At 40.4% G+C, this 124,809-nt stretch overlaps 2 protein-coding genes and 1 non-coding gene across 6 annotated transcripts; 1 reads left to right on the top strand and 2 right to left on the bottom strand.

The window, feature by feature from the left end:
- Positions 1-3,195: 3,195 nt before the first annotated feature.
- LOC121699641 (complement factor B-like) lies at positions 3,196-58,303 on the bottom strand. 4 transcript variants are annotated; one of them, XR_006027000.1, is made up of 19 exons: positions 58,151-58,303; positions 53,388-53,603; positions 52,472-52,657; positions 51,787-51,960; positions 48,936-49,013; positions 48,314-48,453; positions 43,309-43,459; positions 37,587-37,730; positions 37,390-37,479; positions 36,433-36,576; positions 35,871-35,983; positions 32,777-32,912; positions 32,529-32,661; positions 31,731-31,810; positions 20,037-20,615; positions 19,284-19,398; positions 19,036-19,174; positions 18,748-18,802; positions 18,207-18,639 (listed from the first exon to the last, which is right to left on the bottom strand). XR_006027000.1 is itself a non-coding variant. In XM_042081944.1 (18 exons), exons 1-18 carry the CDS (start codon positions 58,260-58,262, stop codon positions 3,483-3,485), a joined length of 2,331 nt encoding a protein of 776 aa, XP_041937878.1. In that variant the 5' UTR covers positions 58,263-58,303; the 3' UTR covers positions 3,196-3,482. The 4 variants fall into 4 exon arrangements, 1 of the variants encoding a protein (XP_041937878.1); XM_042081944.1 differs by lacking the exons at positions 18,207-18,639; positions 18,748-18,802; positions 19,036-19,174; positions 19,284-19,398; positions 20,037-20,615 and adding exons at positions 3,196-3,638; positions 3,822-3,871; positions 5,217-5,349; positions 5,488-5,582; XR_006027001.1 differs by having other exon boundaries at positions 18,198-18,639; positions 19,036-19,142; positions 19,284-20,615.
- A 4,432-nt stretch (positions 58,304-62,735) lies between these two features.
- Positions 62,736-62,808, top strand: trnav-cac. The gene has a single exon. It is a non-coding gene; the product is annotated as a tRNA-Val (tRNA).
- A 5,502-nt stretch (positions 62,809-68,310) lies between these two features.
- On the bottom strand, positions 68,311-95,437 carry LOC121699643 (complement factor B-like). Its single transcript, XM_042081945.1, has 18 exons — positions 95,314-95,437; positions 94,808-95,005; positions 92,757-92,942; positions 82,862-83,035; positions 82,426-82,509; positions 79,871-80,013; positions 79,467-79,614; positions 78,921-79,052; positions 78,672-78,767; positions 77,351-77,485; positions 76,155-76,267; positions 75,204-75,339; positions 74,285-74,423; positions 71,667-71,746; positions 70,469-70,560; positions 69,674-69,803; positions 68,945-68,994; positions 68,311-68,706 (listed from the first exon to the last, which is right to left on the bottom strand). Exons 1-18 carry the CDS (start codon positions 95,372-95,374, stop codon positions 68,530-68,532), a joined length of 2,274 nt encoding a protein of 757 aa, XP_041937879.1. The 5' UTR covers positions 95,375-95,437; the 3' UTR covers positions 68,311-68,529.
- Positions 95,438-124,809: the final 29,372 nt, after the last annotated feature.

The raw sequence follows: 124,809 nt of genomic DNA, 5'->3' as shown, positions 1-124,809 counted from the left end.
GTACAAAAATGTAGTTTCGTATCAAAATGGAATGGTTTTTGTCATAAGTCAGCGGCGTTAGTTTGAGCACATAATTGACGTTTTGTTTACATGTGTTCAATGTAAGTCAATGGGCGCCGGTATTCGGCCAATGGCGGCGTCCAAAGAATCTTTTGCCGGATAGCATGACGGCGGTTGCTAGACTGACCTATAATAAGGTGAGTAAGTTTTCCAGCAGATATCCCAGAGCTATCTATACTGCCACTGTCCCACAGCCATGGAAACACTTCCATGAAAAGCAGCCTTAAAGTCCAGAATGACCTAATCATAGGGGGGCCTATGTGTTTTTTGTAGGTTTCAAATGTTCATTTTTGGAGAGTGGTTGAAATTATAGGCTTCATTATGTTCTGGTTCAAAGCAGAACATCCCTGTGGACAAGTTGAGCACACTGTCTCTGGTCTAATGCTTGATGTTGGTCCTTCCACTACCCAATGCATAAAGACATACAGCGCTTTGTGCGGACATGGCATTCAGCATCATCAATGTTCAGTTCAAATTCCATGTTTTTTTTTTTTTCCATCTGAGCAGCAATGGCATCTCACATATTGTGTAACAATCTATTTAACACAGAGATGTATTAAAAGTTAGTTAGTTTATTAGTATTAGGGTGTATTATTATTAAAAACAACACAAGTTGTGTTATTTTCAACACATTCGTTTTAAGAGTGTAAAAGTACTGTCAAATAACTTCTGGATGTCATCATCAGTTTTCTTTGACATCACTTTGTCTATGGCAGCATCACACACACTGGACAAACGTACTAGATCTGGGTCATAACGTCGCTTTGATTATGATTATGAAGGTGATTATACTCTTGATGGTTTTTGTAGTTGGCTGTTCATTGTGCACTGTTATGTTCAAAGATACTGAAGTACAGTCATGTTGTGGACTTCTCCCGCTTTCAGGCTGAAGCAAACTAGGCTGACAAACTCGATATCTGATGCAACTATGCCAACATTATGTTCTTGCTTTTCAAATTCCTTACCCTCGTCATATCTCTTTTTACCATGTTGAACGGTCACGTTTCACGTTGAAAGACGCCTCATGAAGATGCTCTTTTGTCTGCTTCTGACAGAAGAACCACTTATCTGTGCTGGCAGTATTTGCTGCTGAACGAGTCTCACTAGTAGGACTTGACACAGTTGCAGGTGCTGGTCCAGGTCCATAAGATGGTCTACCATTCTGAAGAATCACATGCTTAGCAGATGCTCACTGTTACAGCTGGGTTTGTTGCAGTTCCTATGCCAAACTGCTTTGTTTTGTTGCAAATCATCTGCACTATAATGCTATTGTTGGCTGATCTGTGGTGATCACCATCTCCGTACTCTCCTCTCTCATGGACAAAAAACAGAAATTTGGCATACGTCTCTAGTGGATCATTAACCCGTCCACACATATCTACCTTTTGACACTGGATACATAGCCCAACATCTGTTTCTTGTGTCGCTGTAGAGCAGTGTCATCACCTATGACTAACACAAAGAAACACCTCAGCATATAACCTGTGCCCCCATTAACTATGAAAGTGTGCTTGCTCAAATGTAGTAGGCTAGAGGATCAGTTATTCTATATTCTACATTTTATTCTATATCTTGCTGCCAGTTTTCAATGACCAACTGGCACTACTAGTCTCTCACTCCCCAGCTTATTATATATTATGCATTCTATAACTGCCAGCTATCAACAGGCAACTAGTCTCTCTCTCTCTCTCTCTCTGTCACACACACACACGACACGCCTGTCTGTTTGTCTTTCTGATCCTTTTACCCTCTCTTTTCTTTACCCTCACATATGGAAGGCCTACAGACTTCAGCTGATGCTATGCAAAAGTCTGTTAAACCTGATTTAACAGAGATCTCTGCACTTTGTGCTCTGAAATTCCTTTCAAATGGGTGTAATCTGGAGTAGCTGGCTGAGCAGGCTACACTCAAGCGCACTAATAAGCATGAATTGATATGTTGAGCATTTTAGGCATAATTTCTTGCTAAAGTGATCACTCATCACCCTAATAATTGTTTTATAATGTTATATTGTGTATGTGGACCACTTTGGCACACTTTTTACCTATGCTACAATACCACAAAGGTTTATGGACAAAACACCAAATTTGACCTTTGATTAGGGTCACTCAAACTCAAGAATGGAAAAAATGGAGACATATTTTGTTTTACTCTTAAAGCTGCAGTTGGCAAGTCTGACAGATTGAATGAGCTTAGCCAAAATTTTGAATGTTTACAACTCTCATGCCCCTCCCCCACTACCACCAAGCATCCTCTCATCGAGTTTGTGCTCATCAGTGTGCACCAGACTGTGATTGACCGTCAGATCTCACACAGCCCTGCTCTGATTGGACCAGAAGAACCGGGAGCTGTGGATTTTTGCAAAACAAATAACAGTCGTGGAGGTAGAGGTGCGTTTTTTTTTTTTTTCTAAAACCGGCTGATGTTCTGTCGGAGTGTCTGTTTCAGTGAGTATGATCAAAGAAATCTTGGCAACTGCAGCTTTAAGTGGGTATTTGACCAACCCCCCACTACCCGACCCAGCCCCCCTCCTGTAACTCCTATTCCCATTAGTAATTAATTTCAAAGTTTGATCAGCTGAGCAATCCCGAGACTCATCTGAACTCTGATCTGCCACCACGTGCTCTGCATACACACACCACGTGCTCTGCATACACAAAGCCACAATTCAGGCCATGGTATACAGCCTTGTTTCTTAGGGATTTGTAAGAATGATCTAAGTATGTATGTGTATATAAAACAACAACTTTGGCCAAACAATGTTGTAAATTAAAAACACGGACTTACTAAATTATGGATACGGTAGGCTTACTTCATTTACCACTTCTATTACTATATACTACTTCAAACAATTATTCAATCAATAGCCAAATGGATATACAGTATACAAAACCATTGTTGGCTTTGAAATAAGACATGTTGACGAGACTAGGGGACATACCAGGCTTTTCAAAGTGGACTCTTCCCTACCGTAGAAAGGAAAGGGTTGTAGAGCACGGGCCAATTAGAAAAGCGTTTATTTACTGCTCTCATGTATTATGCTTTCTGATTGGTTAACATTGGTGCATTTATCTACAGTAGCAATACACCTGGAAGATGCCTAAAGACCAATCACAGTGAAGCCAACTATGTATGTACATTATATAAAATATATTTTAATTCATTCATTCATTCATTTATTTTTATAGAAGAATTGAAAAGTGTATGGCTTACTCCTGTAAATTACATGGTTCATGATGGATGCAAACAGTCAAATTCAAAATGTAATCTTTATAGTTTTTTTGCACAATGTTTTCAGGTTAGCACAATATTGAATGTGTTTTAAATACACTAAAAGCATACATTTCCTTTATATCAAATCAATTAAAAGTTAAATTGACACTGTAGACAGAAATTGTTTTGGAAAATATGAGGTCATAGTTTCAGTTTAGAAATGTTACTCCATCCTTCACGTTGTCCTTCAAGAACTGCCGTACTTGTACTTTAAAGAGGCTGATGTGATAGTCTCTGTGTGTTGCACTGGATTTTTCTGAGCCCCCTGTGCAAATGTCCTGCACACCCCAACTGATAACTCCAACCTTCAGGAAGAAATGAATGAGTTAATAGCAGGGTAAAGGAGGCCAAATCCTCTAAATGATTTCCCCTCCACACACACACACACACAGACAGAGAGAGAGAGAGAGATACTCACATTCACATGTCTATGAGTTGCTGACCCAGTTTTTCTGGAACTGGAAATCATGAACAATTTTTTTTCTTACCTGAATTGAGCGGCTGTTCCTTTCAAGAAACAAAGCACCACCAGACTCTCCTGTACATAAATAAAACATTCAAAGAATGTTTTTCAAGAACTTTCGACATACTGTATTTTACTGATTTCTCAGTAAGTAGGAGTGAACGTTCGTTCGTTGATGTTCCAAAACAAATAGCATAGTCGTGTTTTATTTGCCCTTTTGTAAAATCCCATTGATTTCTTTTGGAAGACTCATTACTCCTTGATGTTACTGTGCTACCGGAAACGGAAAGGAGGTCTGTTTATATTTGGTTGTAGTCTTTCCGCGAGACCTTCTTTTACTGTCTATGCTTCAAACTCAAATATTGAGCGGAAGTTTATATGTGGTTGTGAGGTATCTGAAAAAATAGTTCCACAATAGCAAATAACACAGATTGAAATCATACATTGCGCCGATATATTTGTTTTTAATAACCAACAAACACCGCTAACCACTCGGTGAGTTGCACAGTTTTGAAAATGAACATTAAGGGTTGTTTTAAGGGCATGTTTGTGCACGCCCATAGCCAGCCACTCTGAAACAGTCTAAGGCTATTCAAAACGAGCCAGAAAGTGGAGACAGGACCCATCGTCAAAATTTCAGTGTCCACCACTCTAGTTCATCAAAAACAAACCAGAAAAGGGACTCCGTGCTAAATACCGGAATTATCCTTTAAAGAAATGTAGACATTACAAAGATGGTCATTACAAAGAGTTATTTTGAGTTTCTCTTGTAAATTGACCTATGAGGTCAACCGCCTTAGGGAGTCTGAGTAATAACAGCCTTCTTATAATTAACTTTCTTTATCATGATAGTTCTTTTTTACGTTCATGTTATGTAATCCATTAAGAATACCCAATTTAGTCCTATAAATAATGGTAAGACTTTGTTTACGACAGATTTGTTGCTCTCGTGCTCACCTAGGATGCTTGTGTGTTAGTAACCTGGTCTGGCGTTGTGAATAAAGCTTTGTACTCTTTGTGCAACAATAATACTATCCTCCAAAACCCAACTTTAGGATCAGTAGTTGCCAAATGCCAGATGGAAAAACCTTTAAGCCTAGATTTTTAGGGTTGATATATTTCTAAGCATTTAGGGTTGATATATTTCTAAGGTTCATTGGGAGAGTTTTCCAAAGTCTTAGTGCAACCATGGAAAATGTGCAGTCTCCTTTTTGTTTGAGTTGCACTAATGGTTAGATTAATTTGTTTAGATCCAGTGAAATTGCTATTTCAACACCACGCCATGACTTTGTTCCTCTATTGAAATGGGAGAAGATTGCAAGGACGCATCACAATAATCAATATTGTCTGAACCTGCTTCACAAATGTTTTGTGCTTCATTTAGGAAAAAAAACATAATGCGATTAAATATTTTGCAAACCTTTACAAGCAGCATCATCAGTCTGGGGATCAATCCCCCCAGTACACAGGAATATGTCAGTCACAACGTCTGTGTATTTAGCTTTAGGGGATACACCATTAGCATTTATGGCCATTTCAAAGCAGGACTTCTTCTACAAAGCAAACCCAGAGATCTCTCAGTCACAGTGTGTAATTGTTAGAGCTAACACATTTTAGCAAGCACACAATAATTCAAGCCTCAAGTGATGACCCTGGACATTTGTGAAACATAAATGTGAACATGGACTTACCTGATGCATTCCTTGCTTGATCAAGGCATGTTTCATTTTCCTTTCTTTTGACAGAAATATTGCTTGCACATGGTCTTTATTCAACAATATCTTCTCTGTTGGAGAAAAAACATAACATGTGTAGCGTGACTTCACAATATAGATAGATAGATACATACAGTGGGCATTGCTTTGATTTGGCCAGCTTCCCTTGCGGTCCGCGCACGGGATCACGCGACTTTAATTTGTATTTTTCCAGTGACGCTGCAACAACGCTGCAACAACCCAAACAACCGGCAGATGTCTCTTGTGGGCAGGGTGTCTCGTAAAAAGAAATGGAGCCTGGAAAACCCTACACAGACTTCACTTCAGACTTTAGCAGACTGGTTTAGAAATAATTTAATAGTCAGAAATATGCCTGCCCTAATAAAGAAATATTTGGTTAACTGCGAGTGAATCCCGTTTGCAGCCGTAGAAGAAACGCAGGACAAATGAAACATTCCGGTTTTCTCCGAGTGCAACGATGACAGACAGACATCATTTGGACAAAATATAGAGCATATTAACTTCCGTTGCTCAGCCAAATGCCTTCCTGTTACGTCCTCGTATGTGTCTCTCGTATGTGTCTCTCGTATGAAAATTCCTGACACTTCCCACCTGAAGAATTAACGCAAGGCTTTGTCGGGTCTTCAGCCCCGAATGTTTAAAATGTATATAGCCCTGAATATCATTTTAAAAGTAGTCTGACAAAGCTTATTGTTTTGTGACACAGCTAAACACTGGTACCTCATAGAACGTCTCTATAACATAGCCTAGGTGGTCGCAACTCACAAAAGTAAAGCAGATAGAAAGAACTCACAAAATCTAGCCTACATCACGCAGACAGCTTCATGCGCAGGGGAGAGAGATAGATAGATAGATAGATAGATAGATAGATAGATAGATAGATAGATACTTTATTGATCCCCAGGGAAAATTCAAGGGAACAGGTGCGCGCACAGGTGTTTTATGATTGTTGGCTTCTGATGGTATCTTGCTAATTCACTGAAGAAAGACTTATGATTATGGATAGAAAGAACATTCTGAAAAGGAAAGGAGTAAGGCAATGAGGAGCAATGCTATGTTGCTGTATCAGCAGATGAGAAGGACCAGTGGGGTATACTACGAAGCACGTTAGACATATCTAGGCTATGTAGACATATCGAGGCTTGACAAAGCCTTGACTCAGGGGTATACGTTAAGTGATACTACGATTGCAGTTATGTGATATATTTGTCAAACTAGGCTTTCAGCTCAGATCTGTTCGCGTTCTCGGTGTTGGGATGACTTTGGCCAATCGTGTAACGTGGAGACGCACAAGACCGCCTCTATTTAAAAACAATTACTTCCGCATTCATGAGCGATTGCTTAATCTACACTGCGGTCATTTTTTGTGTCTAACCTATAACATCAAATAAATCAATTGTCATCAGTTGTTGTATGGTATGCACGTCCATAGTGGGATATTTGCACGCACAGCACTATTAAAGCGCATTCGAGATCCAAAATGTTAGTAGAGGCGGAGCTCCACCTGTAAGATATATGACAGAATCCTACACGAGTGATAACTTCGTTTTTAAGACAATTGATTGGTCAGTGTGCGGTAGATTACACAATTTGAGCTATAACTTAGCACATAACCTCCTCCCGACCAGGTTTGGTTGACCGCATAAGATGCCATGGTGATATAGCGAAACTAAAACAGATTCACTTTGGTGTCACAGCATAGCCTGGCTTTGAGCGCAACATACCTCGCTAACCCACTAATCGAGATTCGTAGTACACCCCACTGAGAGTGCCACCGACGACGTGACCGCCTCATAGGCTCACAGGTTGGTGAAGGAGAAAGCTACATCTAGCTGAGCCCAGTGACTATGCTTTTGTGAGAAGGCACACCATTCATAGGCCTAAGAATATCCCTGGCAGACCTTTACAAAAAATATGATACCATACACGCCTTTTACACCAGTGTAGGATATGGCAAAGTTTGAGAACCACTGCCTCCACTTTCTGTCGGCTAATGCGCGCTTCTGGATGGATAGGCTATATCTCGTTTTTTTCACGGCGTGATGTCAACACGAAATATCATTTCTGTTTATAAAAACAAAGGAAAGTGTTTTTCCTTTTAGTTTGGGTTAACGCAATTAACCTTCTGAGTTACGTAAACTGTTCAGGAGTCAAACGACGGATCATGCGTAATTTAGGCGTAGTGTAGGTGACTGAAAGTGCACAAAAAGTATGCAACATAACTATACTTTGCTATCGTTTTAACCAGCCTGTTGTCCATAGCCTGTCGAGAGTGGTGCCGGAACGATTTTAAGGCTATTTTGCATAGGCTACTCAATGGTGCTATTTCATACGCATTATAGCGACCCCCACTCACTGGGGTTAGGTGGAAGGTGTTAATAGATGATTGGCGTAGCCTACAGTGGACTAGGGCTGTCAAAATTGCTGTCAAAATTGCAAAAATGACGTTTGAATATCCCCTCTAAAATAAACACATGTATTCGAATATATTGGAATATCTAGGCTGTATTATTTGCATATTATGTCAGTGACGCGCATCATGTCATCCGTTTTTAACTTTTTGGAAACTTTTGCATTAACTGAAAGAAGATAAATATTTTTCGTTAGTTTTGGAAGTTTATTTTTACGTAGCCTACAATGGCCAGTTCCGACAAAGCCGAAATTACTTTTTTTTTAAACAATGAGTGAGCAGGTTTGTATGGTTATATTGCTTGACAGGGGGGATCCCAAGCAGCTTTCAGCCATAAGGCTACTTTGAGAACATTTCCTAATTCACCCGACACTGATATTCAAAATGTTGAAACTATTTCGGCATAGCCTATAAGCAGTTTAATTAAATGTAATGTTAGTTGTAAACAAACGGGCTACTTGGTGAGGCTTGGCCTCACAGATGCGCTCGTGCCTTAAATGGCAAGAAAAATCTTCACGATATAGGCCTATTAACTGACCGCCCGATTCACGTTGGCTGGGGGGCAGGGGGGCCATCAGACATTTGTTCCCAAGTGTCTATGAATTGTTAATCCGGCCCTGCCCCCAACGAACGCAACTTTCCATCTCTGAGACGGCTAAAAAGAAGTCGAGAGGACTCCTAACTCACTAAGACCTACTTACTGTAGACTGCGCAAACCACAGGGCTTTTTTTTGGGCAAGCCTGCATTCTTTTGTCCAAATTTTATATAAATCCTGCGCTAACAGTAATCCTCCTACCCCCCGCTACCACAGCTGTGGATAGTGTGGCATGCTCACGCGTTATGTCTCCTTCTTGCAAACTAGGCCTATAGCCCAACCATTTACGTCTTCAAAAAATAACTTGCCAGATATGCCTTCATATCTTTGGGTTTCATTCAGCATTTTCTTCTTCCACTGGAAATTACTCTTCTACATTTGCTGCCTGCTGCATCCTTTCTGTTTGTATTGTTTAGAAAACGTTTGACGTCTTGAGTTAATGCATTAAACATTGTTTGCTGGTAACCCGCCACAAATAGCCTACAGATTCTTGCGTGCGTACATTCTCTATTCACTCCAAAATGTGCCCGTTCTATAGGCTGGCCAAGTGCGTAATTCTGCGGCATAAAGCAGATGTATTTGTTTATTGTACAGAAAAATAAAAATAACCTGTCAAGCAGTCAATTGACTACATTGCAGTGTTGTAGTCAAGTCACTATGCCTCGAGTCCGAGTCCTGGTTCGAGTCCCCAGTGTTCAAGTCCAAGTCAAGTCCAAGTCGAGTCACTAATGATCCACGTCGAGTCCGAGTCGAGTCCCTATTGATCAAGTCAAGTCCAAGTCCAGCACTAAAGTAAGCATAGCCTACATGTCGTTCCATTTTTTCCCATTGCAGATGAAATCCTTAAAAGCAAAACGGACAATATTCTGTCTCTATGCAGGGGTGCCATCACTTGTGTGAAAGTAGTATTGCCACATTTCTTGCCAAACATAATGTGTTGTATTTATTATATCGGAGAGAATACCATACCATAGCCATACCATAGCCTATAGGCCTACTCATAATAAATGAGCAATCCACATCCTAATCACACAGGTCATTAAGTCACATTATGCTGTTACTGACTGCTGACAATTGTACTCTGTAGGCAGTGTTGTAGAAGTTTATACTTCACAAGAGCTAGATGGACGTTGGAGTAGGCCTATTTTGTAAGAGGTAGTGTGGATCATAAAAGGGCCTCCCCCGGGCATTTTTTAAAAATTCTGGCTTTTAAATGGACAAAACGATTTTAGCGCAGTTTGGGAGGGACAGAAACAGAGCAGGGCCCGTCTTGGTAGCTTCTTTCTGACTTCCCTGACGTGAACACTGGCTACCTGCAACTGCATAATGTTATCACTTCACTGACACTATGGAGACATATTTCACGCCAACAATGGAGATGAAAACTAGCTTTCGGTTAAAAAGAGATTCGGGGCTTGAGCCCCCGAAGCCACCCCCTCGCTCCGCCAATGCACCACCCAGCAGTAACTTCTGTACGACGGAGTATAAGGGCCACACATGAAGAAAAAAATATTTTTTTTGCCATGACTAGATTAAACTCGCCATGTCGACATTAAACTCGACATTTAGACAATAAAGTTGAAATATCATGTCGATTTTAATCTCGACGTGTCGACATTAAACTCAACATGTTGAGTTTAAAGTTAGTTTGGAGAGAGAACGAGCGCTCGGGACGATTGAAAGGGAGGACGAATGAAACATTGCAGTTTTCTTCGAGTGCAACAATGATTAGACATGGGCGAGGCCTACATCATGTGGACAAAACATAGAACATAGGCCTATTAACCTCCGTTGCTCAGCCAAATAGGCTACTTTCCTGTTATCACGGAGTTACAGGCGATAAATGCGATGGTCAAAAGTAAACGTCATTAGCGGTTTATTTATTTATTGTAGGCCTATTATTACAGAGTGTTTTTCCATCTAAAGGTTCAACTTCATGCTTATGCACTAGACTAGGTATACTAAGTGCTCTCCCCAATCCCAGACTTTCACATTGCATGTTTGTTTGTAATGGATGCAAAACAGCCTATTGCTGAATGTCTATGGAGGGACGAATGAAGCCGTCCTCCCGACCAGGTAACCCCAAATGCACACATATTCTCTCGGGATCAAAAGAGTATAGGCCTATATACTTATACATATCTGTGTTTATAGCCTCCTATATGTATTGCAGGTGAGACATGAAAAAGCAGTTTTAGAAAAATGAGTTTTGCCATGTTAACCTATGGAGAGTGACGGCCTGTGGGTCATGAAGGGCAGTTATTTGGATGTACGGTGGCCTTACCCACGTAAAACAAAGTGAAATAACATTTTGTAGCCTACTATAGAAACATTATATCATTGGAAACATGTATTATTCTAGCTATATAATAGTGCATGGTATAACCGCGAGATACAGCGCTTTACGATGACGGCAATGAGTTTACAGAAGACGCAATCTACAGTAGCCTATCTGAATATCTGCAATCTATCTGAAATAACACCTATTTGAAGTAGGCCTATTATTCATGTCACATATTGTGTGTTAGTGTAGGCTACATAGCTTAAACTGTAGGCTATGTTTAAACTGTATTTCGAGTTTAATGTCGGCATGATACGTCGAGATTAAAGTAGATATGATATTTCAACTTTATTCTCGAAATGTCGACTTTAAAGTCAACATGTCGAGTGTAATCTCGCCATGGCAAAAATATTTTTTTTCTTCATGTGTGGCCCTAATACTCCGTCGTACTTCTGCATTCAGTGAGATTTGCACCGCCCTAATTTTATTTTTGACTCTTCCCGTTACCGTTGCAACCTCTGAGCGCTCATTCTCCAAGTTAAAGATCAATAAAAACCACTTGAGGAGCACAGTGGGACAGGAGAGACTGAGTGGACTTGCCATGTTGTCCATAGAGAATGAGAGAGCAAAGAAAATGGACATACACAGAGCATCGTGGACGAGTTCGCGGAGCGCAAGGCTCGTCGTATGCCCTTCAAATAGTGCTGCGTATTATTGTTGTTTTATTATTAGGGGTCATGTAGCCTAATGTTTTTGTTGTTGTTCTCTTGGTTACACTTCATGTACGTTCGATGGACTTCAAAATTACATAGTTGCTCTCCGTGGCGCTGACGCTTGTAAAACCCGCTGTTGCGGGCATGTGTAGCCTATGTTGTAAAATTATGTTATGATGAGTTTAATAAAGGGCCCGGTCATGTGCCCCGCCCCCGGCCCAGCTCTGACTTGTTCCGCCACTGGCCACCACCATAGTTCAAACTATCGTTTGGGAAACAGTTTTGTCGTACTTACATAGTTTCAACCATGTTAGTTGCTAACATAGTTGGCTTTTGGGAAACGCACCCCTGATGTCTGATGTGTGATCAGTGGAATACGGGGAGGGAAGTAGCAGTGTTTTTTTTTGCGCGTCTGCAGAAGTCAGCCAAATATGAATGTAATTCTGCGGCATAAAGCAGATGTATTTGTTAAAGAAAAATAAAAATGACATGTCAAGCAGTCAATTGACTACATTGCAGTCAAGAAATAGGGCAAATTAATTTACGAAACCAAAACGTGGGTCATAGTTGTCTAAGCCTCTATAGCGTAGCCTGTTAAAAACGTCGCTATAGTATTAAATCGCCAACAACATTGTTTTCTGCAGAAGCCTACCCAAGGCTACAGATTAATTCTGAACAGTTATTTCGTTACCACCGTGTAGTCAAGCCTTAAGCCATACCCAAGTAGCCTAAATCGAGGTGATGTTTAATTATGCATGATTTATTTTTTTATTGAATTCGTAGGCTGGGATTCCTCTCGGCAACAATTATGTTTAACGGTAGCCTCCTGCTTTTTCAGAAGGGAGGCAGATGTACAGTGGCAGAGCGACGCACAGTGGCTGAAAGTGGTACTAAAGTTTCATGCAGCTTCACAATGCGTAATGCGCGACTGAAGTGGCCATTTGAAAGCAACGCCCACTGTACTTTTTTGTGATCCCCAAGGAGAAATTCAAGAATATGAAGATGTGATAATAATTTATAATCAGAATCATAATTTAATATTAAAATATTTTTAGTCATATAACTGCTTAAATCCAGCTTGCTCCAAAACAAATAAAAATGTGCAAATGCTGCAAGGTAATGATAGACAACCAGTTAAACTTAAAATGTTTAAAAACTTAGAAGCTTAGAATTGAAGTGTGTTTTCTTAACTCATTGAGTGCCAAAAACGTAATATTACGTTTTTCCTTCCCATGCGTTGAGTGCCTTTTTTCTAATTACGAAACTAGGACACTAACACACCTTATATGTGATTTTGGGAACTCTGTGATGAATGGAAATGAAATATATGATGATCGAAAACTCATGAACACGCATCTGGACATTTTATCTGGACATTTTATCTTAAAACTGCTTTTGATGGTTGCCGCTTTGGGTTGAATCAGTGCCACATGCACGTCAGGTCAAAACCAGGCCATTTTTGTGGGTTTATCACTAGGTGGCAGTCTCGCCAGGTCTCGCTAGGTCACTTCCCAGAAACTTTACAGGCAACACTTCATATTTCATCAAAGACGTTACATCTCCATTTCTAGAAATAAAACAGGGATTTTGATGAAAACTAGCCACTGTTTAGCTTGGGATTTCTTAGGAACAGAGGCATGTAGAAATAAACGGTTTGTACCCACCGAGAGCTTAAAGTCTCACCTTTCAAACAAGCCATAGTATGTGTCCATAGCTATAACATAGAATACGCTGTGGCTCAACAATGATCAAGATTGCTGGCACTCTGGGCCAAAGCTTCCGAAAACAGCGCAGCATTCAAAGTGTTAATTAAAAGCATAAATTATTTTTGCTAGAATAACCTGTTATGATTTTGGTTAAATTTAGAGTGTTTTTCTTAAACATAAAAGACAGTTTGCTTATAAAACTTAGTGTTTTGCTCAGACTCAGGAATATTTACTTGAAATGTGTTTGCTTAGATATAAAAAGGTTGTGTTAGATTTGGAGTGTGTTATGCTAAATGAAATGTGCTTTGAACGAAATGTAAGGACAGAATGTAAGAACATAATGTACCAGCTGTAAGAAACTGTTTGTCAGCAAAAAAGATTACTGGCAACTAGAAAAACAAACAAGCAGAACCATTACTTCATGGCAAGACAGAATACAACCAAACTTGGACATGTTCAGCCTGACTGAGAGGGGTATAAAAAGAGAACAGCCCCTTCATCAGGGTTCTTCTTTTTTCTTTTCTTTTTTTCTTCGGATCGAGCCGCAGAGACTTAGATACATTTTTCTTTCTTTGTATTGTTTATCTATCCTTAATAAAAGTCAAAATCCTAACCTTTGGTTAGAGGTTTGTAAAAAGACCGTCTAGCGGTTTCTTGTATTTTTCTGCCTCTCCTGTGTTGCTGAGAACCCCTGGTGCCTTGCAACAGGGGCTACGCCCTAAAGACTTGACTCCACTCCGGCTGAGTAGGTGTCCGTTTGAGGGCTACTTTCTAAGACACTGTACTGTATATGGGCAAAAAATATACTGCATATGCACTGACATACACAGGAGTAGTGAACTCAGCCAGGCATTTAGGAAGGAAAGGCCTATGCTCCAGGGCAGACAAAAAAACGAATAGGCTTTGTTAGCAAATGTATTGTTTGTTAAACTAAGGTCTAGGACCCGTTGGGGTCTAACTGCACATCACACACTCAAGCAAGGATACGGAAATCTGTCTGTTAAATACAAGTGGGATAGAACTAGGGATATAACCTAAATTGTTATAGATCTGTTGAGGTCAATTGAGGTTCTTATATGATACAAGAACTGTCATCAAAAAGAGCTTTAATTTAATTTTGACAGGACTACCATAGAAATAGGGTAGTTCATTTTCTCTCAGCCCTGGAAGGGCAGACGAACATCTGTAGTGAGTTTTTGTAGCCTGACGAGCCAGACCCACATTAAAATGTAGGGTCTGGGCACTCACCATTCGCAGTGCTCAGTCCGACGGGCGGGATAATCGGTTGTCTTTCAAATTCCCTCTGCACGCAATAGGACAGTGGCAGCGCTATGAGTCCCATGCGTTTCCCACCAGCGGAGCTAGTTGGCTAGTTCAAACTTTTGCCAACTTAACAAAAGCTTAACTCGAGTCACACTGTTCACCAACAGCAACATCCATCTTATTTGTTTTCAAGTAGCAGGGAATTCAAGCCAAACCGTTGCAACTCTGCCATCAATCATTATGTTAAGCCCGCCTAACGACTCTATACACGATTTGATTGGCCTGATAGAAGTTTAATTTTTCGAGCTCACAAGCCAACGGAGAGTTGCTAGACTAGCCCTGGCAGCAAATGTAGCTGCCGCTAGGGTGCGTCTAGATTTCTAGGCTAGAGTTTTTGACCTCTCTCAGATCATTATGACCAAACAACTTTTGCAAATACAGCTCTGAATTTCTTCCTCTTTAAGTGAAGTTCACCATATTTTGACGTACGAGTCAAGGGAATAGGGAACAGTGACTAAGAGATAGAAAGAGACTCTGAAGTAGTCCACCTTCCTTAGCCCCCAAACCCCAAATTAGGGAATTTGATTCAGATAGAGAGAGCCTCTCAATCAAGTCAACCCTCTCATACATCCTAAACCCATTGAAAAGGGGCCCTCGCATCAGAGCCCCGTAGACACCAGAGTGGACACAAAACGAAACATACGAGACGAGACAGAATGACCAAAGTTTTGAGTGTAGTCTCCCAGGGTAAATCTTGTGAGCAGTGCAATTCCAAGCTAGTCTGGTTACAGGGATTAAAGTAAAAAAAAACCCTGAGCCTGAACCGGGATGTAACGATTACCGGTATAATGGTAAACCGTGATAAAAATGTTGACGATAACAATTACCGTTTTCTTTTCAAATATCATAATTATCACGGTTGATTACTGCGGTATGGAAACCGTGTGTTTAATCCTTCCCAGCTTTATCTGAGCCTGCTTTTGACATACAGTAGGCCTGGTACAATGAAACAAAACTGGTACCATACTGATTCTGTTGTCTAATTGATGGTTTTAACTACGATTCGGATTAGGCTACACCTGATTTTAAAAGGCGGAACATTTTCACTGCAAAATGTGCACTGTATTATGTAGCCACTCTGCATCTTTTTATTTTCGCGTCCACATTAAATCCATTCCACTCACGTTATCAGGAGAATACAGTAGCCTAAAGTTTTATTTCAAACACTTTGGTCTCACTCATTGGATCCAAATAACAGAAATAGCAAACTCCAAGTTATGGTAGGGTAAGTTAAGCTATAAGCATATAGCCAATTAAACATGAAGAAAAAAGTGAATAGGACACTTTTTAAAACTATTTCAGCTTGTGTAGGCCTATCAGTGCTTTCTGAACATATTGAACACACTTTTAGAAATACCATTGATAATACCGAAAACCTTGATAATTTTGGTCACTACAGTATAACCGTGAGGTTAAATTTTCATACCGTTACATCCCTAGTGGGTGGTGGGTCATCCTGTGGCCAAACCATAGGACTGCAGGACATCTTTTAATTCTAGCATAAGTGCTGAGGCATTGGCTATACTATATATGTATTCATATTCCTGCTCGCCAGGTGTTGCGTTTTTACTGTATTCTCATCTTCATAAAAAAAAACTAACGAGGACATTGAGGACTTTGTCCATGTTCGTGTTGATGGCTTCATCGACATTTAAGGAAAACATGCAGTTTTTTAGCTTTTTCGAAATATGTCTTTTAAACTCTAGTGTTATACCGTGTGTGTTTAAATAGCTGGCATGCTGATTAGATATTGACAGTTTAGTCCAAACTTTTTGACTCAAGGGCCACATTGGGTATATATATATATATAATTTAAATGACAAATTAATTTCTTAAGAAATACTGTTCATTTGATGTTGTTTAATTCATTTATAAATGGTGCACTGTCACTTTAAGACTATTTTGCCAGCTCCACTCAATAGCCTATGGCTAGTGCTGTGCCTATGGCTCGTGCCCTCTCACAGTTTATAAGTGGTCAGTAGTGGGAATTACTGTTGCCATCGTGATTTCCTTTTAAAAGTTTCTTATTTAAAAAGTAGATATCCATTATCAACAATGACAAGCCAGCTGGAACTTGCCGCGCTCTCTCCCCCTCATGCATGCACGCTCAAATGCGTTCCCAATTAACCCTTACGAGCCCGACCGTTCTAATTTCGTTACAAAAGTAAAGATGACCAATTGTCTAATATCTCAGCTGTCCAATGACTGATTTTATTTCTGAAATATTCCCCGTAATGCTGACAACATAAGCGTCAATTTGATATGATTGGTTAAGAGGTTTATGGCGCGAAATATTTTGGATACTTGAAGATGAGTCGTGAAAAAAATGTCACTTCAGTTGGTGCATTTGACTTGGACAGCCGGACGCCGTCTGTACTTCGAGAGATTACATCGACTGATACCCACACACAGCTGGATAAATTGAGGTAAGATATATTTTAAATCAGTTCTAGTTATTGTTTAATCTTAATTTATAGTCCTAAAATCATGTTATTTGACAGTAATATGCCTTGTCATTAGTGTCAACATTATGGCATAGCGGGCCTAACGTTAGTGTGTTGGCATAAACTTATAGCTACATAACTCTGGGCTGCTTGTAATATGCTCGTTTGCTTTTGATGTCAGATATTTCCATGTAACAACTTCATTTAAAAACCTGTAAGTAGGCTATATATCATGTAAGTAAGTTTGTTTTCTAGTACCAATTTTCATGTTAGCTAAGTAATGTTGACAGGTAAGTACAGCATATCAAAGCTGAATAAAACCGTGGGCTGCATGTTTACAGTAACGTTAGACTCGGAATAATTTGATCGATATTTTTTACTCCTCGCAATATGTAGTTATAGAAAACATGATGTGAAATGACAGATTCTGTCAGAAATGTTTTTATTGCCATTCGTCAGGTTGTCACCTCGCTAGGCAGTTTTATCTGTAGTGTGGGGGTAGGCAGAAAGGCTAGGCAATCAAGGACATGGGTAGATGGAGGAGAAATCAAAAATAATAAATAAAAAGTAGTTATAGAAAGTAATGAAGTGAAATCATATATTTTGTCAGAAATGTCATTATTGCATTTCATCAGTACCCAGATAGCAAAATTTGACCGGCCCACTACCTTGCCTCAGGGTTTTGTGAGTGTTGGCCCAGTTCTGGCTGGGCCTCCGGCCCAACAATGGCCCAGTTACTGATAACTGACACAAAGAATTTCCTCTGGCCCAGATGTGGCCCACACACTGCAAAATGACCCTCATTGTTTCTGTTGGCCCAGGTCTGGCCCACACACTGTGAAATGACTCTTATTGTTTCTGTTGGCCCAGGTGTGGCCCACACACTGTGAAATGACTGTCATGCATTCTGTTGGCCCAGGTCTGGCCCACACACTATATAACTGAGTGTTGGCTGAGTGTCGGCTGAGCCTCTGGGCCTGTACTGGCCCACACACTATAAAACTGATCTGACTGAGTGTTGGCTGAATGTCGGCTGGGTCCCCGGGCCACATGCGGCCCATTAACTACCAAAAGTACTTGAAAATAAACACAAATCCAGAACTAGTAATTAAAAGCACAAGCTACTTTTATTTTGACAAACACAACCTTGCAAATAAAACAAACATTTAAAAATTATACAAGCTTTTACATATATACACTTTAGAAATTAAACAAGTTAAAATATACAAACTACTTTTATCTACAACAATCAACATCTTTCATATACAAAAACACAAACAATTAAACATTTTAAAACTGTATAATGATTCAAAGAAATAAATTATTCTAAATTAACATTAAACATTTACAGAAATATTCTATCTCTCTCCCTCACTCACTCACTCACTCACTCTAAAAGAGTAATTCCATTGTCAGTCGTTGTGGGTTGTGAGTTAAGTGTTGTGCTAGTGCTTTAAATTCTGTATTTTTGTACCATGTACCATGACCTACCCAGCTACATACATGCACACACACTCACTCTCAAAGTATTTTTCAATAGCAGCAACCTTTGCCACCTGCCTTCTCTTTCTGTTGCCGCTTCATTGTTGCCTCCAACAGTTTCAGCAGCACTACCAGCCGGGGGTGTCTCCAAACTGTATTTAGGTATAAAAGAATATTATAAGATCATTATGAGGTCTAAAGCAAGATTTCAACATGTCATCTGTCAGAGAAGTTCTGTTTGTCCACTCAAATATACTTACAGATAGCCATCTCAGCTCTCTGTGGGGGTTGATCAAAGAGTTCTTGCCATCCATCCTTCAATTTGAGATGCATGTCATTTCAAAAGAAAAGAAAAAATCATTAAACTATTTATCCTTTACTGTCTGACAAAATATTACTAAAGCCCAGTCTTGCCACTCTGCAGCTGTCTTGGTAACACCTCCCTGGTAGTTATTTTGGGCAACATTGACATTGTGTGATTGTCATTGGTAATATATCAGCATTTAACAATCACCAAGAGCAAGATGTATTTGTCAACACATACAGACCTGAAGCACAAAGGCTTGTGGACTTCCTTCACAAGAGCCTTGTGGGTGCTCCAGTTGGTTGGCCATGTTTTCAACAGCGCATGTTTCCTGCCCACTCCTGTTCTTTGCTGACATAATGGATGAGGCAAACCAAAAGCATCTAAAAATGACATCACAAAACACAGGCCTAGATGAAAGCTGATTCCTATGATTTGGCTCATCTAAACAAAAACATATTACTTATTCTATTAAATCAATGTACAACTTACCAAGAGCTCTTCAGGTGTCCTGTTTTTCCAACACAAGAAATGGTTTACACATGTATACACGGGTAGCCTTCTTCATCCAAAGGAGTGCAGTTCTCTGGTCAGTGTGGCCTGGATTCTGAGGTGTACATTTAAAAAAAGTCACAGTAACGTTAGGTTAATGGAAGTATATGTGTTCAAAATGATTACATGATCATAAACAACCCCTCAGTACAAAATACAGAACGACCTTAAATTACAGATTTTGATGAGCTTTACATGACCAGGACAGGACCCACCCTGCTACTATCTCTCTCTATCACACACACACACACACACACACTCTCTTAAGGCATACAGTCTCAGTCCTGCCTTCCTAGTGCCTGAAGTTTGATAGATAACGATGAAATGCCTAATTACCAATCGCTATATTCTAAGTCATGCAATACTGGTTAACTGTTAAGCTATTTCTAAAATGATTAGATCACACTTTTCTTTGAAAACCACATAATTATGCAAGTATAGCTAACATTACAGCACTGAATGTTTTTGACAAACCACCAACACTGACGTTAACGGTAATTAGGCCTACAAAGTAGACTAAGAAATCATAACGTTATGTTGCCGCTAGCTTCGTCATCGTCGTCAAGGGGGTTAGATTGAAACACCCATTCTTGTTATGCTACTTGTTAAACTTTGTCTGCAATAATAAGCCTACGTACATTCATGATGATTTACATGCAATAACAGGTAAAGGTAAAGTTGCATGTTACTTACCACAGGCAGTGTCCAAAACGAGACAGTTTCGCGCCGTCCTGGTTTCAAACTGAACAGTTGCTCTGCTCATGGCTCTTCCACATGTAATGGGCCGACAGTCACTTTACAGAATTGGGCCATGTACGTTTAGCGCCCGGCTGTCGCTAAATGTTTCATTTTTGCCGTCAACAGCCGCGATACTGATCATTCATACACACGTGAAGAACAATTCGGTTTGGGACAAAAAAGTTGTACGTCAGCCTATTGTGGTAAGTGATTACAACAAATACATGGGGGGTGTTGATAGGTCGGACCAAATGATAAGTACATATTGTGTACTCCAAAAAACACAGAAGTGGTGGAAAACGCTTTTTCTCCACTTTGTGGACATTGCCGTCGTCAATAGTTTCTTATTATTTCAAGACTGTCAGCGCAATGCAGAATCTGGTGTTGAACCTAGGTTAGGTAGCTACAGCCAGATAGACTTTAGAGAAAATCTTTCACGACAGCTGGCAGGCATTTCCGTAGATACAGTTTTTCAGCCTCAGCCTTCAGCTCCTCCAACTACTATTCCGTCGTCTTTCCATCAGGTACATGTTCCTGTACAGCAAGAGGCAAAGAGAAATTGCTGGCTATGTTATAAAAAACTTAAAAAGGAGCATAAAACTATAGTAGCTTGTACAGTGGGCAGTGCTTCGACTTGGCCAGCTTCACTCGCGGTCCGCGCGTGGGATCACACGGTATCACGCGACTTTAATTTGTATTTTTCCAGTGAGACGCTGCAACAACCCAAACAACCGGTAGATGGCTCAAGTGAGCAGGGTGTCTCGTAAAAAGAAATGGAGCCTGGAAAACCCTACACAGACTTCACTACAAACTTTAGCAGACTGGTTTAGAAATAATTTAATAGCCAGAAATATGCCTGCCCTGCCCTAATAAAGAAATATTTGGTTAACTGCGAGTGAATCCCGTTTGCAGCCGTAGAAAAAACGCAGGACAAATTAAACATTCTGGTTTTCTCCGAGTGCAACGATGATAGACAGACATCATTTGGACCAAATATAGAGTATTAACCTCCGTTGCTCAGCCAAATGCCTTCCTGTTACGTCCTGTTATCAGGAGTTACAGGTGATAAACGATTTTTGATGGTCACAAGTTTACTTCATTAGCGTTTTTTTTTTTTTTTTTTTGATTATTAAAGAGTGTTTTTCATTTAAAGGTTTGACTTCGTGCTTATTCAGTAGAGCATTTAGTGCTCTCCCCAATCCCAGACGTTCACATTGCATGTTTGTTTGTAATGGGTGCAACCTCGAGATGACGACAATGAGTTGTTAACAGATAATGAACCAAGACATATAGCCCAGCAGCAATCTAGGGACTGTTAGTTATTTATTGAAAGGGCTACCGGAGGAATTTTGAGTGCTTCAGTTGCAAGTTGCATGACCCTCTCTTGCCTGCTAGAAATTGTTCAATGACCCTCCGACAGAATTGTTAAAAAAGACATGACCCTCCCCTGCCAATTGTCACTGTCTTCCGCCCGCGCCACAGCCACACACTGTGATAACGTTCTTAAATCAATCTTTCCCGTGAGCTTGCATGCTACCAGTCCTTCCTTTTCAAATGTGTTGCGCCTGTTTGCACAATTTCACAAATAATCATATGTGATTAATAATATGACAAATAATCCCTGTGCACGGGGACCGAAACAATGCATGCCAACTTTTTCCGTGTTTATCGCATATTTTAACTTTCCCCCGCTGGCTTGCCGTTTTAATGTTTTCCCGTAGAATATCCCATATTTTAATACTCTCATAACAGCCCTGCCATCGGGCCTGTCTCTGTGTTGCCCTGTTGCTACCCCTTGCCCTTCCAACGAAACAGATGTCTTCAAATCATTGTTTTCTTTGCTTGAACTTAGAGTGATGTTAACCTATTTAAGTTTAATGGCGTGATTGTCGTGAGAGCACGATTCATTGGCGCTTGCATGTTCGGCCTTATGTCTACGTGCGCACCTGAGGCTACTCAGCTACAAGAGAAAGAATTTCCCCTGTTTGTATGTTCACTGCAAGTTGGCCTACCATAACTTACCAACTCTGCACTGTAGACCCTAACTGGCTATTTATATTTTTCTGTGAAATAAGCAAATGTATTTGTTCATCTTTATGAAGCAGAATTACGCATAGGCTACTTGGAACATAATACATACAAAGGACAGATGTATGTTGCTAGTGACAAAATATTAACTTTCAGTGTTTTACGATGTCTTTGTCATGGGGAAGTGTTTTTCCCCATGCATTTATTCTAGGTTACTGTCAGTGACTGACGAGAGAGAAGCGGGGTCTGTGTTGTGTTGCGTTAATTTATTTTCATTGGGCTCTTCAGTTCTGACAAAGCCAAAATTACTCCTTTTGAAACAATGAGTGCAAGAAGGGCGTTTGTATGGTTATATTGCTTGACCGGGGGGGGGGGGGGATCCCAAGCAGCTTTCAGCCATCTACTTTGAGAACATTTCAATTCACCCGACACTTTTATATATATATATATATATATATATATATATATAATATATAATAATATTTAACATGTTAAAAACTATTTCGGCATAGCCTATAAAGCAGTTTAATTAAATTGAATGTTAGTTGTAAACAAACAAGCTACTTGGTGAGGCTTGGCCTCACAGATGCGCTCGTGCCTTAGATGGCAGGAAAAATCTTCACGATAGGCCTATTAACTAACCACCCGATTCACGTTGGCTGGGGGGAAGGGGGGCCATCAGACATTTGTGCCCATCCGGCCCTGCCCCCAACAAATCACACCTTCCCACCTCTGACAGCTTAAGAGGACTCCTTACTCACAGACCCATTCACAAACCTGCGGCATTTTGCCGTGTTTTGAAATCCTATGCAGCTAGGAGCTTCCAATCGTGAGGAAGCAATTTTGCATTGTAGGCATAACTAACATGCAATAACACCGCCAACAACAACCAAAACTAGGCTAATCATTGTCAACATGTAAATTAAATGTAACATTATTGTGAATCAAATTGAAATGTTCTCTTTTGCAAACGTAGGCATAGTAACAGAATAATTTAATAATGTTACAAAGATACTACATCAATCCATATGTTTCATTAGGCTACTAGGCTGTTTTGCCTTGATTAATTTACGCTAGGCCTTTTTATTCAGGGCCGTATTCACAAAGAATTTTAAGGCTAGAAGTAGCTCCTAACTGGCGAATTTAGGAGCAACTCCTAAAAATAATGGGCGTTTCACTCCTAACTTTAGGACTCCTAATTTTTTCCCAAAAAGTAATTCACGAAGCATTTTAGACCTAAAAGTAGCACCTAAGTCTGGGACAGCTTAAGTCAAGAGGACTCCTAACTCACTGAGACCTATTCATAAACAGCTTTTTTGTGGCATTTTACGTTGCGATGTTTTGAAATGCGTAGCCTATGTGCAACAGGAGCTTCCAATCGCGAGGGAACAATTTTGCATTCATAAAAGGGATGCAATAACGCCACCAACAACAACCAAAACTACTCATTGTTAACATGTAAATGAAATGTAACGTTTCATTGTGAATCAAATTAAAATATTCTCCTCTTTGCAAACATAGCCTAGGCATATGGTGACAGATTAATTTAATAATGTTGCAAAGGTAGGCTACTGCATCAATCCATAGGCCTATGTTTCATTAGGCTACTAGGCTATTTGTTTTGCCTTACTCTTTATTCATTTAGGCTAGGCCTTTTTATTCAGTTATTAATCATCTCCCGTCCTTCGCACTACTTGTGTAGCGCACGCATTCTCCGACCTGTCACCTGTCACTCATCATCGGAAGAGAGGTGTTTGGAATTCCCGCGTTACAATCGTCAGCCAATCAAGGTGGTCACTTTAGTCAAGCTCGTGCATGAGTAATGACATCATCCATAGCCACGAAGACTCACTCCTAGTTTAGGAGTTGTCTGAAAGGCTTTGTGAATAACTTTTAAGAGAAAACTCCAAGCTAAAATCTTTAAGTGTGATTTAGGAGTAGCCTACTCCTAGTAGTAAGATAAAAGCCTTTGTGAATAGCCTACGGCCCCAGTTATTCATCATCTTCCATCCTTGTGTAGCGCACACATTCTGAGACCTGTCACCTGTCACTCATCATCGTAAGGGAGGTGTTTGGAATCATGCCTGCGTTACAATCATCAGCCAATCAAGGTTGAATATTACTGATGATCATTGTTATTTAAGAACATGCAGTGTGCATAGGGTACCAAAAACATCTTGCTCGTAAAAAAGCATCATAACGCACATTCTGGCGGGTCTGTTATTTACTGTAGGCTGCGCAAACCACAGGCCTTTATTTTGGGCATTCATTCATTCATTCATTCATTCAACCTTTATTTATTCTCGGAGGGTCATTGAGGGAAGCACTCATTTTCAATGAGGCCGAGATTACAGAAGCGAAGCAAAGCGCTCCACAAACAAGACAACATTCGAGGCCTTCTGTTGAAGAATTTTATATAAAGCCTGTGCTAACAGTAGGCCTAATCCTCCTGCCCCTGATAGGCCTACCACAGCTGTGGATAGTGTGGAATGTTCAAGTAATAACACAATCCAATGTGTGTCTCAATTGTCCCCCGCTAACCACCTCACACATTTCTCTAGATTTTGCAACGAACTTACATGACACAATGCCATAAAATATGCCAGTTTTAGGACACAGAATAATGTTTGTAATGATACCAGGTAGGCCTACGTTTAACAGTAACAAGTGTAATGAGCTATTCATTGTCGAAGGTGCATGGTAAAGTGAAATTCTTACTTTGGAAAACAAACATTTGCCGATATCATCGCCGATCATCAGAATATTGCAACAGATTCTGTGTTCTGGACTGCAGGTAACTTGTTAAGCCAGTGGTTCTCAAACTTTTATTTCATTCCCCACTTTGATCAAGGGGCATGACTGATGATAGTGGAGATAACGTGTTATCCCGAGGCTTTTGCAAGTCAGCATCTTCGACGGTAGTCTATTAAAAATATAAGTTTTCGAGTCCCAAAAATACGAGTTTTCGTCCCAAACGGAGAGCCATACTTTATTGTTTTTAACGATCTCTGTGCTACTCACAAAAATGTAGGCATGGGGACATGATGAAGTAGGCTATCCAACTGTCGTGTGTTAAATTATTGTGATTACGAGCCAGTGGTTTTCAAACATTATGCGTGACTCTGACATCTAACTAAATGCAACAGGCTCATATCGTCCTCGCATTTGCAAAATGAGGACCAGTGTTTTGTCAAATTGTAAACAGCTATTCATTTTAACGATTTTTTTTATGATAGTATGAAGTGCTTTTTGTATAGGCTACTATCTTAATCTTGGAATATGGGGAGGGAAGTGGCGCGTCTGCAGTCAGCCAAATATGAATGTAATTCTGCGGCATAAAGCAGATGTATTTGTTTATTGTACAGAAAAATAAAAATGACATGTCAAGCAGTCAATTGACTACATTGCAGTCAAGAAGTAGGGCAAATTAAGGATTCCTATCGGTAACAATTACGTTTAAAGGTAGCCTAGCCTCCTGCTTTTTCAGAAGGGGTGGCAGTCAGGCTACTGACAGAGCGATGTACAGTGGCAGAGCGACGCACAGTGGCTGAAAGTGGTACTAAAGCTTCACGCAGCTTCACGCCTCGTAATGCACGACTGAAGTGGCCATTTGAAAGCGATGCCCACTGTATGGCCCCCGAGTGTAATAGTAAGCGACTTTGTTTTACTAGTAAACGAAATTGCTTTCAAATTTGCCATTCTGCAGAAGGGGATGTGTTTCGTGATGAGCCATAGGTCTTCTGTGTTCAACCTTCCGGTTCCCTGCCCCCCCACCCCACCCTTCTCTGTGTGAGTGTGTGTGAGTTTTGTGTGAGTTTGTGTGTGTATGTGTTTTCTCCACAGGCTTGTTCTACTATGTAATCTACTTTCAAATGTTTATACCACATTGATTGTTGAGTGATATTGAAGTTGATTGTGTTCCTAGCTTTTCATAATTTTATGAATACAATAATAATATTATTGTATATATGTACATAGTTTTCATATTATTTATTTATATATATATATATATATATATATATATATATATATATATATATATATATATATATATAATAAAGTTATATCTGTTGAATCACATGTATTTTATGTCTTCCTAAATGTTCTTAAATAAATATATATTTACTTCCTGTACTACTTGTAATGTTATGTTTTTTTAAATGTCATTCTTATTGACTGTATTATTTGCTTATACAAATAAATGGTTTATTCTTATAGACCAAATAAATCTAAACCATTGTGTCTGACTTCATTATTAGTTTTTATGCATACTTTTATGTGGTTGGTGAGAAAGAGAATGTGAATTATGATAACATTCTAAATCCCGTTTCCTGCATTTTTTTACACGGATCACTAAATTTATCATAACTTTTGAAAGGTTCAGGATATTCCAATTCAGTTTTTTTGTTAAATAGCCCACAACTTACTGAACATGTCATACACTCTATATTTTTCTCTATGTGAATGAAATTAAATTTTTAAGAATTTCGGTATACATTTTGTTAGGGTGCTCTGTCTCTTTTGGCCTCCAGGGGTCACTGTTGGTTTGCCATGTGCTCCGGGCCACGCCTTTCCCTTGTGTTTCCCTCCATGTTTGTTTGTCACCACCTGTTGTTAATGAGTTATTGTCATGTGACCAATTAGTCTTGTATTTAAGTTACGGTTTTCTGTTTGTTGGCCACTGAGACTTTGTCAACTCCACACGTCCCTGGTGAGCTCTTTTTGAATTCTAAACCTTTTGTGTTCATGGACTTTGCTGTTCTTATTTGTTGATCTTTGTTTTCGGAAGTGCCTCTTGTTGCCAAGCAATTTTGCTAATTTTGGATTTTCTGTTTTTTCCCTTTTTGTGAACTGATTTATGGACTCTGTTTCTGAGCTTTTTCTTTGGAATAAACAAGACAACATTTTTTTGATTTGAACCTCTGCATTTGGGTCTGATCTCTACCTGGACCATAGCACAGTGGTTAGCACTCCTGCCTGCCAAGCCAGCGACCCGGGTTCAATCCCCGAGTCGCTTCTAATAGAAAGTCTCAGTCATGTCAGACCCAGCAGAGGTTCCTCAGCCTGGACTAGTATCGGACTATGAAAAGTTGATGTCCACGCTTTCCAGCTTCGGTGCAACCATGGACACACGCGGCCGTGCACTGACCAACCAGCAACAGACCTTGGCACATCATGATGAGATGCTGCAACAGATAACGACCACTCTTCCTACAATTGACAAACGCTTCCTCCAAGTCAACCAGCTCCTGCCACTCAAGTTCAAGCCACTCCCTCTCAAGCTCAAGCTGTTCAAGGTGCAGACCCCCGACGCCACCCTTCACCGAATCCAGAACCACGGCTCCCAGCTCCACAACGGTACGATGGCAAGCAGGGTGAGTGCCGGGACTTCATTACTCAGTGCCAGCTCACCTTTGAACTGCAACCTACCACCTATCCTTCAGACAGGGCCAGAATAGCCTATGTAATAACACTGCTAGTTGACAAGGCCAGAGCGTGGGCAACCTCCACCTGGCAGCGACAGGGCCCTGAGTGCTCCGACTTCAAGAAATTCACTGAAGAAATGCTCCGAGTCTTTGACCAGTCCGTTGCCAGTACTGAGGCAGCCAAACGACTCATGTACATCCAGCAGGGCAAGAGCAGTGTTGCTGACTATGCCATCTCCTTCCGGACCCTGGCTGCCGTAAGTGATTGGAATGAGCTTGCACTGGTGTCTGCTTTCCATCATGGTCTGTCAGATCGTGTCAAAGATGGCCTGGCCTCTGTGGGGTGCCCCTCCAACCTGGAGTCCCTGATTTCACATGCCAATCGGCTCAGAGAACGTCAACGTGATGTGACATCCTCCTGCGATGCGGCGGTTCAACCCTGGTTCCCGAGCTCTACTTCACAGAACCCCGACCCAACTGAGCCTATGCAAATCGGACGCACCCGATTGTCAGCAGCTGAGAAGGAGCGCCGTTGGAGGGAGAAGTGCTGCATCTACTGCGGAAGGAGTGGACACTTCAGAGCCTCCTGCCCAGAGCTCTCGGGGAAAAAGACTTTCCCGTCCAGCTGAGGGGGAGTTGTGACGGGAGCTACCCTGTCTCCCGAGTTTTCCTGGTTTCCTTGCCCTAAAACTCAAGAGCCCACTCGTTCCTTTGAAAGTGCCCCTCTCCGTAACTGCTCTGGATGGCCAGGCCCTGGGTGATGGCAAAGTCACTCAATCAACTGCCCCTCTTCGTCTACAGTCTGAAGCCCATCGAGAAGAGATTTCCCTGCATCTCATCTGGAAATTCACAATTTCGTCGCCGTATAAAAAAAAAAATAGTCCAGTATTTCTTTTGAAATTGAAATGAAGTTGTATGGACTGGACTATGGTGTGTTTTTTTTTTTTTTTTTTTTTTTTTTTTTTTAACGGCGACGAAATTGTAAATTTCCAGAGCACACTTGGCAATTGACTCCTACAGCAGCAAAGATGGCAACATTTCCGGAAAGGTACTGGCTTGATGAAATTCATTCTGGACTCTCTATCCGACCACATAAAGACCTTGGGATACTTCGGTTTGGCTTTAGGGACCCTCTACTCACTACCACGTAAGTGCAATGTTTGGAACTGTAGAAGAGGTATAAAAATAGCGTTTTGTAGCGGCGAAATAATATGCCCTTCTCACTTCCACGCTAACGAGCTTTGACCAAAAACGGTAACATCGAACTTTCTCAAAACACATCCGGATGACATGATTTGGATGTCAACTCAACGTATGTACTCCCAATCATCCATAAATCGATCTAAAGTGCATTTTACTCCGGATAATTCCTTTAAGCAGTCACAGCAAGTTCCATGCCAAACAACCCAAGATTGGCTGAGTTACAAGGTCAAGTTTCACATCGAAACATAACTGAATTTGTGGGGCTGAACCATGGCTGAGTGTTGCCGCCCCCTCCCCCAACCAACCCACCGCCGCAATCGCCCCTGCCCGTCCCAGCCCGTCCCACCCCGCCCCACCCTTGCACGCACGCATTAGAATGAACTGGATGGAACTTGCCGTCATCAGTTTCACATCAAAAATAAAAGATCGACTGAGATATGATCACACTTGCTGTGATTTAAACATAAAGGTCAAAAATTGACAACATACGGTGTGTTGAACTCGGTAACACTCCAATGATGCCTCATTTTGACATTCAGGTCAACGGGTCAAAAGTCACGTCCGTAAACACACGTCCAAGCTAGAGTGCTTGAGGTGCCGGCATGAAACTTGGTGAAATTAATTATTGGACTGTCCCCAATCAGTGTGCAAAATTGTATAACTTTTTACCAGACTGTTCTATGGGCTGCCATTGACTTCCATTGCAGAGTAATGCACATCAGCAACTACTGGCCAAAATGCATTTTTGCCAATTACAGAGCCCCCTGGAGGTCAAAGGTCACCAAATTTCTTGAGCGTCCTCCCGAAGGGGTCTGAGGTACATGTACTAAGTTTGGTTTTGATACATGAAAACGTTGCTGAGATATGAGCTCACTTCCTGTTTGGCGGCTTTGCCGCAAATTTCGATAGGTTGTTACAGACCAATGCTTTTGTCAATTGTTCCAGAAAGCCATGCACTCATCAGGCATGGTCTGAAGATGGTCTCTGACATTTGGTGAGGATCAGCTGAAATTTGTGACCTGCAAAAACGTTTGTGTTTTTGATTAAATCCAATATGGCGGCTGAATCAATTACGATGACATCACAAGTTGACGTGGGTCGGCTTAAGGAACTCCAACAGTATTACCAGACACCACTAGTGCGTTTTAATTCTAAACATAACAGCAGCTACAGGCCAAAAGGCATGTTTCTTAATTGCAGTGCCCCCTAGAGGTCAAATGTCACAATATTTTTGAGCGTCCCACTGATTGGGTCCTGAGTCCATGCACCAAGTTTGGCTTTGATACATGCAAGGGTTGCTGAGAGGCATTATTCTGTGTATCGGTGTTGCAGTCAACTCAAATCACTATAAAAAATCCCATAAAACCAGACAAAAATCAAGGCTCCCAATGCATTTCTATGGAGCCGTAAAATGAAGTTGACTGAGTTTGTCCGCCTGTGCGGAGCTACTGGACTGCCACTGGCTCATCTGTGTTCGATGGGCGGGGTTTTGCAATTGGTCAATTACATTGGTGGGTGTTACAGTGCAACTCTTACTAAATGGTTTTATAACTGCAGCAATTAAATCTTTCTCTCAAACAAAGGTTTTAAATGCAGTTGTTAACTCAATTCCAAAGAAAATACACAACCATATGCGTTTAACTCTGTTGCCTTCAGCACAGCCATTGGTCGTGTTAAATGCACTGCTCCATCTGTCATATAAAGCCCATCCCATACCAGATAAGTGATTGTAATTGGTGCCTGGGTTTTTGGAACATTGGAAAATGAAAATGGTGTCAATGGCCACCTTGCCAGACTAACTTGTAGAGCAAATTAAATTGTGCTAAAAGGTTCATCTGGGTTCTCCCTGGCTAATCCCAAACCTTCATTTTCTACATGTAAGGGTAGGCTTACCAAAAGAATTCTAAAGAATCTTAAGGCTGATGAAATTGTGGCTGTAGCATATTGGTCAGTCCAATTTTTTAAAGATAAAATGAAGCCTTTTTCAAGGGCTTCAACTGATTTGACAACCTAGAATAATGAGAATGGTCTGTAAAACATATAGGAATCAGATTAATTGAACTGAATATTTTTATTTTAGGGGTACAAGCAGTAAGGCTATTGTATTCATAAGGCTTATTGTACTCATATTATTTTACTTTTCTACCCTAAAAGTAGTTGAACATGATTTTTTTTTTCCAGTGCAAAAGGCACCAAATGTGACATAATTCAACAATACACACATTTACATTTTGGTTCATATTGCAGGCCATGTCTAGCCTGGGAATACCCATACGAACCTTTGGCAAATTTGGGATTTGCTCTGCAGGTCCGTCTGGCCTGACATTGTAGCCCATTTCCAAATGTCCCTAAAACCCAGGTGTGCAAACACAACCGCTAATCCATGGACATGTGTTTCTTTGGCATTGAGTAAACAACCGCATTTTTAAACTTTTGTTCACAAGATTGCTGCACTTCTGAAATGATTTGGTAAGAGTTAAATGCACCAAATTACGTTTCATTTCACTGCTAGTTACGCCCCTGCTGGAAGTCGTTAAGTCAATTAACCTTTTCCGGACCCACTTCCAATTCTAATTGAGAAGGTCTGCGTACTAATCAGGCAAGGCCATGTCCACGCATAGCTGGCTATTTTTAAAAACTGAGATTTTTTATGTGTTTTGGCCTCTCGTCTACTAATATTATACTCTGATACTATAGGGGGAGCACTGTAGAGAAAACTATGAGCAAAAAACAAACAGCGAAGAAACTGCCAAAACTGCATAGGGTCCCTTTTTAAATGATAGGAGTGGGTCTTTGACTCATTTAATCTCAAGAATGTTTCATAATAATAATATATTATTATTATTATTATTATTATTATTATTATTATTATTATTATTATATGTCCCCTAAACGTGACATTATGTTCTCTTTCAGAGAACTGAGGTTACATTTCTATATATTTATTTATCATAATTATTTAATATTATTTTAAATCTATAAATATACTCACCATGTCTCTCACATGTATCATCACTGCCAACCAGTTTTAAAGCAGCACTTGTTTCTTTAGTGCAGGGAATGCAGATAGGTCTAAAAATAGGAAAAGGGAGGCGGCGAGGGAAAGGGAGAGTGGGCAATCACCACACACATTATTACCCCACACATTATTACTCCACACACTATTACCATACACATCATCACCACACACATTATTACCACACACATTATTACCCCACACACGTCACCACACACATTACCCCACACACGTCACCACACACACATCATTACCACACACATCACCACACACATCACCACACACACATCACCACACACACATCATCACCACACACATTATTACCACACACACCATCACCACACATTATCAACACACACATTATCACCACACATTATTACCACACATTATCACCACGCATTATCAAGAGGCAGCCTGTGGCTACAAACGATCATGTAAGTATTTAGGAAAATTACTTTGAATGTATTAAAATGACTTGCCTATTGAATATTGTTATCATTACTAGCATTATTTTTATGCTGAAGTAATGAAGATCTCTCTCACACACACACATACTCTCTCTCCCTCTCGGTCCCCTCACACACTCAAAGTACATATCACTCACAGACACTGTGATTTGGTAACATTAGCTTATTAGGTATTAACAGTGCATAATAAGCAGTTAACAATGAATTAGTTAACTGTTGTTATCCTTGACACAGGAGACCGGGGTTAAATGCCTGCTCGCTTTGAAAGTGTCGCTGGCATCACATGAAATGTGATAAAAGGACTGACCTTTTCTTGTCAGAGACCTTAATAGTTTCATTTAGTTGAATAAGAGCCACATCATAGTCATAAGATTCAGATACTCCTTTATCCTTTTTCGAACTTATATTAAATTCTTTATGCGGAGTGAAATCTTTCACCACTAGAGAAAAGCAAAAAAAAAAGAGAGAAAGAAATGCATCATTACATTATGTGGGAAAGATATTACAATACAGTATGCTCTTAAGGGTACAAATCTGTATAAATATCACTAGCACCTGCAATCTCGCCAGAGCTGAGAGTTATATAGATTTTTTCGCTTATGTCTCCGAACTTGAAGCAATGGGCAGCCGTTAAGACCCAACGGGGAGTGATGAGAGAACCCAAACAATTGGAGGAAAGTCCATTTTCATGCTGAAGAGATAATATAGGTATACAAGAGAAAACATTTTGGAGAATTTACTGTCATGGTGCATAGAATAAAGGCCATACAAAGGTTAGTGATTACTGCTGGTGAGACAATACCTTTAGCTATTTGCCTAAACTTAGTGAAATGTAGTTTGGCTTGGTTTCTTGCAGGGGATTTAACTACTGACACAGTGACAACACATTGACCAGGGTTCATTTGTTAAAGTTCACAAAGTTACTCTCATGAACATCTCTTTTGGGCCTATTCCCAAAACCATCATTACTTAAAGGTGCGATTTGTAGGATTGTTACCGAACGTTCTGTAAGCCAAAATCAAAACACTGGTGAACGTTCTCAAGACTACCAGACGCAAGCCTCTTCTGGGCAGAGCCGGACAGTAACGGAGTACATTTACTTGAGTACAGTACTTGAGTACAATTTTGAGGGATCTGTACTTTACTCGTATCATTTTTGGGGGGTACTCATGATTTTACTCAAGTACATTTGAGGGGCAAATATTGTACTCTTTACTCCACTACATTTCTACCCATAACCGTGAGTACCCGTTACTTCTTCTAAAAAAAGTAAAAAAGAAAAACCTCGGAAACCCTCAATTTGTTGTTTCCCTCTCAAACGTGATTGGATTGTGCAAGTGCCACTGATTGGGATAGCCTATCAGCAATCACCTTCAACTTTCCGCCAAAGTCAACTCTATGGTCAGATTTAGATAAGAGATGAAACCATGGACGAAACAATGGATGAAGACGCAGCAGGTCCATCCCGGGAATGTGCCAACCTGTGGCTCCACCTCGCCAGACTATTTCAATTTTCTGAACAAGTTAATGATAGTTTTTGCTTCAAGTGTTTCAATTAAAAAATAGTATTTTGTATTTTTAATACATATTTTAAATACATGTATTAGAAATACTGCCCATCCCTGGCAACATGGTAAAAAGATAAAAATGACTTGATTTTACTTTCAATTGATTTTACTTTCAATTCCTTTTACATTCTCCCAGGTATTAACATTAACATTTTTCATAACTCTATGTAGGACGTTTCTGTAAATGTAAGCACTGTGGCAGTAGTAATGCAATATTTAGAAAATGTAGGCTACTCTTGTACTCAAGTACTTTTAAAAACAAGTACTTGAGTCAAATTTAGCAAAGGGTATCTGTACTTTTACTCAAGTAATGAAACTGTGCACTCTGTCCGCCTCTGCTTCTGGGTTGCCAGATGTAATGAAGATTTAGCTAACGTTAGTTAACCTGCAGCTGCTTTAACGTTTCTCCAACCATGACCCAGCTACACATTACGGAAACAGTGAAAACAAAAAATACATGTAACCAACGCAACATATTTAGCTCAAGTTAGCAATGCAGATGAAGTTTAGCCTAGGCTACCTGTTGTGGAGAAATATGGCCAGCTTTGCGCCAGACTTGATATTCTTTGTTTGACGAAGACGTCACCATCTCAGGAAGCTCCTCCAATGTCCACTTAATCTGTTTGGCAACCCAAATAGGAGGACGCGCTAGCCCATTATTAATATGCTATTCTAGAATTAATCGTTTAAAGCATAAACGAAAATTCCAAGAGATTCCGCCCCGTAACTTTTTTTTCATGGGTTTTACGGGGTTTAACAGGTTAGAGTAATGTTGTCAAATAAGCCATTACTTCAATTCATCGTGTTTCCTTACTCTCTGACAACATATGGTGATCATTTTTGGAATGGTTACAGTTTATTTTCCATTATTTCCTACATACTGGTCCTTTTAAAAAGGTACATTATGCAAGTTTAGGTATTTTTGGTGACTGTAGAGCTCCTCTAGAGTTATATATTTATATTTTACTCTTGTTGTAAATAGAAAAGTTCTCGTGACTTATCTCACTTGTACACAATGACAATGTTTTTGTCCAAAAAGCTATATTTACTGAAAAGGTAATGTTTCACGATTCTTGAGAGATTTGTTGGGCCGCCATTCTTCGAAGTTGCATGGTTGCTTTTCTCGGTAGCAACTCACTACGTCTATGCTGTATAACTATGCTAGATGAATGCAAGTTTGTTATATTAAGGTGAAAAATCTTGCATAGTGTACCTTTTTAAGAATGTTGTGAAACACTTGCAGATTTCCTTGTAATAAGAGTAATAAGACCAACGAAAATGAAATGTGGTGATTTTCTAGGCTGATTTGACATGTAACTATAATCTCCTTCCAGCGTAATAATCAAGGAACACCATGGGCGCAGCAGCACAATGATATCATGCAGCACCTGAAAATAGTAGGCTATCTGCAGCAACAAGGTTGAGCTGCAGCAGACAAATTGGTTAGTGACTGGATCATTATGCCTGATTGAGAGTATAGTTCCATGTCAAATCAGCCTAGAAAAATCGCCATGTTTCATTTTCCGTTGGTCTTATTACATTTTCTAACTTTAGGGGAGACAAGTTTTAAATAGGAAAATTATTCACTTTTAAACGTGATGGTAGCAGGCGAGATGCTAATGGTCTAATCCGATTCAATGATCTATGCTAGGCTGGAGCTAAAAGTAGTATTGCCAGACTCAGAGAATGGCTGGATGAACTGGAGAAAGGTAAAAATCAATTGTTTAACACAAAGGGAGGTGGAAAATGAGTAATTCCCCAAATGGTTGAATATCCCTTTAAGTCAATTAAAATATAGGTCCGAAGTTCAAATGGCAGCTGTGAGGTGAAGTCACCTGATATCATCAAATTAGGTGATATTTCAGCAGTATTAATGTGATCAGCTTCCCTTAGAACTTCTAGAGCAGCGAATGTGTGTTTACGCTATGGGTATATTCGGGAAACACACAGAAATAAGATAATCCTAAAATGTGCATAGTGCATAGATCCATCTTTATCGGGACACCAGGCCCAGTGATGGCTCAATGCTGAATCTAATGATAAAAAGAAGAAATATGATTCATTCCAGAACATGGACTGACCGTGACACTGATTTTAACCAGCCAAGGTTGTTTCATAGGGTTTGGCGGGTTCGGAGCATCTTTATATCTGTAGTCCCTGTGGAGTCCACACAAACCTACACTGGTGCTCTCATCTACAAAACAGAGAAATAATCATCAGAAAATGTTTCATTATCTCTAAGATTCTGATACATTTTCAACCCGGACTTGTGCATACGCCATGATTGAAAATGAATCAGAATCTCAGAAATAATCATGTACACAGTCATCTTAAGACGGCTGCAGGCGGCTACACAAAGTCGAATCCCCCTATTCAGTTGACTTCACTCAACATTGACCAATGGGAATCCACATTTAGGTGACTTCATTGACCTGATCATTGTTGATCATTGTTTTGGACGAAAGTATCTGCTAATAATTTTAAACATTAACATAAACAAACATAAACAAACCTTTAATATCTGCAAATGTATCAAAATATATACTTTAAAATATCACATGCACATAATAGATTTTCCTAATATTTCTGTTTTTGTTTTTCTTTGCTCTATGATATGCAGGTATTTTGGAAGAGAGCCCATACCAAGCATTAGGTCAAAGGTCTCATGCAGTTTCTTCATGTCGTCCACATAAAAGACATGCTTTTCTTTGTCTTTTTTGGTTGCATAACTATTGAGATCAGCTCTCTGCATGTCATCGATTTCGCCCACGCCAAACATGTAGATCTCTGTGGGGGAAAAGGATCGCATTAAAGGGACACCAGGCAACGTTTTTGTGTTAATTACTTATCTTCGTAAGTCGGTATATGGTTAAATGACTCATTACAGGGCGAATGAAGACTCTCTCGCCCGCCCCTACTGCCTGTAGGAAGAAAATTCTGCTTGCAAGTTCACCGAAGCAGGATCAGTTTACATCCTGTTTACAGCACAGAGGCAGGCTAACGAAACGCTAGCGATTGTTGCAAACGTGTGTACAATGGCAGAGCCAGCAATGAAGCTGCGAAACCCCTTGACAGAAGATGCAAAGAAAAGGAAAAGAGCTTTAGACCGAGCGAGGGGGAGTTTCGTAGAGAAAAAGCATCAAGCTTGCCTGGTGTCCCTTTAAGTAATGAGACAACAGCATACCTTTGCAGACTAGCTATTTACGTACATACCTCTCAAAGCTTTGGGGCCTTTTTGTAGACACTTCTGATTCAGAGGTCTATTGCTACTGAAATGACCTCAGGTCGTTGTCACTGTTGTTTTTTTTTAAAGTGATTCATAGATAAACCTGACCTGACTTGAAAAAATTGCAAGCTGAGGGGTACATTTATCGGAGTTTAGCCAAGCCTCAAATTGAATACACACCTCCATTAAGACTCTGTATTGTATTTCCTCATACACAAGCTGCCACGAGTCAATCGGACTTCACAAGAGTCCGCACAATTTCTTTTGTGAATTTATTCCCCAGAATATTGGACCGTAATCTGTTTTTCAAAGCCACCCAGCACATATGTCTTTGCCATTCAGTGTTATTTTCTAAAAAATAGAGTGTTTCTCACCAAGAGTCCGTGAGTTGTCTTTGTTTCCAAGTATTATATCCTTGATTTGATTGATTTTACCATCCGGTTTGCCACCCATGTTGGCTTCACCTTGAAAAAGTTGATGACATACCATTAGATGTATGTAATTGTCATTGATTATGTTATGGTCATAATAACAAATTAATTTCTATGTTATGAAAATAACAATTTGTTACCATCAGTGAACATGATAATGGTGTGACTGCTGTTCTCAAACTCAGGGCTGTTCTCAAGCTCAGCTCTAGTCTTCATCAAGCTCATTTGATGGTAAATGTGGTGAAAAGCTTCAGCAATATTTGTTCCTGCATTATCTCTGATTTCTGTCAAAAGAACAAACACACTGCATTAAAGGTATAAAATACATAGAGACATATGTAAAGTAAACATATGTAGGAAATACAACAGATATTGATTCAGGTTTCAGACAGTGAATGTTTTATCACATTAATTAACCATGACTATGCAAACTCTGTCCTTTGTATTCTCTGCTGGTATGGCTGTAGATGACATCTTAAAGAAGAAATCTGGCATTGTTTTTCACATAGATCTCCGTTTCTCAAAGTCATCTAGTACTGTTGGTACGAAAAAAAAACCCAAAACAATTATCCAGCAAACACCAATCTTCCGGGAAGAAAAATAAACCTTTAAAAGACATTCTGGGAACGTCCTTTAAAGATATTGTGTAGCCTTCAGAGAGCATTCCCAGAACGTCCCCTTACAGCTGTTTTTGTGCAACTGTCAGGGAACCTTTTGGGAACGTTCCCTGGTGGTTATATTAAGGATACATTTTTTTATGCTTTAACTGACGCAATACTGAATTATGCTCTTATTTTACTAGAATGTGTGCACAATTTGATATGTTGTGCACACTATTTAGTTAAATGAGTGCAAAATATAGTAAAACGAGCGCAGTTTGTCTTTACATACAAATATAATCTTGCAATGACACCTCCCAGGCTCCTGGACCTTATCAATAAACTAAAACAAAGCTCTAAATTTCAGTCAATATTTTTTTTAATTGCCTTTCTTTTGTCCACAATAATCTGAAGTGGAGAGATGGATTGGGATAATACTATTAGAGATTATTGTAAAAAAAACCCATAATGAAACAGTGCTTCACCACATCTGTGGATTAAGCCACACAGTCAACTCAATGTAAGTAAGATAAACGGGGATGCTAGCATTGCCAGCACTGTGTATAATATGATTGTCACTTGGAGGAGACTTGTAGATAACTAACGTTAGCATCGTTAGCTAACCGCTGCTAACGTGCTAGCATCGTCACGTCAGAAAAGCATATAGGGAGGGAAAGTAATCTCATCGCCATCTAGTGGTTGGGTTCCTAGAGTTTAGCGGAGTGGATGGGATTTTTTTTTTAGAAAAAATATATCTTAATTTGCTTAACTGGCTTAACATATTTTTGTAATAGCGGAACGTGATTTAAACCGCGTGGTGATAACCTTTATGTCTGGATAACTGGTGTTGTGCTTCTACTCACATGAAGAGCTGGCAGTAAGTGTCAAGTGTCAATGCTAACCAAGCTAATAAAAATAGTGTCTGACATTTTCACAGTTAGATTATTACTGTATAATGGATAAAATCGCTGATTTGGCTTCACAATATTTAAAAAAAAATAGGTCTATGGGACTTAAAGGTCACATTCACTGAGAAACCGTTTAATACTTGTTACTTTCGAAATACTATAGCTCACTCCAAGTTGCATATGCATGCTGCACGTGAAAATGATCTTCTACCCCCATTGCCCGCATTAGCCAATGAAAGAAAATACACTGAAAAACAAGCGAATCAGAAAGAGCCCTTCCCAATGACGCCGAAGGGAAACTGACTATTCATGGCCTCGCCCACCTTGGCTTGTGACCGCCCACAGGAAGACAGGAAGATTTTGGCCAGGAGATTGTCTCTCTGCACTGCAGCTAGTAGGAGCTAACAGCAAGTTGTTAACATGGCGGAGCAAATTCGTGCCTGTGTTATTTGTGGCAATAACACATCAATGTTGCATGTCTTGCCTTAGAAAGAAGAGTTGAGGAAGAAATGGTTGGAATTTATCGTTGGAACACCGCCACCGAAGTATAGTGCAACATTAGTTCTGTGTTCCAATAATTTCGACCACACTCACTGTGCCTGCCTACAGTTAGAAAGGGGTTTTGCATCGATGTTCTGAAAACCTGGACCTGTACGTCACAACGATCGACCACCAGCTCACAGGCTGTAAGTACAAACAAACTTTTCCACCTAACGACTGTTACAAAATAGCATGTTTATATTCTTCGTTAGCATGCATGAAAAGGGCACAAGCTAGGCTTAGGCTAGCCTATATTACAGGAAGCTACACCAGGTACGTAACTGAAGTGTTCTGTTCGCGACGTGTAAAATCAGAGAATGTCTAATAGGAAGGGCTCTGGTAAAATCCATTAGAGCAATGGTCTATTTTTTTGAACGTAGCCTACAGGCCACGCGCCAGGTGTAGCTACTTCCATTGATTAGACCTATTGGAAGCTAATTGTTGCAGAAGACGCAACGCGAACGGAATGCTTCAGTTACGTGCCTGGTGTAGCTACACTCATAAGAAACTGTATGACCACACTGGCAACAATATCTTATGCTCAACTAAGGACTGGTATTGTTCTAGTCTAAACAGGGAAAATCAAAAACACAATACCCGTGCACTATTAGGCTAAGTCGCTATCACTAGAGCCCAGGTATTTACACTTCAGTCTAATTTATGTCGTCTTGCCATTATTACATTGGCCTTTGTAGGCCTACAATGATGTTTTGTTTGATTACTTGCTGTTTACTTAGTGTTTTGTATGTCTTCCAGAGCACATCCTCATGTTGGGCTACACAGCTTTCTAGCCTACATTAGGTCATCACGTTAGAAGCAAAGGTTTGTGATCTAACTTGTATTGTTGTGCTAGTTAGTTTCTAGAAGTCTTTTTCTAGTAGGCTAATACAGGTTATGTGCTCATCAATGTTTGGGAAAGTCAATTCATGGGTTTCATCAGGTCACTTTCCACAGGTGTATAAAATCAAGTAGCTCGATTATGAATGCAGACTGCATGGTGCTTGATTAATACACCTGTGTAAATGGACCTGATGAAACCCATGAATTGCATAACAGATATAATTGATATTACTGAATGTCTTCTTGTGGGTGTGCTACTTAGTAAATCATACACCTTACCACAGTCACTAAAATATTTTTTGTTTCCATTGTGCCAGTACAGTTTTGTGTGAGAGAGTGAATGTCCTGTGTACTATTAGTGAGAGGGGAAAAAAAGTCTGCAACACCAGTATATGCTCCCAAGTTATAGTTTAATTACCGTGACGTTTCGGGCCCACTCAAGCCCTTCGTCTGATGAAGGGCTTGAGTGGGCCCGAAACGTCACGGTAATTAAACTATAACTTGGGAGCATATACTGGTGTTGCGGACTTTTTTTTCCCCTCTCTCTCATCGTAAGTGTTTTGTCCAGCACCCAGGATTAGATCGGGATGTGCGTGAGTTTTTTCCTCTTTATACTGTGTACTATTAGTATCTTGTTTACACAGTAATACACATTTATTTACTTTAGGTACCCAAACAGAATACTTCATGAAAAGTATGAGTATTTATACAAGCACTTCGGATACACCATGGACATGGGGGCCTGCTACCTCTACTCCCATCAAGTCTGTTCATCCAAGGCCAGCTAGAAGACCTCGGGTTGATCAAGAGGAGGAGGAGGATGAAAGTGACATAAAGTGACATCTCCACAATAACACCTGATGGCTCCACCTATGGCCCAGCGCAATCAATGAGCAATGTAATAGAATCATCACAGCCAACGAATGTGTTTTGTGTGTTGTCCCTTCGGATACCCAGGACAACACAAGCCGAAACAACAACTCAGACCTTTTTCCCTAAATAATCCCAGCACCATCTTACAAAGGATCTGTAGGCCAGATGTCTGCATCGTCTGGCAAAAAGAGGACATTGTTAATTCTGTGCATAGTTTGGATGGTCTTGTTTTGTGTTTGCATTATTTTAATAGACTGCAATATTACTATTTGTCAGTGTTTCTCAAACTTTTTCAGACCAAGGACCACTTAAACAATAATAATTTAAACAAAAAAATATCACTGACCACCTAGCAAAAAAAAAAAAAAAAAAACCAGTAGACCTACTTCAACAGTCTATTACACAATAGGCCTTCTCACTAAACCACCTTGCTTATTGTCTTTGCACCATGCTTATGCTTTCAGAGGATTCATATGATTTAAACTGGCATACTGTAGGTTACATGAGTGTTGCGGAACTGTTTGGATTTACTGTACATACAAGTTGGCTCAATATTGCAAACAACTCATCTATTATATTTTACCACATATACTTGTGGAACACTTGAGAGAGCTTGCGGACCACACTTTGAGTACCACTGCTGTATGTAAATATAATAAAGCTATTTATTGAAAATGTACCTGTTTTGTATATTAGTTTTAGGAGTTGCATCAGTTTTTGTCCCTTTTAGGCTAAAGGTTTATCTTACCTTTCATATCTTCTGTCTCACAGGGGGCCATAGTAGTCATAGTCGAATGTTTAGTGCATTTTGAAGGGAGTACATTATGTTAAGGCAGACTGGTTCTAATCCTGGATACAGGGTCATACAGACAACAGGGGTACTGGTGTTGCCCATTTTTCTAACCACATGAGCAATCCCCTTATGAAAAAGTAGTATAGGAATCTTATAGTATTTTTGGGACAAAATATTATAGTAATCTTATAGGAATACATATTTTGGGACATACTGTAGAAGTACTACTAATAACTCTATAATATCCTATAACTGCTATAGTTTTTCTATAGTAGTCTTATACTATAAGATTCCTATAGTACTTTTTCCTAAGGGTCATACGTGACAGAAAACAACTTGAGTAAGCTAACCTCTGCCAATGTAGGTTATTAAAGCCATAGTTTATACTCATTACTGCAGAAGTCTTCCAGCACACGTTCTCTGCTTCTGTAGGCATTCTGGTGCAATTCCAGCGAAATATAGCTAGGACGGAGTAGGTAAGTGTGTTTGCATTTAGATCTATATACAGTATATATTGAGCTATAACCAAGTGGTCTTTCAATGATAGTATCATGGATTTCAAACCATAACCATCTATTCCGATAGCATACAATTAGCAGGCTAGGTCAGTGGCTGAACTGCATTTAGGGTGCTTATAACCAGTGTTGTGAAGTAAAATATCTACTAGGAAGATTGCAAAGACTTTTGACTGTAAAGAAATAGGTCTTTATTTTAAAACGTTTCCAACTGTTTATTACTTGAATGCAAGATGACGATTGCCACAAACGTTTACCTCTTTTAGGAGAAATTTTAAGCTGACAGGCAATTGTTACCATTCTATTAAACCAACGTTCACCGACAAACGATCAGGAAGCAGTTCTTCTTCCTACTCGGATACTATGATCAAACACATGAAGTTGTATCTCCGAAGACATTTTGTGCAACAGTTTTGACTCGAGTTTTAGCCAGGTTTTAGCACTGTAAAGTTGAATATGGAGCATAGCACAGGCAGAATCGGATGAGGACGCACTGGAGGGAGCGTCACAGTACTGTTAGCCAATCAGAGGCGAGGTCATTAACATGTCATGAATATTCATGAGCAAGAGGCAAATCCTGTTGTTCCTCCCCTCCCACCTTCCCCACCAAACTAGAACAGCATGAAATAGACGCAGGAGAGCATTTTTTTCACCAAAACCGGCTCACAGGGCATTCATTAATACTAGAGACCATGGCAAAATTAATGAAAAAACGATGAGATGAGACCTTTAACATTGGATATATTGCTTAAACACCCCACTATGTTGACACAATGGCGACGGCCTTGACTTACTGTCATAATCAAACCTGTCCAAATCTTCGATGACTTCAAAAAGTTCCTTGGCGGTCCGTTTATAGTAGTAGTCTGTTATGTCTACAATTTTGGTCACCTTTGTGGCAAAAACTACAATATCATATTTGGGGGACACCTCATAGTCGGAAATCTGTTGAAATATAAAATATTTACAAGCATTGACATTTGAGAATAATTACTGATTGGCAATTAAAAGCATTATTCAGAAATATTATTAAGAATAATACTTTAAGTATAATAACAATAACAAATCGTATTAACAATAATACTTTAAGTATACTGTAATAACAAATATTATTAACCATAATATTTTAAGAGGATGAAATTCCCGTGCAGAGTCTTCCAGGTGCTGGTAAGGTGAAGTCATCAATTGATAGACAGGAGAGTGAAGGATCACCGCACACTGGTGGGATTTCTTTGCTGATTTTATTTAGTAGTTAACAACGCGTTTCGCCTATGCTTCGTTAGGTTCAGCATAACGCAAAACACGTTGTTCACTGTGTGTGCTTCACCTCACTGTGTGTTCACTGTGTGCTGAGTGTGTTTCAGTAATTCACGGATTGGGATAAATGCAGAGACCAAATTTCCCCTCACGGGATCAAACGAGTATATATACTTATACTATACAAGTAAATGCAGTTTATCTACAGACATTTCAGAAATAGAGTTAATCCACCTCTTATTAGAGTTTATCCACCTCTCAGAAGAGTTTATTCACCAATTGCAACTTTTAACATGAATCAACTTTTAACATTATCACTGTATTATCCACATTCAAAATATGTATACTCATCACAGGGCCGGCGTCACGAGGGGGCATCGGCCCCATATAAAAACAACCCCTCCCCCTTAGTGAACATTATCATTTATTAAGTTAGAAATACTTATATTTTATGTACAAAATAATACTTTAAAAAATTATATATCTTACTTCAAAACATGAATGGCCCTACTCACTTGAACAAAACTTTTTAGATCCAAAGTCTAAATTTTCAAATCTATTTGATTGGCTGTTTGGTGCAGGGGAGCTAGAAGTTCAGAAATGTGTTACATTTTGTGGGAATTTAACATTTGCAGTTATTGTAATAGTGAGGCAAAATAAAGAGGGTTTCAAATGTATCTACAGAGGACCCTGGACCAAGCATACCACCAACAACAGACACAGGCACGCCAATGTAACCTGCGTTGTGTTGAACCTGCGCGATTCAGCCCTGCACACGCCCGGACAGGAACCCGCGAACAGCAGCATCTCGGATCGGGAGGCGAGCGTGCTGACCAGGGGCGTAGATTTGCGTGGGGTCCTACGGACGTGTCCACACCAATATCAAAAGATGACTGAAATGTCCCCACCAATATTCAGGTTGAAACAAAAAAAAATCATACATCATGCGGTAGGCCTACGCAAAGGGTTAAATAATTTCCCACTTTGGTACCGCCTCCTGAGACAGGTCTGTTTTTTGATTGGCTTAGCTCCCTGTATGCTGCCGATTCAAAGTTTTTCCTCAAGTTTTTGGCTCTCTTGCTTGAGGATGTCGGGCAAGAAGAGAAAGATGGAGGACATGAGAAGCTATTTCAAAAAACAATGTGTAAGTCATAATATTATGCACTTGTTAAAGGCATAGAAATAGACCTCTCCAGAATAAGTCCCGCCTCCGTAACTTCCATATCCATCCAACTTCCGGGCATCGATTGTCTATGGAAAATAACATGGCGTTTTGAAATATCATACCGGTAAAACATCTGTAGGTAGCGAAGTAGAAAAAGCTGGTGGGCAGATTGGCCTACACACTTCTGCCATCTAGTTTCCACTGGATTTTTTGATTGTCGGTGCCGTTTAAGTAGTATACTATAGACTATGTGACTATGCGGGTGTGACAATGACAGCTCCTGTTTAAAGAAATCTGGCTTGAAATGTAAGTATTTGGGTTTATCTGTACTATCTTTTTGGGTTTATCCATTTTAATGGCACTTAAAAGTGATTAACACCTCTCCTAGTGTCTGTACGTATGTAGTTCGCCACCTATACAGAGGTGTTCATCACTTTTAAGTGAACCCGGGAAACACTTCCATTGTGTTGTGATTTTATGTAGCACGCTTCTGATTTGCTTGTTTCTGAAATGTAAATATTTTCTGAATTTGCAGCGCGTTTTCTAAATGATGTGCACGTGTTGTCAAATGAAGATGAAAATGTTTTCTTAAATTGTGTGTTTTGTCTATTTGCACGTGTTTTGTCTATTTGCATCTGTAAATTGCACGTCGTTTGCACCTGTCGGCCACTGTAGAACTTCCTTTCTTGGTACAAATTTAGTTGACAGTGCATAAATGGACATTGGAATCAACCAAATAGCCTACGAGCTATGTCAGCTACGGTATATTGCGTTAGCAAATTTGTGTACCATGACGAGAGTTACTAAGAAAAGGAAAGGCACAATGCTTTAAACCAGCAATGCTAAATGTTTGCTGAAATGGATGAAAACTGCAAAAATACGATGCTGTCAGTGAAAACAAATGCATTTCTATGGACTTGACGTTCTGGAAATAGAACATGAATGCAAAACATCGTTTCCAACGGTTTCTCATTCTAATGGTGATTGATTTTGTAACTTTTTGTCAGATGACAGAAGAAGCAACCCAGCCACCCCCTTATCAGACAGCGGTAGTGTGGCAGGCTCAACGCAGCAGATTAACTTGAATTTAATTGAATTTTAAGTGTTAGCTAGTTTTAATATTAAAAGTAGACCTAGTGAATTCTTCGAGATTTGAGTCGTGCTCTGTCACTGCTCATGACATTAATATTTTATTTATCAGGTGATAGAGGAACCCTGGACAGGTTGTTGCTCAGATAGGACAGATTCAGGGCTACAGGTAAATTTGACATGGTGTTTTTTCTAACTGGTTTACTGTTGGACTGCTTACAGTAGGTAATGCATCATGTGTCATGTTATTTCATTAGGGTGCTGCAGCAATCTTGCCTAGTTGTAGGCCTGGGCCTAGTTCAGAGATGGGCCAGGTGGAATTACAGGTGAGATGTCAATAGGCTAACATTGTAATATGTATTAAAATGATTAAAATTAAATTATATATTTTTTTTTACACAAAATATAAAATGTGTAATTATTAACTTTAGAAATGTGAATGTCTGGTGAATGTCATATTATCCAAGCAGTCATAGACATGGTTAGATTGGTTAATTATATAATGTGGTCTATTTCTAAGGAAACTGATCCAGCTTTAGACAGCAACAGGGAGAGAAGCAGTGAAGGTGAGGAGTCTGATGACAATGAAGAACAGTGTAGAACTGTTGGAGACATTATTGATATTGGCAGCAAGCCAAATCAACCTCATCCCAAATTCATTTGTGTTCAAACATTGGCCAATAAGGTCCTCCACTTTCAGAAAGATTGGTACAGACAGTATCCATGGCTTCACTATGACCCAACAGTGAAGGGAATTCTTTGCTTCCACTGTGTGAAAACATACACAATAAAGAAGAGTACACTGTCCAAAAAAGCAGACCCGGCATTCTCCTCAAAGGGATATTCTAATTGGAAAAATGCTCTTAGTAGATTTGAAAACCATCAGAATAGCAAGACTCATCACCATGCAGTTACAGTCAATAGCCAAGAGGCAGCCCCAATAGAGTCACAACTAGGGCACAGTTCCTAAAAAGTCTAGGGCACAGTTCCTAAAAAGGTCATTTTTACCAACATTTGAGACAGAAAGCCAAGCGAGATACTCTCCTCTCTGACTGGCTGTCCCACTGTCAATACTATACATCTCCACAAGTGCAAAATGAGATTTTGCAGTTGTTCGGAATTAGCATTGTCAGAGGTATTGCACAGTCAGTCCAGGCTTTACCAATCATGCAGTACTCCATCATTATAGATGGGACTCAAGATATCTGTGGTGCAGAGCAGGAGTCTATATGTATCAGAAGTGTTATGTCAAAGAAAACAGGCGCCTGGCGCAAAAAGGCGGTTCTTATGTGTCTTAATCAGTCATGGGTGTGTTTTGGGGCGTAACATCCTTTAAACCAATGGTCATCTATCATTCCCTTTAACGGCAAGCAACGCAACCTGAACGCAAACCTTATGAAACAGGTATTCCACTAAACCATGCTTTACTAAAACCCAGCAGAATAGGCTACACGCATCTGTACTCATCTATTATTTGAACTCATTAGAAAAGTGAAACTAACTTCACCGTGGTGTCATCGTCAACGACAAAACAGTTATACACAATTAATTACTTTCACTATTGACTGACAATGGGTTACCATTGAAAACATAGCCTGAAAAAAGCAGCACTTACTCCAATAATGTTCGAATGACTAAATAAAAAACCTAAGGACATTTACCGCACAGAGGAGTTGCTGCTTACATCTTGTGACATCTAGTGCATCTGGGTTATTCCACGTCAATTCAACCAGGGCCCACACACTTAGGTCTCAAAAAATTCTGAAAAAAATTACCAGGTGTACCCATGTTACCCAGGAGACACACGGTAAAATTACTCTTATGTAAGATTAATACTTTCCAAGATACAGCCAGTTTTACAGGGGGAGGGGGGTGTCGATTTTGTTCGGCCTCTTTTTTTTGTCAATAATTTTGTCACGTGGAATGACCCATCTTTAAGGTAGCTGTGCTTCATATGTGTTATAGACCAGGTTTGTCTTGGTCAGTGGCACAATGCGTTTTAGGTAGTGTACGATGACGACTTTTAGATCAAGCGCCGGACCCTCCTTAGGTCGTTAATTGCCACACCCCTGAGCGCATTGCTCAACAAAAGAGACGGACATGGCAAAAAACTTGTACGATAGGAATAAGTTTTGCGTCGTGATGAGAATGGGCTGTGTGCCGCACTTTTGACCATGAAATTAGGGCCCAATGTGTCCCATCTGAGGAACTCCAGCAAACTATCTGAACAAAATGTCTTAAAATGAGCACAAATACTAAAAGCACTGTCATAACACATCATATTTTACCTTCTCAATGAGCTGCTTAATGACATCCCTCGACTGATTAAATATGTTGATATCAATACTATCCGAAGCATCAAGGGCAATGTAGATGTGGAGATTCCCATCCTTATCCAGGTTTATTTTCTTCCCTTGTTGTTTATTAACTGAAAATATGGAACAGAGTTTATTTCCCTTACTAAGATATATATATATATAAAGGTATATGTATTATCTCATGTACAAGACCCACCCTGTCAACAGGGTCTCTGAAAAAGCAAGAAACATTTTTTTCTATTCCTAAATAAATTCAACAAGTCCTCCTTCAGTTTCAATAATTAAAAATGTAAATAAATACTCCACAACTGCAATATAACACAGTGATACTAGAACAGTATCTCTCTTCTTATGTGTATTGATTAGTGATTTAAATTTAATTTTAAGACAGTCTTTTGGTTCACCGTCCTATAACATAACTAGTTTACAGGATGGTATTTTTCTAGACAACTAAGCAAACATCTGACATCACTGAATTGGTGGCCTATATTAGGCTGACACACCCTTATGACCTATGATCCACCTGGTTATGGCTGCTATAACATATCTGACAATCCAATGTCTATATGAAAGGAAATAAACTGGAACTCACCGTCCTCAGTTAAGGTTGTTTGAATGGATTTGCTGAATACCTCTGCAATTTCTACTGGTGTGTCATATGTATACTCATCTGAAACAAAACACGTTCATTAAAATCTCTCTGAAATAATAATATCTGAAACTGGACCACATATTTATTTTAACACTCAAATTTCAATACCAGATTTAGTCTTTTAATTCCAAGGAATTACCAGTGCATACAAATGCAAAAAATGTAATGTAAAATATAATTTATAGCTGAAACGGATAATGCAAGCACATAAATTCGGGTAAGAAGAGAGAGAAGTGAGAGTGACATCTCGCTAAAATATTGTCCACAATGATAATTATATTTAATTGCCGCTTGTAAACTAGGGCTTTGACTCCGAACTTCGTTATTCGAATATAATTCGATTATTTTAAAAATGAAATATTCGAACACATTTTAGGGATCTCTTAATATTCAAACCTGTAGCCTATGGAGATCATTTCTATAAATGTATTTGGTTGTAACCGTTGTTTTCAATTCAGATTCCGAGGTTTTTTTCACGCCTGGTGAAGTAAAATCGCGATCTCATTAGCAAGGCTATTATTGGTCATCTGGGCTCCTGTAGGTGACGTTAGCATCCTGGCTGGTTCGCACTTAGTGAGCTCACACATAGACATAATAGACACTTTTATTTTAAACTTAACCTTCCTCTGATTTTAATCACCTCAGTTATCAATCAAAGCAAACAGGGAAAAGAAATGGCAACACAATCATGAAAAACACTCAAATAAATAAATGTGCAGATAAGTCTGAATGAAAAGCAGCACTGGTTGAAGCCTGGAAATATTGTAAACAAAGTAGGCTAACGTTAAATTAAGTAGGCTTAATTTGCTAGTTTATTATAGTCTAGTTGGACTGTTCAGTTTCCCTACGTGTGTTTAAGTTTCAAATGAATACTTTTTCTCCTTGGGACAGGCCCGTTTGAGTCTTGGAAAATACTTTTCCATTTGCATCGGGATTGAGATTAGAATTTAGCAGTCAATTTGAATGCAACAGTGCAGCGTGCTAATGATGCTAACCGGATTTAATAGCAATTTAGCCAGTCGTTTTACACGATTAATGTTTGGATTACATGTGCATGCTAAGGAGGGATGCGCCTGTTGAGAGGGAGAGAGTGCACGGGGCAAGGAGAGTCTGTGTTGAGGTAGGCCTACTTCTATCGCCTACTCTGGTAGAGTTTGACATACTACAATGCAAGATATATTTAGCCTATTTATTTATGGACAACGTAAGGCAGGAGGTGTGTGTTGCTTTTAATTATGAATGTTCTATCGAACATATTTTTTATTGATATCGATTACATGTCTATTGCGATACATATCGCTATCGTTTAATCGCCCGGCCCTATGTTCAATAATAACAATTTTAACACACGCATAAAATACTCAGCCTTCCATGCACGTAGTCTATTGACATTGACTGATACACTGCCCTCTGGTGGACAGAACATATAGAACTTAATTAATATATTCAAATTTTAATATTAATAAACAAACGAACTTCGAATGTGATTTTTGGGCAAAAGTCAAAGCCCTATTGTAAACAAATCCATGTGCTTTATCGTTACCATTTTCCAGTTTGAAATAGCATAAAGCACAATTTCTCCAGCAGAGTAGTAGTAGTAGTAGTAACACTTTATTTGTCCCAGAAGGGCAATTATTTTGCAGAGGTAGCATGCAAGGTTACACACACACACACACAGATTCCACAAGATAAGTCAAAACACAGAATTAAAAATAGTAAATAGAAAGAGAAGTGTATGGGGCAGAGAGTCATCTCTGTGTCCTAGAGTTCAGTAGCTCAACAGCAGATGGTATGAAGGAGTGTTTGTATCTGTTGGTTCGGGCTAATGGATATTTAAGACGGGAACCAGAGGGTAAGATCTCATTCGCTGTGCAGAGGGTGGGTATAATTTAACAGGATGGATTCAGCCTTCTTAATTGCCTGTTCTTCATACAGCATATGTATGTATGTATGATATATAGCTAATCCTGCCAAGTTTCCCTTTAACACCATAGTTCCATCCAAGCTTATCACACTGAGACCTGAACATCAGTTTCTCCATGTGCAGTTGGATCCTTGAAATCCTGACTGACAGGACACAGGCTGGGTAACATCATCTCCTCCACTCCAAAATTCAGCACTGGTGCCCTGCAGGGATGTGTGTTAAACCCCCAGATGTACTCATTGTACACTCATGACTGTATGGCAACTCACACCTCAAACACCATCATTAAGTTTGCTGATGACACCACCATAATCGGCTGTATCACGAGTGATGATGAGTCTGCTCACAGAGCAGAGGTGGAAACCCTGACAACTGCAGTAAGAGGAGCACACACCCATCTACATTAGGTTGCACAGCAGTGGAGAGAGTCAGCTGCTTCAGATGCCTTGGAATTAATAATCAGTGAGGATCTGAGCTGGTCACACCATATAGGTATGGTCACGAAGTCAGCAAGACAGCGGCTCCTCTTTTTTCGGTGAGAGTGGCCTGACTGGCAACATCACAGCATGGTATGGTAACAGCACTGACCAATATATACCTTTTTAATAACTACTTTTAATTTATTGTTTAAAGTTAAGCTAGCTCTTGAGCACAAGAATTTCATTACTTATAATTCCTTTTATGAGTACATGACAAACTTGAACTACTTCACGTGTGTGTGTGGTGTACCTGTGTGTGTGGGGAGGGTGTATGTTGTGTGTTTGGGTGGGTGGGTGGGTGGGGGGGGGGGGGTAAAATGGGGTGTGTATGGATGGGTGTGTGTGTGTGTGTGTGTGTACATGTAGAGATGGATGTTTTGTCCCTTACAGTAGCACTCTGGCTCCTGTCCAGTCCACTCGCCGCTCTCCTTGCACGTCCGCTCATTGGAGCCAATAAGCGTCAGTGCATCCTCACAGCGGTAGGAGACCTTGTCGCCGATGTAGAATTCGTTACCTGTCCGGCGAGTTCCTGCAGGAACTCCAGGATCTGGGCAGTGATCACCTGTCCCACAGCAGAGAGAGTGAGGTAGAAACACAGAATTATAGAGCATAATTCATGATTGCATATGTAGGCTACAGTGTATAATTATGTGTGCATAGTGTATGATTAAGTATGAGAAACATTTAAAGGTGCCCGCTAAGTTAAAACATTTGTCACACTCTTTGGATAGCCTAGGCTCCAAAAACGGCAATAAAAACATCCTGGTTCAGCCTGGACCATAAAACATAACAAACTTTTCCAGCCAATCACCGATGAGATGTGCGTTCAGGAGAGTTTCAGTTGCACAGGAGTTAGGGGGAGGGAGGGATGAGCTAGCTCTCTGTTTTGTTTGAACGTCAACTGAAGTGATGTTTGCTTAGAGCACCTTTAATTTCATGAACTCTAAAACAAGTTGACGTATTGTCATGACTCTCTGAAGTAAACCATTTCATTTTCAATTGTAAAGTTATTTGATGGATATTTCAGAAAATAAATATAATATTTTTATTTGTTTATTTGTGCTTTAACTCACTGTTACGACTGCATATTGGTGTGCTACCACTCCACTTTCCATTGGCATTGCAAACACGAGTCTCAGACCCAGAGAGTTTGTAGTCTGAAAAGCATTCATACGTCGTAGTGTCATTCACATAGTATTTGTCCTGCAACGGTGAAACTGATCCATGCTGAAATCCAAGGGGGTAAGGACATCTGACAACTGTAGGGTCAGAAAGAGAAGGACACTGATTGTTGTGGAAAGTGTCAGTAAACAGCAGAGAGGTGTTCTCTATTGCTATGTTAATTGGTTACACTTTACTTGACAGTATCGACATAAGAGTGACATGACACTGGCATGAACATGTCATAAACAAGTCATAAACGTTTGACATAACGCTTCTGTTATTAAGTAACATTCGGTTAGGGTTAGGGTTATAGATGGTGGGCCAGGAGCTGCCATCTACTTTAGTTTTGTAAACGGTCAATAGACAATAGAGGATTAGGATTCATGGGGTCATGACAGTGTCATGTGTTGATGACATTGTCATGTCAATACTGTCAAGTAAAGTGTTACCTGTTAATTTCTACCTGTGATTCTACTGAACACATGCAATTTCCCCAATCAGCTTCTCTATCTGAAGATGTGTGCTGATCGGAATCAGTGTGTTTACTGAATGATTGGAACAGATACTATATGGGGTGGGACCTTTACTTTCTGACTCTGCCCCTCTGGGTTTCCTATCTTTGATGAAAAAGCCATTGGATCAGGACACGTCAAAATGGACTACTTCCAACAAACTGATTAAGCTAATGTGATGAAAAAGCCACTGGTTCAGGACACGTCAGTAACTTAAAATTGACTACTTCCAACACACTGATTAAAATGACTGCTTCCAACAAACTGATTAAGCTAATGTGATTGAGAACGGTCATCTTAGCAAAGCCCTCACGTTTGCACTGCAGTCCAGGTCTGGTAGGTCTTGAGCGTTTTGGAAGAGGATCCCACTTCCCATTTCCCAGACAGCGTCGACTTCTGACGGGAGAATAGTACCCAGATGGACAGTGGTAGACCAGCACACTGCCAACCTTAACACCTTTACTTAGAGTGTAGTGTCCACCTTCAATAGGCAGGTTGTCCTCTGAGCAATCGCTGTCTGCTGTTGCACCTATAGATTGGAGTTTAGAATGAAAAGTTTTGTAGTTAAACAGATGCTTAAGTTTCCTAAAACTTTTATGGTACAAATATATTAATGTTCACCACCAGCCCACAATTCAATGGGGGAAAGGATGAACTGAGATACAAATTAAATAAAAATTGATGTCATTAAAGCCCTTTTTCAGTCTGACCAAAATGTTACAAAATAACAATCGTTGTGCACCAAAATGATCACATGGCAACCTATAGCGTGCCTTATTATCTTACTAATTATATATATTTTGGATTAACATGGATTTTTTTCTCTTTTTTGCCCAGGATTGAAATAATCCTTTTAAAAAATAAAATGTTTGCAGCAAACAAAATTGATTTATGTGCCAGAAGCCTGTAGTGACATACACAGAAATCTAAACTGTTTCAGGAAGATGTAAAGGATATGTTGTATATGTATTGCTAAAACACAAACTGGTGCAGGCTCGGACTGGTAATCTGTACAACCGGGCAAATGCCCGGTGGGCCGGTCCACATGCGGGAATTTTTTTTTTTTTAAAGTTATTTAGCCTATTTGCGGCCCGTCATTTAGGCCTAAGTTGCATCCATTTGGCTTGGGGGGTGACCGGTCAATCATTTTGGCCTCTTCATGACAGGTTCAGTTTGTGTTACGATCGCGCCCCCCTGCCCCACCCCTCAAGTGGATTTGTCCAAGCAGCCGCTAGTTCGAGTGCATGGTAGCCTAGGCTGTATAATGGTGCTTTCGAGATGTCTTGTAAATCATCGTACAACCACCCGCACAACATGTAGGAATGAGTGGCTTTAGGAACGCCTTTCTCTCGAGCCACAAGAAGCATTAGCAGGAGGCTAGTCATTGTTATTGTTTTGTGCTAGATGTAGCCTCTAGCTAAACGGCTGGAAAACAAATTGTTACATTGTATTGCAGGCACAGCAAGACCGTGCAATGCATGAATTGGTGACCGGATTGAAGCAGCAATGTACAGTAATCTAGTGTGTAAGAGCATTACATCAACATTAACATGACCAACACAGTACATATGCCAAAAAAAGACATGTCATCTCAACTATGGGCACAGCCATGTTTGTTGTAAGGTCGTACGTCTACCTCGGGGTACCCCTCAAGTACTCAGAGGTAAAGTGGGCGTGCCTGCCCAAAATGCCACAAGAATCCAACTCGGGCGGTGGATTTACGAGACATCTCGAAAGCACCATAAGTGCCCTTCGCTGGCTGGTGTTCATATTATTGCAGTTTAACCGTAAACAGCAATCAGAGGTAAAGTTTTATTCCATAAATATATTGTTTTATAGACGTTAGTTGCACGCGCTACCAAGAGCTCATTTACTGTACGATGTAGGCTACTGTAGTGCGGTTCTGTCAAAAAAACAGGTAGCCTACAATTTTCGCACAACTTGGTGGAAAACTGTAGCACAGGTTAAAGAAAACCCATTCATTTTTGGAGCTGATCCTACTCAAAAGGAACTTCAAAGTATTTCCCATATGGTCACGACTCAGAACGGGAATCAGTTGCAGATCAAAATGATTGATTTGCCTGCTGGACTGTTTGTAAATAAGAGTCCAGGGGCCTATTGCACAAAACTAGGATAAGGGATTAAGCCGGGATATCTTGGTTATCCTGGCTCAATTTATCCGTGATCCAGTTGCACAAAAGCGGGATAGGGGGCAGCAGGATATGTTATGGTATAAGTTACCATGGCGATTTATTCTGGAGCTAGCCTGCTCCAGACCAGGCTAAATTCCAGGATCTATTTAATCTCATCCCTTCTCAGTCAGCAGTCACCACAAATAGAAACCAATAGTTATTCCACTGCCCACTACACATTGTCATCACATATACCTAGACCCACTGTCATTATTTAAACATTTGTGATCATTAATTAACTCTTACATACTCACCATTCCTGACCTGTCATGCGACAATATGACGTCACGGGAGTGCCTAACCATTTTGCGCGTGGTGGTCGCGGAACTAGCTGCAATATTCTCCTAAACAGAGGTGTTGCGGTTTGTTGCTGTTGTGAAAAGGCTATCACTACCTACTTCACACCGTAGAAGAAGCAATGAAGCCGCTAGTTGCCATGGTGAATCAGTGAATCTGTGATCGGTGGCGGGGTCTATTTGAGGGAGCCGTGAGCGCGCACTTATCCAGGATAGGTTTCACCTGGCTTGATGAATCTGTGTCTGCTCATCCTGGCTTGGTCTTTGTGCAACCAATTAAGCCTGTACGCTCTTGTTTTGGATTCATTGAGCGCAGCTCAGTAACTTATCCCGGATGTCTTAATTCTGCTTTTGTGCAATAGGCCCCTGGTACAGGCAGGTAGGCAGAGAAACAGACGGACAGGTACAGGCAGGTAATCCAAAACCGACAGGCAGAAGACTTCATCAAAAACAGGCAGGGTTCAAACCGGGAAGAACAGTAACTATAATCTCCCTTTAATGAGCTTCACGCTAGTCTCACTCACGTGGCAGTCAGGTAACAAACAGTACATACCATGACGATCTGACAAAGTGAACTAAAAGGGCAGTGTTTAAATACTCCACAAATCAACACAAAATGAAAGACAGGTGAACAGAGAAATTGGAGGGAATTCAACAAAGGCAGGAAGTTGCCCAAATAAGGACATGGGTGTGACTGGGCACATGACCCAACACATGGCTACAAAAATAGTCTAGAATTATCACACTCCAACAGCTAGGGGGAGACAAAAACAACAGTCTATACGAGAGTCCTGACACGTATAGTAGGCCTATCCTTTTAGCTCACAACGACAGTACAAATGAAACTTGGAAAGTGGTCTTTCCACTGAGTGTTACATTAGATGCACAATCAATCGCAAGTCGATGCTGGTAAAAAGTAGGCTATCAACTGGTAGGTTAGTAACGAAGGTATTGCAAAATGTGATGACGGCACACAAACTAGGGCAAAAACGTTTAGTATACACTTGTGGTGATAGCCTACAGTTGAATCGCGGACTATAACCAAAGTAAAGGAGAAGATTTGCACCAAATAAAGGCTGTTTGTGTTGGCACAAAACGTAATTTCTGACGATGTCCATGATCAGTAGCCTATATTTTTCATTCACAGTCAAGCATTGACATGTGGTTTAATGCATGGGGTAACATGACGTGAGACAGACAGAAGATGAGCCTGTCTTTAGTAGCCTATCCCTAAATCCTGTCCCTCTCAATTTCAAATCACTTGAAAACGGTGTGATTAGCAACCAGAATTTTTTTTTCAAAATCCCGGAGAGACCCCCCCGGACCCCCGTGTTATTGTGATTAGGCTATAGGTCCAAATCTAAATGTTTGGGTTCAGTTTACGAAGTGTTGCTACAGCATAATACTGTGTGTTTGTTATTTATGGGGGGGATTTTTTTTTTGTTTTGGGGGGGGTTCGTCGGTCCAGTGGTGGGCCGGTCCAGGAGAAAATTGCCAGGGCCGAATTTTGCTCCCAGTCCGACCCTGAACTGGTGCTTATTGTGCAATCATCGAAACTAGCACTCTGGCCAAATTCATTCCTCTGGCCAATTCATTCCTCCCAAGACGACAAAACCATCTGCAAAACCATACACTAATTCCCAATGTTTGACTCAGTTTTCAATTTACTAAAACACATTTTGCAAAACATCACACACAATTTTCTACTTAACACACAAAAATCTAACAGGAAGTAACTTGATTTCATTTTTCAAACACAACCCATCAAAATGCCACACTAAATCACCAGTGCTTCACTCTCTCTCTTCACATGTGTAAACACTCATTACTGAACACCATCCAATCATTGCCTTAGTATACTGTAGGCCTATTAATAGATATACTCTATATGTACTGTAGGTATGGACCCTTTCAATCTGCTTCCAGTTGAAATGTTCAGAATCAATGCAGATACTTTGAAAGGAAAATTACAGTAATCGGACTTTAGCTTACAGTAATGTTCTACAAAAAGTCGACTTTATGTCAAACTTGACATGGTCTTTTTTCTCTATTTTTGTTTCTCCCCAGGTTACCATTAGCTCAATACATTTGTCTATAGACCTATGAATACATACACAACCCCCACACCCACACACACTGCTGGCTGTGAACCAAATTGCCCCTAGGGAACATTACAGTTTTTTTCAAATGCTTACACACTAAGTCTTTGCTTGTCACACAATTTTCTAAACATGTCTTCCAAACATCATAACCCCACACCAAATCTGCAAAACCATACACTAATTCTCAGTGTTTACAGAGTTTTGAAAACGTGTGTAAACAATTGTAAAAAACTGTAAAGACTATCCTAGTCTATCCTACACCAATAAAAGTGTTAACACATTTGCAAGAGATGACTTCAGCTGTGCTAAGACAGCATTTTGAAAAAAAAAAAAAAAGGTTTGCTATGTGGTACTAAGACGTTTGGTCTGTGTCCAAATGAAGAAAAAAATATGAGAGAATTCTAAGGACATAAACAATGATATATCAGACATAATGATACCATTCAGGTCTTTTTTTTTTTTTAGTTTTCAACTGTCAAAACTTACCCAGCATAAGACAAGACACTCTGATCAGGGTAAACAGGTAAGTCCACAAACATATTTTTGCCATGATGACACAATCTCTGGACCAAGCAGCACAGGAGATTCTATGTTTCATGAACTCAGAGACTGTTGTCACTATTGGCACCGTCACTATTTAACCAAGAGTTCAGCTGAGTTTGGGTGCATTTCCCGAAATCGCCATTGTGCAACCGTTACGTTAAACTGTATCTTAAAGGACCAGTATGTAGGAAATAATGGAAAATAAACTGTAACCATTCCAAAAATGATCACCATATGCTGTCAGAGAGTAAGGAAACACAGATGAATTGAAGTAATGGCTTATTTGACAACATTACTCTAACCTGTAAAACCAATGAAAAAAAATGAGTTACGGGGCGGAATCTCTTGGAATTTTCGTTTATGTTTTGAACGATTAATTCTAGAATAGCGTATTACAGTTTTTCTCGATCGTTTTGATACCTGTGTCAACTCTGAAATCACGTTCTCAAAACAGATAACACCCGTGTCTGGGTCCAAAAGCACTCTGGACAAAATGACACATTTTGCTTGCAAAAGGCTGTTACTCTCTCAAAACACTTAAAACATGCAGCAAAAGCAAATCTTGCCTTCAAACACTACAACTTGTTGCCAATTCAAAAACACTCTTTAATCAATCATTACACACTAGACAACAAAATGCAAAATCTAGTTCTCAAAATGAACAAAAACTGTGAAAAGACAAAATGTACTGAATAAAAAAAATAATGTATTAATTCCTCCCAAGATGTAACTGCCATTGACATGTAAGACATACAGTAAATACCTAGCAAGATACAGTAAATTTCATTGAACTACAACTTGTAATTTTTCATCGAAATAGACCTACAGTAAACACCTTTTGTACTGTTTTCTCCACCAAATAGGCAATACAGTACTTTGTCTAAATGTGCATTACTGTAGTTCCATAGGCCTTGCAAATAGCAACACAGAACAGACATCTCTTATACAACCCCAAAACAGAAAAAGTTGGGACGTTGTGTAAAATGTGAATAAAAACAGAATGTAATAATCTGCAACTTTCTTAAACTCATATTTCGTTGCAAAAAGGACACAGACAACATATCAAATGTTGAAAATGACAAATTTGACCATTTCATGGAAAATTTATGTTCATTTTGAATTTGATACCAGCAACATGTTTCAAAAAAGTTGGGACGGGGCTAACAAAATGCTAGAAAAGTTGTGTAATGATAAAGAAAACAAAAGGAGGAATATTTCACAACTAATTAAGGTAACTGGCAACACAATTGGATATGAAAAAGAGCAGCCCAGAGAGGCAGGGTCCCTTAGAAGTAAAGTTGTAGGAGTATTCTTCACTCTGTGTAAACCTGTGTGCACAAATGATGAAACAATGTATTTTTAATGTTTCTTAAGATGAAATTGTGAAGTATTTGGGGAGTTCATCATCTACAGGACGTAATATTATTAAAACATTCAGAGAATCTTAGCAAACAAGGGAAAGAGCTGAAAAACAAATTGGATGGTCGTGGTCTTTTGGACCTCAGATGGCACTGCATCAACACCAGACCTGTTTCCAGACATGTCATTGTTGGGGCTCAGGAAAACCTCTGATAACTATTGTCTATATGTGCACAATTTGATACTCAATTCAAAAACTGCAGCCAAGATTGTAACAGTCAAAACAGCCAACATTGTATTGAGACATGATACAGAAAATACCACCATCTTATCTGGACCTAAAATGGACTGAGGTAACATGGAAAAAGGCCCTTTGTTTATACCAATCAAAATTTGCCATTTTTTTTTTTTGGACTCATCTGGGCTAAAGAGGAGAGGGCCTATTCAAGTATCCAACCTATCCAACTTGTTTTAGTGTTCAGTTCAAAACCCAACATCTATAATGGTGAGGAGCATTAGTGCCTACAGCATGGTCATCTTGCACATTTGGCAAAGCACACTCAATTCTGAATGATGTATACAGGTTTTGAGCAACATATACTCCCATCCAGGCAATGTATTTTCCATGGAAGACCTTGAATATTTCAGGAAAACAATGCCAAAATTAATTCTGCACATATTTAAATAGTATTTCTCCACAGAGGAAGAGTCCAGGTGTTAAAATGGCCTGTCTGCAGTCCAGATTTGTCTAATTAGGTGCATAATGGAATGACTAAGAATATCCCATGCTGTTGAGCAACTGAAATCCTATCGTGACGACGGGGAGTAATGGGACAACATTTCACTCTCAAAACTCTAGTAACTGGTCTCCTCCCCTGAATTTCCCCTTGGGGATCAATAAAGTAAGTATGTATGTATGTATGTATGTATGTATGTATCTGTCTGTCTGTCTGTCTGTCAATACACAATATTTTGTTACTGTAACTGAAGAGTTGAAGCAGCACAGTGGTAAACATGCTCCTGTCCCAACTTTTTTTTAAACATGTTACTGGCATCAAAATTCAAAATTAACATATATTTTCCATGAAATAGTCCAAATTTTCATTTTCAACATTTGATATATTGTCTATGTCCTTTTTGCTGATAAATATTGGTTTACGAGACTTGTATATTATCACATTCTGTTTTTATTTGCATTTTACACAATGTCCCAACTTTTTCTGTTTTGGGGTTGTATATAATGAATGATTGCTGATTGAAGAATTGTGCAAAGGAGTTTCACACAGGTGTATCAGAGATTCAGACTTATGCAAGAAATCTATACCACCTGTGAAAATATGTTTTCCTTTTGTTTAGCATGGGAAAACCAATAGAGTTTGGGGCTTTTGAATGACACCTGTGTTAACTGTTTTGCAAAAGGGTGTGAGAAATGTGTGAACACATTCGCAAGAAATTACTTCTGCTGTCATGAAGACCAAGTGGATTCCAGTTTACTTAAGCAGGTAAAAGCAATCGAGAAAAATTGTAATAATGGGCTAGCGCGTCCTCCTATTTGGGTTGCCAAATTAGCAAAGGCCAACTGTCAACAGCTGTCAGTTGTAGTCATGAATGCCTACGAGAGGCAGGCAAATTTCCAAAATTAAAACAAGAAACAAATTAAGTGGACATCGGAGGAGCTTCCTGAGATGGTGACATCTTCGTGAAACAAAGAATATCAAGTCTGACGCAGAGCTGGCCATATTTCTCCACAACGGGTAGCCTATGCTAAATTTCATCTGCATCGCTAACTTCAGCTAAATATGTTACGTTGGTTAGAGAGGTATTTTTTGTTTTCACTGTTTCCGTAATGTGTAGCTGGGTCATGGTTGGAGAAACGTTAAAGCAGCTGCAGGTCAGTTAACGTTAGCCAAGTCTGCATTACATCTGGCAACCCAGAAGATCAGTTTTTTTTATAGTAGAAGTAATTTTTTTTGTAATTTAACCCTTTACAATGTAACATTTTAGCACTTTTTCATAATCTAGCGCTGAGCCAGACTATGAAAAGGCACACTGTCGTCTGTCACTTGACATATAAGATATAAATAAAATATGTCCCAAATATAATATACTAGTGGAAACATAATAAAGTTTTCAAATTCCAGAATTCATAAAGAAGATAAGAATGGGTATTATTGATAACCTTGATATATTTTAATGGCTGCGTGTATTTTAGTGGCTGCAGTGCATTGCATGTTTATGAGAGAAAGTTATTAGTTGTCGACTGATGTAGGCAGCTTATTAAATAAATAAGACAAAAGTGATCAATTTGAATGCTCTCACTTTAAAGGAGTGATTTGTAGAATTGTTACTGAACCTGGCCATACAGTAAATGGACGAAAAGGCTGCTGCGATATCAGTTCCTATATTTCTCCCCCTTCCTGTAGGACAAATAACAAAGTGTAATACAATAATACAACAAGGATAAATAACCACAAACAGACAAATACTCACAAATAAAAATATGATGTCAAGCAAAGTGTGCATTGTTGGTAAAATGTATCAAATTGTACATGATTTGAATTAATGCTAACTGATGGATGTGTCACATTATTTTTCCACTTACATGTTCATACTGTATCTCTGGTAAAAAAAATAAAAAATAAAAAAACAACCTTGGGGGGCGCTGTGGAGCAGCAGGCTACAAAGCCTGTAACATGTACTGGTCCAAGTGCCCACGGGTACCCAGGTTCGATTCATGCGGTCATGTCCCGATCCCACCCCATCTCTCTCTCTCCCACTCACTTCCTGTCCATCTTCACTGTCCTGTCGGAATAAAAAGCTCAAAAAATATACTTAAAAAAAAAAAAAAACCTTATAATACTGTTTAAGTTAAGGCTTCACAAATTTCAGTGTACTGTATGGAGTCATTGTGCCTCAGTTAGAGAGGATAAATTCTACTACTGAGACTAAGAAAACCTGATTACAAAGACTTGCACATTTCCTCTGGCTAGTTCAAGTAGTTTATTGTCATGTATAAGGAATTATAAGTAATGAAATCATTCTGTTCAAGAGCCAGCTCATCTTTAAATCCACATACAGTTCTTCATTTCTGTGACCCCTCTAGAGGGCCATCCTGTGTGTCCAGTTGCTCAGAGGACAACCTGCCTATTCCATAGATGGTTCCATAGATGGTTCCATAGTGTAGTGGTTATCACGTCTGCTTCACACGCAGAAGGTCCTGGGTTCGAGCCCCAGTGGAACCAGAACTGTTTCTTGAATTTCCCCTGGGGATCAATAAAGTATCTATCTATTGAAGGTGGGCACTACACTACACTCTAAGTAAAGGCGTTGAGGTTGACAGTGTGCTGGTCTACCACTGTCCCATCAGAAGTCAACGCTGTCTGGGAAGTGGGATCTTTTTAGGTATTAGAAATAAAGTAGGTATGAATTTCCTGAATGGCATACTAGTGTTTTCATAGCAACTACCCAGCTACATAATACACTACATGGTTTTGATATACAGTGCATACATTTCTAAACAATACAAATGTAATATGCAAATTACATATCTAATATTTTAAAACAATAAATGTAATTATACATGTAAAAAACATAATGCAACCAGACTGTACATCCTTTCCTCTTTATGATTCCAAAGGAAGGCAAACCAGTTCAAGATCATTAATGGCATGAGGAAGGGTTGCATATACATGGGTACATAAGAATTATAGGGAATGTTTTTTTTTTCCACATAATGAACTCATGGATTAAAATATTCAGTTTATATTTAAATTTTGCTCTGTTAAAAATTGTATCAGCGATTTCAGGCCCGAAAAAGGCCCAAACATAAATGATCACATTCATCTAACTTTCCTAACTATCCGCTAGCTGCCTGCCCCATAAGCAGGCTCTGAGATCTGTACACAAAAAACAATTGCTACCAACAAGGGTTGGCAACCCCACAAAAGCAAAATGCGAGATGCGCGTTTAGGAGAGTTTTAATTACATGGGAGGGAGGGGAAGGGAGTAGTGAGCTAGCTCTCTGTTTTGTTTGAACATCAACAGAAGTGACATATTCCCGCTATCGCTGATACAACCTTTAAGACTTACCTAGCACAAGAGAAGACACTATAATCAAAGTCCACAATTTTTTTTCGCCATGTCGAATCAAGCTCAGAGGCCGTCCAGGCTTAATTGGTTGCACAAAGACCAAGCCAGGATGAGCAGACACGGATTCATCAAGCCAGGTGAAACCGATCCTGGATAAGTGCGCGCTCACGGCACCCTCAAATAGACCCCGCCTCCGATCACAGATTCACTGATTCACCATGGCAAGTAGAGTGGCTTCATGACTTCTTCTACGGTGTACAGTAGGTAGCGATAGCTAACAGCAACACTTCTGTTTAGGAGAATATTGCAACCACCACGCACGAGTATGGTTACGGCGCTCCCGTGACGTTACATTGTCGCACGACAGGTCGGGAATGGCGAGTATGTAAACATAATTAAAAAGAAAGGCAACACCGCCACAGTGATAAAACAAAGCAATCTTCCCTGATGACAACAGTGGTCGGTTGGTGAGGGACCTGTATGTGTTAAATTAGTTAATATGCGTGCTTTAAATTTAAGTTAAATATGTCCTGCAGTGGCAGAGGAATTTAGTTTTTTTTTACGTGGCCCTAATAGTCCATCATTTTATATATAGCCTTATAGTCTATGGGAAACTGTAAATTATCTAATGATTGCTACATCATCTAAAAATCATCATTTATCCAAAATGATTTAAATGAATGATCACAAACGTTTATATAATGACAGTGGGTCTAGTTATATGTGATAACAATGTGTAGTGGGCAGTGGAATAACTATTGTTTTCCGTTTGTGGTGACTGCTGACTGAGATAAGGGATGAAATTTAATAGATCCTGGAACTTAGCCTGGTCTGGAGCAGACTAGCTACACAGAATAAATCTCCATGGTAACTTATACCATAACATATCCTAAGTATAAGTATATATATATATTTAGTGTATATACTCTTTTGATCCCGTGAGGAAAATTTGGTCTCTGCATTTAACCAATCCGTGAATTAGTGAAACACAGCACACAGTGAGGTGAAGCACACACTAATCCCGGCGCAGTGAGCTGCCTGCAACCACAGTGGCGCTCGGGGAGCAGTGAGGGGTTAGGTGCCTTGCTCAAGGGCACTTCAGCTGTGGCCCACTGGTCGGGGCTCGAACCAACAACCCTCCGGTTACAAGTCCAGAGTGCTAACCAGTGGGCCACAGCTGCCTCCTACTGCCCCCAATCCCGCTTTTGTGCAACTGGATCACGGATAAATTGAGCCAGGATAACCAAGATATCCCGGCTTAATCTCTTATCCTAGTTTTGTGCAATGGGCCCCTGGACAGCTAACCTACATACCAATATCACATCAGCTCACTAGAGTACGAGGTTCATTTTTCCTGTAGATAGAGTATCTGTCAATGTCCCGTTGTAACTGTTTAACTATACGGGTTCAACTGGAGTTTGGATGCCTTTCCCGAAAGCACCATTGTGTAATGACCAATGGTACATCAGAGAGATAGCGTTCAAAATTACAGTCTTTCTACCATTTGAGGATGGCTGTTGCACAACAAGGCTTTCAGTAAATACTCTCCTAATTGAGAAGCATGAAAATGACCATGGGTTAATGTCCATGTCTGATCCCCCAGTTTGTGAGCATACATAAGTAAGCAAAGTTACCAAAAACACACTAGCAGTGTACTCAAGTTCAACCCTGCTAGTTTTACACATTCTAACATTAATATAGATAACATTGTAATGTAATGCAAAAATACTATCCAAATACTATTTTACTGAAGTAAAATAAATAAATGTACCCTCTCAGTAGAAAGTGCAACAAGAAACTGGACAAATATGCATATATTTTGGAACTGTAATGGAAATTATTATGTTTGGGAAAACATGCATAGGGCAGTTCAAGAGATTATTTAATAATACTTATTTAGGTATTTTATCTGTTATTTCTCTTTGCCCATTGTTTATAACTATTTTAACTTAAATTTTACCTTTAAATTAACAAAATAAAATAAAATCAGATATAAAAAAAAATAAAGTAAAATAACTTCAGACCAGAGATGTTCAAATGAAATTAAAGTTAATATATGTAGACAACCTCAGTGTAGGTCAAGAATGAAAAGGAAACCCACCTCTGAAATGGCTTGGCCCTATCTCACCCATTCTAACAGGGTAAATATAGGTCGGGCAAACATTCTGGCACACACACTTCCAGGGGCGTGCAGAGACCTTTGAAGGGGCAGGGCCTCAAATTTTAAAAAAGGGCACATGGAACAATGCCAAAATTTTTTAGATAAACATTGTATAATTTTTCATATTTATTCATTATGTATCAAGAAGAATGGGTGTAAATAGCAGATATGGGTGTAAATAGCAGCTGTAACACATTTTTCTCATTTCTCTCCTTGGTTCTGAAAATTCAATAGGAGTGCGTACTGTAGGCCTACTGTAGCCAGGGCACACACAGATAGGTCTTTTCAGTTTTCATTAGGCTATTGTCTACACAGAGATCATAGGGCCCTATCATGACATTCTAAAGTGCATCGTCACTCGTCAAAAGTCTATTCAAATTTAGTAGGATGTCCAGTTCACATTGGGAGGGGTTTCGTTATCAAAAGTGGAGCGCATGGCGCAACAAGGTGTTCCTAGGTTTTTTAATCAGTCATATGGGTGTGTTTGGGGCGTAACATCATTTTAAACCAATGAGAATGACATCTGTCATTCCCTTTAATGGGGCAAGGCGCGATATGTCAAATAAATGCATCTGTATTTTGGCATTCATTTGGCATTTGAAGGAGACTGCTTGCGAGACCGTATGGAATAGTCATTCTTAAACCATGCTTTACTAAAACCTAGCATAGCCTTCACGCATTTGCACTCGTCTATTATTTGAACTCATTGGCAAAGTGAAACTAACTTCACCAAGCGTCAGTCAACGAAGACAGTTATATGCAGTTACTTTCACTATTGACTGACAATTGGTTACCATCGAAAACATAGGCTGGAAAAAGCAACACTTACCCTAATATTGCTCAAATGACTGAATAAAACAACATTTATCCTGGAGAGGAGTTGCTTATATCTCGTGACAGTGCGTCTTCAGCTGTGCTCCATACATGTCTCTCGCCTCTCCCCTAATCACGTTTAACCGTCATTACCAATTTGCAAATGATGGTGAATAACTACTCATTATGAGATGAACAGTATTTCGTAATATCTTTATTCTAATTATGTTTCCCATTGTAATCGTGCAATTTGTAATGCTTTGCATGGACGTGCGCTGGTGTGCGTTCATGAATGATAGAAGGATGGTGCGTGCACCTGCCAATATGACTGTTGACATGCGCTCTTCTGACCAGGTTTAGGTGGTGTATGATAGCGATTTTTAGACAACGCGCCAGGCCCCTCCCTAGGTTGTTAATTGCCACACCCCTGGTCGCAATGTTTAAAAAATAAACGTGCAAAATACCGAATTAAGCTTTGCGCGGGTAAATAACGAGCTTTACGCCATGCGCTGGAGCCCAAAATACAGCCCTATAGGCTATAAGGCTACATCTTATTGATTAAATTCAAAGCTAATTTTAATAGCCTGAAATCTAGACGCACCCTAGCGGCAGCAAATATGTTATTGCCTAGTCTGACTTGTCAGGCTATAATGTTAATGTTTATCACAGTGAACTACCACCAAGCTGGTGTCTTGCAGATTCACGTGCTGTGAGTGTGGCCACTGAGTGAAATGACACGTAATGTAGCCTACTGTAAACAGAGAACGACGTGTGGAGTTGGGTTAGTTAAACTACAGTAGCCTATGTCGTCGGCTTATGACGATTTAGAAAAGGTTTGCCTACTCTGTTTTATGAACTAGGTCTACTAACCTAAGCTACTATAACATAGTAACCTAAACAGAATATGTTATGAACGTTCAGCCTTAGATTTTCGAAGCTGCCAGGTTATTGAAATGGATGGACCATGACATGGTTAAAACGGGTTTGATAGCCTACTTCATTAAACATGAAACAACTTTAAACATTTTATTCTCTATCTCTAAGCTGAATACTATGGCATGTTCTGATAGGCTAACTCCCAAGTGACCTTACCGTGCTCCCAAACGTCTCCTGCAGCACTGTGCCTGCACCTTCTGAGAGTTCACTGAATGTATTGGTGGCCGCAAGGCATTTCAATTAACACAGAAATGTTTTATTTTTGTAAATTTCTAATTTCACAAACTATTAATGAGACATTTTAGCGAATATTCAAGTTGGAACTAGCGGAAGTATTACACATTTTAAAAAGTAAAAAACGGGCCTTGTCAAAAGGGCACTTGGACATCAAAGGGGCAAAAGGGCAGGTGCTAGAGCCCCTGTAGCCCCCCTTCTCTGCACGTGCCTGCACACTTCACACATAAGCACACTGGTTGTGTATGTTCAGTTTTACCATTGTGTTTTGCGATATGTTGTGACTTTTGATTTGTTGTTGTGACTTTTGATTTGACTTTAGTCCCTGGTGCCACCTTTGTACCCCTGAACAAGGCAGTTATCGTGAAACTGTCCTTGCAATCTCTGTAAGTAGCTTTGGATTGAGGCGTCACTTAAAAAGTATAAATAAATAATTAAAAAAATAAAAATAAAATAATTGTATGGTAATTTGTTTCCAAATGAATGGCCTCATAAAAGACAATACCAGATATTTACTCACTGTGGTCTTTAATTGAATTTCACCATAGACATATGATATGAACAAATTAAAACTAACTAGTAAAGCAATAAACGTTTTCATGAAATGTTTTAAGAATAGATATTAGAAACTTTGAATAAAAAATCTCAACTTTGTGTAACAATCAGTATTTTGCTACTAAAAGCATGACATGCAGAGAAAAACATTGCAATCACATAAGACATGGAAACTCTACTCTAGAAAAGTGAGTGGTGCATAATCCTTTGTATCATCTCCCAGATACTTCTTCAAGAATGGCTGCATTTTAAAGAGGTTAATGTGATAGTCTCTAGTGTGTTCACGGGAATTAACAACAGTCTTGCCTTCATCCTTGCAGATATCCTCCACACCCCAGCTCACAACTCCAACCTTTAAAGGGAGAGACAATCAATCAGGTAACACATCCAAAACATACAAACAACAACAACAACCAAAACAATACCAAGCAGAACCAACCAGTCATTTCTCAAACAACAACATAAACAATACCAAGCAGAACCAACCAGTCATTTATCATTTAACATTGGAATCCACACTGTTAACTTGAGAGATGCTTATACCACATCTGGAATCATCTAGAGATACATATATGGCAATATATTCTAACCTGTACTGTGCGGTAATACTGTTCCTTAAACAGTGCTCCTCCAGAATCACCTGTGCAAAACAAACAAATAAATAAAAAAGAAAAACAAACAAACAGGTAAGTCCATGAGCAACATCTTTAAGTGATGTGACAATGTTTATTGTTTTGCACTTAATGGATGTCAGGAAACAAAAGTGATTCACAACCAATGAAGTATAACGTAGGATCGTGAATAGCTTCCATAATTGACCTTTCGCCAGAGTTTGATTGAAAGGTAATCTAACCAATCAGAACGCCAATATCAAGTAGGATATTACATTAAGAATGAATGATTATTCCACAGCACATCATTGATTTTCTGCACTGTGTTTTGGGTGCTTTTCTTTCAGTTCCCAATGTTAGAATGCCAACAATAGAGAGAATGTAGAGAACCTGTTGAGGGCGTGGCTAAACACTCCTGGCGAAAGGTCAATTAAGCAGCTGGTGAAGACTCAGTGGTCATAGATATCTGACTCTGTTTCGCACTCACAAGTTTAATGTGTGTGTGTGTGTGTGTGTGTGTGTGTGTGTGTGTGTGTGTGTGTGTCTGTCTGTCTGTCGTTCTGTCTATGAGTGTGTGTGTGTGTGTGCTTGTGTGTGTTTGTGTGTGTCTGTCTGTCTGTCTGTGAATGTGTGTGTGTGTGCATGTGTGTGCATGTGTGTGTGTGTGTGTGTGTGTGTGTGTTACAGAGGAAGATGAATTCAGCATACCTTTACATGCCACATGATCTGTCTCAGGATTAATCCCGCCAGTACACAGGAAGTTGTCTGTCACGATATCCTTTGCGTTTTTAGCAGTTATGCCTGCTGCTTTTTTGGCATCTTCAATGCAAGCATCCCTCTACAACGTGAGACAGTGTAAATCATCATCATTCAAGCTCACATTCATAACAATCAAGCAAGACAGTCATCTTGGTAGCTCATCTATACATCATGTCAACAGGGAACAGAGAGAACGTTGGGAAAGGAGGTTTGAAATGTGTGTAGACAAATTGTCATGCTACTCTAAGCATTACAGTTAATAGTTATTATAAACATCTAGGCCTACAGATGCATGTGTACAGAGGCCCGATCATTATTATTATTATTATTATTATGTTAGTTTTTTTTTTTTTTTCGGTGAGGAACAAGTGGGTCCAGCAGGACCGTCTATAATCCGCAGAACAGTGTTCTATGCAAATTGAAAAACGTTTGTGGCTTTGTACTTGTACTCTGCACAATGACAATAAAGTTGAATCTAATCTAATCTAATGACTTGATCGGCACGTCTCTTCAGACAATATAAGTAAATACAGGCATGTGGCTCCCAACGTTGTAATATTACAACGCTTCCCTAAAAACTTACTGCTAAAACATAAAAACAAAAAACTGATTTAAATGAGAAACTTGATATATTGAATTAGAGTCCATTTTTGAGTTTAATGTGGGTTTTTTTTTCAGAGGCCTCTTTTCGCTCTTTTATTCTATTTATGAGTTTAATATACTTAATCAAAAGTATGAACTCACCGAAGCTCCCAGCTTTATTTTGAGATTTTTCTTCTCCCTTTTTTGTGACATTATGTTGGCATCTTCAAACTCATTATTCAATAACACTCTCTCTGTGTAAAGCAAATATATGAAGTTAGAATATACATTAGACATGTATGTCAGAGAAAAGGGTCTTGTGCTCCAATCTAGAGCTAGTCAGTGACACACCGCATTTCTGAGTCTGCCTAGTGTTTGGATGCTTATATAGACCTCTGAAGTTCGCCTACAAAAAAGCTTCCATCTTTATCCATATGGACCCTTTCAACAATAAAAACAAAAACAATGCTTGAACATTCTGTTTGGTTCCCAATCTACTTCCTCTGCATTAAGATAACATATGGAATGTTAAAAAGGAAGTCTTGTGGGGCCAACTATGATGCTGATAATGGAACTCTCTTGAAAGGGTCTATAAGGAGATCCAGTATCTTGCAATCCTATGGGAAAATAACCCATATTGAATAGTCACACATGTTATCCTTTTGCGGTGACGAATATGTCTGAAGACGCATTACAGACATTTTGCCCTACACAATTTTGTCATCTGACTTCAGATGGGTTTTGTGATCTTCGGTACGTTAAGACGGCGGACTTGCTACATGGGAGCTACAGTATCTTGCAGTCCAACTTCCAGTAATTAGTTCCTCTGCCTCTTAGCTCCAGGATCTCTTTTTATAGGCAAAGATGGTAGCTTTAGGTCATTTTTGTAGGCGAACTTCAGAGGTCTATAACAGTTCAAACATGATGGGCCTATGGGCATTGACTCGTGAGCTAGGACATGTGTTCACCTCTGTGTGGTCTCTGTGCTCTCTAAGTGTGAAGTTCTCGTTCAGTCGACATTACCCAATGAGAAGTCAATCTCTGACCACGTGACGCATTGAACTAGAGGTGTAGTCTAGTTAGCTGTAGTGTGATGTAGTAGTTAGCTGTAGTGGGTTCACTGTGATCAACCCCAAATGCTAATACGTATCCTTGTCTATTTTAAGTGGTATACTGAGATGGTGATGCTCTTTAAGTGGGTATACTCCTGTGTATCGCACCACAGCATTGAACCAATGTCCATCTGCCTTTTTCATGGATATTTTTTCACAGGCTGCTGTCGATTTAATAGCACCAATAATGACTTCCTATTCGTTAACGTCTCATTATGATGGTCAATATGATTATGATATGAACTCACCATGGTCTTTGCATTTCACACCACTGCCGGAAAGTTTCAAAGCACCACTTGCTTCCTTCGTGCAGGGTAAACAGATGGGTCTAAAGAGGGAAACAATGGCATTAAACGCAGTTGATCTGACAACATTCTTCTGGCCAGACAGAGTCCACATGCTCTGATTCTATCCAGCTCTATTATTTGAAACTTTTTTAGTAAATAAAACACATAATTTGATATTATAGTTAATATTTTGTAACATGGGTTTTATAACATATAAAATGTCTAACAGTCTGAAACAATGTACTCTGCAGGGTTGTGCACAATTCGAATTGCAATTCTGCTTCCTGTTTGCTACCTCAATTGAAATGCAAGTGAAATTCAAGAATTTAATTAGAATTTAAGAGCCAGTTTCAATTCAATTCTGGAATTTTGCACAAGCCTGGTACTCTGACACTAACTCTACACCTCTATTCAAATTGCTTCATATTAACTACTTTTAAAAAGTAGTGTTTGCTTGTTACTCGTTACTTCTTTAAAAAGTAACCTGTTACTTAGTTACCCTCTATGGTAAGTAACTTTTATGTTGCTTGACTTTGGACAGAACCCAATATCTGTTTCTGAATATGTGCCTACATAAAGTTTTACTATGGAGGACATAACAGGTATTTCTTTTGTGCTCTTTATTATAAAAAGTGCCACAAACAGAACACTTGGCAAGAAAACATTATGCTATTATAGGCTTCAACACCACCACTAAAGCCCTATGAAACAATATAAAATAACATAGCCTCGATAAATCTTATGGGCATATAGGTGAACACAAAATACAAGGTCTTATTTTATAGCCTTATACTCTTTCATTAAACAGCCTCCTCTGAAGTTGGTGCAACGCTAGTGTAAATCTTATCAATAGGCTGGCAGTTGAGTTGACGGCAGTGGACTAAAGTTTCTCACCAGGGCACAGTGTACACCTTACTCTCACATTCCTCCCCTTAGTTTCAACGAGTTCAGAGCAATGGGAATACCTTCATCCCTCAAAAGTTATACAACACTGCTAATTGCCATTTTTAAGACCCCTTATACACGTAGGGAAAACACATATATTTTCATGCGGTTTGGCCTTTCTTTTACACGAAAATGGAGGTTTTATCACTGAAAATGATTATTTCTCTGACCAACGTGCAGATTAGGAAAAACTCCAGTTTCACAATTGCATTGTGAGGTGATGTTCCCTTGTTAGTCGCATTGACTTCAAAATATTACTTCTAACATACAGTACAAAGCCATAATTGGCTGGGCACCTGAATATATTAAAGATCTTCTAGTTCCATATAACCAACCTAGACCCCTACGATCACAGAATACTGGGCTTCTTGTAGTCCCAAGAAATTACAGTAGGAGGCCAAGCTTTCTGCTACCGCGCACCCCTCCTCTGGAATAATCTCCCTCCCTTAATTCAATTAGCAGACACCCTCCCTATTTTTCTAGACTTAAAACATACCTCTTTAGTGTTTCCCATAGTTAGGTATGGTGTGGTGTGGAACTTCAACCACCTCAGGTTTTTTTTTGGAATGGACCACCCTGCTGTGTCCTCGTGTGACTGGCACCCCAGTCATGCATGCCATGGTGGCCACTGACCATACCTGCACTGGTGCTGACTACCCTTCACCATACCGCTGTAGCGCTGTCCTGTACTTCATGTCACGCCGTACAACCCCTTTTATCTCACTTGTGAGGTAAACCATTACCAGTCATCAGCCATCCTTGTGTTTGGCCCTCCCTAAGTCCCATCCCTATGACTGCCCTACCATCGCCTGTTGCTGTCCCCTTGCCCGGATTCCTGGCGCCGCACAGCCTAGCAACCCACTATTTGCCCTACGACAACTCCTAATCCCTATGGACAATTCATTCCCTACACTGGACTATTTGAACTTTCTGACACTAAATAGGATTCATGCATTATCATACTGGATATGTAACCATCTTACCTCTTTGTAACATATACCTCAGGTGGCTCTAAACACCATGTCGTATTCTCTACACCTACAGTAACTAACCTATTCATTTATCATGTATACAGACCTTACTGCCCTGTAACTGACTCTAGGCAGATGGGTCAGGCCCTTGAGCCGTGGATCTGCTCGAGGTTTCTTCCTATATATATCTCCCCAATTCTAGAGTTTTTCCTTGCCCCTGTTACTCATGGGCTCTCTCGGAATGTTTAACACTCTGTAAAGCACCATGAGACATGTGTAATGTTTTGGCGCATTATAAGTGAAATTAAATTGAAGTTTGTTTTAAATCTCTGATTGGCCATCTGTTTGTTCAACGTGTTCGCAACACCCTTCGCTGTTTGAACGGAATTATTTTTAAAAACGAAGGAGGGGAAAATATCCGTTTCTCAGAATGCCCTGCTACTTATAAACGTGGCCTAACTTTATTCAGTGGCCCACTTGCGAAGCGCTTTGAGATCTTTCTCAGATCTTTCTTTCGCTGCTACATAAATCTCATTTATTATTTTTATTATTATTATTGTTATTATTATTATTGGTGTTGTTGTTATAATTGCCTCAACATACTGTCAGAAGAATAATCAAAGAGTATAGATATACTGCAAGGGGAGGGGCATAACAACTAACCTTGCTTCGACAGATATCTTAACATCTTTCTGAAGTTCGATAAGTGCCACATCAAAGTCAAAAAACTCTGGTATCCCGGCATCTTTCTTGAGTGTGGAATTATAGTTTGGATGAGGAATGTACCTCTTCACCTTATGGACTAAGGACACAAAACAACAAAATGAGTGTAATAAAGGCCAGACATGAGCATAAGTAGAAAAAGGTGTAATAATTGTTGACATATACTTAATGAACTTTTAGAAGATAAATGGATAGCATTTTACTTCATGGGTGGGTGCATAGCATAGCACAAATAAAATCATACACGAATGCTTCATAATATAATCAATGCTTCATGAAAAAAAATACTATGTTTTTTTCCCTCAAATGAAAATTCCCTAGTCACAATTGAATTTTCTGAAACTGAAAAAGTGTTGTAAAAATGCCATGGCTTGGCCCTTTCCTTTTGATGCTATTTTTATATCTCTATTTAATTTCTTTTAATTTCTTTTTTGTGTATCAAAATAAAACAGAAAATGCCATGGGCATGTTCAAGTAAATCAGAAGACTTACTAGACTTTCTTAAATGTGTCCAGTAAACATGCACACACAAATCTAAAAAGTAACTATGGAAACCCTAAGATGTCATCACAATGGGTTACAACGGGTTACAACAGAACAGAAGTTTGGATTACAGAGGGTCGACAATACAACCGCAAAAGGGTATTCTTATTTTGAAGAAAATCACTTACAGCATGCATGAAGGTTGCTTCCTAAATATATTATATAGCATTTATGTACGGTTGAATGAATGTGTTATCTATTCACCCGTCAAGTAACCAATAAATATAATAAATTCCATGCATATTGCATTTAAATATGCATGGAATATATGAATGTATGATAATAAATATGAATGCATATCGAGTGTATGAGGTACCTGTGGTTTGTCCATCTTTAATATCAACAGAAATCCCGTGGCTTGCGTCTCCAAACTTGAAACAGTGGGCAGCTGTTAGGATGAAGCGGGGGGTGACAAGAGAGCCCAGACATTTGGATGGAAGTCCATCTGCATGCTGAAGGGAGAGCAGAGGGTCAAACAAGTGAAACGGCAATTAAGATGAACACAGATAACGCAGCAAATAACACAGACATGATAGCGAAAGTTCTACTGAGCAAATTATTAATTACATTTCCACGTGGGGTAACTTGTTGCAGGGCAACCATAACCAGTTCCATGTCTTCTGATTAGATGATTAATTATCAGTTTCTTGAGAAATGATAGCTTCAGCGAAAGTTCTACTAGGAAGACTCGTAGTGTAGCCTTACTCCTCCCATGCTTACACTAATCTTAACTGCCTACTTTCGGGAAAGCCCCGCAATCTGATCATTCACTCATTCGATCAGCGCTAGCCTATAGGAATTCAGTGGGCTCTTTAAATATGTACCACCTAACACTGCTTCTGCTTCTCAGTACGCTGACCTTGACGTCCCCTCCACCTCCCCTCCAGCCACCTCTGCCAGCAGTCCACGTCAATCAGGCATGGTCTGCCTGCCACATCATCTTCCTTCAGCCACCGCCACCAGTTGGTCCCCGTCTCGTCGTGGGGGGTAGGCTCCCCGCCCCTGCCTTCATCCATCGGCAGCAGACGAGATCCGCTCATCGCTGGACGGATCCGAGACGGGGCCTACGCCAAAGACCGTTACCTATTCAGGACTCTATCATGCTTGTATCCAAGCTGTTCCTTTACTCATTAAATTGTTAACTGATTCTATTCTGTCTACTGAGTCTTTCTGGTAGAACTAATCATTCCCTCTAAAGTAGTGCAGTCCAGCCATCAGGAGTGTACAGTACATGATTATGATTATATTTTTCAAAAAATGTACTAACATTGACAGTGATCGTTGCCAGCCAAGGCTGTTGCTGACGTATGGTGGACTCTCTGTCATCCTTATACTTGTAGTCCTTGTGGAGTCCACACAAACCCACACTGGTGCTCTCATCTACATGCAGAAGACTACACAGTCAGGTCAGGTGGGCGCACAAAATGACAACAACATTTGCTGCTCGATTCATAAGGAACACAGAGCTTAATGGAACACACCAACTTGTGGGTTAAAGTTACTGTAAAGTGGGCTAAAGGATGCTGTAGGGTGTTGCAACCCACTTCCAGTGAAGTATTAGCCTGGTAAACCAGACCCTGGAATCTTTCAGATTAAGGGTCTGGCCACGAGTAATGAAAATGGCCCAATTCGAGGGGCGGCACCAAGCATGCATTTGAAACTCTCACTGCACGCAGTTGGATAACGCTACGACCAATCACAACAATTCATCAGTGTCAGTCATCAGTGTAGCTCGCCTTTGTCCCGCCTACACCGATTTGATTGGTCCCTCTCGCTCGAGAGATAGAAGACATTTGGATCATTGCTCGTGGCCAGAGTATCTTGCGGGCACAATTCAAATTGTGCTCTCGCGAGAACTCTGTATTTCCAGGGTAGTGAAGTATGCTAAGCTAGGCTAACCGTATCAGACTGAATTATTGCAGGCCACGGCCAGAGAAGAGAAAGATATGTATCCTTGAATCTCACTCTGGGGTAGACGCAAAATAAGGTAATTTCCTCAAAAATTGGTGTTTTCCTTTAAAGGAATTCGATCTAATACACCAGGAATGTGTCTCTGCTCCATTAATGTTATAATGTTCAGCATTTGTTTAAACAAATTTGTGACCAAACCAGTGGTTCTCAAAGAGAACGATTTTTGTAAAATTTTTTAGTCAAAGGCTGCCATTGACATCATGCCTTTGATGTTGACATAGCCTATATGAGAGAAGACATTTTCCGCCTCTGCGTCCAATGCCCATCTCACAACATTTAATTTCAAAACCAAGTTCCACTGGTTAGAGAGAAGGGGGTCGCGAGACATGTTCAATGTTTTTTGGGGGGTCGCCAGACAAAAAGTTTAAGAACCACTGGACTAAACTAAAAGCTGTTGATTTGATTGTGTGCTCAATGCATAGCCCTGTACTGACTCATGTTTCCATTATGTTACCTAGACAAGAACATGTATTCTGGCAAGAAAAGTCATACCAATCATTTCATCAAAGATTTGATGGAGCTTTTCCACACCATCCAACACAAACACATGTTTTCCTTCATTGTCAAGTGTTGCGTATTCATTCAGCAACTCCTTATCGTCGGCTCTCAATCCAAACATGTATATATCTGTGGAAAACAGAATGGCAACTTGTGTTGAAAAATTCAGGGTGCCCAAAACACCAGATAGATAGATAGATAGATAGATAGATAGATAGAACTTTTAACTTTAAACCCCTTAATGGATGGGTTGGCTGTAAACCGAATTGCCTCTCGGGGACTAATAAAGATATCTGAACTGAACTAGATACTGTAGATAGATATAGATAGATAGATACTATAGATAGATAGATAGATAGATAGATAGATAGATAGATAGATAGATAATTGAAAAATCCAATCTAGAAGGTGTATAATTCTTAGGTAATCTAACTGCACTATGTGTTTCTTTGCACTATGGGGCAAATTCTCCCATGTGCATAAGGGTGCATGAGTCAAAAAACGAAGCGCCTTTCAGCCTGCGCACATTCTGCCCTTCATTTAAAGCTGCAGTTGGCATGTCTGACAGATTGAGGGGACTTAGCCAAAATTTATGTTTACAACTCTCATGCCCCTCCCCCACTACCACCGAGCACCCTCTCATTGAGTTTGTGCTCGTCAGTGCGCACCAGACTGCGCCAGGCCAGTTATTTTATAGATCCAGGATACTATACATCCTGATAAAGTTCCCTTGGCCTTTGAAATTAACAATATAAAAAAAACACCACATCATCACATACCCTTTACCATAACTCACGATTAGCATGGGGTACTTTCCTTAAGATCATCTCTTAATGCAAATCAAACCAGCTATTAGGCTATCTGAAATAAATCATCCCAATCTCTAGGTATTTTGAAGGTCAATGTGAAAGTCCACTTTCCATGTTTTCATATCAACCTAAATGAATGAGGTGGTGGATCAGCCTGGCTCTATTTAAAATAAATCACACCTCTTTCATAAGGCCGCCTTGATTTTGAACTTGCGCGCTGTCGATGTAACAGAAGCAGGGATGGGAGAATGTGCGTAACTAAAAAATACGTAACTGGAAGCGCGTAAAAAAGGGCTTACGCATAATTTACGTGCAAATCGAAAATTTGGCCCCAAGTTGTTCTTCTGTTATGTATGTGTTTGTGTTTGTGTTTGTGCATATATGTGTGTGTGTGAGAGAGAGAGAGAGAGAGAGAGAGCAAAAGAGAAAGAGAGAGAGGGGGGAAGAGAGAGAGAGAGAGAGCGAGAGAGAGAGAAAGATATTTCCTTAGAGAGAGGGTGCCTCACCTAGAAATTTCTGACGCTCCTCTTTGTTATTTCTGTACACAAAATTTTTTATCTCATTCACGGGACGTTTTGGATCTACGCCCATGTTGGATTCGCCTTGAAAAACAGAATAACTACATAAGTGAACACTCACCGCACTCACCGACACATGTACAGTATACACAAAGAAAAACATATTCTTATTCAAACATATATTGATATGTATTTGCGAAGAACATTTTTATGTTGGAGAATAAATATTTATTTTACCATCAGTAAACATGATGATTATATTGCTGCTGTTCAAAAACTGCTTCTCATTTCGTGTATTTATGAAACTCATATCCTCATATATCTTTACAAAGGCTGCTCCAATGTTAGTTCCAGAATCGTTTTCTTTTTCTGTCAAAATGAATAATATAGCCAGTTTATGAAATAGAATTTACTCTGAAGAATCTTGATGTGTCTATACATATTATAAAATTGTGTTGTACAGAGAGAGACAAGTGTTGAAGGGACAGTGTCATGAAAAAGAAAATTGGCATGGAAGACAAAAATGTCATGCAAGTCACAAATTTTGTTGTCGACAGACACAGACTGTACAAGTTAGAGAGAGAGAGAGAGAGAGAGAGAGAGTGTGTGTGTCGGGGGTAGCTTGGCTTCATTGTTAGCTGATGAATGGGGACTTCAGAGAGTACAAATGGAATTTATATAAGTATAAGTAAGTAAGTATATATACTCTTTTCACTTGGTCTATTGTTGTAAAGGATCTTTGATCATATGCATGTGGTCAATGAACAAACAAAGCCTGCTTACCACCAAACTTAAAATCGTCCAAATCCTTCATGACATCTGCCAGGCTTTTTGCATTGCCTGTGTAGTATTTTTTTATGTCAACAATTGTCGTAACCTTTGTGGCAAATATCAAAATGTCATAATTGGGCGTCACTTCATAGTAGCTGATCTGTAAGATGAAAACACAATGTGATGAGTCCCTGTGATGAGATCCTGAAAAAAAACGACATACAAAAAATACACTGTAACTATACAGTATACACCGAAAAAATTATAAACGCAATATGGTCAGGTTTAATCCCATGTATAATGATCCATCGATAATCACAAAAAAAGCTTATTTGTTTATCATTTTGGATACAGATAGGCCTACTAAAGTATATTCATGTGTAGGTGCTTGAAATAAAACTTGCTAAGGAACAGACCTTGTCAATCAGTTTCTTCACCATTTCTATGAACTGTTTGAATTGTTCTTCCTCAATGCTGTCAGATGCATCGAGGGCGATGAAGATGTTGAGATTCCCACCCTTATCCAGACGGATTTTCTTTCCCTCCTGTTCATTAGGGTCTGGCATGAATCCGCAGAAAGCAGATGTGAAATAATGCCAACCATACAATGCCATGCATCATTGAACATTGCATTCAGGATCAGGTACTGTACAACTATCCCTGGATCAGGGGTCACCAACAGGTAGCTTGCGAGCAACTAGTAGCTTAGTATAAGTATAAGTGTATATACTCCTTTGATCCCGTGATCTGCATTTATCACAATCCGTGAATTATCGAAACTCACTCAGCACACAGTGAGGTGAAGCATACACTAATCCCGGTGCAGTGAGCTGCCTGCAACAACAGCGGCGCTCGGGGAGCAGTGAGGGGTTAGGTGCCTTGCTCAAGGGCACTTCAGCCGTGCCTGCTGGTCGGGATTGAACTGGCAACCCTCCGGTTACAAGTCCGAAGCGCTAACCAGTAGGCCATAGCTGCTTCCCACCTGGTTCTGAGTAGCTCTCTAAAAGGTTCAAAGAAAGTGTTCATACATCTGATAAGATAACACAATCACTTTGTAAACCTGTTCACATACTGATCAACTTCACAGTCTAGAAACAAAGACGGCAATGGAGTTGAAAGTGGCCTTAAACACATAGGGACATATTCAGCTGTTTAGAATGGAGATCAGCTGTGTGCTGTGTGTCTATTAAAGGCGCTCTAAGCGATGTTATGTGATTTCTAAGCTATAACATTTTCGGAGTGTCTATTTACACCCCTGGTACGAATAGCCTTGGCCACACAGTTGAGCTATTCATACCCTGTGACATAACAACAAAAAGACGTTGCTCATGTGCACAAAAAACATGGCGGACATTTGTTTTTCGTCAGCAGAAAGTGAAGAATTCTGAAAGGTTTTGGCACTATATCTGTTCAGATTAAGTTTTAGATTAAAAAGTTATGTTTTATTTTCATAATCTTGGTTCAGTGAACACATACAACTGTCAGTTTGTTAGTTAACAGATATTTTGTGAATATGACGTTCAGGCCTAGACTATAAGTTTACATGCAAACACTGTGTCCTTGTGGAAGCAGATAGTGCAGTGGTCACAGACAAGAGCTGGCATGTGGGAGACTGGGGTTTGATTCCTGTGTGATGCATTTTGGCAGAGTGAGTGTGCATGTGTACCAACGTCTCTGGAGAGAAGGCGCGCAATTTGAACAAGAAATCGGTTCTCAAACGGAAGTTTTGATTGCAACAATTAGCTAGTTCATGCACCAGGGTGTAAATAGCATGCAGTAATATAAACACCAGGGTACGAATAGCATCCACTTCTAACTGTACATTGATGCAAACAGCATACCTTATTCAGAGTGTCAATTACACAGCTGAGCTATTCACACCCTGTTACGTAACAAAAAAAAAAAAACATGTTGCTTGTTTTTAAAAAAAAATAAAATAAAATATTATTACATTGTGTGATCGATATGCCAGAATAAATGCACAGGGTTGCAAATAGCATACACTGATATTTGTACCAGACGGGGTACTAATAGAACACATTGCTGTGTGCAAGATGCGCTTTCAGGAGAGTTTCAGTTGCACGGGAGGGATGAGGAGGGAGGGACGAGCTAGCTCTCTGTTTTGTTTGAACGTCAACAGAATTGACGTTACCCAACATCGCTTAACCTTTAATAGAAAACATAGCTAATGCGGCCATGTTCATTTTGTGAAAACAGCTCTCGGAGGAAAAACGTTTGGTGACCCCTTTGCTCTAAATTCTCTGTGACTGTAATTCGCCTTAGGCAAGCGGCGAACCATTGTAAACCAAAACGAGGCTACAGGGTACACAAATCATAGGATTGTAATGTTCTATGCATTTGCCAGTAGGTTGCGAAATGCATTAATGGTATTGGCAGTGTAGCCTCGTTTTGAATTACACAATGGCTGCCGCCTGAATAAGGCGAATTCCCAGCAATGTCTTGCTATTACTGCTGTTCCCTTGGACATAGACTTTCAAAAACAAGCAAATAATGCCCTTGCCGCTTAATCTGCTAAGTCTAATCAAAGTACCAGACTTTTCACAAAACAAGGCAAGAAATTACAGTTTCTGTTCAAGAGAATATAACCATACTTCAACACAAGTCAAGACAAATGTACAGTATTATCCGACTAAACAAACCATCATAAACATAACACTGAAGACAAATCCTCAACAGTTCATAGTGACAAAAAACACAATAAATATACAATTAACCTGGGAATTAGATGAATCTCACAGCGCATTTGAATCTTAATTCGTATCTGAAAATTCTTATCTGTTTCAGTTTACTGGGCTATCATAAAATACAACATTAGGACAATTTTGTATCTTGATAGTCATATATGAACTTATTACTTGATAACTTCCATAATGGTGGACATACTCTCTGGTGTAAATTTGGATCAGAAGAACTAGACATAATAGTAATTCTAAAACAAGACAGAACTTACCCAGTTCCGCTGTTGTCAAGCTGTTCTTGAGGGCACTCCCAAACACTTCAGATACTTCCTCTGGCGTGTCATATGTGTAATCAACTACATGGACATACAGTTTAAGAGAACATATATGAACATTGAGGGAAAGATGTCAATAACAGTCGGAAAAAGGTTAAACAAATGGCAAACACACGGCGTGGCTAACTTTCAAAGCTGACTTAAATATATTTAAGGTTCAAGATTTGTTTGTCATGAGACAATGGATTTTTTTCACGCTTCTGTGAAACTTGTCAACAACGCTGTGGCAGAACTGGCCCAAGTGCCCATGTGGACCTGTGCTCTCCCACTCACTTCCTGTCAGTCTCGTCAGTGTCCTCTACAATAAAGGTAAAAAAAAAAAAAAATACACTTTAAAAAAAAAACAACCAGGGTTGTTGTCAGCTCAGCTTACATTGACACTCAGGCTCATGGCCGCTCCACAGTCCACTCTCCTTGCACGTCCGCTCCTTCGGGCCAATGAGCTTCAAGCTACCCTCACAGCGGTAAGTGACCTTTTCACCGATGTTGAAGATGTGGCCAGTCCTGCGCGACCCAGCAGGGATCCCAGGGTCTGGGCAGTGGTCAGCTGTGAGGGAACATTACAGCAAATCCACCATGTATATAAGTATTCATACTCTTTTGATCCCGTGAGTGAAATTTGGTCTCTGCATTTATCCCAATCTGAGAATTAGTGAAACACACTCAGCACACAGTGAGGTGAAGCACACACTAATCCCGGCAACAACAGCAGTGCTCGGGGAGCAGTGAGGGGTTAGGTGCCTTGCTCAAGGGTAATTCAGCCGTTCCTACTGGTCGGGGCAACCCTCCGTTTACAATTCCAGAGCGCTAACCAGTAGGCCACGGCTGCCTCATGTGACTGATATTACACATTTTAGTAAAGATTTTGTTGTAGAACTATCTGTGATATTTATTATTAAAGCAACAATGCATTTTTTATTTATTTATTTTTTCTACTGGGCTCCCCACTCATGATTTGTGCACGTTCCCATTAATACAGTAGGTTACATGTGGCTTTCTTTACAAACCAGCAAAGATAATCTCCTAAGAAACATGTCGACAGACAAGGTTTGGTACACAGTTTAATACAAATAGTAGGCTATTGCACAATTGTTGTAAAGTTATTTGTGACTTATTAAGTGTGCTTGCAAAGCAGCACACTTATTGTTCTTCTTAAGTTTTCTTATTTAAGTGTGCTTGCTGAAAGCAGCACACTTATTGTTCTTCTTAAGTTTTCTTATTCCTGTAAGCCCAATTTTTCGTCAGCTCCTGCTCCTAGACCTTTTGAGATATCGCCACCGGTCCAACTCTAGAACGTCCGGCCGGAACCGGTGTAGTGTGGAAATTGAAAAGGATGTCACTGACCCTTGTCATTCTTCCGCCATATTGGATTGAATAGAAAGTGAAACTAAAGTTTCACAGGTCACAAATTTGGTCAGAACTTCACGAAACTTGACGTACATGATCCTTGGACCAAGCCTCACAAAAGTTACAGAAAAGATTTTTGATTTTCGAAAGTGTTTGCCCGTCACAGCCAAACGAAATCGGCGGCGAAGCTCCGAAACAGGAAGTCGTCCATATCACAGGAACACTGTCACATATCGATACCAAATTTTGTATGTGAACTCGGGACTCCAATGTGAGGGTGCTTGAGTAAAAAAAAAAAGAAAACATTACAGAAGTTTCCATCATTTGGTAAACCACCCATCCATATTTGGTAACAATCACCTTTTACATTTGCAGTTGTACTGCTATCACAATGCCTTCCAAGTATGCACAACGTCTCTGGGCAGCCTTACCCAATCATAAAATCCTTGCTCTGCCATGGGATAGAACTGAAATAGCGAGGAGAACAGTAGCTATATATAGCTTACATAATAGAGTTGTTTTCACATTGACGGTATTCAAATTAAATTTTTCCTTATTGTTAAATATCATGATGGGAGAGTATTATTAAAAATGTTACAAGTATGCAAATTCATATGTTTACGGGAAATTAGGTTTTACTGGGTGTTTGTTGTAAAGACATGCAAGGCATTTTGGGCCGTAATGAACAGTGGTCGGCAGCACTCCATAGGCTACGTATTAATATGAATAGGTGTTTCTGTAAACCTAGGGACAATAAACAGCTATCTCTGTTACAAAAACGAGCTGGTAATCGCTCATTGAAGAGGGAACTATGATAAAAAGATTGTTTTCCTAAAAGCATGGTGTTGACAAAAGAATAAGCAGGAAATGCCACGTTAATCTTAAATAGCCTACATCTGAAAGCTAGGTGGCAACGTTGTATTACATTTCACTAAATGCGGTGGAATTAGTGTGAGCTTCACAAGGAAGGAAGGTGCAAATATTATGTAATTTATCATGGGAAATTATTGGAAATGTTATTTCTTGTTTATTCTAATTGCAAACCACACACATCCATTCGTAATCACACGTACACATTTAATACTGGAAGACTGTCATTTCATTTATTTGATGTTGCTTAGCAATGGGGACAGACTTCAGAGCAAAGATTCTAGAACAGAGCATCAGAGAGACACGTTTTGAGTTCGTGGCCAAGTACCTAAAATATTGGTTTCCATGTGTATGTGCTGGATGGTGTGCTTCCTTTATGAAAGTAAGTGTTTTATACAGTTAACGTTACAGACATAATGAGTCATGTTGTAGTGGTCCACATAAATGTGCCCCTTCTGTTATTAGAATGCTAAGCGGAGATTTTAACATCATTCATTTCTTGTGTGGCTAGAAGCTAGCTAGCTAGGTCATAGGGAGGAGATGTTGCTGTAACGTTATGAGATTTATGTTGCTTAGCGTAATGCCATGGTCATTTGATATGAGATGCTTGTACTCGTAACTTCGTCACTCATATCTTTAGGACTCCTATTTTTTTTTACTAAGAGTAATTCAGGAAGCATTTTAGCCCTAAAAGTAGCGCCTGAGTCTGTGACAGCTTAAGCGAGGACTCCTAATAAGACCGATTCACAAACAATGTTTTGTGGTGGCATTTCACGTCGCGATGTTTTGAAATGCGTCTAACAATCACGAGGGAACAATTTTGCATTGTAGGCATAACTAAGGGATGCAGTAACACCACCAACAACAACCAAAACTAGCCTACTCATTGTTTACATGTACATTAAATGAAACGTTTCATTGTGAATCAAATGAAAAGATTCTCCTGTTTGCAAACGTTGGCATAGGCATATGGTGACAGATTAATTTAATAATGTTGCTGCGTGAATCACAGTAAGCGCGAATGAAGTGGCCACTTCTTAATGGGACTCACTGTGTGGAAGTAGGCTAAGTAAAATAGAGATGTTTAAAACTAGATGTACCGCATAGCGGTACAAAATATGACCGCCGCTCAGTCCTGTACATCCGTTCCGCGAAAATAAATCACACTTCAATTTGTCTCCATATTTTACTCCATCCCCCACTCTTGAAACTTTTGTGTATGCTTGTTTGGCATGCCTGAGTGTGTGTGCGGCTGCACAGAAAGTAGCCTACTGGTGCTGAAAAGGTGAATAGATTGTAGAATAGCCAAAGAAGATGTAGCAATCAATCACAAGTAGGGCAGTTCATCACAGTTCATCCATTGCAACTGGATTGATGAAAGGTCACTTACACCTGTAGGCTACATTGTATTTGGGAAAGGCAAAAGGTATCAGCATAATTTTATTTATTTATTTATTTGTTTATTTATAAATAAACAAAAACATCTCTGTCAGTTCCATGCCGTTTTCAACAGCTATCAAAAACAAAGGTCATTTTTGGAAGGATTGATTTTTTGTGAATGTTTCTTCTTCTACATAAGATTTTAGTCATCTTTAGTTCATGTAATACTTTATTGTCAATGCACAAATTAAGTAACAGTAGTCTGAAACGTTATTGTTAATGCACAAATTAAGTAACAGTAGTCTGAAACGAAATGCTGTTTTACATCTAACCAGTGGTGCAAATAACTGACATGTCCAAATGGGCCTTGATGAAATGCGTCGCTAGACTGTTCATACACATTTTAACGGGCCAAAGTTGAAGAGCTTTTGTCCGTTATTGTTTGTGCAAATATAGGCTGATTCATGTTCCCTTGCATTGTGTAACTGAGGTCCATGGCTAGTCTGGCTTTCATCAGACCAAGCTCAATCTTTTAAGAAATCAAAAAATAAATAGCGGGCAGATCAGGCTGGGTTCACCCAGCCTAGTCCATAGGCACCCGATATTGTTTAATTTTCCGATTGAGATATACACGCTCTGGCTATTCTAAATGCAAAAATGCATCAGGGAGTTATGACAAAACGGTAACTAACAAACTAGATCCTAATAGAAAGCTGTTAGCTTCCCTAAGCTACAGGTAGGATTATAAGGTAGGCCTATTTACAACATAAATTGTCAATAGGCTATGCTGGCGACACAAATAAAATCTCCTTTGGAAACCAATGGCTTACGCCTTACAGTATCAAGCGGACTTAAACTGCCATATCGTGGCGAAAAGTTGTAATAACATTCACGCAGCTCCATGAGTCAAGGAAAGCGCGAATGAAGTAGCCACTTCTAAATGGTACCCACTACACAGTAGCTTAAGATGTGTTGCTAAAGCAGCCATAATGAAATGAAGGTGTCATTGTTTGGATACTTCACACACACGTGCTTTTTAATTTCACAGACTACAACTACCAAGCTGGAATCAAAGCACATCGATTCTCCTCACACCCTGCACGCACTTAAAACAAAATAAACAGGCGTCTCAGTCTCACGCATGTATAGGCAAAACTGTATCAGACCGGTGTAACGTTGGTAAATCTTCCATTGCACAGAATGATTTTGTAGCACGTGCAATAAATGACAGTCAAAAGATACAAACAGTGCTGCTATCAATTTGCTTGGTATAACCGCATTTATAGTTTTCTACAAATGCAATCAATCAAATGGGCCTCCATCACTCAACCAACGCTAACGGTAACATTACCTAGGTCCTTATTCATATTACAAGATTAACGTACCTGCAGTAAAAACCAAGCATGTCCGATAAACATCCTCAGATTTATTTCGGCTTCAAGAAGAAATGGGAATTACACTTCATGTGAACATCGTCCTATCCTTATTAGATGTTTGCTGCGGTAAATTACAGTCCTTGTAGGAAGCGTCCATTGTTTTTCCAACCCACTTTTAACTTCCAACAAAATTACGTCTCACTGCAACGATGCGCCATCTAGTGGACAAACGACTACTTATCGCCAATACTGAAAATGCAGCCATGATGATGATGATGAATATTTATTTTGGCTTTCTTTTAATCCTACTGAATTTGTAATTATGTATCGGCCGTTCTAATAACGATAGTATGTGGGTGCCTGTGTGTGTGCATGTGTATATGTGTGCACCGCCATTTACAGGCCAATGAGTGTGGGTAGATGACAAATAGCAGAATTCAGACTGTCCATGTGTCACACACTTATAAAAAATGGCAATTGTTAAGAATTGATATGGAAATGTTGTAGGTCTGGTAGGTTCAAGTTCTGTCATATTAAATTTATTGGATTTGTATTTCACTTTTGACTTAAAATAATCATCCAAACATAAAAAATGTCATATGGTGTGACTGTCCACCATGTGTGCGAACTTCCTAAAAAGAGTGTATATCCATAAAAAGTATAATTACTTTAAAGTTTTACCATGCATATAAAATAATTGGATGTGTTTTACAACCACAGAAAGTTTTGATGTTTATGCATGCTGTCCAACTAAGTTATAATCAAATATATTTTGTCCATAAAATGGTTGTCATATGGCGTGACACTATATTGTATATTTTGACTGGGCATTCATTTGGACATTATTATTGTGAAGAGGACCCTGCTTAATCAGGAAGTAACAATAGAATGTCAGGAGTAATTGGCATGGTCAAGAGGTGAGTTCTGCTTTTTAGATTTTTATATAAAAAGCTTTGAATTGGACATCATCAATCGTGGCCAAATTTTAGTGTCTTATGGTGTGACATCATTTGCAAGAACCTCAAGAATTTTGAGTGAGTTCTTACAAGAAATATCAGAATTAAGCTAAAATATCTGGTTACACTTAGGAGCATTCTCCACCTTGACAAAATAACTTGTTAAATTTTAGGTTTTTCTTCTAAATATTCACAAGGAAATGTTGCAAATCAAAGCAAACGTGATTAAAATGTACAGTGACATAAATTAAAGTAGAAAAAAGTATCTAATTTTCATTTTATTTCAAATTATTTTCACGTCACACCATATGACAATTTTAGGCACTAACATGACAAATTGACATATAAATATATATTTCACTTTTAAAAAAAAAAAAAAATGTATATTAGTCAAGTTTAGAGATACAGCAACACATATAAACACTTTTTAGGGATGATATTTGAAGTTTTTTTAAATTCCTTTTTTCAGGCTTATTTGTCATCCACCCACGTACAGTGGGGGGGGGGGGGGGGGGCGAAATTAAATTTTTCCGTAAAAGTCTAGTGGGGCTACATACCCACCAAATTTCATGTACCCCGGTGGTTCGGTGTCCCGGGTATCAATGACCAAAAATTCAGGAAGTAGATGACGGGAAAAATTCTTGAAATGTGTGCGTGTACAAGTTTATGTTTATGTGTGTGGGTGTGTGTGTGTGTGTGTCTGTGCGTGCTTGTGTGTTTGCCTGCGTATGTGTGTTTGTGCATGTGCATGCATGCGTACATATGTCTACTGTGTGAGTATGTGTCATACTTATGATTACTGTAAATGTATGTGTATGCGTGTGTATCTGTTTATGCACATGTGTGCACATGGAATGGGTTAACATGACCCCTGGAGGCAAACATACGGAAAAAATTGGTCATCCTAGGCCCTACAGTTCTCAAGATATTCACAGAGAACTGTGTCTGCCCTACCCTCCTTTCGGGGGGTTCAGTCCAGCGGGGGGGCTACAGATCAAAACGAAAAATGACGGTTCCATGCTATCCATGTGGGGGTACATGCCCACCAAGTTTTGTGTACCCCGGTCTTTCAGTGTCCCGGGAATCCTTGTTGGTGTACGTCACTAAATGTACACATAAATTATTTTATTGTAAGGCCCCCCATGAACGAAAGTACACAAAACTTGGCATGCATTCGGAGGGTGTCATAATGATCCTACACTTTTAATTTCGTGCAGTTTTGACCTTGTCAGCCAGAGATATTGTGATGAAAACACCTAATTTTTTGCTTTTTAATTTTTAACTAGGGGGTGCTATACATGAAATAAGTGGTAATGGGATGGGTTGACATGCCCCCTTAAGACCAACATACATAAAAAAGGTGGACCTCCTAGGCCCTACGGTTCTCGAGACATTCACAGAAAACTGTCTCCGGCCACCTACAGGCCAGTTGGTGTATAGTAACATAAATTAATTTATTGTGTGGCCCCCCATGAACGGAATTCCACAAAACTTGGCGTGCATACAGAGGGTGTCATAATGATCATACACTTCCAATTTCGTGCAGTTTTGACTATGTTAGGTCACAGATACCTTCAATTACAACACCTCATTTTTACTTTTTTGTGTTTAACTAGGTGGCGCTATACATGAAATGAGTGGTTATGGAATGGGTTGACATGGCCCCTGGAGATCAACATACAAAAAAAATGGTCCTCCTAAACCCTACGGTTTTCGAGATATTCACAGAAAACTGTGTCTGCCCTACCCTCCTTTCGGGGGGTCCAGTCCAGCGGGGGGGCTACAGATCAAAACGAAAAACGATGGTTCCATGCTATCCATGTGGGGTTACATGCCCACCAAGTTTCGTGTACCCCGGTCTTTCAGTGTCCCGGGATCATTGACGGAAATTTGGGCATGCGAAAAAGAAAAAAAGGAAAAAAAAAAAAAAATCTGACTAAACCAATTACGTCTCACTGCAACGATGCGCCATCTAGTGGACAAACGACTACTACTAATACTGGAAATGCAGCCATGCTGATTTTGATGAATATTTATTTTGGCTTTCTTTTAATTCTACTGAATTTGTAATTATGTATCGGTCGTTCTAATACCGATAGTATGTGGGTGCCTGTGTGTGTGTGCATGTGTATATGTGTGCACCGCCATCTACAGGCTAATGAGTGTACAGTCACTAAATGCACACATAACCTAATTTTTTTTAGACCCCCCCATGGATGAAATTCTACGAAACTTGGCATACCCCCAGAAAATGCCAGGTCAATCATACTCATAAAATTTGGTGCAGTTATGAACATCTTAACTGAAGATAGGGGCGATTAAAGCAGAATAATATCGCATTTTCATTTTTTACCGGGGGGGTGCAAATCACAAATGAGTGATTATGGGCCAGGTTGATGTGGGCCCTTGAGACCAACATACAATAAAAGATTCTTCATCCTCAGTGCCACGGTTCAGGTAGTTATTTAGGAAAAACTGCTTTTTTTGCGGTTCGGGAAAAGTCTAATGGGGCTACATACCCACCAAATTTCATGTGCCCCGGTGGTTCGGTGTCCCGGGTATCGTTGACCAAAAATTCAGGAAGTAGATGACGGGGAAAAAAAAATAAATAAAAAAATATAAAACTTTGACAATCCCTATATGACCGCTTCGCTAGCGGCGGTCATAATAAGATAAAGTTAGGATATGCCCGCTTGACAACGGCAGAGATAACTGGCCTTTGGCCATAGCAACCATCCATTTAGAACGACTGGCCTTCATAGCAACCAAGGATCTTAGCTGTGATTCGTGTAGCTACAGTATGCATGCAATGTGATGCAAAGTATAGAAAGGTGATGAAATATACAGAGACAGGTTAAGAAATATAGTGCAATGTAGACAGTAGTATACAGTTGATTTACAGAAGGTGGTTTAGAGTAATATGAATTAAATATAAATACATGTATGTGCAGTGTATTAGCAGTTATCTCATACAATAAGTAGAATAATGTATGTAGATGTAGCAGTAACATTATAATAGTCGAAATAATAATATAGATATATGCAGTGTATTAACAGAATATAATAAAACAGAATAAATATGGATATTCAATATGACAAATATATAACAGATATGTACATACAGCTATGTGCAGTGTGGAAACAGTGTCATTGTAGTGCAGAAACAACATTATAAGAGTAGTAATAATAAGTCTATGTGCAGGATGAATAGTATAAAGATCAGTAGAATAACTATGTATAAATGTAAATACAGTAGGCCTATGTACATTTGTAAATAAATAGAAAACTATGGGTGAGAGGGATAAATTAATTCTATTTAATCGTAAAAGTAAATTGCATTCAATTAAATTGCAATTAAAAATCTTTCCAGTAGGCTTTAATGTCACGCAAAAAGTACAACCAAAGCTGAGCTTGATCAACTAGAACGTCTAAAGAACCAGAACTTGAGTGTAGTTTTTTGCTGGGTCCCAGGCCATGTTGGTCTGAGGGGAAATGAGAAAGCGGACAGTGCTGCTAAGCAAGCCCTCAAAGTCACAGAATGTCAAATCCCTGCCCCAGACCTTAAACCTATACTGAACTCTTACATCTCAGATAAGTGGCAATCTGAATGGGATTAATGTGCCAACAACAAGCAAGGAATGTGAATTTTGGCACATTTTCATGATCCACTGGGTCGTTATGGGCCACACAAAATACGGTGTTGCTAAAATTACTCCTATTATGGCTATAAGAGACATGCGTTCATGAGTATCTAGCTACATTCAATGAGTTAAGTAAAATATATAATAAACCTGTGAAAAAGTATCCTGACAAACAAGCAGCATTTTAATGCCTTAGTCATATTTCATAATTTCAAATTTTTCTCTAGGTTACCTGATAGCCCAGTTTGAGAGGTGCAAGACGCGTGACATTATTTATTTTTGCAGCCAATCACTGCTGTTGTTTTATTTTATTGATTTGATTTTAGTCATAGAAGCTAAATTCGAAGGCAGGCCACAGGTAAAATCCAACGAACCGCGCAAGGCAATAGTTGAATAGAGCTTTTGAGGTATTGCCACTGCTCCAACACTGAAAGGCACTGTTAGAATGCTTGGATCAAGCCAGGTTCAGCATAGCGTATGTCACTGTCTGCTCACGTTGGTGACCGGACCAGGGCAAGCACACTTTCGCAGTTCCCCCCGGAAATGCAGTCTAGTTAAATTTACTCATCTATATGTTCTTCTTAAATCAAGATATGTCATTGAAATCTATTATTATAGTTATTGGTATAGTGGCACCATAAAATAATACTCATTAATTTGTTGTCAGACACTGTGTACAACTGCAAGCAAATACTCACTGTTACGGCTGCATATAGGTGTGCTACCGCTCCATTTTCCGTTGGCTTTGCAGATACGAGTTGCAGACCCGTACAGTTTGTAGTCAGAAAAGCACTCATATGTTGTTGTGTCATTCACATAGTACCTATCTTGTGGTGGCGTGACTTCTCCATGTTCAAAAACCATTGGATCAGGACATTTGACCACTGTTGGAAAGAAAGAAGCAAACCACACTGATGTCTAATGCAAGAAGGACAAATATCACTCTAAAATAAACAGAGGGGTGGGAAGGGGTGTTAAAATGACACATTGTGTGTTAGCTTAGAGACGACACGATTTTGTATCAAATTCACGCTCGATGGTGTTTTATGTCCCCAATGTAGTCTTCCAGGCAGCACTGCCACCGTCGACTTAAAGGTACCTTATCCTACACCTAAACCTACTGTAACCTTAACCCATGCCTAACCATAGTGCCTTCCAGGCAGCGCTGCCTTGAAGACAATGTTGGAGGCATAAAATACCAAGAAACCAATTTCAATTGGTTGAATGGACAGACCAATTGTGTGACTGGACGAAAGGTGAAAGACAGATTTCAGCTATTGTCACAAGGTGGGCATCGAACCCGCCACCTTGACACACACACCAGCATTGGAGGCGAACGCTCTAACCACTGAGCTAAAAGCCCAGGCTTCCAACTCAGTGGTTAGAAACATTCCTAAGCTTAGGGCTGTGAGGATTTACACGGGCAACTAGCACGCTAGCTCAGTCTGCCTCCGTTACACTATCTCAAAAAATGTGTGGTCTCTGAACTACCACATAAATGTGTCATTCAACACATCACTTTTTAGAGTGTATACCATCCGTTGCCCACGGAGACCCGGGTTACCCGATCCCACACCATCTCTCTCTCCCACTTGCTTCCTGTCATTCTTTGTTGTCCTCTATTAAGGGCTCTACGCATACATCATTTGCTTATACCAGCAGATCAACTTTCAGGATACATTAGGCTAATACATTGACAGATATGGCCCTTTTTCTATAGTCGTTTTCTTGAAGACATTCAAGAGCTTCTTCAAGAGCTTTGAAAAAAGAAAAGAGACCACTGCAAAATTATCATTTTTTTATGTTACTATTTATAGTTTGTGTTTTTATTTGTTTGTGTTTATGTTTACATTTATTAGCCTAGCAGATGCTTTTGTGAAAGAAAAATTTGCAGGGTTTCATTTTTGTTGAAAGTTAGTGGCATCTTTGCCTCATTTATTCAAGCGAGGTTTATGTCAGATTCATCTCTGTTGTGCACGAGGTAGAAAAGTAGACCAAAACAGTAGATTGACGAAAAGAGGATATGTCGTAAAATGAAGGCAGAGACCATTTTTTTTTGACAGTGTATTCATAGAATGGGCAGTTAACGGTTGTGAGGAGACGATTATGTCAGAAAGATTATTTCTTCATATTCTGTTGCTATTTCTAGATCCTTAACGAAAGTTGTAGACAAAATCAAACTACACATGGCACATCTATCATTATTGCAGTATATTTCTGTAAATATATATTTATATGATCAAATAAGAAAAGGCTAAATATTTCACTGGTAAATAAATATAGTGATCCCCATAGCGATCAAAATCCAAAGTCCAACAACACAAATCAATTGCATGTGATAATTGAATTATGTAGTAGTGAGCTAATGGCAGAGTTATTTGAATGAACTTGGATTAGGTAAAAGCACATAGAATCCTTAGAATGTAAAAATGGGTGGCTATTGTCTCTACACATTGACAATGAACAGTGTTCAGTCTCTTTAAGGCTTGAGTCATATCACTATTTCTGAGTGTTGTATGGTCCCATTTGCTTATTGTTTTCAAACTACTCGACAATAGTTGAGTATAGAAAGCTTACTGTCTTCAAATCAATAGAGGGGGTGATTTATGACTTTCAGTATAACAACAAGAGTTTTTGGAAATTAACACTTCACATTTTATTTCACGTATCTGAAGTAGTAAACTAGTAGATACCCAAAAAGAGTAAGGAAACAGCATATAAAACATGGTTCAATATGGACACTACTTACTTTTGCACGCAAGGTTGCGCTTTGGTAATGGTCTCCATTTTCCACTGGCTAAGCAGCGACGGCTTTGAACCGGGGCGTAGTATCCATATGGGCAGTCGTAGATTAGCAAGCTGTTGGTCTCAAAGCCCTTGCTAAGGGTGTAATTCCCACCCTTAATGGACAGGTGAGTGTCAGTACACTCATTATATGATAGTACCCCTAGATCAACAAGTTTTATGGAGAGATGCTGTTAAAATGCATTACCAAACACACTTTAAACTTAAAATGTGGTTGAAAAATGCATCCTCTACATTGTAAATGCAAATGAGTAGATTGTGTAAATCAGTTCTTTTATACATTGACCACACTGATCTTTCTGGTGACAGCTCATAAAGTTTCTTCAGGAGGACTGTCCTTTCAATTGTTTTCTGTGAGTCTCTCTGGATGAAAGTGTAAGCTAAATGCATAAATATAAAATAATACAACTTGAATAATCAAATGATTTAATACTTTAAAAACAAGCATACCTGACATTATGGAAGCTCCTGTGATTAAAGCCAATAAAGTACAACAAGAAGTAAGTGCCATACTGCCTCCTTATCTGTTTACCCCACTAATGAACAGACTAGAGACTATGCCATTCACTGTTATATATCTCTCTCTCTCTCTCTAAAAGGAACATGACTAAGGTCATGTGGCAATTGTTTACACAAGGCTGATCAGTAACTAACACAGTGACACACACAAACGAAACAGAGAGACAGACAGAAAGGTGATTCATATTTAACACTTTATTTCATTCCAGAAGGCTTAACACTGCCATGACTCTTTTAAAGACTGTTTATGTTACCAATAGTGAGAAGGAGAAATTATCAACTTTTTTTCTTCTTTTTTTGGGCTAATTCTGCCAATACTGTTTGTTTAACCTGAAGTTAATTTTTTCCCCCTGAAAAAATCCAATCCAATCCAATCCAATCCCCAAACAGTGAAATAAAACAATAACTGTGTTCATACTTGATGTTGCCTGCATTACAGCTAAAATAAGACTAGGCCTCTAAGCTGCCTGTTTTTCCTTCCCAAAACTCTGATGAAGCAATAAAGGGTAGGCTGCTCTTGCAAGAACACACAGATACAGGAACCGTCAACCCAGGGCTAGTGTTTCAACACCTAGTGTTTTACACAATCGAGCAATGGTTTTAACAATAACTTCAACTACAGTACATCTGCCAAAACTTTCATACCAACATAAAAAATAGAACATTAGAACAACAACTATTCTTCTTGTTCCTCTTCTTCTTATTGTTGTTGTTGTTGTTGTTGTTGTGAATGAACATGAGTTGTGCTCTTATTGTTGTTGTGAATGAACGTGAGTCATTTGAAATATATTGTCAATGCTTAAAGGAACCGTATGTAAGATTGTGGCCAAAACTGGTACTGCAATCACTTTCAAATGTCTGTAGAGTGGTGTATCCCCTCCCCCTCCCCACTGACTGGCAGAGCTGGCAACCCAGATGCCGAAACACTACTGACTTTGTGATTAGTAGATAGGTCATAGCTGTCAACATTGAGCTTTGAAAACAAGGGAGATTTCCCGGGTTTCTCACGCAGAATACGGGAAAATGTCAACATTCGTCCCCCAACGTTGGAAGGGTTGCAGTATTAGTCCGTTTCATAATTGCAAGCTCGTGCATTGGTCAGCTGAACAATACAACAAAGTAGCCTACTTTATTTACGCCTAACAACAGCCTATATTAATTTGGTCAACTTTATACAGCCCTAGCAAGGCTAAAGTTCTGTAGCCTAATCGATGGCCCTGTGCGCTGTCATTCTCTCTCCTGCGCAAACAAAATGTGTGCGTTCCAAGTAGCCTAGTGCGTAATTCTTCTTCATAAAGTTGAACAAATGCATTTGGTTATTTTAGAGGATTTTAGAGAGAAAATATAAATAGCCTGTCTTGCAGTTTATGGGCTACAGTGCAGAGTTGGGAAGTTATGGTAGGCCAACTTGGAGTGAATATACAAACAGGGGGAATTCTTTCTCTACTCGTAGCTGAGTAGCCTGGTAGGCCGATACACACAGCCATTTTATGATTAATTGAAATACATTTCTTACATTTCTTACGGTTCCTTTAAAGGAATCCTATATCAAATTTGTTTCCTCTATAGAACAGCCTCCAAGTCACGGTAAACTACTGTAGCTTGCAACAGGGAGAATTGGGCACTCTCCACAGCCCCAGCCTTTCCTTCTACAGAGAGCCAGCCTTGCAGCTTGCTTTCTCCCGACCTGGAGAATCACAAATTGCTTAACAGAGATTGTATTATAGCCTATTTGTATGAAATCGTGTAATATTATTTTGTCAGTCGACATGGAGATGATCGTAACTCATTTCTAAACAGACACACATACTGTATCCGGGGGAAGGGTGCTAGAGTGATATTTAAGACAGCTGTGTAAAACACAAAAACTCCAAAATTGTAGGGGAAGCCCAGTAGCCCAATGTTCAGACATAACACACATGTTCATCAGGCAGCCGTGGCCTACTGGTTAGGGCTTCGGACTTGTAAACGGAGCATTGCCGGTTTGAACCCCGACCAGTAGGTATGGCTGAAGTGCCCTTGAGCAAGGCACTTAACCTCTCACTGCTCCCCGAGCGCAGCTGTAGCAGGCAACTCACTGCTCCCCGAGCGCCGCTGTAGCAGGCAACTCACTGCTCCCCGAGCGCAGCTGTAGCAGGCAACTCACTGCTCCCTGAGTGCCGCTGTAGCAGCAGCTCACCATGTTGGGATCACCTCACTATGTGTTCAATGTGTCAAATTTCACTAATTCATAAATTGGGATAAATGCAGAGACCAAATTTCCCTCACAGGATAAAGAGTATATATACTTATATACTTACTTACTTATGTTCAATAATGGTAAGGCCCTGGGCCAGCGCTGGCCATTTGGGTGACCTAAGCAGACCTGCAGTAAAGGTACTCCTATTTATTGGCTATTGGTGCCCCCTCTGTCCCTTAGTGCCCTACACACAGTGCGGGATGTGTGTGGTGGTAGTGACTGCACTGGTAAGCCCATAGCCTATATTGATGTCAATTAACCCCCACAAAACTGAATACAAAGGGATCATGTAGCTATTCCATTAAGTTGAACTAGCAACCTAAAAAAAAAAAAACGTTTTCCTGACACAGACTTAAGGTCTCTGCACAAGTGTCTTCTGATGTACATGATATGACACATTAAAATTAAATTGTTTTCAAAAACTTTACCCCCAATCTTGCATTCCTTCTCTGTATCCTTGAACTAAGTAAGTTTTGTATCTACTTAGCGCAACTTAGAGCAACTCAGAGTTAAGTGGTGCACAACAGTGGCAGTCAGGAAATGAACATTCAACTTTTTTCTGCCTATACTTCCTTAGCCGCTACACTACCACAGGCATGTATGTAATGTGGTTTTGAGTATTGCGGATTGAAGCCTGTGTCGCCGGCCTCAACGAGGGGCCGGCCCAGTACCCAATGACAATCCCAGATACAGGCACACAACAGAGAGACGAAGATTACAAAAGTATAATTACAAGTTTATTTATCAGTTCTTCTAAAAACACACAAGGCAGCCTGCTGGGGAAAATGGTTATGGTTAAGGTTAAGGATTTAGCAGACGCCAAAGCGACACATAAATACAAAACAACATAATAACATTTAAAATTGAACAGGGAACAGATTAGAATGTTGGTCAAATATAATAAGGAGAATAGTTATAATAAACAATAATATCAATTCAATCAATAGCCTAATAAAAATAAGCAATGAAAATGAGGGGAAAGGCAATAATAAAACAATAATGTCCATTCAATCAATAATATAAAAACAATGACATGCTAAGACTACATTAAGGAGAATATCAATAATAAACAATAATGTCAAATTAATTAACAATATTATACAAACCATAACACATAAGCGCTTAAACAACTAAGTACATGTTGAATAGGAATGTCTTTACACCCCTCTTAAACGACCCAAAACTACCACAGGAACGGAGAGCACTGGGCAACTCATTCCACCAACATGGAACCACTGAGGAATATAGTCTGGAATTAGACCTAGTTTGATACCAGAGGACAGGATCCAGTTTAGTCGGGTCTTTATTGCGGATACATTTGAGCATTGTGTGTATCTAAAGTTTGTGCTGGTTGTGGGTATTTAAGTCTCTGTAGTGGGACCCTCAGTGGCAGAACTATTGGGTTGAAGGGGGAACAGTGCTATAGGGGGGATTGTGCGATACGGGTCTATTTTTAGTGTGTGCTCCATGTGATTGATTCATGAGTTTTATTAGGTGCTGTGTCATTGACATTATCCGTATCTTGTGTGTTGTGTTACGGCTTGACGTGCCCCAGTAAGGGGGGGTGATCATCTTCACCAGGGTGACTTAGGATAGCTGACCCTGAGGGCAGTGCTCCTATACACTGCCCATATTTATATTAGCTGGCTTTGTGTAATAAGATCATTACAGCTGATTCAGAATGCTGGAGCACGCCTGGTCTTCAATAAGCCAAAGAGGACACATGTAACTCCTAGTTACTCTCCATTGGCTCCCTATAGTAGCCAGAATTAAATTTAAATCTCTCACTTTGGCCTATAGGACACTGACTGGATCTGCTCCTAATTATTTTATTCAATAATCAAGCCTTACATCCCCAACCTTAAGAATCTTCAAATCTTGTCAAAGTCTTCTGGTGTAAGGATGGCTAGATATAAAGCAGTAAGTAATGGGATACAATTAGAACAATTTCAACAACAACTTCATAATATAATATAATATAATATAATATAATATAATATAATATAATATAATAAAATATAATATAAGAACTTTTAATCACTCAAAAACATTCAACAAAAGAAATGGACAAAAGTGGGTGGACTCTTTCAACGATGATTAGTAATGATTAAGTAATGATTGAGGTAAATGGTGATATGAGAGCTTAGGCTTTTGTTTTGCGGGGGCCAATCACAAACTGGCTTATCCACCTGGCACGCTATTGGCATGTTTAAAGCGATGACGATAGCAGGAGAGCCTGGAGTTTTCACGTCGCTCTGCAAACGTCACCCGGTTCGTTGGTCAGATTGATGAATGACTATCCAATTGCGTACAGAGTCATTTGAACTATGCCCGTTGATCACGCCTCTTGTGCAGTAAAAAATACATAGCAGACTCCCCAGACTAATGTTCAATCTTAAAAGATTGAGCTTGGTCTGGTGAAAGCCAGACTACCAAAAAGCTCAAAAACAGAGAAATGTAAAGAGAAATGTAAAGAGTTATTCCATAGCACATATATATCACTGTAAAGGAATTATTATTATCATTGTATAAAACACCTGTGTAAACAGATATATAAATCATCTCTGTGATCAAAAATATTATGCTGAGTTTCAAGGACACAGAGTTCGAGTTGGGACACACAGGAAAAGGCCTCCCGCATCTGAGTGTGTCTGTGCGTAGGTTTTGAGGAAAGTCGCGCTGAAGGAGACAGATGTCTGGCATCCTGTTTCTTTGTGTATCTGTACAATAAAGAGACTGCTTTTGGGCTGCAGGTTCGGAGACTGATGGTGAGGGGTTTCATACCTTTCACTAGCACTAAAGTCTCTCCAAGAAAGGGAAAGTTTTAAATGTGTTTGAATGTGAGTGAATGAGGGGATTATCTGTAAGTTAAAACGAACATCAAATCTGTGAACTGACACCACGAAGAGGACCGGGTGGTAACACCTAGAAGCTTGTCCTCTAGATTTGTTGTTTGCCCATTTGAGGACGATACAGTATAACCCCCTATTTGTAAAAATGGGTAATACCCAAGACAAAGAAAATGCTTTGAAAGGCGATGCCAAATTTATGGCCAAAATTTACCCAGGAATTGAAAATTGGCTAACACGATGGAAAGATAAGTTCGAATTGAAGGCAAATTAACAGTTCCTGGCTGTTCGAAATTGTTACGCGACGTAATGATGCACCACTCGAAAAAGAAAAATGGTATAAAAACACAGCACCAAAAAGAAATTGATGCAGCTAAATTGTGGTTGGAGGAGGCAAGAAAGCGCGAAAATAAAATAAAAGAACGGAAAAAATGTACCGTAGCTTATGTAAAAGAAGAAGACAATATGCCTTGCACCTCACCACCTCCTTACAACCGACCACAACCACAAGCAGCTGTGGTTCGTGCCTCCGTGTCCGCACCGTCGCCCGCTGTGGCTCCACAGCGCCTGTATCCCTCGCTGACACGAGGACGGTCTCTAGATAGAGAGGCCCCCAAAACACGGGCACGGCGCACTGAAGACAACCCAATGTGGGATTGGTCCCCTAGGATGGACGGAGGGGTGGGAAAAGTATTAAGTAAAAAAAAAACACCAGCCGCTGCACATACACATCTGTATGATGATGACGTTGATGATTTTGATTATGATGACAAAACGCCAAGCTGGCCTCCACAGCCGCCTAAAATAAACGCGTTCCCAATGGTAGAATTACCTAATCCAGCATATAGGCCAGACCAAGAGGAAGGTGATGACAACCGTCGAATAATGCATGTCTACAGGACATGGACTCAAGAGGACGTGAAGCAGGCAGTTGAGGGTATCCCCTCTCACAAAGCATTAATTGACGAATTCTACAACGAAATGAAAAATATAATAAATGTGTACCACCTGAATGGTTTCGAGGTCGAAAGGATGTTCCGCTATAAAATGGGCTCTGATTGGAGCCGAGTGAAAGATAGTTTTGTAGCCCATACAGGTGGTACAGCATATGCCCCCGGCTCCATGGAACTAAATCAACAAGTTCAAAGCTTAGAGGATAAATGTAGATTAGTGTTCAAAAAACATTGCGATTACACCAAAATACATGCCACAACACAAAAAGATAATGAGGACGTTTGGGAGTTTAGAGACAGATTTGAAAAAGTGTTTAAAGCCTATAGTGGTTTAAAATCAGATACTGAAGACAATAAGAAAATCTACGAACAACAATTAAAACAAGCATTGCTCCAGAGTTTCAGGCCAGAGATAAAAGGTTGGATAGAAAAACATTTTGTCTCCTTTAGGACAGCAGCTATGCCAGAGTTCATGGAACAAGCTAAACACGCAGAGAAGACAGCACAAAACAAGAAGAAAGAGAAGGAAAAGAAAGAATCAGGGAAATTGGTAGAAGCATTTGTAACGGCAGTGCAAGGAACAGGAGGACAAACAGGCAGAGGCCGAGGCAGAGGCCGAGGCAATAGCAGAGGAAGAGGAGGACAGGGTGGAAATAAGCCAGGACGTAGAGATTATGAGAATGAGGGTGATGATAGTAACAAGTGTGGGGGTCGAGGGCATTGGGCCCAAGACTGCCCCAGTGAGGATAAGAAAGAACAAAAGTATGATCAGGATCAATATGACAATTGACTAGGAAATGGAGAAGGGGAAGAGCTAGAAATATGTGAAGAATTTCTAGACTTAGCCGATGTGTGTTTAAATGAAAAACCAGAGAAAATGATACATATTAATGGCAAACCTGTAATCTTTTTATGTGATACTGGTGCATGCAGAACTGTAATGAAAGACATAGATGGCCTGAAAAAAACAGATCAAGCTATTCTCGTAAAATCAGCCAACAGTCATGTGCAAAAACAATATTTCAGTGAGCCTGTGGCTGTCAAGCTGACAGAAACAGGAAGCACTGTTTTCGCCCCTGTAGTCATGGCCCCCGGCTGTCCCTACAACCTGTTAGGACGAGATTTAATGGTAAAATTAAAATTAGCCATCTATCCAAATCTACAGGGGGGTATGGAGGCTAGGACATGTGATGAAATTGACATACACTTAATCGAGGGGAAAAGTACACCGTATTACGTCTGGGCCCTGGAGCCTTCGCACCAGGACCCAGGAAAAACAATAGAGACGATAGTACAAAAGGTTAAGGAAAGAATTAACCCACTGGCTAGCCTGATACCCCCTGACGAATTAAGAATTGACCTGAGACGCAAACCTACACCTGGGCCAGACCCAGAGTATGACAAACTAGTGCATAAACTAGGACCTACTAGGGTAACTTTGACTTATTTGTGTTGGTTGGACAGAGAATCTTTTTGTCAAGCAGTTCTGCCACCGCCCGCGCAGAAACTGATGAGTTGGGAACTGAAACCCCACATGCAGCTGTCCACTAGCCCAAATGAAAAACAGTCACGTCTAGAGAAACATGTGAACTTTGTAACACAAATACAAGATTGGGGAACTGAAACTCAAGGAGTTGAAAAAAGCCCCACCACTGGTTGGAGGCGCACCAATCTAAACTATGTGGTGACTTTTACACCAACAGTAATACTACATGACAAAACAAACACATGATTGATGGTTTTGACAGAGGCTGAGGATCAAGCGCTAAAAATAATTCCGTCAAGCTTATGGTCAAAAGGACCTACGGACGTGGGTCTGATTAAAGACATAGAGCCCGTGCGAATTAGAGCAAAAACAGGTTATTATCCATGCCAAAAACAATATCCCCTTAAACCTGACGCAGAAGCGGGGATAAAACCTGTGATAGCAGAGATGATTAAAGCTGGGGTTATTGTGCCATGCCCTAAGTCAAAGTCAAAGTCAAAGTCAAAGTCAGCTTTATTGTCAATTTCTTCACATGTTCCAGACATACAAAGAGATCGAAATTACGTTTCTCACTATCCCACGGTGAAGACAAGACATATTTTACCAATTTAGGTCCACAGACAAACATAACATTCAAGTAAACAAAAAAGTAAGTAAATAAGTAAATAAGAGGGCACATATAATAATGAAAAAATAAGAGCAGCAAAATGTGGTTGAAATTGTGCATAGACAGTCAATAAAAATACTAGTGCAAATTCAGGCCAATAAAAGGCTTGGGTAGTTCTGTTTGACCTAAGTAAGAAGAAAGTGGCATAGTGGTGCAAGTTATGTAAGAGCAGCAGAAGTGTTGTGTTTTCAGGACAACAACACCAGTTGTAAAGTGTACAAGTGTGCAAGTGTGCAAGTGGAGTAGTGCAGGCGGCCATTTTGGGTCCAATGTCCAGGATGTTATGTAGCTGAGGGTGGAGGGGGGAGAGGAGGGAGAGAGTTCAGCATCCTTACGGCTTGGTGTATGAAGCTGTTGGTGAGTCTGGTAGTGCGGGAGCGCAGGCTTCTGTACCTCTTCCCAGAGGGCAGTAGATCAAACAGATTGTGAGCGGGGTGACTTGCATCACTCACAATTTTGGTCGCCTTGCGGGTGAGGTGGGTGGTGTAAATGTCCTTCAGGGAGGGGAGTGAAGCACCAATAATCCTTCCAGCTGTGTTCACTATGCGCTGCAGGGCTTTCCTGTTGTATTCAGTGCAGCTTCCGCCCCACACAGCGATACAGCTGGAGAGGATGCTCTCGATGGTGCCTCGGTAGAATGTGGTCATGATGGCTGGTGGAGCACTTGCTCGCCTGAGTTTCCGCAGGAAGTACAGGCGGCGCTGAGCTCTCTTCGCCAGTGATGCAGTGTTGGTGGTCCAGGAGAGGTCTTCACTGATGTGCACCCCCAGGAATTTGGTGCTGCTCGCTCTCTCCACCACAGCACCGTCGATGGTCAGTGGCAGGTGTTGGGTGTGACCTCTCCGGAAGTCAACAACAATCTCTTTGGTCTTGCTGACGTTCAGCAGGAGGTTGTTGTCCCTGCACCACGTGGTCAGATGGTCGACCTCCAACCTGTATTGAGTCTCGTCGCCCTTGGTGATGAGACCCACCAGAGTTGTGTCGTCAGCAAATTTCACTATGTGATTGTTGCTGTAGGTTGCAGTGCAGTCATGCGTCAGCAGGGTGAAGAGCAGCGGACTGAGCACGCAGCCTTGGGGGGCCCCTGTGCTCAGTGTGATGCTGCTTGAGGTATTGTTGCCAACACGTACTACTTGGGGCCTCTGACAGAGGAAGTCCAGTAGCCAGTTGCAGAGGTAGGTACTGAGTCCCAGTTTGTCAAGTTTGCAGATGAGTTGTTGTGGTATTATGGTGTTGAATGCAGAACTGAAGTCTATAAACAGCAATCTCACATATGAGTCTCTTTTTTCCAGGTGGGTGAGGGCTGGGTGGAGGGCAGAGCAGATTGCATCCTCTGTAGACCGCTTGGCTCGGTATGCAAACTGGAAGGGGTCCAGGGTGGGGGGGAGAATGGCTTTGATATGTGACATGACAAGCCGCTCAAAGCACTTCATGATGATGGGTGTCAGTGCCACAGGGCGGTAGTCATTGAAGCAGGATGGAGCAGTTTTCTTCGGCACAGGTATGATGGTGGCAGCTTTGAAACATGATGGGACGATGGCTTGCTTCAGGGAAGTGTTAAAGATGTCTGTGAAGACATCCTTAAGCTCCCCTGCACAGTCCTTCAGCGCACGACCTGGGATGTTGTCTGGACCTGTTGCCTTACGGGTGTTGATAGCAGCAAGTGTCCTCTTCACGCTGTCGGCAGAGAGGCACAGGGGCTGCTCGTGTGGAGGGGGAGGGGTCTTCTGTGGGCAGGTGCTGTTTTGTGCTTCAAAGCGAGCAAAGAAGCGGTTCAGGTTGTTGAGCAGAGGGATGTTGCTCTCACAGCTCTGTGGCGTGGGCTTGTAGTCCGTGAGGGCCTGAATGCCCTGCCATAGGCTTTGTGCGTTCCTGCTGTCTTTGAAGTGGGTGGTTATCTTGTGAGTGTATTCCTTTTTTGCTTCCTTGATGCCACGGGACAGGTTGGCTCTCGCTGTTCTCATGCCAGCTTCATCCCCAGCTCTGTAGGCTTTGTCTCTGGCCCTCAGCAGCCTGAGGACATCCCCTGTCAGCCATGGCTTCCAGTTAGCCCGAGTGATGATGTCTTTTGTGTGGGTCACATCATCGATGCACTTGGTGATGTAAGAGGTTACAGTGTCTGTATACTCCTCTATGTCTGTCCGGTTGTTGTAAGTGGCTGCCTGCTTAAACATTTCCCAGTCTGTTGTGTCAAAGCAGTCTTGAAGAGCATCGGAGGCTCCCTCAGGCCACACTTTTACCTGCTTACGAACCGGTTTGTTCGCTTTTACCCTTTGTCTGTATGCGGGCATTAGCATAACAGTGATATGGTCTGAAAGTCCAATATGGGGGAGGGGGGTGGCTTTGTATGCTCCTTTGTGTGTAGTGTAGACCAGGTCCAGGATGTTATCTCCTCTTGTTGGAAAATCAACATGCTGGTGTAGCTTTGGAAGTACAGTTTTGAGATCAGCATGGTTAAAATCTCCAGTGAAGATGGTGAAACCGTCTGGGTGTGCTGTCTGTTGTTCACTGACAGCCTGGTACAGTTCACTAAGAGCCGCGTTCTTATCGCTGTTGTTGTTGGTAGGCGGGATGTATACTGCGACTAGCAGAATCGCAGTAATTTCCCTTGGCAGGTAAAAAGGACGGCACTTTATGATCATAAACTCTGCCAGTGGTGAGCAGTGTTTGCATACTACTACAGTGTCCCGGCACCATTCGTCACGGATGTAAACACAGATTCCTCCTCCTCGTGATTTACCTCCCTTTACAATGGCCCTGTCTGCTCGATAGCATGCTAGCTGCTCCAGTTGTACAGCAGAGTCCGGAATGTTGTCATTTAACCAAGTCTCAGTGAAGACGAGCACACAGCAGTTACTTACTGTCCGGTTCGTTGATCTCAGCAGTCGTATGTGATCCATTTTGTTGTCCAGTGATCGTACATTTGCCAGGAGAATGGATGGTATTGCTGGGCGAGTTGGGCTGGCCGCTAGCCTGGCCCGGATGCCTCCGCGCTTGCCCCTCTTCTGCTTCCTCGCACACCGCTTCCGACGCTTTCTTTCCGGGGGAGGAGTAGCAGGCGAGTCTGGTGTTGTTGCAGGCCGGAGTAGTCCGAGTTCCTTTAGCGTCTCTGTTGCAAAGTCCAGAACGCTGCAAAACTTGCTTTTGCAGATGTCAATTAAAAACTGCCTGCTGTACTTGTAGTACGACGTAGTAAGACGAGACGAACACGTAAAACTTTCGGACAAACACTTTTTAAACGAACAAAACACCGTACGGTTGGGACAGAGAGAGGTCGCTGCGTGTGTACGCGCCGCCATCTTGGAAGTCACCGTGTAATACGCCAATATTTCCTGTCAAGAAAGCGGCCCCATCTACTGGTTGGCGCATGGTGCAAGACCTCCGAGCCGTAAACAATGCAGTAATAGCCCGAGCTCCAAATGTGCCTGATCCCCATACTCTGTTGAACCAATTAAATCCAGAAGCTAAAGTATTTTCAGTATTAGATTTGTCAAATGCGTTTTATTCAATCCCTGTCCATAAAGACAGTCAACATTGGTTCGCATTCACATTTGAAGGGAAACGTTACACATTCACACGCCTAAGCCAAGGGTATTGTGAGTCACCTACAATATTTTCCGAAGCAATACATAACTGCCTGGCAAAGTTTATCCCGCCCTGCGGAAGTCAAATTTTGGCTTATGTTGATGATCTGCTCGTAGCAGGAATTAACGAAGAAAAATGCAAAATTGATACACTGGCACTGCTAAAATATTTGCACAAAACTGGACATAAAATGAGCAAAGACAAATTGCAATTGTGGCGCTCTGAAATAAAGTATTTGGGACACACACTGACAAAGGATGGCAGACATGTGCATTCTAGCCGTAAAAAAGCAATATTAGAAGCACCAAAACCGATGACAAAGAAGCAAATGATGTCATTTTTAGGGCTCTGCAACTATTGTCGAATGTGGGTCCCAAGCTATGCCGAAAAGACGCGTCCCTTACAAGCATTAATCTTTGACGAGCCCATGGCTGCGCACGATAAACTAAAGTGGACTAAAGAGGCTGAAACTGCGTTTGGAAACATAAAACAATTAATTGCTGGGTCCACTGTTTTAGCGCTGCCTGATTACACTAAACCGTTCACACAAATGGTCGATACAAAAAATGGTTTCATGACCTCTGTTTTGACACAGCAGTGGGGAGCAAAAAATAGACCAGTGGCATTTTACAGTTCACGACTGGATCCGGTGGCGAGAGGAACCCCCGTGTGTGTGCAGGCTGTACTCGCCACAGCAATGGCAGTACAAGTGTCAGCTGAAGTCGTGCTTTTTCACCCACTGACTGTGAAAGTTCCACATGCTGTCTCTCTACTGCTGTTACAAACCAACATGACATTCTTATCTCCCGCAAGACACCTCTCGTTTATGACAGTGTTGTTATCGCAACCACACATCACTATAGAGCGTTGCACTGTGCTAAACCCATCCACTCTGTTGCCAACAGCTGAGGACGGGGTGGAGCATAAGTGTTTGGAGATAACACAAACGAACATGAAACCTAGAGCTGATTTAACTGATCAACCGCTGAAAAAAGGTGAAATAATTTTCGTCGACGGATCAGCCGTAAAAGATAAATGTGGTGTAAATAAAGCAGCCTATGCACGGCAATAGTGGGGGGGTCCAAACTAACAATTTTAAAAAGTGGGTGGGTGTTTTGTAAGAATTTAAGAAATGTTTGTATATTTTAACTTTTAAATGCATCAATCTGGTGCACTTTTAAAAATAAATTCAGAGGTCAGACTTGCTTATTTTTATGGAAATATTTGTGCTGTAGCCTAAGCTATTTTGCACTTCAGAATTATAACCATGCATACACAGGTGGAATAGTTATGGTGATATTGCAATAAGTTCACAACCACAAAAACATATGGTCCATTTCACAGTTCAGAAATATTCAGCACTCCATGAAATTATGCAGAAGTGGTCACCTGTGTTTTTCAGCTAGTTCATTTAAGATAATATATTGGTCATTGTAATGGCCATAGCCTACAGGCTATTCCTTTTTCAGGATGTACCCATATCTGCATGATGTGAATGTTTGCATATGGCTTATGTCAGGCTTTATATCAATATTTGTGTCTCCTTATTTTATTTTCTTTATATTTTTGCATTAATGTCACTAGAAAGCATGGCAATATAAATATATTCATTTATCTGTGTAAGTGGGATTGGCTGGAACCTGACAATATAAGAACCATGTTAGTGGGATAATCTACTGAGCAATTTACAAAAATGTATGTAGGCCTACTGACAAATAGTTTACATTAGAATACATTATAATTTCGCCCCAATGAGGCTATGTAGAAATGTGTTGCAATTTCAAAAACAGAGGCATGCTTTATATCCTCGTATTCGGTACGGTTTGCTGTTTATTGTGATATTAGGTTTGCCACATGTTGTGTGAAGGGTTAGTGAGATATTACAACCGAGAGTAATGGGTGTGCACTGTGTGCAAAATGCAAATATGATTAGCCTAAATTGCACGTCGGTTCAATGATAATTTTCTCGCGAACCATTTATCACAGCAACTAATCACTGGCGCTAATATCATTGGAAAGCTTAGATTCCGCTCGTTCACATGATGTGTGATATCATGTATAGGTTTAGTTTAGTTGAACCTCATCTGCCAGGTATTTGACCTACCACGTTGACACTTCAGCGTGAAAAATACTCAAAGCATAGGCCTACCTGAAGCCGGGGGAATGCGCCTGGGATGGCTTTTGAAGTAGCATCGCAAATGAGAGAAAATTTAGAAAATTCCACAGACAGGGGGTGCTCTTGAACCCTCTCACCGTCTCTGAAAGCATAACCGTGGCTCAACAGGTAGATCTATAGGCTAAACTCATTTTTCAGGCATCTGACCGACCGGGTTGACACTTCAGCGTGAGAAATCGTGGGTGTGGCATGTGGGGGTGTGAAACTAATCAAATGCGTGTGTCTCACGGCCAATGCGTGAGAGTTGGCAGCTATGCTGAGACTGTTGCTACAAGGACTGAACAATGACTTTTTCGTGAGAGACAAAGGAAGACAATACAGAAGATGGAAAAGATGGATTTTGTCTGAAGATCTGCATACCTACAACATAACACATGTGTATCATTTGAATTCATGGTATCGCTATGCTCAAATGTTAGCTGATTTGAATAATGTGTCTGACTGTTATGTATGTTCTATGATGCCAATATCTGCTTCTCATCCCCATTTAACAGTCGCCAAAATCTCTCATGAACAGAGTGCGTGTGTAGGTGAACGGACATCTATTGAACAAAATGTTTTTAGCGTTTATAATACATCCCACATAACAGTTCATGACAATGGCACTTACTCTATCAGTGAACCCTGTGCAGTGACATACCCTTTGAAGTACATAAAGTCTAACGTAACATTGACCCCTTATGCCACTGTTAAACCTAAAACAATATTCCCGCTGTGTTTCTTCAGAAGTGGTTCAGTGCCTGTGGGGAGTTTGCCTCTCTACAGGTGTCGTCAGACAGCGGTTCCTATGGAAACGTGCGTGATGCAAGGTCAAAAGAAAACTAGAAGTTTTGATGAAGGTGGTGATATCTGTCCATGGCCCAACCCTAGAAATAAGACCAGGTGCAGGTGTTGGAGTGACTATGTTTTGCCTAGTCCTGATGGTACGACCACATTAGCAGGTATCTATTGGATGTGTGGCCACAAAGTCTACCTAAGGGCCTGTCCACACGGAGAGGCTTTTTAGGTTAAACGCAGAGGTTTTGCTTCGTCTTGGCCGAGCGTCCAAACGAATCCTGTAAACGCACTGCCCGAAACCGCACTTTTCTGAAACCTGGTCCCAGAGTGGAGAAATCTGAAACCGTAGCCCGTTTGAGTTCGTTTAGACAGCGAAACCGCACATCCTGCTTGCGTATCGATGATGTCATCGCCACACCTCAGCTGCCCTGGACTTGCACTTATAGTATTGCCTAACAATACTAGTTTTCATACATGACATTATCTACGATTACACTCCGTTAAGATAAATATCACAACCAGGCTTGGAATTTCACCATTTTAGGGGCAAGGCCACTTGGCCTTCAGTTGGGCATATTTGGTGGGGGGCACAAAGGCCACATGTCAGGGCACCAAGGCCAAAGTTAACTATACAGTAGTATGCTATAAAAATGTTGTTGTATTCACTGCAGTAGACCTGCATCACTGTATGAAACATTACAAAAACATAAAACATGACATATTACATATAACTGTAAATCATTTGATCATCTAATATTTTCAGATATCTAGGCTATATTTAACATTTATTTTGTATTTGGCCTGTTATGAAATAGCCTAGATACATGCTTAGCATTTTGTGATCATTAAGGCTACTTTCACAAACTCTTATTGTCAGCTGTCCTCTGATTTACCGATATCTAGGCGACATTTGTAATATTCATTTTGTATTTGGCCCGTTATGAAATGATGTGGACCAATTTAAACACAGTGTAAAACTTAAATCCCAAATTTGGAGACATCCATGTATGTTGAAATTTACTGCAAATTCAAAACGGGATTAGTCTGGAACGGCTAACTGTACAGGGGACTGTTTTACACCTTTCTGTTCGGTAAGGTCTGCTGTTTATTCTGATATATGGTTTGTCATATGTTAAACGAAGGGTTCGTGAAGTATTCCACCGAGATGAATGGGTAGGGAGATGGACGCAAAACCTTCAGTAGAATTTATGATTAAATTGAATGATATTTACTTTTCTCGCGAACCGTTCACCACAGCAATTAGCGGCTAACATCGTTTAAAAGCTGAGAAAAAGCTCGTTCATGTGATACTTGTGATGTCTGTGTGATGAGTAGGCTACTTTGCGAGTAGTTCAACTGAGAAGAATGGGTTAATTTGGACGCACTTTCTTTCTTGCGCTGTCACTTTCTCCACTGCGTAATTTGCGCTGTGAATGCTAAGATTATTGACAGGCATAGGCTAAATATATATCCTATTAGTAGGACGCAAAGCAGAATATTTAAAGAAGGGGGCACCAAGGCCACCGTGGCCTGTAAACCTCTGATTTTCAAAGGGGCGTCACGGCCAACGCAAGGGGCTACGACGGCCATGGCCGTCGTGGCCGCCGTGAAATACCTACCCTGATCACAACTGATGCTGCGCAGCGCCGATAGCTTATGACTTGGTGGACTGAACACTGTTTTTCCCGGTGTTTTTTTATGCATTCTAGCTACTGTCAGTGACGCGAGAGAACTTAAGTTATTAGGAAAGTGCGGTGTAAGTTTAGGCTACATTAATTTGTGCGTAGTGCCAGTGTCATTCATTTATTTTACATGTCTTACAACATATATACATGCATTCACAGTCGAGTGAAATCAGATATAAGCACAAAGACGCTTAGAACTCACGTTAAGCCGATGGTAGCACACTGAATGCGAATGCACAATTTGATGCAGGCAAAAGTATTGACTGTTACTAACGAAGGTTTTTATAGCAATATTATAAATGTGGCGACAGAATAGCCTAGAACTTGGGTAAGCCTTGCGTTTAGTAGCCTAATTGCGGGATAGCCAAAACTAATGTGAATCACGGACTATCCTACAACCAAAGAAAGTAAAGGTGATTAGTAGGCCTACCTGCGTTAGCCAAATAAAGGACGGGACTGCACCCTTCACAAACCGTAAAATAAAGTTTATTAGTTTTACAGTTGACAGTTCACCATCAGTCCACACAAACAATTCTGGTTTCCTTGCACTAGCCATTTCGCCGTAGCCTATTCTGTCTGTTTTTAAAGCGCACGTTTTGCAAGTTTTGGTGAATTTCTGTAAAGACAGTGCCACCTATAGGCCTGGGGTATGAAGTAACGTGTTGAGTCGTGTTGAGATGGATCCGTTTGGACGCAAATATTCTTGATACGGTTCCAGGGAAGACGGAGGAAAAAAAGATCGGTTTGGTACGTGTGGACTAGGCCTAAATCTTCCACCCAAGTGGGTAGGAATTTGTGCTCCGGTGCGTCTGACTGACCACACTTACATTATAACTCAGACTACCCACCACCGTCGTAGCCGCAGAGCTGTAGTAGATGTGAAACCACACGATCCTATTTGGGGAAAGGATGTCCCTGATGAGCATAAGTTGTGGTCTGCTAGTCATAAAATAAGGTTAAGTCTGTTCCCCTGGATAGGGGTTGGAAAGTTACTGTTAAGAATGGAAACACAAGAATACAGAATTGGATTGTTTGTAAATTCATCTATTAAGGTAGATGAGAAACAAAATGTTGAAATATCTGCTATGCGTTTAATGTTGATGCAAAATAGATTGGTGCTTGACCTAATGGCAGCTGCAGAAGGAGGTGTTTGTGCAATGCTGAATGATACATGCTGTACATACAGGATGGTGTGTCTGGATGAGGCGAACTGGATGAGGCGAACAGTCATGATGTTACTGAAGCTTTAAACCAAATGAAAAATGTACAACAAGCAATGATTACTGTTAACCAAGGATGGGATCCTCTTTCATGGTTTAGGTCCGGTACTTGGCTGCAGATAATTTTGAAAATATGTGCTCCTATACTTGCTGTATTGATCTTGTTCTGTGTATTCACCACATGTGTATTACCTTGTTTTCGCCATCTTATAACCAAGACTGTAACTGCTAATATGAATGCTTTGCTTTTGCAAGAAGAGACATGTAGGCTCCTCGCTGAGGACAACAGTGCAGTGTAATGATTAATTGATTAACCTCATGATCAGCAATGAAGTTGTTACAGAAAACCTGTATTGGAGATGTTACAATGGAACAGATGATTGTGAAAGTTACCAATGATAAACAGGAGGGAAATGTAAAGGAATTATTATTATCATTGTATAAAACACCTGTGTAAACAGATATATAAATCATCTCTGTGATCAAAAATATTATGCTGAGTTTCAAGGACACAGAGTTCGACACACAGTTGGGACACACAGGAAAAGGCCTCCCGCATCTGAGTGTGTCTGTGCGTAGGTTTTGAGGAAAGTCGCGCTGAAGGAGACAGATGTCTGGCATCCTGTTTCTTTGTGTATCTGTACAATAAAGACACTGCTTTTGGGCTGCAGGTTCGGAGACTGATGGTGAGGGGTTTCATACCTTTCACTAGCACTCTCTCCTCGTGGCGCCGAGAGTCTGTGAGCAAACCAATACTACGTGTTGTGGTTCTTGTGTCTATATGTTGAGGTAAATTCCTTGACAAACACACACCAGTGTTTCCTCTACGTTTATTTCAGCATGGCGGCCCGCCACGGTTTATTAATACCGCCACGGTATGGTATCAGAATCAGTGCAGACGCACAATGTAGTTGCAGTTGCTTTCTAAATAATCCTGCCGACGTATCCTCCCCTGACCAAAAACTAGTCAGAGGTTATTATGGCCCGTCCAGTTTCACTTCACATATTATATACTGTATTGATGTAGCCTATTTAAAACATTAACTTTCTTCTCAGTGTTTCCTCTTCATTTAGTGATGCCACTGCTTCAGAATTAGGGAAGACGCATAGTAGCCTAGGCTAAATGACCTCCGCTGGCTGCTGAAAATTGCAGTTTAACAATAAACAGCCATGCTAATTCGAGGTACCTGTCTAGTTGTATTCCATAAATATATTGTTTTTATAGACATAGTGGCATGCGCTATCAAGAGCTTCCATGTGCTACGCATGTTTGTTAACATAGCAAAAACTAAAATTTTTGCACAATTTGGTGGAAAGGTGTAGCACTTAATTTCCACAAATAAAGGCAGTGTTGTGGGTTGTGTTTCTACAACATGCTGACAAAAAAAGTTAAACCTGCCACCATTGTTAACAAAAATATAGCGGAAACTCTGCACACACATTATTTCATATTATTTATTACTGTAATGTATTAATGATAAGGCCAATGCTCTCTATAATGCTATACATGTAAAAAAAGACAATTACACAGACATCCCACAGGACTTTCACCTTCCGGTTAAAAGAGAGTGCATTACAGATCTTACACCCTTCTGGCCCTCACAAGTCTTTTAAGATCCTTTAAGCTCCCCAGATTCCCCAAGTGCAGCAGAGGCATGATGGTGCTCCCAAGCATGGTTGAAATCAAAACAGGCGTGCTGATGTCACAATACACCTCTTGCAGACTACTAGCCATCAAGAATGAGAATAGCTGAAAGACCACTGGAGGAAGATAGGAGAGGATTGCCATGACGAAGCTGTTGGTGAGGGTCTGCAGAGCTCTCTTTTTCTGTGGGTGGACAGCGCTCCTTCCTGATGGATCTGGCTTTCTCAGAGCGTGGAGAATGGAGACATCGCAGAAGAATATGGCGGAAACCGGCAAGAGACGAGATAACTCCCAGTAAAAGGAGTAGTCCAGGACAAAGACAAACAGAAGGCGTTCAGCCAATGTGCAAACCCAAGCCATTACACAGGCAACCATCCTATGCCTAGACTGCTTCATTTTCATATAAGGAATAGGGAAAATCACTGCCAAGTAGCAGTCCACACAAATGCATGTCATAAACAGCGGTCGTCCGGTTAGGCTGAGCCCTTCCAGAAACACAGTCAGTTCGAGAAACAAGGTGTCTCGCCAACCAAAATAATTGAGCACATCTGGAAGCTTGAAGATGGTATATATCAGGTCCATGATGGTGAGGTTGAGGATGTAGACGCCGTTGGATGAGCCGCTGCGCTGCCTCTGAGTGAGCACCCACAGAAGCCACACGCTGGCAGGAACACCCACACATGCACAGGTTACACTGAAGATGGCCCAAACCAAAGGACCCACCAACATTTCAGTACAGAAGTAATCAAAAGCTTCAGTGTTGTTTGCAACACTTGTGATGTTTGTGGACAACGTCACCATGATGAAACCTGGGAACATTATTTAGTAAAATATTAAAAGATACATAAAAAGTGACAAAATAATTGTTAGAAGCCACATGCTGGCAGACACACCCACACATGCACAGAGCACAAAGAAGTTCCCCCAAACCAAAGGTACCTAACAGTTGAAGGCAGAAGATGGTTTAGGTTTTCAGTCCAGTTCCTGATGTTACTTAATGGAACACGGCGACTTTTAGGGCAATAAACGTATTAGTTGTCTACCCCAGAGTTACATAAGTAACTGTAAATCACACACACACACCTACAAGACTTTTAGCACTTTTACATCCCTCTCCCTATGCTACAGACCTTTTATTTATTTTCTTATTTCATCACACGTCAAAACACACACACACACACACACACACATATCTGACTTTCTCCAACTTTTGCACATCTCCATAGAACTTTTTATTTATTATTTTTGATTTCTCCTCCATCTACCCATGTCCTTGATTGCCTAGCCTTTCTGCCCCCCCCATCCCCAACACACACACTTACATCATCACTGTCATCACTTCACATACATACAGCACACTGCTTGCTACAGTAAGCCTCCTCTACATACTTGCTGCACACTGCCCCCCCCCCCCCCCCTACATACACAGCACATTGTCTTCAGGATCTTCTCCAACACACATCCTCTACATACTTACAGCACACTGCCCCCACCTACACACTACACACACACACACACACACAGTCACTGCTCCACTCCCCTCCCGCCCACACACACATCTTCACTGTCATCACTCAAATACATCATACATACAGTACTCTGCTTGCAATAGTAAGTCCCTGCCCCCCCCCCCCCCCCCCCCCCCCTACATACACAGCACATTATTTCATCAGGAAGCTTCTCCAACACACATCCCCAACATACTTACAGCACACTGCCCCCCCCCCAATACACAGCACATTGTCTCATGAGGAAGCTTCTCCAACACACATATTGCACACTGCCCTCTCCCCACATACACAGCACACTATCCCATCTCCCCTGTCATCCCCCCAACACACACACCAAGACCCCTGGCAGTTGGGTTAGCCCCTTGAGCCGTGGATCTGCCCAAGGTTTCTTCCTTGGTAAGGGAGTTTTTCCTTGCCCCTGTTGCTCTTGGGTGCTCCTTGTTGGTGCCCCCCACCCAATCCCAATCCTCCCCCACCTTTTTTATGCAGCCCTTGCCACTTAATCTACTAAACCCCTCTTCTACTGCACTTTTTACCCCCCCCCCCCCCCATTAATGCACAAATAGGCTGACACCAGACATAATTTCACTGCATTTCTTACTTCCAGTAACTATATGCATGTGACAATAAACTTCCTTGTATCCTTGTATCCTTGTAAGTACGATACATACCCTTCTCTTCAGAGAGAAAGACAGCATTGATTACAGTATATATCAATGGACCCAATTTTTTCTTGTACAGTAATAAACATCATGATAGTATTTTTTTTTCTGGTTCTCCATTTGACTTACGTGATCCTGATGTGTTTGCTAGCTTCAGAAAGCATCCAGTCCCTGCGGGCTCCTGACTGGGTTTGTTGTAAGAGCGCAGTGCAGAGTGAGCATGTCTCATGTTTCCGCTATTTTGAATCTCAAAGTAGGCAAAACAGAGGACAGTTTTGAGAGCCGTTTACAAAATTTGTTCGTGTCGCATGAAATCACTGTAGCTTTGCGCCGCCATCCTCCAGATCGATTCATGCCGCCCACACCATTCATTTCCTATGGTTACGGTTACATTGTTTGTGTACACAGAGTTTACGAAAAAGAAAGGTTTTGAACCTGGCAAGATGGCGGCGAGCGGAAAAACCAACTGCTAAAGTGAGTTGTTCAAAACCCTGGTAAACACTTCCAGCAAAGTTTCATGTTGTGTCGAGCCTTCTTAGTCTTTTAAAAATAGTGATTTTGATGCGATCATAGTAGTGCCCCTAGCACGCCCATTCAAAAGGCCATTTGACCCAAAAACGAAAATACGGTCAATCTTAAAAGTGGAGCTTAAGTCGTCGTAATTATGCTTTTAAACGAAAGTTTGACTCGGTACATTCAGGGTAGATAAGGTTTCTTACCTCTTACCCTGCTATTGTAAGCATTTGAATTTAGAGTGTCTCTGCCTCAGACAAAAAATCATCTCAAAATAAAGGGCCTTGGGGGAAAAAAACACTGTAGGCTACATTTCACAGCTCATTGCTAACGCCATATTCCACAACACACTGGTAATGTCATAATATGAATACAACTTTATTTCAAAGTTCTAAATGGCCTTACATTGTCTTGTTTTGCATTGCTTATGAGCACACCATAAGGGAATTGACAAGTTTATGTCAACAAAGCCTGGTGGCCTCAGTTTGACTATGGAAAGCACAAGGCTTCAAGAGCACAGGCCAGAATGATTTACATGAAATGAGCATTGTCAGGCTGTTGATGTTACTTCAACCAAATCAGGAAGCATTTCCAGTGAGACCCCTGCATTCACAGAACGGAGGGGGGACAGCAAGACAATGACGACACACCGAAGCGCTTATGAGCTACATGTACGTACAGATGCATTTGATAGACATTCGTAGTGCCCAATAAACGGCTTTGGCCATTCGTAAACCACATCTCAAATACGAGAAAATGAATGTGTAGTTCCCAGAACCCATCTCAATGAGATGATATCTGCCGTTCGCCAGGCTAGTATTTGGGAGGGTTGGTACTGTACATTTATAACCTGTGTTAGATATACTGAATCACAATAACCTATACAATCCTTTGAGTCTTCTTTCAGCCAATCCCAATCCAATTCACCAATGAACCTAATCAACGACAATTCCCATCAAGTTTTCACGGTAGGCCCTACACTTCATACAAGAAGTGTAGGGCATTCAACACCATAATACCACAACAACTCATCTGCAAACTTGACAAACTGGGACTCAGTACCTACCTCTGCAACTGGCTACTGGACTTCCTCTGTCAGAGGCCTCAAGTAGTACGTGTTGGCAACAATACCTCAAGCAGCATCACACTGAGCACAGGGGCCCCCCAAGGCTGCGTGCTCAGTCCGCTGCTCTTCACCCTGCTGACGCATGACTGCACTGCAACCTACAGCAACAATCACATAGTGAAATTTGCTGACTACACAACTCTGGTGGGTCTCATCACCAAGGGTGACGAGACTCAATACAGGTTGGAGCTCGACCATCTGACCACGTGGTGCAGGGACAACAACCTCCTGCTGAACGTCAGCAAGACCAAAGAGATTGTTGTTGACTTCCGGAGAGGTCACACCCAACACCTGCCACTGACCATCGACGGTGCTGTGGTGGAGAGAGCGAGCAGCACCAAATTCCTGGGGGTGCACATCAGTGAAGACCTCTCCTGGACCACCAACACTGCATCACTGGCGAAGAGAGCTCAGTGCCGCCTGTACTTCCTGCGGAAACTCAGGCGAGCAAGTGCTCCACCAGCCATCATGACCACATTCTACCGAGGCACCATTGAGAGCATCCTCTCCAGCTGTATCGCTGTGTGGGGCGGAAGCTGCACTGAATACAACAGGAAAGCCCTGCAGTGCATAGTGAACACAGCTGGAAGGATTATTGGTGCTTCACTCCCCTCCCTGAAGGACATTTACACCACCCACCTCACCCGCAAGGCGACCAAAATTGTGAGTGATGCAAGTCACCCCGCTCACAATCTGTTTGATCTACTGCCCTCTGGGAAGAGGTACAGAAGCCTGCGCTCCCGCACTACCAGACTCACCAACAGCTTCATACACCAAGCTGTTAGGATGCTGAACTCTCTCCCTCCTCTCCCCCCTCCACCCTCAGCTACATAACATCCTGGACATTGGACCCACAATGGCCGCCTGCACTACTCCACTTGCACACTTGTACACTTTACAACTTGTTGCTGTTGTCCTGAAAACACAACACTTCTGCTGCTCTTACATAACTTGCACCACTATGCCACTTTCTTTCTTACTTAGGTCAAACAGAACTACCCAAGCCTTTTATTGGCCTGACTTTGCACTAGTATTTTATTGACTGTCTATGCACAATTTCAACCAAATTTTGCTGCTCTTATTTTGTCATTATTATATGTGCCCTCTTATTTACTTATTTACTTACTTTTTTGTTTACTTGAATGTTATGTTTGTCTGTGGACTTAAATTGGTAAAATATGTCTTGTCTTCACCGTGGGATAGTGAGAAACGTAATTTCGATCTCTTTGTATGTCTGGAACATGTGAAGAAATTGACAATAAAGCTGACTTTGACTTTGACTTTGAAGAAAGTATTCCTCCATTATGAACTGGAATCGGCCGTGGAGGATGTCTGTGTCGTTCATTCCTCCCAGCTGCATGGCTGAGACTCATAGCTTTACAGCTTACCCAGGAATACTTTCTAATTTGAATAAAATTTGCGCGATAGCTATGCTCATCTCATCTGTGGATGCCGTCATGTTGTTCGTTGCGTCACACCTCAACCCACCTCAAAGCCAACGCTGATTGGACGTTCGTTTGGTGAACTGCTCCAAATTCTCTTTAACGAAAAGTTGCCAGACTGAACTGCGAGTGAAACCCTGAAGCTCGCGAGATCAGGATGGTCTCACGAGGCTACCCCCATCTTGCCTGTTCATAATTCTGAGAAATTCTTGAATTGTGTGCATGTGTGCGTGTACATGTTTATGCTTATGTGTGTGTGGGTGTGTGTGTGTGGGTGTGTGTGTGTGTGTGTATCTGTATGTGTGTGCGTGCATGTGCTTGTGTGTACACAAGTACAGAAGTAATCAAAAGCTTCAGTGTTGTTTGCAACACTTGTGATGTTTGTGGACAACGTCACCATGATGAAACCTGGGAACATTATTTAGTAAAATATTAAAAGATACATAAAAAGTGACAAAATAATTGTTAGAAGCCACATGCTGGCAGACACACCCACACATGCACAGAGCACAAAGAAGTTCCCCCAAACCAAAGGTACCTAACAGTTGAAGGCAGAAGATGGTTTAGGTTTTCAGTCCAGTTCCTGATGTTACTTAATGGAACACGGCGACTTTTAGGGCAATAAACGTATTAGTTGTCTACCCCAGAGTTACATAAGTACGATACATACCCTTCTCTTCAGAGAGAAAGACAGCATTGATTACAGTATATATCAATGGACCCAATTTTTTCTTGTACAGTGATAAACATCATGATAGTATTTTTTTTTCTGGTTCTCCATTTGACTTACGTGATCCTGATGTGTTTGCTAGCTTCAGAAAGCATACAGCCCCTGCGGGCTCCTGACTGGGTTTGTTGTAAGAGCGCAGTGCAGAGTGAGCATGTCTCATGTTTCCGCTATTTTGAATCTCAAAGTAGGCAAAACAGAGGACAGTTTTGAGAGCCGTTTACAAAATTTGTTCGTGTCGCATGAAATCACTGTAGCTTTGCGCCGCCATCCTCCAGATCGATTCATGCCGCCCACACCATTCATTTCCTATGGTTACGATTACATTGTTTGTGTACACAGAGTTTACGAAAAAGAAAGGTTTTGAACCTGGCAAGATGGCGGCGAGCGGAAAAACCAACTGCTAAAGTGAGTTGTTCAAAACCCCGGTAAATACTTCCAGCAAAGTTTCATGTTGTGTCGAGCCTTCTTAGTCTTTTAAAAATAGTGATTTTGATGTGATCATAGTAGTGCCCCTAGCACTCCCATTCAAAAGGCCATTTGACCCAAAAACGAAAATACGGTCAATCTTAAAAGTGGAGCTTACGTCGTCGTAATTATGCTTTTAAACGAAAGTTTGACTCGGTACATTCAGGGTAGATAAGGTTTCTTACCTCTTACCCTGCTATTGTAAGCATTTGAATTTAGAGTGTCTCTGCCTCAGACAAAAAATCATCTCAAAATAAAGGGCCTTGGGGGGAAAAAAACACTGTAGGCTACATTTCACAGCTCATTGCTAACGCCATATTCCACAACACACTGGTAATGTCATAATATGAATACAACTTTATTTCAAAGTTCTAAATGGCCTTACATTGTCTTGTTTTGCATTGCTTATGAGCACACCATAAGGGAATTGACAAGTTTATGTCAACAAAGCCTGGTGGCCTCAGTTTGACTATGGAAAGCACAAGGCTTCAAGAGCACAGGCCAGAATGATTTACATGAAATGAGCATTGTCAGGCTGTTGATGTTACTTCAACCAAATCAGGAAGCATTTCCAGTGAGACCCCTGCATTCACAGAACGGAGGGGGGACAGCAAGACAATGACGACACACCGAAGCGCTTATGAGCTACATGTACGTACAGATGCATTTGATAGACATTCGTAGTGCCCAATAAACAGCTTTGGCCATTCGTAAACCACATCTCAAATACGAGAAAATGAATGTGTAGTTCCCAGAACCCATCTCAATGAGATGATATCTGCCGTTCGCCAGGCTAGTATTTGGGAGGGTTGGTACTGTACATTTATAACCTGTGTTAGATATACTGAATCACAATAACCTATACAATCCTTTGAGTCTTCTTTCAGCCAATCCCAATCCAATTCACCAATGAACCTAATCAACGACAATTCCCATCAAGTTTTCACGGTAGGCCCTACACTTCATACAAGAAAGTATTCCTCCATTATGAACTGGAATCGGCCGTGGAGGATGTCTGTGTCGTTCATTCCTCCCAGCTGCATGGCTGAGACTCATAGCTTTACAGCTTACCCAGGAATACTTTCTAATTTGAATAAAACTCGCGCGATAGCTAGAAAGTTCAGAGCGGCGCAGTCAGTTTAAACAGCAAGCCGGTAAGAAAAACCATTGTCAAGATATTAGGCAATTAGGCTACTGTACCCCGGAATACAAAAATAAACTTCAGAAAGACAGAAAGTTAAGTATAAGTATATATACTCTTTTGATCCCGTGAGGGAAATTTGGTCTCTGCATTTATCCCAATCCGTGAATTAGTGAAACACACACTGCACACAGTGTACACACAGTGAGGTGAAGCACACACTAATCCCGGCACAGTGAGCTGCCTGCATCAACAGGGAGAGCAGTGAGGGGTTAGGTGCCTTGCTCAAGGGCACTTCAGCCGTGCCTACTGGTCGGGGTTCGAACCGGGAACCCTCCGGTTACAGGTCCGAAGTGCTAACCAGTAGGCCACGGCTGCCCAAGTTTGTTGTAGCCTACTGTATTCATAGAGTCACAATGACCGACTCAGTAGATTTACCTGTTGTCAGTTGAGTTTGTTCAATTCATTTATTGTAGGCTAGTAGCCTAGGCAAATATGAAATGGAGATGTAACGTGGCTACCGGCAGGATTTTGAATTTGCATGTTTCATGCATTTTAGGGCAAACAATACCATGAGATTGACGTGTTCTCTGTTTGAGGAACGTAATCAATTGCGGACGTGCAGCTCAGACACAGAGCGCATAGGCCTAGGTTAGGCTACTTTCACTTTCTAGAGTGCGCATTAATTACGTAAAAGATGCTTCCTTCATACCAAAACAACGATCAAACATTATCAAATGTATCATGACGTGTTGTCACAAAGACTTACTCCAATTAGAAAATCGAAACCAAAATCATGTAAGTGTAAGTGGTCCGTGTATCATTCGTTCATTTGATATTCAATTGAGAATCAAAAACAAAAAAAAAACTAAAAATTACTTGTTATTTCATTATTTGTTTATGAATGTGATACAAACAAACAAATAACACGTTGTTTTCCAGGCTTTTGATTTCATGGTCAGATAAAAAGTATAACGTTTAAAAAATGGCTTCAGGGCCGAAACTGATTTTGATATTTATTTGTTCCGATTTCTGTGACCTGGAAGTCTATCCAAGTCTTGGTCTAGACCTGTCAGTGCTCAGTGTTGCCAATTAGTGACTTTGTTGCTAGATTTAATTTTGGCCATCCCTAGCGACAGAAAATATTGTCTAACAACTATAGCGAGAAATTGGGCGACTTGCGCAATGATGGCAAACTTGGTTTCGTTGAATCGACAGAAAATCATCTCCCTTCTCATGCCTGTTTCGTTTATGAACATCGCGTTCGCCCAAAACGTTGCCCCATGATTATAGAGGTAATGACTGGCCTAGGCTACAGTATGTAGTATCAGCTCATGTTAAGGAAGTAGGCCTAGATGTTAGATCTATCAGCTCAGATCATCATTGGTCGACAACGTCATTGGAAGGCAGCCAGCTGCAGTAGCCTTCTGGTGAGATTACACCAAAGACAGTATATGACAGGGAAACTAGGGACACATACTAGGGGCTACAAATTCATTCACAAACAGAGCAAATAATTCAAATCGAGCCATAGGTGTAGCCATATAGTAGTCTACTTGTCAGTTTTGCCCGTCCAATTACCCCATCTAAAAAAGACGCGCAAGTCAACACTACTCTGAGAGCTCAAGAATCAGTCAAATCGCGAACAGGTGGCAGCTCTGTTTAATTGTTAAATTAAACAACGCAGGTGTGACTCTCTCCATCCTGATTCCCTACTCTTTGAGCCAACGAATATGTTACGCGAATCAATTAACTATTGTAGGCTACCATTAATTAATAACGTAGGCAACACCCAGGTAACATGTTGTCCAGGCTATCTGAAACAAAGGGTTGCCTCTCATCTACAACAACTGGTTACCTTGGGCTGCTACAGTCGTCAGTGCACTGTGCACAGTAGGCCTATGCTACTCTTTGTGGTTAATCAACTAAAAATAAAAGATGTATTTGGTGATGACGTTATTGTAGGACCTAAATTCTGAGAAATTAAATGGTACGAGAAACGATCTAAATAGCGCACCAGACCGCGATGTCTTCAAGGGTTGAATGAAGGGAGTTTGCAAAAATTAGTGTATTTTTCAAGTCAATAAACATTCTTAATTTTCGAATGTCTTTGTCAGGGAACATCTGACTTTTACAAAACATAGGCCTGGTAGTCGCTCAGACAAGGAGTTATAAGATAAAGACAATACCAATTGTGTCATTTGTGACTTAATCGACCTAATCGACCATGAAAATTAGTCGACGGCAATTTTTTTAGTCGAAGAGTCGTTTCACTATTGACCACCTATTTATTTTGGTCTCCCGTCTCAAATGGCTCACTGTAATGTTATTAACTCTTAAAAAGGACGACTGTCTTTGGATGTTAAACAGGCTACTTAGACTTTGGCAGTCATGTTTTAAACCCTGCTAAGGTCGCAAGTGGAAATGCATGTAGCAAAGCTGCGTGCCTGCCTGCTTTCAGCGCGATTCATTATTAGGCAGTTAAGCAGGGGAGCTAAGCTAGTACGCTAGTCCAGACTCTGACTAATATAGTATTGTGGAAATTGCAATAAATG

This window comes from Alosa sapidissima, chromosome 24 (assembly GCF_018492685.1).
Source record: "Alosa sapidissima isolate fAloSap1 chromosome 24, fAloSap1.pri, whole genome shotgun sequence".
In the NCBI taxonomy this organism is placed as follows: Eukaryota; Metazoa; Chordata; class Actinopteri; order Clupeiformes; family Clupeidae; genus Alosa; species Alosa sapidissima.
This window is presented reverse-complemented; position numbering and strand designations above follow the sequence as displayed.

What these genes read in the sequence shown, in the direction of transcription:
- LOC121699641 (XM_042081944.1), bottom strand. Translation starts at nt 58,262, where the DNA reads ATGAAACATAGAATCTCCTGTGCTGCTTGGTCCAGAGATTGTGTCATC. An exon ending in GGACAGGTTTGATTATGACA is followed by an intron (nt 37,731 to 43,308) that starts GTAAGTCAAGGC and finishes TTCTTTTGACAG; the next exon opens with AAATCAGAGATAATGCAGGA. An exon ending in AGACAACTCACGGACTCTTG is followed by an intron (nt 36,577 to 37,389) that starts GTGAGAAACACT and finishes TTTCCCCCACAG; the next exon opens with AGATCTACATGTTTGGCGTG.
- LOC121699643 (XM_042081945.1), bottom strand. Translation starts at nt 95,374, where the DNA reads ATGGCACTTACTTCTTGTTGTACTTTATTGGCTTTAATCACAGGAGCT. An exon ending in AGGAGCTTCCATAATGTCAG is followed by an intron (nt 95,006 to 95,313) that starts GTATGCTTGTTT and finishes TTGTTGATCTAG; the next exon opens with GGGTACTATCATATAATGAG. An exon ending in TGAAGAAACTGATTGACAAG is followed by an intron (nt 79,615 to 79,870) that starts GTCTGTTCCTTA and finishes TTCATCTTACAG; the next exon opens with ATCAGCTACTATGAAGTGAC.